Raw genomic sequence first — 144,179 nt, 5'->3', positions numbered from 1 at the left:
CAGTGGCTGCTACCGCCATGGCAGTCAGAATGGTAAATTGGGGGTTGGCTGCAGCCAACTTGCCAATGTCATAATGCATCGGTATGTACCCCCAGCCTGTCAGCAGTAATACCGCCACATTATCTCCGACCACCGGGGTCGTAATGACCCCCTTTAGCTCCTAAGTTAAGCCTTGCTGCTTATTGCCAAGCTATCAAGGTTTCAACCAGGATTCATTTATTCAGACCCTAACTGAACCTAAGTGGGGGAGTTGTGGCCTATTGCAAGTGTAGGTACTTACCTGACCTCACCAATAATCCACTTTCCAGCAACCATTTATAAAGCAGTTTACTCCAGTGATTTTTCCACAAAGCGCTCAGATTTTAATCTGATCCTGGCAAGTCTGTGGTGAACATTTTTAGGTGTAGTTTTTCATACATGAGAGATTTTGTATGAAATGCCTTTGGTTGAAAGTAGTTCCAAAAAAGAAGTGGCATGCATTGTTCTACATAGACATGATGTTTTGTACAGAGTGTGGAAGTAGGCACAGTTGTGCATTTGTTCTTAATGGCTTGTACACACCGGGGTGTGAACTGGGTTTAAATTATGCCTTTAATGCTCCTAGAATTGGAGGTTGTTAGACCTGTCAACTTTAGAATGGTCTTTTCCCAAAATTATTTGCCTGCTTAACTCCATTTTCCTGCTGAAATGTGTTTTTGTTGCACTTAAGACTTTGAGCACTTTGCCGCTGCTGACTAGTGCTAAAGTGCTTGTGCTTATTCCCCTTGCATGGTAAAATTGGTTCACACCTGTTTGGCATATTTAATTTACCTATAAGTTCCTTGTAGAGTGGTATACCATATGCCCAGGGCCTGTAAATTAAATGCTACTAGTGGGCCTGCAGCACATATTGTGTCACCCTCTTATAAAGCCCATGAAATCACGATCCATGTCTGCCATTGCAATCTGAATGCAGTTTTAAACTGCCAAATTGACTTGACAATATAACCTCCTTGGAAAGCCTTAACCTCTCCTTTTATTCCATATAAGCTGCCCTTAGTGTAGTCCCTAGATAGCCCATAGGGCAGGGTGTATTGTAATTAAAAAGTTGGATATTTACATTTAAGTTTTACATATCCTAGTAGTGGAAAACCTTGAAATTCATTTTACACTACTGTGAGGACTACCCTGTCTGATAGGATAACATTGGGTTGCCTTCCTATGTATAACAAGTGCTAACTTTTGATTGGGACTGGGTAAGCATGTTTGGTATCTATGAAACTATAAAGGAAATTTGTCTTTAATTGTAAGGTTGGACTTTAAATTACAGTTTTGAAAATGCTACTTTTAGAAAATGGGCAATATCCTTCCCTTAGCCTTATTGTGCCTGCAGCTTGTCTTACGTTACATGACTGGGTGTAACTAACAGACTTTTTGAATTCCTCCTAGTCAGTCACACAATGGAGGGATAAGGTGTGCCTGAATAGGCCATCTGCTGGTGGGACGGTATAGGGCAAAGCACGGCACACAAAGAGCTTGCCACCTCCACATTGTCTCTGCAGCCAGGGCAAGGGAGTTGGGAAATTCCAAGAATTTCAAAGAGAATCCTCTAGAAACTTCTACTAAGTTCAAGAAGAGGCACCAGATATAATAATAGGGCCCTCAGGCCCACTCTTCGGTTTACTTTCTCGACCTGTGGATTGACTCTCAGAGGACTGCCTGCTGTTGTGGACTGCTGTGAACTCCACAAAGACTGCTTGGCTGCACCTGGAAGGACTGCTTTCTTTGCTGCCTGGGGCCTGCCTTCGAAACTCAAAGGCCAGCCCTGCTGTTTGAGCCCTGCATCTTCACCTGAATCCTGGTCTACCAGATTGACTGCAAGGGCTAGTTTGCTGGCCTCCTACCACCTTGAACCTGTACCTGTACCCAGCCTGAGTAAGTCCTGAAGCCCCAAGTGGTTTTCCACTAGTCCTGGAACCTTGGGTGTGGTGGTGTTAAAGGTGCCCAGATAGCCAAAATCCCAAATTTGGGACTTAGATAATTTTTTACTAAAACAGCTCTGAGAACCAATGGAAGACCATGACCAACCTGCTTGTGGAACTGCCCAAGATTCATTGTTGATCAGCCTGACTTCGTAGTTGCTCCCATTATGTTCTTCTCCACAACAGCAAATCCTGTTCAGCAGTCCTTGGCCAACGGCGTGACCAACCTCCTGGATCTGTCCTTGGCTCCAGCCATGTCCTGCTGGAGATTTTCAACTTTCAAAAAAGTGACAAAGTCCAAATGTAGAAATATTCACTATGACTTCGACCAGAGACTCCCAGACGATGCACTTCCTCATCAGACACCACCTACAGCCTTTCCCCTAGAGAACTTTACCTTTGCAGAACATTTTTCCTGAAAACTCTTCTAAGTCCGAAGAAAACCACTGACTAGGTCCAATCCACTTCTTGTATCTGGCCTGTGTGCTATTCTGGTTGACCTTATTTTTCCACTTTGGCCCGTCACACACAGCTAGATGTTACCAGTGGACCATCTGATGTTTTAGGCACTCGGTTTTACTAAAAACTGTATGTAAGCATTTATAAGTCCAGTTCTACTGTTTGGATCTTTGTCGTTTTGGTATCAAGTAATTGATTCAAATTTCCTCTAGTTGTCTAAATTAGTGTGGGATTTTTCTTGTGATGCGTTCTCACTTTATTATGGTTTGTGTATTGTAAAAACACTTTACACATTGCCTCAAGGTTAAGCCTGGCTGCTTTTTGTTACAAGCCACCCACTGTTAAGCATAGGTTAATTTATTGACTTTTTGTGATTCACCTTACCAGGGATTGAGGCTGTTGTCCCTCACAACCAACCACCCAATTACTCCTTATTTGAGCAGACACTGATTTCCGAAGTCAGTCTGTTTGGGTGGAAACAGAGGTTCCTCCAGAGTCTTTCAATAAAAGTGCAGGCACTATTAGTGCCAGCTTTGATAGCAGAGGTTTGATTTTGTGGTATGTGTGGAGTTTTTGTTGGAGGAAAAGGGGTCCAATACAATGGACTGCTCAGTAAGTTCAATTCGATTCAGGGGGATTTAATCAGACATGGCTACACAATGGGCTTCCCAGTGCTAGGAAGGTAAAGCTCAGATAAGAAGGTTAGGCTCAGATAAGAATTCCTAATTAAATAAGTGAGTTTTACATTGTTTTCTGAAACTGAGAAGGTTGTGCTTTGATCTGAGGGAGAGAAGCAGAGTGTTGCAGAGCTTGGGAGCAATGAAAGTAAATCCATTCCTTTTCACCCTCGGGTCACATAGCTTGTGCAGGCTGGTTGATCTGAGCTCTCTGTTTGACTGATAAAGACTAATCAGTTGTGATAGAGGTTGAGAGTTCTAGTCTTGTGTTTTTGTGCAGTGAGGGATACACAGTACTTTGAACGCAATCCTCATGCTGACTGGTAATGAGATTAATGCAGTGAGTTCTGTAGAGGCATACTGAGACTTGGAGCTACCCAAGAGGATCCGGGCCATTACATTCTGAATTACCTTCAATCTTTTAATGACTGAAAGTGGGCTACCTAAATAAAAGGAGTTCTTATAGTCAAGGGGATATGAGATCAGTCAACCACCTAAGAGTCTTTCTGAGGGTGCATGTAGGAATCTGGGCTCTGGTTGCAGTACCGCCCACTTTGTGCCTGGTTTTTAGATGCAAGATCGACTGACGTGCACTGGGTTCCTACTAACCAGGTCCCCAGTTCCAGTGTTCTTTCCCTACAGAAAAGACACCTAGTCACTTGATCCCCAAGTGCCCAGCCCATCACCCCTCTAAAATCCCCTTGTAATTGGTACCCCATGTGCCGTGTCTCCTTACACTGCATGCAATGCATGTATGCCATCACTCTAGCAGGCCTTACAGCCCTAAGGCAGGGTGCATTATATGACATGGTGAGGGCATATATTCATGAGCAGATATGCCCCTGCAATGCCTCTGTTGGAACATACTAAGTGCACAGGGAAAGCCATTTTATATGCTTGTGCTAGGCACTGGTCACTACGATTTCCCCAGCTACATGATAGCTTCTCTGAATCCTCAGATGTTTAGTATCAAACATCTCAGAATAATAAACCCTCACTGATTCCAGTGATGGATTTATTAAGTAATGCAAACAGCGGGCACATTAGAGGTGCCCCCTGAAAACCTACCAGCTACTAGTGTGTTTAGTGACTGGTCCTGACTAGTTCAGCCATCACAGACATGTTTCCGGACCCCCACAATGAGAGCCAGTGCTCTCAAGGCCCAGAGACAAAAGCCTGCACTGGGCATAGGTGTAACCTCCTCTCCCAGGCAGGATGGACATTCCAGGGCTGGGAGCCTGAAAGGCCTTGACTTTGTAATATGGCCCAGGTTTCTCCAGATGGTGGAGATTACCAACCCCCCCGTCTTGACCTGATTTCTGGCAGAAGCAGAGGTGGGAAAATGAGTTAAATTACAATGAGCTGCCACTTCATGCCAGTCCCACCCCTAAGGTGGATGAGCTGTAGTGGACACTACTTTTTACATTCCTCCATCTTGTTTGGAAGGAATTAGGCCACTAGGATTAGGGCTAAGCCCACTTCCCAGTGTAGTCCCAGTGTAATGGTGTAGTCACCCTGAAGGTGGTAAGCCCATGTGCTACTGCCAGGCACTCCCTGTAATACCCCTAAATTGAGTATTTAGGTGGCACCCCTGAACCCTTACATCAATAGACAAGACTGCAAATACCATCTGACTTGGCCCCAGCCCTACTGGCCTGTCTGCAGCCCTCGAAGATCCTTTACCAAAAGGCGATCTGTCCTGCAGCTCAGTGACCTCCAAAGCTTTGGGAGCACTGCCTGCCTTTGACAAAGATCAAGATCTCCCGAGAACAGTGGACCTGTTGAAGATGAAACCAACTTTAAAACAAAAAGAACTCTGCCTTGAGGAGCCTTCAAACCGCCTCCAAACACACTGCGGCATCCGACACCCACGGCCCAAGTCCAAGTGGCCTACTGGTCCTGTGAAGGTTCCCAAGTGATTCTGAGTCCAAGTCCACCGTGAGCTGACCCCTGCCAAACTCTGCGGCAAAGCCTGCAGCCTCAAACCGAAGACTACCTCTGACTACGACCAGACTGGTAAGCTGTTCCTAACACCAAAGGACACCCCTGCAACTGGAGTCCCTGGTCCATAGGTTGACAGGGCAGCTGTGGGTTTTCTTAGTTCAGTCTTCTGGCCGAGGCTGCAGCCTTTTTCCAAAACTGATCTCCCCCATTGATTTGCATTGAGCACCCAATGCTGTGATGGCAGTCTGCACCCAGCTGCCCCTGTGATGCTAAGGATGTAAGTTTGGTGCCGCCTTGTGGCCCCCCTGCTTACCTCAACCACAGGTGATCAATTCCTGACATCGCTTTACTCACCTGTGAGCAGCACATCTTTGGTTACCCCAAGTCTCCATTGGTTAACATTGGACACCCAACGCTGTGTTGCCACTCTGCACCTGGCCGCCCATTCTCAATTGGATAACATTGGGCATCCAGCCCTGAATTTGACCTCTGCACTCGACAGCCACTGTGGATCTACTCTTGGTACTGATTTGAACCTTGCCTGGTGTTGATCTAAAACTTCAAAGACTGTACTTGTAAGTCACATACTCACCTGCAAAACTACATTTTTGTTGTCCTCCCATAGGTTAACATTGCTGAAGTGAAAAATTGCACTGTGTCGATTTTTGAAAATGCAAATTATTTATGCTTGTAAATTTACTTACCTGATTAGGAAGTTCTTGGGTTTGAAACATAAATGAAAAGAAATGTTATTTTTCTAAATTGGTCTCGGAATTTATTCATTGACTGTGTGTCTCATTTATTTCCTCTGTGAGTACAGCAAATGCTTAGCACTACCCTCTGATAAGTCTGTTTGCCCACACTGCCACAAATAGAGCATTAGTGTTATCTAATTTTGCCTCTGCAAAACCAATTGGGGATCCACTGGACTCTCTGCACAGTGTACTTCATTTTGGTGCACTATATAGAGAGCCAGCATCTTACAGCGAGCAATAAGCAAAAGCAGCTAGAAGACAACTTATTGGCCTGGGCACTCATGGTGAGTCTGCTGACAAGAATAACTCCCGGGCTCTTTACTTCCACCTTGGGAGATGGATGGCCACCAGGGAGGGGGGCCAGCTGAGCTGGTCCCAGAGTGATGAGTTGTTGCCAACCACCACAACCTACATTTTGTTATTGTCGAGCTTCATACATCTCACAGCCATCCAGTTAGCATCTTACTGTAGACATACATTGAGTTGCTATGAGACCATTGCTGTATTTGGAGCTAATGAAACAATGATATGCGTGTTGTCAACTTGGGATACCGTAGAGAAGTCCAAGGAGCAGATTATATTTGATACAGGATGGACATACAAATTAAACAGCATTGGGTTTAATGAGGAGCCTTGAGGAAACTAGCACTTCAAATGGTGTGTGGCTGAGAAAAATAGGCTTCCATGACTTGGAAGCTGCAGTTGTGTAAGAAAGAGGACAACCATTTAAGTGCTAACTTTGTGACTCCTGCCTTTTCCATCCTTTGCAAAAGAATAGGATGTGAGACAGTATTTAAGGCTGCACTAAGACAGAGAAGGATGGCGACAGCTGAGCCTTCCCCCTCCAGGACCATTTTCAGCTCTTCTGTTGTTGCCAGAAATGGGGTTTCTGAAATGCATCCCAGTCTTAGTCTGATTTAAGTGGTATGCAGTATGCCATGAGCTTTCAAAGAAGTCAAAAGCTTCTTGTATATAAGTTTGTCCATGATTCTGCCGACTCCAGGGACAAAAGAGATAGGCCTATAATTTTCAGCTAACTTTGTTTTCAGTGAGTTTTTATTAGCAAGGGTCTGACATTTCATGCTTCCATGCATCAGGTACCCTGCAGCTATTCAAAAGTACATTTTATAAATCTGTGAGAGCTGGGACAATGGCTTTCCCACCTTTCAGTATAATGTCTATGGGTACCGGATCGATCCAATGGGGAGCCTGACTGTATGGTTTTGGCTATGTTGATAATATCTGCCTCGCTATTCTGATGGAATATCCTTAGTTCTTCCTTGGTCCTGTCGCAAAAAATCACATTGCACATATTGACATTGTGATCATAAGTCATCAGTAACTGATCGTAAATGAAATTGGCTTCAATGAGAAAATAATTAGGCAATAAGTTGCAGCGAGTCTCGGAGGGAGGGGGCTGAGCCCAAACTTTGGGGGTCTGAAGTTTCAGAAAGGAGTAGACGATTTTATAAGTTCCTTTGAAGAACTGGAGGAACTATCAACTCTCAGGGCCAGGTCATCCATCCTGGCTTTCATGATGGCGTATTTTGTACGTCAGTTTACGTCTCGTCCTAGTTAGTCCTCCATTTCCTTCATTTCTTTTTGCAGTCTTTTATTTCCACTAATTCAACAGAGAACCATGAGCTGTTTGTTTAAGGTGTGGGGTTTTTGTTCAGTCTAAGGGAGATCAACTCTTTCAGTGAGTTTGTACCCAGTAGTTGAAGACTACAATTGAAGCAGAGGTGTCTTCATGCCTCTTGGGTGTGAGTTTAAAGCAGAATCTTTACCCAACTGGTAGTGTCTAGTTTAGACTATTGTCTTGAAACTTTCAGCTGCCCGTCTACAGAGGATTTATTTCCCATTTTTGGGAGCGGAAATGGAACAGTAAATCAGTCAGACCAGCATACAGGAAATGGGGATTTTACTGACATATTGGAAGTATTAGTATAGATTGGGGCGAGAAGATGGCCCTTGTAATGTGTGAGGAATTTTAATAACTGCGGGAGCTGTATAGCCACAAGATCATGTCGAAAATTAACTGCCTAGTTACATTATCTGTACTCTAGATGCAAATGTGGATCACCTATCAGCATAAAGGTAGCATGCTGCAGATTGTTAGTGAATAAAATGTCCTATAGCATATGAATTAAGTCATTGGCCAACCTGGGGGGCGGGGATATACGAGTATTTCCGAAAAGGAAAAGTTAGGGAAGAGTTCAATCTTGAATAAAAGGATGAGTAGAGGAGTGAAGTTAGCTTTAAGATGACTTTTGAAACTTCCACCTGTCCCTCCACCCATTTTATCAACCCGATCGCATCTGGGAATGGAATACCCTTACAGGAGTGCTATTCTGTGAGGAATAGTTCTCCTGGTTGCCTATCCTCCAGAAATGAGAAAATGCCAAGTTTGTGCTTAGGAAATTACCTACAATTGGCTAAAAAGCATATGATATTGGAAGTCATTTTTGATCTGAGAATTTTGCACAGTTCTAGCTTGCCTGTTAGATATAACAATTGCCTTCATAAGCTTAGGATAGTCTAGTGTTAACTTACAGACTCCATATTCCGACGGAAGACTGGCCGGATTCAGAGCATTGTAGCATTTTTTATCTGCATGGAGGACAGTCAGCAAGAGATCCCTGAGAGGGCCTACAACTGGCCCAGGCCTGGGTGCAATACCAATTTACTCTGCAGAGACAGAGGAGAGTCTCTTGGGGTTTATAGCTAAGCAACCACTTGGCTATGAATAGGGGCTTCTGTTGACGTAACCGGACAGAGAGCTGCCTAGTGGGAAGTGACCACTATGCTGTGAATCTCGGACTGTAGCATGGTGAAACCAAGGACAGATAGGCTCCCAGCCCTCAGGGGCCCAACTCTGTCACTATCTAGAATCTCCAACCACATTGAGCCCTCACTGAAATCATTTTGGGCTGCATTGGAGGGACAAGCAGAACAATTTTGAAAAGTTGTCGGAACCATCTTGGAGAGGAAGGGAGCATTGGAGACTGAAATAGATTCATGGATGTGGATGTGGGGGCTCATTCGGATGGATCACAGGAAACTTGTCTTGTGGGTAGCAGGCACTGAGGAAATGATTAAGTCAGTTACTGCTAAGGTGACAGAGTTGACGATGTGAGTCGGCAACCTAGTGGCAGCAACAACACATCTCATCTGAGCAGAATATGTGGAAGACAGATAGCACCATAATGTTATCAGGACTACTGAACAAAATTGAGGGACAGAGTGCAGAACTATTTATGGAACAATGGTTCATACAGAGTATACATGATGAAACTCTCGACCTTTTGCACAGTGGAAAGAGCTCATTCGATTCCTTGGTGCCCCCAAGCTCCGGGTGCCTGGGGCCCCATTAAGGCTGATGGTGGCCAGACTGTTAAAGTTCAGAGACCAAGATCACATTCTTCAGGTTGCAGAGGCACATGGCCCATGGATGGTTAAAGAGAAAAAATACATCTCTTCCCTGACTTTATGTTGATAGTCCAAAAATAGATGAGCTAGTACTTAGAGGCAAAAGCTGCATTAAAACAGATAAGTCTACAGTACACACTCTTTCCTGTGGAATTGTATATGAGGAAGTCAGTACCTCTTTCTACTTCATTGACTTGATGATATATGGCAATGGCTCAAACAGAATGGTACACCTAGAACATGGGGATAACAATTGGACAACTGTTAAAACGAGAACAAGGAAATGGGCCCCCAGACTATTCAGCCAACCAATGAAGGAGCAGATGGAGACTGAAATAGCCATAGCAGTGGTGGGCATAGAGAACAATGTCTATCTCTGGAGCTGCATCACAGAACAGCCGGGAGGCTTCCCCAGGGGCACCGGAGTCTGAGGAAGACCCCTTGGTTTCTCTCCTCCAAGTAGGTCTGAGGTGACCCCTATGGCAGTGGACAATATAGTGTGAGGTAAGCTGTCATCTAGAAATGTCTCTCTACACTATTGAAATGGGCCCAGTTTGCCAGTTACCGACAGGTAATGGTACTAAAGAGGGAGGGGAATGGTCACTAACTAACTGGGGTGGGAATCTGTAGAGACTCTGCTTAAAAGTGCCCAGTACCCACCTCAGTGATTCTTTAACTGGGAAGAAATTGTAGCATGAATTTACACCACTGTTCTTTGGTTACGTTATGGAGTTCTTTTCCTGCAAGCTATCGCTGGGGTGGGTGGGCAACAGACCTTTGCATAGTTAGGAATAACCACTCCTTATTTTATGAAATGGAAATGTAGGGTAGGCTGGGATTAACAGTTGATGGATTCTTGAGCAGTTGTAGGCATTTAGCAGGAGGTGGATCTACTGGCATGGCACATTACTGCCCGGGAAGCCTATAAGGTGATTCTCCAGGTCAGAATCTAAAATATGATCCCAGATAAATAAAGAAGAGAAAAGCCATTGAAATAGTCACCTTGGAGAGCCTCATAGCTGCCTTAGAACAACACGCCACTGCACACCAAACAATAGATCTAGCTAGGGCACTACTTCATTTCAGTATGCAAAAGAGGCATACTGAAATGAAAGAGAGAAGGCAGCGCACTATGATTATCTCAGAACACAGTTGAAATTATATGACATTTTGACAAAGCTTGGCATTTAATCTCCTGGCTCAGCTGCAGAGAAGAGGAGGCTTGCTGGATTGGAGAAATAGCAGATAGCATAATAGAAAACATAAAAAGTCTACAGATAGAGCTGAAGGGATTGAAAGGTAGTACTGGGTATTTTAATATTATTGGGCATCTACACTACAGGCAATAAAAGACTGGACTAATGCGGCAGATGATCAAGTGATCCCACTAGACAGAGACAGCATGGCGATGCCTTGCTGGAAACATTATGGCCCAGATTTTGTAAGCACTGCGTTGCTCTTGTGTCATGCACTGTGATACAAGGGAATACAAAGGTTGAAGTCAGAATCATCAGACATGAAGTAGTCTCGCTGTATCATTTTTTGGCACATGTGTGGTGAATATGCTGCACTGCATTGGCCTGAACGCACAGGCATTAATGAATGCAAAGTGGGTGTTTCCATGCAACTTCCAACACAACATTGTAGCAGTAGGGTTTACTAACACATCGCTGCAAGATGCTATGTCATGCAGTGTAATGCAATAATGGAAATGCATCAGAATGCTCTGCAAGGAGAGTGCAAGAGTATGCAATGAAACACTTCGGCATGCTCATCTTAGCTATGGAGGTAGTTATTTTTGCAACTGGGAATTAGTGCAGGATGGCAAGAGTGACAGCGATGGAGGAAGGAGTAGATATTCAGAGAAAGGGTCATCCTCAAACTGATTAAACTGTTACACATGTTAGGCTCTGGCTCTTTCAAGAAGACCTCTGCTATTTTGGCTGGTATCTCACTGAGTGATTTTTTTTTATTTCCTGACATCTGTGCTTGATGCTATTAACAAGCTCACTCCGTAGTACCTGCATTTTCCAAAAAACAATCAACAACAATTGAGCACCAAGCAAGGATTTTACGACAGTGGTGGATTGCCTAACAATATTAGAGCAATTGATTGCACTCATACAATTGGTGCCACTTGCAGTTACTGCACTTATGTTCCGCAGTTGAAACACAGTTATTCTATCAATTTGCAGGCAATTTTGGACAATAATAGAGTTTTCACCAATGTGGTAGTCAAGTACTCTGGATGTGCCCATAAATCCCATGTATTTCGACACTGCACCATAAAGGAGCTTTTCCATATGGAAATAGGTTACTGACTTGTAAGTGTAATTGCACAGCTATTTATTTGTATCTGGTTGTGAAATACGAATGATAATATCCAAATATAGGATCAGTAAAGTATTCCATTTACACATAGTGGGTGTAATCAATCCAAACAGATAATGAAATGTGTACCATTTGGGGTCATATTTACTAATCTCTCATGCAAGATAACCAAGCAACAAATGTTTCTGTTCCAAAGGAAGAGAAGACACATCCACCTTATCTACAAAGATATGGAGCATTCATAGTCTCTCCTTATGCTGGGGTACTGTGTGCAGCCTCCCAACAACACAGACACCCTTGCACCCTAGTCTGTGTTATGGGCCGGAACCTTTTAGGATCGAAAGGGAAATTTCTTGCTCAAAACTAATCCGTAAAGCCACTTCCCTCCTTCCAAGTGTGCTGCAGGATGTAGTACACAGTGAAAGAGGGAATAACTAGGAATACCAAAGATGAAAAAGATTTATACACCTTGGTCAGAGAGACACACTTTTAAGTATTACCATAATTAGTAGCTGCATTCAGAACTGATATACTGTTTGGCAGCGAGTCTCAATGAGCAATGCACCTACCCCTATCACCTATTACCATGAAGGTGAAGCAAAAACATTTTTTTTGTCATTCCATGTGTGCACTTATCACTGCACCTGCTGCCAAGGTACCAACCCCAGAGGGATCATAAATGGAAAATATTTTGGTAGTGCACCACTAATTTAAATGTATCATGAAAGTCCAGAAATCATATAACGTCCTATGTTGAGGACGAAATGCGTTGGCTGATGTTTTTATGAATTTGTTTCAAAGAAAAGTTGAACAAAAAGAAGATAACAAAGTGAACAAAGTGACGTTATATGATTTCTGGACTTTCATGATACATTTAAATTAGTGGTGCACTATCAAAATATTTTCCATAGAAGCTGCATTCAGTTTGCTAAGTAGAACATTCCTTGGGTTGATGCATTGGAATGGCAACAATCCTCTCATGGAACACCTCTGATGTCTGAAACGTTATATAAGACAGCACAAGATGCTGACTTTCATTACATATATATACAAACCCACTCAAGGTCATGCAAAAATAGCCTTGTTTGTTTTTCCAAATGTCAATGAAGTATTGTGTGTTCTCTTGTTTTCATCTTGTGAGACACAAGGACAAAGCAGCAGTCTCCTTTGCACATAGTATTCCCTCACAGTTGTGGCTTTGTAATGTTAACTCACACACCCTTGTACCAATATAACATTTCATGTGTGTTGGACCTGGCCCTTTTTGCCGGTTCATCCCCAGACCTTTTGCCTCCTTCCTCCTATTTTTATTGACCTCTTGCTGTTGACTCTAGGACTCTGAGCACCTTTTCACTGCTGATCAGTGCTAGAGTGCAGGTGCCTTCCCTTCTAAAGTTGGTGTGATTAGCTTACACCTAATTGGCATATTTAATTTACCTGTGAGTCCCTTGTACAGTAGTACCCCTGTTCCCAGGGCCTGTAAGTTGGAACCTCCTCACACCCTCTTTGTTAAACCTTTGCAAAACTGAGTATAAGTACAGGGCACTTCTCCCCACACTTGGAGACACTAGAGACACTGAAACTTACTGGAACTGGACACAGAATGCTGCTGGAGGGAGTCACCAGGAAACCGCTTTGGTCTACTGCTGCTGTGCTGACCTGTGACCTGCTGGGTCACTAGGAGGAACTGCCACCTACTGCAACACTTTGTGCTGGCCTACTGCTGGGCCTTGAGCCCCATCTTTGTGTCCTCAGGGGCTGCGTGCTGTGGCCCCTGCCATTGCCTTTTTACAGCACCTGGTGAGCACTTTTCTTCACCTCCCGAAGTGCCTTGAGAGCGCATCTCATCGATAAAGCACCTTGAGAGTGTCTTTCATTTTACTACCAAAGCGCAGGGGAACAGCTTGTCTTCGAGATCACTGCTGCGACCCGGGCATTCTTTGCTTACAGTGCATCAGCAATGCGTTGCTCCCGGTGCCCCCGGGGCACAAAGAACTGAAGCCTAGAGCGAGCGTGCTTCTAGAGGTGCCCTTGGGGCAAAGTATGATCCGTGGAGTGCCCCTGGGGCACCAATAGGCACCAACTCTTCCGGAATCACTCTGCAGGCCCGGAGGGCTGCAGCTGACTTGCGCACCGTATTGGGTGCAGGCGAGTCCGTGTTCCCAGGGCGGGCAGGGCGGAAGCCTCATCAGAGGCTCCCTGCCCCACCAGGCCCTCATTTGCGACCTGAGGACAGATGTGGAGAAAGCCTCTTCAGAGGCTCCCCACTCCACCGGGCCCTCATTGTTTGGTGTTGAGAATGGGCTTGGAGGATGCCTCATCAGAGGCTTCCCTGCCCCACGGGGCCCTTATTTTGCCAGAGGTCACGGGTGCGGAGAAAGCCTCATTGGAGGCCCTCCACACCGCTTGGCCCCTTTGTTGTTGCTCTGCTCCCCCCAGGAAGACTGGTCGTGGCCCGTGGTCCCGCAGAAACTGTGGGCGCCCTCGTTTGGGTGTGGGCCCCAGGAGGGGCCCCTGTATGGAAGCAAAGGGGATTCCTGCCACACCCTCTCCCACCAACCATAAAATGGCCCCTGTTTTGGTGCCACGGAGCACCGGGTGCCCCATTTTTCTCTTGGTACTTGAGGTGCCTATACCAAAAAACGACAGGTACCATTTTAATGGCCCTGTGTTCGTTTTGGGGGCTTTCTTCATGTGGTGTTTCCTGAGACTTGCCATATACTTTTCTGATGTTCCTTTTATGGGCATGCTGGAAATGTTATGCTAACCTGTTTCTTTTTATGATGTGCCAAATGCTCTCTAATATTCCTTTTATGGGCATTCTGGGAATCTTATGCTAACCTGTTTTCATGACTTGCCATGTATTTCCTAATGTTCCTGGTATGGGCATTTATGAGGTTCTTATGACATGCATTATTGTAGTAATGTTTATACTGACTACTGCTTATGTTGTAGAATAATGAGTAACCTGTGTGTTATATGTGACTACTGCTGGTTTTTACAGAGTAACAGTACTGTGTAATGTTCTGACAACTGCTTGCATAGCAGGGTATTACTGACATGTTGTGTTTGGTCTAATAATGTTATGTACAATGCAGTTTGTTTTTATATAACTTGGGGGCACATGTACGTACCATTTTTCCTGTTGCGAATGGCCCAATTCGCAGAATCAGACCATTTGCATCAAGAAAAAAACATTTTGGTATGTACAGAGCCTATTTTGTGATTCGGTCATCTATTTACTGAATTGCAAAATAGGTTTGCAAGTCGCAATTAGGAAGGGGCGTTCCCTTCATAATTGCAAGTCGCAGCGCGATGTAGCATTGTTTTGTGACCGTGAACGCGGTCACAAAACAATCACAGTTAGCACCAATTTCAAACTGGTGCTAACCCATTCACAAAGGAGAATGGGTCCCCAGGGGCAGTACAAAATTTGAATGGCAAAGGGAATGGCAGTGAAAAACAAATTTCAGAGCAGGCAGTGGTCACACAGACCACTGCCTGCTCTGAAAAATTTAAAAGAAATATTTTCATTTTTGTTTTTGAAATGCATCTTGTTTTCCTTAGGGGAAAATGGGCTGCATATAAAAAAAAAAAAAAAACAGCTTTATTTAAATGCATTCACAGACATGGTGGTCGGCTGTCTCCAGCAGGCCACCTTCCTTGTGAGGGTGGCCATTCCCAATGGGGTCGCAAATAGAGACCTACCTCATGAATATTCATGAGGTAGGTCATTTGCGACCCCATTGCGAATCACAAACAGTGTAAAGTACACTGTTGTACATAAGGTTTTGCGGCTTGCAATTTGCGACTTGCAAACGAGTTGGAAATTGTGAGTCGCAACACTCAGGTCGTACATCTGGCCCTTGGTGTTAAGTTTCCTTTTGTGGTGTGGATAGTGTGTCACATATGTTGCAACCATGGCAAATGAACCAGTTTTTCATAACTGAGACTGAAGGACAGAAACATTTTGCTCATCTTTAATAGGAACCCCCAATGTTGGGGGGAGAATGTTAGGGGTGTACAAATCAAGTTTTGGATGTTTTGACCTGCCTGGTGCAAGGTGCCTGTATACATCCCCAATGGTGTGTAAATTAATGTTGGTTTGTGCAATTCTGCACATTATATTTATGAAGAGGCATCTTCAGTGGGACTCAGAATGTCTAATACAATTTGAGGAGAAAGAAGTCACATTTTCATATTCAGAAATTGTGAACTCATTGAAAGGGCATATAAAAAGAATGATATCTGGACATAAGAAAACACGGTTGTTCTCTTGGACCTATTTGCACTCAACCTGACAAAATCTACAGCCAACTAAACACATTCCACAACAGATGTGACTAATTGTATGTTTGCCCACACCAGGGAGATCACCATTGATGTACATTTGATATGCACTCTGCTAAGGTACATAGGTCTATATTTTGAAAAACGTGAAGCAATACAATGCAGCAAGACAACTTGCTGTGCTGCATTGCATGATAGAGAGTGTGCAGGAATGTGCGATATCTACTAAGATAGGGTACATTCCTGCTCTGTCTCAGCGCTGTGTCACCACGACCTAGAGCCAATCCAGACACCCTGGTGCCATGGTGCAGGGCTGTCTGCCCTACAGTGTGAAGGGAAACCTTTCCGCACAAACCCAATCCTCTGAGACATGTTCTTCTTTGTATTTGTGCTGTAAAATCAGGCAGTAACAAGGATTAATAAACATATTTGTCCTCATGACACCTAACCCGGGAAGGATTAGAATTTTGAGCTATTCCCAGTGTTGGAAAATGGATTATTGGTAAGGGCAGGTAAGTACCTACACTTAGAAATAGGCCACTAACCTCCACTTAGGTCCACTTAGGTCTCAATAAATTAAGCACAGCTCAACCCTTGGTAGCTTGGCAACGAGCGACAAGGCTTAACTTAGGAGGCAAATGTGTAAAACATTTAAAAATCACAAAACAGTAAATAAGTAAAACACAAAACACAATAAAAATCGAACATCAATTTATGAGAATAGGTTATACTTTTATCTTTAAAATGAACCAAAAATGAATCAAATTGGATAAGGGGAACCGGTAATATGAATTTTTAAAGAATTAATGTTTTCTAACACATAAAAGCAACTAGCACTCAAAGGGTTAAAAAATGTCACATTGGAAAGGGACAAAGTCCAGCGTTCAGGCCACCCATGAGGTAACACTGTCACACTTACTTTCAGAAGTGTTTCTTGAATCAGGGAAGTGGTCCACAGCACCAGCCAAGGGTTCAGAGGCTCTGGTTTACTTCTTGGGTCTGGGACTACAACTTCCACAATGCCCCTCTTCAACTTATGGAGTTGCTCCAAACGTCTTCAAGCTTCTGGATCTTCTTCCAGAGGTCCTTTTTGGGTCCTTGAAGTGTCCACAACTTGATCGAAGGTTCCAGAAGCTTTGAGTTAGGACTACTATTCCCAGAATGCACCTGGTCAGAAACCTCAAATGGCTAATGGACGCTGGTCAGCTGGGTTCTGCTTGCAGGACTTGGTGCAGGTGACTCTGGGTCACTCCTTTGTACCTGTAGCAAACAGGGAGCCCAACCTTGAACCGGTTGAAGCCAGGCAAAGTACTTCTTGTGGTGGAGCCCAAGTGTGCAGCTGGTGCAGGCCTTCAGAGTGCAATGTCCAGGTCCAGGTCAGGGGTCCAGCAGGGCAGTCCTTCTTTTCCTGATATTCTTCCTTGTAGGGATCTGGTAGGGATCCGATAGGGAACTGAGGTGTGGGAGCAGCTCTGACAGTTTTATCCTTGCTCCTGTGTGAAAAACAGGGGGTCCTGGTTATCCAATCAGATGCAGGGTCCTTCCCCTGTGATGATCACTTCCTGGGAAGTGTGGCAAAAATCAATCCCTGGGAGCAACATTCTTCAAAAATCTATCATGGCTGAAACTGATTTTTGGGGGTTACATCTGGCTGAGTCGACCCTCTGGTGTGGCTAAAAATCTTCCACGCACCCCTCACCTGTCCTCTCCTAATCTAATCAAGAGGGCACCTAATTGTCTGTGGTTGCAGGATGTTTCGGAGGTGCTGGGTTACTCCAGATGTCCTTCCCTGCCTTTGAAGACCAGTTTCGCAGCCATCACCCCTTCCTGCTTCTCAATCTGCTGAGGGGAGTTCTCCTCCCCCAGGTACATTCCTTTGTGTTCAGTGCAGGCTACTTCACACCTCATAATATACGTGGATAACGCAGTTTTGTTGGCACCGACAGCTACTTATGTCACTGTTAAGAATAAGCACAAGGGTTTCTATATGGGTGAAAAAGTATTTAAAAAATCCTGATGTTTAATTACATAGGTATCCTATTTGTTTCAAATGGGAAATGGGATAAGTTAGTAGGCCTGAGGGCTCAGAAAATGAGGGTAACGTGTGATGCTATATTAGATTCTTGAAAAGATTAGGGCAGGGGTCAGTGCAAGATGTAGTTCAGCTGTGTAAGAGCAAGTGTTTAACCGTGGGGATTTATGGAGCTAGAGTGTGCAGGCTCCGAGCTATCCCTAGAACCACAACTAGATTTATTACGCTTACTGAACTGGGCAAGGGGTACGTTGAGGGCCGTATCAAGTTGGCACCCTTACTTTTATGGATAAAAATATGGAGTAATCTCAGGCCACTTTCTCTAGAAAAATTTTGTCTCACTGCCTAAAACTAGTTTATCAGGGCATCAATCCCCTGGATAACGTATATAAAACAGGGTTTTTTTTATATTGGGTGTGGACACTTTTTTGAAAATCCAGAACAAGTTACTGCAAATTGTAAGGTGAAAAAGAAAGAATTATATCAGTCTTATAGTGAGGAACTAAGAGTAGTAAATATGTCTTCTGTATTACGATACATGCAAATAACTACATCTCAGAGCCGTATTTAATATGGATTACCATGCATGAACATAGGTTTTATCTCACTCAAAACAGGCTGAATCTTGTTCATCATCTATTCGCCTTTCCAGTGGCTAGGGCATGGCATGACTCTTTACCACCATACCCTTGTGATGGAGTAACAGAGCAATCGACTACACATTTTATAGGGTTCTGTCCTCTGTACTATTTAATAAGACGAAGATTTTTTAGCCCCATACTCTTAAACAAAGGGTTTTCTTTATATAAAGAAAGGCTGTTTTATTTTCAGTGCCTGTTTCCTGTGAAAGCCTGTGTAGCAGTGTTAAATTATTTGCTAACTGCACCTTCTATAAGAAGGAAATATGCACTTTAAAAGATCATGTAATTGATTAGGTTTTCATGTTCGGAATGTTATTTAAAGAGTTTGCATATGTCATTTTTAACTATTATTGAAAATGTTTTGGAATTGATTTTAGTTCTTTATAATATGCATTAATTTTGTATTGTGTCATTCTTTTTGTGTCTCTACTTTTATGGTCCTTTAATTATTTGACAGAATAAAGTATTTGAATTGAATTGATTTAATGTAAAATGAACAGTTACTTTAAATTCACACTTTTTCCTGTGTCATAACTGTAATGCAGAATGATACATTGTTAGTAATGTAAATGTATAACATTCTTTTAAAATTCTGCTTTGAGTAACACCATTGTAACAGCATTCACACATTGATACATTGTTTAAATGCCAAAAAGCTATAATTGTGTACTAAATGCACAGTTAGACTTGATCTGATTTGCAGTCATGCCTTGGTGTTAAATAAATGAACTGTGTCATATTTAAGTCACGTTGAAGTGATTCATGTTTCTACCACAGAGACGTTAAAAGAAATAGCAACTGTCTGCAGTAGTAAGCTTATGTTCTCCTTGTTCGTATGAGCAAGAATCAACACTGAATTGGATGGCTCCTCCGTTAACCAATTCCACACGTTACAAGCAAGTCAGTTTTATTAATCATTGTGTAAGTTCCTTTTTTTCAATTTCAAAGACCTTATTGGGTTTTGCAGGAAAAAATAAATAAAGTATCAATGATACATACTACATATCATAAGAAAGTACAAAGATACATATTACATATCATAAGAATGTAAAACGATAATTACAAATCAAACACATGTTAGTACGGAGGAGTAAAGTGACAAGATAGGAAATCTGTAGCAAACCTTGTCCAAGGTTATAGTAATAAACCACAGATATAACGAAGAATCCATTCAGAGAGTGGGATATACATAATGATCACATATCCTGTTTAAAGATGGTGAGACAACATGCTATAATCAGTTACTGCCCATTAGCATACAGAACAGCAGTAGTCCAGTGCAGGAGTGGTCCCGTGGTGAGTAAGTATGGGTGTAAATGCAACACATGCTTGGAATTCCCATGTGTAGAGTATTGTAGAGAAAAAGTCGATGGGTAACCTCATCGCGGTTTATTGATTTCAAAATAGTTGTCCAAAGTTCTCCACATGGATCTGTGCTGCGGCTACCAAGTGGAGTGTTGGAGTGCAATGCTTTCAAATCCTCTTAAACATATTATCCAGTTTAAGCACGCTTTGAAGGAAGTGGCAGCATTATATTTCCAATTGCTAATCACTAATTTACAAACTGCTGTTAGTAGGATGTATAATAACATCCTATCGTTAGACAAGCCTACCTGTGGATCCAGAAATCCATTGATGAGTGAGATAAAATCATGTTTAAGCTGAAAGCCAAATAATGTTGACATGAAGGTAATATTTTATCCCAAAATAGGGAAAGTAAGTGGCAATGGAAAAGAAAGTTAGGTAAGTCACCCATCTCCTCACTGAAGTTCCAGCAAGTCGGGTTTTCCTTGAGGGCCAGTTTGTGAAGAACTGAGTGTGACCAGTATGTTCTGTGCAGTAGTAAATGTTTAGGGCCTCATTTACAACAAACTGGCTCATGGATCACGATTCACCAGTTTCCTTGCACTGCCCTGCGCCCCCCTAATGACACCATGGTAGTGCTGTATTTACAATACAATGCACCATAGCACTCGTTAGCACAGCTGGTTCAGGATTTCTGACGCAATTGTGGGGCTCTGCTGGACTAGCATAAAAAATGCTGATACTACTCCATCAAAGTTCGGGGAGGCCCATGTAAAACAGCCTAACATCACTTTAATGCCTTCCCTTGAGCAGGCATTAAAAATTGACACTAGAATTGCTCAGTGAAGTATTGCAGATTTCACTGTGCCATTCCTGCTGGCTTTCTAGCAGACAAATGCCTCCTGTGTATACATTATACCTGATTCAGATATAGGTCAATGCTGGCGGTCTTCTGCCCGCTATATTAGAAGTCCTTGGAGGATTTCCACTCATTTCTGGGTGGAAGTCTGACTCTGAAGTGGTGGGTGCATCACCAGCACTGCCATGGCAGCAGGACTCAGCCCGCAGTATTTCAAGCCGTAATACGGCTTGGCAGAGTTCTACTGGCATGGTGGTGCTGGCGATGCAAGACCTCCAGGACCCATTCCCTTCCGGACATCCTCCTTGACAGAGAAGGTAAGTAGGCATCCGAAAGGGGGTAGGGTGTCTGTGTGTTTGGGTCATGTGTGTGTGTCTGCGGAGGATGTGGTGAATGCTTGCATGTATGTGAGTGAATGTGTGTGTGTGTCTATATGCGCTTGTATGGCGGTGTCTGTGTGGATGAATGCGAGTGAGTGGGGGTGTCTGTGTTGATGAGTGCGAATGAGTGGGGGTGTGTGAGTGCATGTTTGCGAGTGAGTGGGGTTGCCTGAGTGCATGTATGCATATGCTGAATGGGTGTGAATGTGAATGCATGCGTGTGTGAAGGGGTAGTTTGTGAGTGTGTGGACAAGTGGGGGGATGTGTACATGTGTGGGGACAAGTGTGCCAGTGACAGGAATGGAGATTCCTGTTGCCGGGTGTGTGACCGCCAGGGTTTTCGTGTAGGGTGACTGCCACTAAAAGACTGGCGGCTTGAGGCCTCGCGCACGGTTGGAGGTGCTCACTGCCGGCTGCGGTGGTGCAACTGAACCAGCGGGCCAAGCGGGGTTGTGGAGGCTTGGCATCTGCCAAGCCCCACAAATCTTAATGTGGTGGTCCTTACTGCCGGCCCCCCGTGGAAAAACCACCCCAGCGAGGCTGGCATCCTCATGACCGCCAGCTTCGTAATGAGGGCCATAATGTGGCACAAGGGTTTACAAACTGGCACAATGGTCCCATTGCACCAGTTTGTAAATGCAGCACTGTGTGAGGGACTGTTTTCGCCACCACAGTGTAAAAAATAATGATGCTACAGTGGCACAAGGGGCATGTAAATGAGCCCCTTAGATTGGGACAGGGAAGGAGAAATTTTGTGAGAAACAATTGATTTCCATATCAAACCCCAGTCATCTTGTGACATGATATTAGTATCTTCCCATTTCCTCTGTAGGGTAAGGTTTAAGTGTGGATTTCAGTTGTAATAGTTTGTAGAATTTCAATACTTGGTGTCCAGATTTGTTAAGTGCATTTGTAGCTATAGGAACGGATGGTTCTTTAAAGGTGCATTTGGATTTGACTATGCAAGACTTCAGTTGTGATACTGGTTTTAGTTCTCTTTCAAAGTGAGTGGAGAATTCATTGTGTTGAGTTTCTTTAGAAAGTGAATACCCTTGGTGGATCAGGATTGCCAGTATAATGGATTTCATTCCTTTTAAATTTAAATAGTGAGTTTTTCCGAAGTGAGGATATGTTAGAGTGTTTTATTGACGATTCTAGTAGCTTGTCTGGCTTATATATAGTTTGCTTGGTATTTTTGAAAATGTATTGGAGGGTTGTGCAGGCTGACCTTTAGTGAATAATAACATAATGTGATTAATATCTTCAATGATCACTTTTTTGACCAAGAACTTGCCTGGAGTATAGTCTATTAATAAGGAGAACCACATGGAACCCTTTTTGGCTAGGAAGGCTGTTTGATCATTTCTCAAATTAGCCAGATTTACTCTACCTAGATTGATGGGGCACCATTGTTTTTTTAATTGAGATCTTAGGGTGTTTATTTTGCCAGATGTATCCTAGGATTCTGTCTAATTGATGGCACCTGTCCTCTGATAGAGTTAGTGTAAGCATACTAATAAGATAGTTGACCATGGGTGCTGACATCATCCTAATTGTCTTGATACGTCCCCAGCAGGTGATAAATTTAGGATTCCAACTAACCAGTAAATCTTGTATTTCTTGTGTCATTTTTTTGGTATGTTGTTAAGTGTCCAACCCAAGTACTATTCCTAAGTATTTCAGTTGTTGTGTTTGCCAAATATATCCCTAGTTTATAGATTGTCCAGACCTTTGACTTCTGATTTGTTTTTGTTGGGTGTATAGATTGCCACTAAAACGTAGTTGTCAGTTGTATGTATGAGTGCTTATATAGATGACTGGGCATTATCAATCACAATTGGGATGCCATCTGCATTTGCTGCCATCTTTACAATACCCTTGTGAAAGGTAATGCTGAAAATCAAGCCAATTCAAGGCCAAAATAAACAGGGTGGAGAGAATTAGCATCCCTGCCTTGTTCCTTTCTCATGCTTAAGGAGGAAAAAATAAGAACAGCTGTCATCAGCCAAGCACAGGGTAGGCTGTAAAGCTCCATAATCATTTTAACAAAGCCTTCCCCAAGGTTGAATTTAATCTGTGTTTCTTTGAGGAATGTCCATGGAACTTTATCGAAAACCTTTTCCAAATCTAATGTTATTGCTACTGTGTTGAAGGTAGATTTTCTAGCTTTTTCTAAGTCATGGGACAAGAACTGTACTGTTGTTTGATATTTGATTTTCAATTAATCATACTTGCGATCAATCAGTTAGATGTGATAAATAGGGTGCTAGTCTCTTGGCTAAGATCTTAGCATAAATCCTAGCACATAGATTATTTAAAGAGATTGGTTTATAATGTTTGTCAGTGTTGGGTCTCTACTGTCTTTTTGGAGGTCTACTATAATGACTTCACTTGTGGTTCTTAAAATAGAGCCATAGTCTGAAAAATAGTTGAATAAATCTATTAGCATTTGAGTTAGTGAGGACAAGAATGTTTTATAGAAATTTGCAGTGAAACCATCGGGTCCCAGCGCTTTCAGTTTGAGTGATTTGTTTGCAGTGTTTATTTCTTCTGCACAAAATGGTGGGCCGAGGGCCTGTTTTTCAGCCTCAGATAATCGCAGGAGTTGCATTTTGTCTAGGTAAGCCTTTCTGTTTCCATTCAAAGTGTGTGAGTCATCTTTATATAACGACTCATAGATCTCTGAATACATCTAAAAGCTTTTGAGGGTTTTGTTTGTGTTGTGTTTGTTTTATCCATGATTAAGGCAATATCTTTTGGGTCCTGTTTGTGTTTTAGGTAGGTAGATCATTTTCCCTACTCTGTTCTCATCTCTAAGTTTCAGGCTTTTGAATTTATTATTCCAGACCCCTGCTTTCTCACTTAGCGCTGCATCTAGAACAGCACTGTACCTAGTGCAGTGCCACTTTCCTTGCGCCCCTTAGCGCCCCCACTACCGCCACCATGTATGCCCTGTATTTAAAATACAGCGCACCATGGTGCAGGGTAGAGGGCAATAGTTTCATTTTTTTTACACTATTGATGTACTCTGCAGAAGTAGTGCCGTAATTTGGGTGCTACTTCTGCAGAGTACATAGGGGTCCTTTTAATGCTTGCTCTGAGCAGGCGTTAAAAGTGGCTTTTAGATTTCCTTGCACCATTTTTTTGGCCTCCCTAATGGGGGAATGCCCCGCTTGCATACATTATGCCTGTCGCAGACATGATGTGGCACAAGATTTTACAAATACGTTGTAAATATGGCACAGGGAAGATGCCAATTTAGTGCCGCCTTAACATAAGTGTGTGTGGGAGCCCATGATGAGGAGGTTGTGGATTCTCAAAAAGAAATTATGCAGGTTAGAAAAGAGAGAAAAATCCCTAGTGTCAGGATGTTAGGGCCTCCAACAGTCTTTTAAATTAAACCTAGGGCTTAACTTTAGAAAGGCTTTATCGGACATTGTGGAATGGTGTGAGTATTTTGATTTCCTGTCTAGAATCATATTAAGGAGATGATTAAAGACACCAATGACTACATTCAGTTTGTCCCTGGGGATATGGCTTAGAATTTCAGAGATGGAGCTCTAGAACTTAGAGTCATCAGAGTTTGGGCCTACACATTGATAGCATGAATACTTTTGTCATTTTGTATAGAATTTTGTGATTTCCCACCTGATGTCTGTGCCAACAACATTCCGATTCTAATTTGAAGTCCGACCTTAAGGAGATCAGGATCATCACCCCATTTTTATTGTTTGTTACGGGGAAGCATAAGACTTCACTTGTCCAAATATTCTTAAAAGACGCAGCCTCTTTTGGGCCTACTTTAGTTTATTGTAATAAAATTATGACAGCTTTGAGTCTGAATAGATAGTGCTCAATTTGCTTGCATTTAATGGGATGGCTAAGTTATTTGACGCTCAATTAACCACTTGCAGGTTTTCGGTGAGTGGTGTTTTATCCATAATGTAAGAATACTTGAGTTATCAGGAAATTAATGGTCAATAGACTTAATGTAACTGTACAATAACTCTGATGACACAAGAGATCACAGTGTTCTGAAGAGTATAAAACTTATGCATCCACATTCATAGGGCATAATTTACCAAATGTGTACTCATATGAAACAGTACTTGGACAGCCTGTTGGCAGTGTGGTAGAAATATAAGCCACACAATCTGGTTCACAAAATCCAAGACTTGGTGTGGAAAAGAAAGGAATAGATAAACACATAACAGGAAACAAATAAGAACCACTCCAACCTCCCTACACTCCGTGTAATACCCCCTCCCTCATTCAAACTCTAACAATGTCTAAGCTGACATAGAGGCGCTAATGGCTGCAGGCTTGTCAGGATATTTCCAAAACAGGTGTGGAACTAAAGCAGGGTTGAGACATAAACAACTGATACATGTGATTGAGATTATGAGCAGATGTATTTGAACAGTAGACAGGTCTTATCACCACTATCAATTAATACAAAGAGTGAGTGATCTTCTGCTTGCTCTGCAAGGATTTAGAAGTAGACATTGTGGAGGAACAAGCAATGGAGCTAGTGTGGAGAGTACCCATTCCAGGGCAATTACATCAAGAACATGGATACAGGGCAACTGGCTAAGCAAGTAATATATTTTCTATATAAAGCACAATTCATTATAAAGAAACATTAACCTATGTGGGCATTGTATCTTAAAGAAGGTGGGGAAGGAAGAATTAAAAATCTATATGGGGAACTATCTAGCTGTGGGAAATAAGGTACTGCTTGTAGACGGTACACTGATATGGCAAGAACAGTATGTGGTGAAAATCGGATCTAGGTACATTTTGACAAAACATTAACATTAACATACAGTCCTAAGGGATATCACAGCAACCTATCTGTGTCCAGCAGGAAGACCAGTACAACTCTGGAGCAGGTGAACAACATGACCTTTGTAGAAAATATGTGACAATTGTCAGCATTTTCGGTACTTTCTTTTGTTTGTAGTAGTGTGCTGAGTCTCCATGCCTTGCACATCTCTTCCATTTAAGAAGGACAAGAGCGCCTTATGGATTAAGAAAATATGCTGTTTGCCATCAGCAAAAACCATAAACTTTGCAGGTGCACCAAATGAGAATTGAAGATTCATGCTCTTGAGTCTAGGACGAAGTGATAAGAAACCTTTCCTAGTATCCACAGTTGACTTAGACTAGTCCTGTGAAATATACATTCTCTGGCTTTTCACATAGAATATGGTTGTTTTTACACATTAGTTCAGGATAATTCCTGTGTGTTGAAAGCACAAGGGCTTAGAAACAATCTGTGTTTTATTTGTAGGTTTGAATGATGGAACTCGATGTGTGTATTCTAATTCAAAGTCTTTATTAAAGGATTGGCCAGAGACTTGTAGCAACCACCCGTCCAGAAAGAAGATACAGGATTCCCTCAGGGATAACAGAGATCCATAGATTCTCTCTGTGGTTTCTAGCTTCCAGTTCCAACATGTCTCTGTGGTGAGATTCTGTGGTTGTTTGTAACACTTTAAGGTCTTTCGTTTTGTTTTTGCTAACATGTTCCCAACAGTCCTTATCTGTTGTTCTGCTTCAGAGGGTTTATGACTGAGTTGTTGTCCACTCTTATGGTGATCATTTCAAGTTGTATTGTGTCTTTATTGAACTTTTTTGATTTAGCAAGGTTGTGAACTTCTGCCATTTTTTTAGAATCATGTCTATAGTACTGTTTATGGAACTGCTAACGCGTCCCTTTCTAGTTATTTTATTCGCTCTGGGACTCGTTTTAGGCCAATTAATCTTTGACCCTGATTGAAGACACCTTAGGATGAGACGATTAATCAACATGTCAATCAATAAGTCAATAACGTCATCAATAAGACTCAGAAACCACCATGTCTTTTCCGTCATGAATAACCACACCAGTTTAGTATGATTTTGTGATATTTATTCCCAATTGATTACAATTCTACTAGCAAGTTTATTAGTCTCAAAACCATGAAACACATCAGCATTGTCATAATATGGCAACTCGAATAAAATTTCATCAAAGCAAAAATCACAAATATTAGAACATAGCACGAAGTCAACATAGGTTATCCTTAGCAGAGTATCATTAGAGCATCATTCAACAAAGCATTGAACCAGTCATTTGTCTATTTGCGTCCATTTCAGTGAACCCCTTAACTAACCTCGAATTAGCATTGGCATGTTGGGCTTCATGCAAAACAATTTGGTAACACGAATTTGGAAAAAAATCTAACTATGGTCTCTGTCAAAAGAAGCAGTTGGTAACTAGAAAGAAAAGGCAATCAGACAATTACAGTTTCATCATCATATAGTTACCCTTCGTAATGGGTCAGCATACAGATTCAATCTTCGTCCTCAGGACATCAGTTGATTCGCCATCAGTCAGGGAATTCAGCAAGAAGGGTAAGAAGGGACACTTCCCTCATAAGGAGGAAAAGTATATAACGGGCAAGGTAAGGCAAGGATGGTTTCAAGAACCAAACAGCAAAGTCTCTATGCAGAGTGACAAGGTGTCTGGGTCATAACAAAAGTTTGCAATGGAATCTCCTAATGGCTCCTCGTGTCAAACGTTTTTATCCCTTTTCTGTTGTACAGTCCCTTTAATTTTTGATTGGTTAGTGTTGGCACCGCACTATCTGCATTCAATGGGTTTACAGTGTTAGTATCAAATTTTTTCACCCTATAACAGTTCTCATGTGGTTTATTGGTTCTTATGATTGACGTCTCCAGCGGGCAGAATATCCAGTACGATTTCATACTCTAGTGGTCCTCTCACAGCTTCAGTCAGTAGGTCCATTGTCTGTACCACTTCAGGCGACCTTGTACCTGTAACTAGACGACAGTGTTGCATTCAGCAAAAATGTTTCTTCTAGTAAGTCAAATTTCATGAGAACGGATCTACTACGGTTCCATTCATCTTTTAGCTTTGGAAAAATACGAGTACATGTCCTTAAGCAAGTCAGCACACTGCACGTTAGAAAAACAGATTTAATATGAAAACCAGGCAGCTAGGCCTCGACTCATGCTAACTAAGGCCTTTTGATTTATTAGCACAACCTTAACATATAACTCTTAATATTAGTGTAAAATCATACTTTAACATCTTATTTTCATTATTATTAGTCAGTTTCATTAGTCATTGTATACATTGATGGCCACTCCCCGCGGGCACATTTCAAGCACGTGATTAGCAATAACACATTAATACATTTTCTATGGGGCATTATTATCCATTAGTTCATAAACATTTCATGTTAATTTTGAGTATAAGTACTATGCTCCCTCAGTCCCTCCTCTGATGACACTTGTCATCACACAAAACCTTTCCCTTCACAACCTTTCACTTTCTTAGGCCGACATTTCAATTTCTTCCCCCCTGTGTTATTTTTCCCAAATTTCTTTGAACAATTTTTCTTTTTTCTTTTCCTCTTTTCTTTTATTGCATTTTGCCAAATTTCTTTTAATTCTTTTACTAATTTTAAATGATAACCACAGTCCAAATAAACAAGTTAGAACAATCAATATATCCCCTAATATATTTGCAATTACCCCATTCCAAATACTACTAAACCAATTCCATACTTTAGTCATTCCTTTTCCAACCCTTTCCCAAACTCCAGGCTCTTTCAGCTCCTTCAAATCTGCACTATCTCTTGTTAGGTTAGTAAGCACACCTCTAATCTTATTACTATTATCAGGAATGAATGCACAACAGTGGCACTCATTAAGCATCTTACAGACTCCGCCACTCTTTGCTAAAAGAATGTCTAAAGCAAGCCGATTTTGAAGAGGCATAGTCCTCTCCGCAGCAAGTTCAGTGTCCATCAGGAGTATAGCCCCTGTGAAGTTTGTCAGCATGTTATCCACAATAGTAGACAACTTTCAAATCTTTATGGAGTTTAAGATAACCCCCACTGAAGGAATTATGGCTCCAAATATGTCACCTACGACAGCAGCCGCTGTCTCTCTCTTTTGTCTAGTATGATGTAATTCAGACATTTTAGGAAGTTGCTTTAAGTCATCAGTTTGGTAGATCTTTGGGAAAACTATTCTCAAGTAACATGTCCCATACCATCCCTTTGGAAGACGGTAATAAGCATTAAGTCCACATATAATAGATCCCAGGGATCTCTGGATCCTGTCCATTTAACATGAACGTCCATTTACTCTGAAACAAAAACACATGCCTGCACTCACTCGTTCCCAGAAATAAAGTGTCATGCTCAGATTTTGGCCTATATACACAAAGCCTTCCTACGTGTAAAGCATCTATAGCTAATTTACCATGTGTCTTTATTGCACTATAAGCAGAATCATTTGCAAATGTTCGTTTTTCTAATCCCTTTTCCAGCCTTTCCTTCAATGCTTTTCTTCTATCATCAGTGTGATCTAAGAAGCTCTTTCTACAGGCGTTAGTAAGCAGGTTAGACTATTGCGGTGTGCATATGCTGTTCCAAATGTCAGTGTTGGCTCAAAGAAACCCATAACTATTTTTATGTTATGTTCTTTAGCTAATTTATTTAGAAACTCAATTACAGGCACAAAAGAAAACCCTACATCTAAATTAGAATAGAAGTATTGAACATGTTCTTGATCATAGAATCTCGTTAATAGCAACCTACAGCTTATTCCATGTGTAAGTTGCAGACTATGGTAAGTAACCCCTTCTTGTACTGACAAAGGAATCTTTTTGCACACATAGCAATTCTTTGCATCCATTGTATCAACATACTCATTCAGCAAGCGATAGAAGACATTAGTAGATAGTTCCCTTTTTGAATTAGTTCCTTCATGCAAGTACTTTGTATCCTGCTCAAACCTCTCCCATGGTGTTAGTGTAGCAGTCTCAGGAGTTGAAGCATTGTTAATCGCAATCTTATCCACCAATGGCATTCCCACAATCACACCTATAATTATTAATACGCACGCAATACCCAAAATAGCACTCAACCAACCACACATCCTACCCCTATCATTATCTCTAGTGTTACTCATGATCTATAAAGAATCAAACAGCAGAATAAGATAAAACAAACAATCAACTTTGAGGTAGACCAAAAGTTCTTTTTTTTTTTCTTTGTGCAAGTCTTTTTCTCTTAGCAAGAATTTACAGCGTTTCACTCACTCCCAGGACCCTTTGTCAAATCAGGTTAGCAGCTTGTCATAATCGGTTTTTCTCAGAGTCAACTCAGGTTATCAATGTCACATCCGGTAATTTATCAGTCTCTTTTCTCAGATGTCTTTCTTTATTCAATTTTCTAATTTTAACACAGTCTCTTTTTATGGTTGAATTCAGGTGCAGTAGTATTGACCTGGAATTTCTCGATCAAAACAGAATGCCAAGAATTCCTGTTGCCATTCAGCTGATGTTGCATACCCCCATTCAGGACCTGCGTATCTTCTGTTTGCAATTCTCTTTCTTTTCAGTTTGCGATCACCCTGTAATTCTCCTTCACTGAGATCTTCTTTCCTGGTTGTATCAACTTCTTCCTCTATTGTTTCATTAGGGATCACTCTCTCCTTTGCAGCTTGTGGCTCTGGCCAGTTATCTCCTTAAAGTGTTTTCTTTCTGCTCGGTCCTTCGGGATGTTGAACAGTGCCCTCCTCTTGTACTGTGGTGTTTTCTCTTGAAGGGTCTGCAAGTGGCTCAGGAGGAGTCTGAACACTTTGACCTCCCTCTGCCTCACCTCCTTCGCCTTCAGGGTCAGTTATGGGCTCAACTTCAAACCTGTATCCGTCTGCTTTGTGCCGGTTCCCCTGTTACCTCAGCTTAGATAGGCTCACTGTCACCCCTCTGGATCTCGTTTACTGTTTGAGTGATTAAGCCATCCTCAGCGAGCTCTCCTTCAGTCTCAGTTCCCCTTTGATTACTCTCCGGCCCTGAGACTTCCTTCTCTGCAACTGTTGTTTTGGACACTTCAAGTTCCTCATCAGTTGGACATGTTACCTTCTTTGTGTGACTGGCATGTATATTTGGAAGACCTGCACATTTTACAGCAGTATTAGTTGTCAGTATTACTTGATATGGCCCCTTCCAACGTGGCTCCAAACACGATTTCCTCATGTGTTTCTGGACAACAACCCAGTCACCGGCTTTCACGGTGTGACCTGGATCACTTATCAGTGGCAATGTGGTAGCCTCCACCTGGCGAGAGAAAAAGCGGACCACGTCAGCCAGACCCTTGCAGTAGTCCAACACCATATCATCTGTGATATTCACAAGAACATTTGCAGGCACTGTGGGCAACCTCATAGCTCGGCCCATAAGAATCTCATGAGGAGACAGTCCTGTTTTCTTGTCAGGTGTGTTTCTCATTGACATCAGCACTAAGGGCAATGCATCTGGCCATTTCAAATTGGTAGCTGCGCACATTTTTGACATTCTCGACTTCAAGGTACCATTCATCTGCTCCACTAGTCCTGATGCTTCAGGGTGATAGCTACAATGCAACTTCTGTTCAATGTTCAATGCAACACACAAGAGCTTAATCACCTCATTGTTGAAGTGTCTTCCCCTATCTGATTCTAAAGAGATCGGAAACCCGAAACGTGGTATTAACTCTCTAAGCAGCAGCTTCACTACTGTGAGACTGTCATTCCTACTTGTAGGGTAAGCTTCAATCCAGTGACCGAAAATGCACACAATCACCAACACGTATCTCAGACCTCCACACACAGGCATCTCAATAAAATCCATCTGCATTCTGCTAAATGGACCTGCTGCTCTCCCTGCGTGGCTCAAATTCACCACGGTCCCTTTCCCAGCATTCATCTGCTGACAGAGGATGCACCTGTGACAGATGACTTCTGCAGCTTGTCAGAATTTTGGATTGAACCAATCGATTTTAAATTACCTGATCATTGCGTCTCTCCCAACATGTGCTTGACCATGGTAAAACCTCGCAAATTGTGACAAAAGACTGTTTGGCAAAACCATTTTCCTCTCCTCTGAAACCCATAAGTCATCAGATCTCTGTACGCATTGCATTCTCTGCCAGGAACATTTCTCCTCTTTACCTGCACGTCCCTGCAATAATTTTAGCTCACCAGTGTGTCAACTACCCTTAATGCATACCCTGACTATGTTTCATTTTCTGTTTCAGGTAACAATTCCCATTGGTCTTGAAATGATATACAGTTCAATGCACAGAAGCTTGCGACTTGATCTGCATGTCCATTTCCCTTTGACACAAAGGTGGTCATTCTGACCCTGGCGGTCTTTGACCGCCAGGGCGGAGGACCGCGGGAGCACCGCCGACAGGCCGGCGGTGCTCCAATGGGGATTCCGACCGCGGCGGTAAAGCCGCGGTCGGACCGGCACCACTGGCGGGGTCCCGCCAGTGTACCGCCGCCCCATTGAATCCTCCGCGGCGGCGCAGCTTGCTGCACCGCCGCGGGGATTCCGACCCCCCCTACCGCCATCCAGATCCCGGCGGTCGGACCGCCGGGATCCGGATGGCGGTAGGGGGGGTCGCGGGGCCCCTGGGGGCCCCTGCAGTGCCCATGCCACTGGCATGGGCATTGCAGGGGCCCCCGTAAGAGGGCCCCTACATGTATTTCACTGTCTGCTGCGCAACTGCACCCGTCGCACAGCTTCCACTCCGCCGGCTCGATTCCGAGCCGGCTTCATCGTGGAAGCCTCTTTCCCGCTGGGCTGGTGGGCGGTCTGAAGGCGACCGCCCGCCAGCCCAGCGGGAAAGTCAGAATTACCGCCGCGGTCTTTCGACCGCGGAACGGTAATCTGACGGCGGGACTTTGGCGGGCGGCCTCCGCCGCCCGCCAAGGTCAGAATGAGGGCCAATGTCTTGTGACTTAACATGAGCATTGCATTTCACCACGGCAATTTCAAGAGGTAACTGAATCGCATCCAACAAGTCCTAAATTTTCTCGCCATTTCTCACTGGCGAACCATAAGAGGTCAGGAAACCCCTCTGTGACTGCAACTGACCAAAATCATGTACAATTCCAAATCCGTATCTGCTGTCAGTATAAATAGTGACGTTCAGGTTTTCAGCTGCGTGGCATGCTCTAGTAAGAGCAATTAATTCAGCCACCTGAGCAGAGTATACTCTTTCGAGCCAGGAAGCTTCTAAGATACCGGTGATTGTACACACAGCATATCCAGCCCTCAGTACTCCTACTGCGTCTCTCAGGCATGAACCATCAACAAAGATAATGTAATCAATTCTTTCCAATTAGGTATCTTTAATGTCGGGTCTCGGTTTGGTGCACAGATCTGTTACCTCAAGACAATCATGTTCTACCTACTCAGCATCATCGATGTCTGCATTTTCAATAGGAAGTAAAGTTGCCGGGTTCAACACAGTACATCTTTTCAGTGACACATTGGGTGACCCCAGTATAATTGTTTCATACTTAGTTAGTCTTGCATTTGTCATATGCTGTGTCTTTGTTCGGGTCAACAGGATTTCAACTGACTGTGGGACCATTACTGTTAAAGGATGGCCCAACACTATACCCTCACACTGAGTGAGGCTTTGACCAACTGCTGCAACTGCATGCAAACAACCCAGTAAGGCTGCTGCGACTGGGTCCAAAGTAGCTGAAAAATATGCTACTGGGCGGTTTGCACCTCCATGGACCTGTGTCAGGACAGACAAAGAACAAGCATCACGTTCATGACAAAACAGTACAAAAGGCTTTGTGTAATCAGGCATACCTAAAGCTGGCGCCCTGCACATGCTTTCCCTCAGTTCCATGAATGCCTTCATCTCTTTCTCGGACATGGTTATGGCACCCGGGCCATCCTGAATTTCCTTAACAGTCAATCTCACCAAAGGTTTAAGAGATAATCGAGAAGTTGGTAATCCACTGACGACAGTAGCCCACCATTCCCAAAAACATCCTAACATCTCTCTTAGTTGCCGGGGGATTCATCTGTAATATATCTGTCACCCTTTCAAATCATCAATATACTGTACTAGAGTCGAACTGAAAGGCAGTTCTAATGATTCCAAATCCTTCTTCAGTATCTGATTGAAGATGGAAGGTGATTCAGAAAACCCTTGAGGAATTTGACACCAACTGTAAACCTTGTCCAGGAATTTGAAACAAAAAAGAAATTCCTCATGAAGAGGCACCGAAAAGAATGCCTGAGACAGTTCCACAACTGTGAACCACTCTGCATCACACGGAACCTGAAACATGATCACGGCTGGATTTGGCACTATGGGGCAACATTTTACCACAATGTCATGTATTTTCCTCAAGTCTTGAACAATTCGAACTTTCCCACAAGGCTTTTTCAGACCCATTATTGGTGAATTACACGGGCTGCTCATCACTTCCTTTAGAACACCTTGCTTTATAAAGTCTGCAATTATCTGCGTTACCTGTATAAGGACATCTTGTGCCATGTGGTACTGCGATACCTGGGGAAACACTGCATTTGGCTTTACCTCTACTTTGACCGGTTCTACTCCTTTTATTAGTCCCACTTCTTTTCATGTCAAGTCCCACACCTTTTCTGTTTCACTGTTCCCTGTAATTCGACTGGTAAGTCATTCACTGTGAACATCGGGAATAGGGTTATCAAAGGGTATTCTTCATTTGCAGTCTCCGTCCCTAACTCTGAGAACTGACCATCGTCCCCTTCATCATCACTGTTTGTCTGCACCTCAATCCCTTCATTGGAACAGGTAATCAAACACCTTGTTTTACACAGTAAGGGGGTCATTCTGACTTTGACGGGCGGCGGAGGCCGCCCGCCAAAGTCCCGCCGGCAGAATACCGCTGCGCGGTCAAAAGACAGCCGCAGTAATTCTGAGTTTCCCGCTGGGCTGGCGGGCGACCACCAGAAGGCCGACCGCCAGCCCAGCGGGAAACCCCCTTCCATGAGGATGCCGGCTCCGAATGGAGCCGGCGGAGTGGAAGGGGTGCGACGGGTGCAGTTGCACCCGTCGCGATTTTCAGTGTCTGCTTGGCAGACACTGAAAATCTTGGTGGGGCCCTGTTTTGGGGCCCCTGCAGTGCCCATGCCATCCCATGCCAGGGGCCCCACGACACCTGTTACCGCCAGCCAGGTTCTGGCGGTCAAAACCGCCAGAACCAGGCTAGCGGTAAGGGGGTCGGAATCCCCATGGCGGCGCTGCTTCCTTGGGCAGCGGGAAACCGGTGGGACACCGCCGGTTTCCCGTTTCTGACCGCGGCTGTACCGCCGAGGTCAGAATGCCCATGGGAGCACCGCCAGCCTGTTGGCGGTGCTCCCGCGGTCATTGGCCGCCAGGGTCAGAATGACCCCCTAAGTCTCTTCCCAGTAGGGATACAGGACTCGAGTCACAGACTACAAATCTATCTAATCCCTGGAAAGTACCAATATTGACTTGGACTGGATCTGTAATCGGATTTGTCAGGAACTGATTTGCTACTCCTACCACTCTTATGGTACGCCCCGAAAGTGGCAATTTCGGAACCTCTGCACTTCTGACTGTAAAGCGTGTAGCTCCTGTATCAACTAGGAATGAAACCTTATGACCCATCACCTTTCCTCCTACATAAGGACCCCTCTGATCTACTTCTAGGTACGCTGCAAGCCTGCACTCCTCACTATCTGAACAATCATCCAACCATTCATTGTTTATTTCATCCTCACCAAGCAATGGGAACTGCTGTACTGTGTTATTTTGACTCATTGCTTGACCTATGACCTGTTGAGGAAGCATCACCTGTTGCTGTCCCATTGGAGCTAATGGCACGCGTGACATGGTGACACCTTTTTCATCCCCTGGACATCATTTTGAACCACAACAGTATTAATATCTGGACCACGGTTCACAAAACCTCCTCGACCTCTTGGTTGTGTCTGAAACACTCCAGTTCCCTGCGGTTGCTGCTATACAATCTGCTGTATCCCATTTCCCTGCATCCCTGCTTGCGCTGCCTTAATTTGCATCACCATCACCTTCTCCTTCAACTTTCTCTGCTTCAATTCAATCTTGTCACTACAGTATTTTGCATACTGCAACACCTCATCAATCGGCTTCGCTTGCCAACAGATCAAATGATTCTTAATCATCTGGCTAATCTCTGGTCTCAGCCCTTCAACAAACCTGGACATGAGGTTGATTCATATCTTTCGGTTCTATGACCTCAGTGCCACCCTAGTGTTTGAATGCCTTCAGCAACCTCTCATAGTTAGCATGTATCAACTCTTTGCCCTCCTGGGATGTTCGATCAATTTTCTGCCAATCAGTCACCTTCGGCGACACCTTCTGCTTCAAAAACTCAATCACCTTATGATAATACCTCATCACTTCAGAAGACGGTGCTCCAGTAACCTTGTCCCTTGCCGGTTCCTCTGTCGGCCAATCCACACCTCTCTTGCACTCAAGCCATAAGTCAGCGGGAACTATAATCTTAAACAGGGTATTCAAGTCTTCCCAGAGACATTTCGCAAGCTTCACAAACCTGTCCGTCTGCTGGTACCATTCTATTGGCTTCTCCCTCAACCTGGGATAATCATTTGTGAATGACAGGATGTCACCCCTGGACCACGGTATATGGACTAGAACCCATCCAGCTGTCTCTCTCATTGGTAACATCTTTATTGTCCCCATGTCTGGTGAAGCTTTCGCCTGCTTTGGTTCCGAGCCATCACCTTTCTCTTTATCTCTCTTCTTTGCCCATCTTCCTTCCCATTTCTCTAATGCTTCCAAAATTTGAGCACTCTGCAGTATCTCTTTGAGGTGTGCCTTCATTCCGGTAGATCTCATTTGATCAAAATCTTTAGGTTCAAAGTCTACCCTTTAGCTCCTTTTCAAATGCTTAATATTCTCTATGTCTATGCCGTATTTGCCTGCTAGGTTTGCCAACCTCTGATGCACCTTGCTCACTTCCTTGGTTATTTTGGGGCACAGATACCTCAATTCTTCTTCCGTGTATGATTCTAATCTGTTCACCCCCATTGTTCCTTCCACTAGTTCTGTGGCTTCTACACCCAGTCTCACAAAATTCAGGTATTCTTCCCTCTCTGACCTCTCTGCAGTCACTGTAGTAGTCTGTGGAGTGTTGAGCTTATCTAACCACTCATTCAATTGTTGCGCTGTTAAGCCTTGCAACAAGACATTTCCAGACTGCATCATTGGTGTCTGTGTCGTATTTGTACTCATTACCTGTGGGGTTAGTGTTCCCAACCCTGCTTGCCTCATCGTCTCCAAAGGAACCCCAATCGGACTAAAGTCCAACAAGGATCTAGACCTTTCAGTTGTCTGTCCTCCCTGTGTCATTCCCTGCAAGTTTCCAGTAGACCCTCCTCTTATTGCCTCTTGGGTCATTACTCCCTGATCACATACGCCAGGCTTGGCTTGCGCATACAGCGGTACTGGTGAACCAACAGTAATTGGCAATGATATAGCAGCTGGTGACTCTCCAATTCCCAATCCCTGTGGAGCATTAACTCCCACAGCTTGATTCATCATGGGTGCTGTAGCTACTGACTGTGGTCCTGCAACAGAAGTGTAACTCAGAACCACCTGTTGTTGCGGCTGGGGCAGCAATTGCGGAGTTGGCTCAATCTGCACTAACTTTGATTTTGTGTATACTGGATCAGGCGGCACCATCAAACTCGTAGTTGTCTCTAATACTGGAACATCAGGATAGAGCCTCTGAATCTGTGGTGGCTGCAACTGTATCTGTGTATTTGGCGCAGTGGGTACACTGACACCATTCTGTATCAAAACTGTATCACTTGTCTGCATTGTACTCGTGATTCCCTTATTTTGCGCCGGGTCTTCAGAACCCACACTAGTGCTCTGTACATTATCATTTATGGCATATGGTGGCGGACGATCATGTAACAACTGATTAAGAAACTCTTCATCATCTGAATCATCTTCATCTGCCCAAGACCTCTGAGTCTCCTTTGGCTTACTAGAGCCCTTGTCTGTCTTACAAGTGGCTTTCTTTCCCTGTGTCTCATCTTCTTGGGTTATTGCCGGAAACATCTTAATTCCGTCAACTATTCCCCTTCTCCACATCTTGGTCTCGTTATCCCATTTAGCTTCCGCTAAAGTCTTTTCTGCTCTTTTCATTCTCCTCATAAATTTCTGCTGCCTCTGTTGTATGGCCATTAAATCCCAGACCGATAATGCCTCATACTGAGCTGGTCTTGGGGTGGTTTTTGCACACTTAACATCAATCGCAAATTTTCCAAAATTCTTATATTAAACGTTCCGTGTTCCGGAAACGGCAAACATCCCTCCTTCTCTGTCAATCTGCACCACTGCTTTAACCAAAGACATGGCGCGACTCCCTTCTCCTCCATTACGATATAAGCTGGAGTACCCTCAGGCGGTGTAGGCTCCCCCACACTCACTGTAATGTATGTATCTCCCCTCAAAGCACACTTTAGAGCCTTGAAAAACTTCATTTTTGCGTCTTTTATTTTGTTTAGAATCTAATCAGGAAGTGACTTTTAATCCCCAGAACACTCTTCGCCCACCTTCTCAACCAATTGCCTCTCACGGATGGCTGCCAATCCATGCGTGACCCCTCTCAGCAACTGACCTATCCCAGAGCGGCTCCAATTACGTCACACTCACACACACTGAGGCTGACAAAGTCTTGCGGCTTATACTCCTCACACAAAAACTAATACAATATATTGCGAGCACCTTTAACAACAAAAACCCACATTTGCCGGTTTACTACAGGAAGGGTAACACAATTGCTTCAGAACTTTACAGAGATTTCACTTGAAGCCTCGGCCGCTACTCTCTCCTTCTCAGCTCCCGCACTCAAATGCAGAATTCGACCCACGTCCAGGCGGCCAGCGCAGGGTGTCGTGCCCCCCGCACTCCCACCTAGGTGTTATTTAGGCCGGTTGCGGCGCGGAGCTCTACCAGCCCGCGTCCGCCATGTTTGGTGGCTTAGCCACGCCCCTTCCTTCTAACAGGTTTTGTTGTGCTTCGACTTGTGTAAGTTTCGCACCCAGATGACTATGGTATCACATCCAGAAGCGATCATGATAGGGCAGATTTGTGTTAGACCCACACAGTGTTGGTACTAGAGGTTCTTGTCCTTAGATTTGATTCTGCTCAGAACACTTTATCAGGTGTGGTGCACATCTGTTTTATTTAATTGTTGCAGTATAGGTGTAGATAAACAGTTCATCAGTTCCATTACATACAGTTTCTTTAACTATTGATATAGCAGCTCCTCTGTGCTCCCATCTGCCAGTAATCATGAAGCACTTCTAACCCTTTTGGCAAATAGGGGTAGATAGTAATAAAGACCTCACATGCACTGAATTAAGAGGCGAAGAGACAATTGATTCACTGCGTGGGGATCATGGTATACTGCAAGCTTCAACACTGTCTGCTATTATTTTATTCTGCATCATGGTGCCATTTTGAAGTCAGGCATGGGGTCCGACATTGCTTAGAAAAAATGTTCTTAGTTGGGACATCATAGTCAAGTAAGCAGCAGCGCCAGACTGACTGGTAAAGCTCTTAGCTGAGACCCTAGCATAGTCCACGGCTCACTATTGATTTTAGTTGACAAAGCCGCCTTTGTACCTCACTGCGATAGTGCCAGTCTGCACACACCCACAGAGGCCATTTTAGAAGTTGGCCCACTTTTGCTCACCAAAGTGTTTCTGTTCCTTTTTTAATGTGGGTGCGACTCACCTAGATACTAGGGTACCTTCACATGTTCTTTTTTATTTACTTTATCGATCCATACAACCAACATCGATCACGCTGTTCTGGATATCACTGAAAATTATGGTTGAGATCTGCATCATTGGGAGTGGCAGTATTAGGCTGCTTCGCCATCCAAGCCACACCCCCAATCATTGTATAAATTTATAACTCAACTTGTTTATACTAAAAGTCAGTATTGGGATTGTCAAGCAAATATCCTGGAGTATGTGTTACTAATTTAAATTTTGCAGTCAGCTATCTTTCCTTTTGCCCTGGCAAGCTCCCTGTTTTTAATACATAATCACATACTTTCTCTGAATAAATGTTATTGTGAGCATGACTGCAACTTTTAGGATCTGGTATTCTTTGGTACTGTTGTTCATAGTTTAGACCCCTGGTTAAGCAGGTTTAAGCCAACAAGTATTCAGCTGGTTGTTCTAGTGTAGCTCTGTACTTTTATTAGCACAGAAGCTGCCAGCAGAGTCCCACAATAATCTCAATGAAGCACTACGGGGATTATTATAGCAGTTTTTCAACTTTTTAGAACCAATTTTTACAGTGAATTTTGGTGGTGGCAAAGGCTTTTATCACCTCCTGGTTCCAATGGGTTGCACGCCTACACGGCAAGATGAACATTTTGTGGAGGTTGAAAGACCAGTTATATCTGGTTTTGACTGGTAATGAAATTAATTGTGACCTGACCTACACTGAGTTATGTGTCAAAGTGGAATAGGGCACACTTTGAAGGAGATATACTAAGCTTATTATGTATTAAGGAAAATGTTACCCATTGTAAATCCAATGATATTGGAGTTTATTCCATCGGCTTCTCCTCGAATTTCACAGTGAACCGAGTAACTTAAGCCTTGGCTACCATAGTGATTCTCATACTGAGTTATTCCTGCTTGTTTGCTTCAGGGGCGTAGTAAAGTTTAAGTACCACCTATAGAATGTTGCCCATGTCCATGTCCAGTGTGTTAGTTCCTGCGTTGTTGAGAACAATTCACCAAATTTGTACCACCCATAAGATATAGCTAACAAATATGTTTGGCCTGTGTTCCTTTAACCTGAGGACAGGCATTCTCAACATCTGCTCAAGGCCAACGATTAATAATATTGTGACTTAATTTTATTATCGTTCTTCACTGGCCTGATATATTTGGTATGCCGTGGACAATGGATCCAAAAGATGGTTTTCCTCATGGAATGTTGCTGTGCGAACTGAGGATGTGCTTGATTTCTTGTGTAGACAACAAACAGCAAATGCTTGCTGAAATCTTGTTAGTTGACCCTGATCCCCCTTCAGAGTTTCCAACCAATATTTGCTGCAGATGAACACTTAGGCACATATTTATACTTTTTTAGCACCGCATTTGCATTGTTTTTTGACACAAAAGCAGCGCAAACGTATAAAATACAATTGTATTTTGTACGTTTGAGCCGATTTTGGATCACAAAACAACGTAAATGCGGTGCTAAAAAACTATAAATATGGGCTTTAGGGCCTGATTCTCAAAGGTAAACGTACACTTCTGTGTAGGTTTATAATTGCTTGCACTTTACAAGTGGGGAGTCTCTGCACATAAAAAGATAAATCAGATGGAGGACATTCAAAAGTGTGATGTTTTTCATCTAAAGTAGGACCCTACAATTATACATTTTTGCAATTTAAACAATACAACCAGCCATGAACCACTCATGAATTACTTGAGGATAGTCCATTATGAGACTATGGGTCTGTTGTATTTGTGAGTTCCAAAACTATTTTCACCTTGATGCTATATATTTTGAAGACATTTAAAAAAATGAATGGCCTGTTGCAGATTATATGGATAGATGTAACTATGAAAATTACCATTACACTGGTAATGAAAGTGATTAGTAAACAAAACATTAAAAATAATTGCAACATTGTGATGGTAGTTCGTTAATTTATTGTATTAAGTGATGTAAAAATTAGTAACCAACCCCGTCCTTCTTGCCCCTTAGCTAACTTTCTAAGCACCAGATGTGCCTTCATGAGTTCCTTAGGTGGCCTTAGCTGAACAAAATAATTATTGTTAGCTTCTGAACTTGCAGAAGGTTATTCGCTGGCTCTGTTATGGTGTTCCTGAGCTGATAAGAACCTCACTACGAGGAGCTGGTAGTCTTTGCTAGGAGTGTTTGCAGCTCAGTTCACTTGAATCTCCCAGAAAACAGACCACAGCCCTGATTTAAATTGTGGCAGTAATGGTGCCTCATCGGCTTTTCGACTGAAAACCCATCTGCCATTGTGATGGTGTGCCCACCATATTTAGATGTTGGCACTCTCATAGATGAAAGCCAGCATTTGAACCACAATCTTTGCCAAGAAACACCACAGACGTTGAAGGTGGAAGAGGGAAATATGTCCGCCAGTGGGTCCCCAGCCACCCTTCCAGTCACACAGATTTGAATGTGCCTTACCGCCAAGAAAAAAGTGGTGGTTTGACCTCCAAGTCTGAGTTGCAGGATTGAGGGGAAAAAGGGGTAAAAAGTCACCTTTTTTCCCCACTTCACCCCCGTCTTCAACTGGACAACACCCTTAGCCCCTACTGCAATGACCCACAGAGAAAACATGACCCTCCTTTGCCAGACTCGAAGGTACGGAACCCGAATTGCCAGGGCACACTTGGTTGGCACTGTATGGGAGATTGGGACCACTGCAGGCACATAGATGTCACAATAACTTTTTTTAAAGTACTGTGGCATGCAAAAGTGGAGTACATGATGGTGTCACAAATGGCTGGTTTCCATATGTGTGCATTGCAAGGGGGCCTGTATGGGTAGGTTTGTGCTAGCTGTTGAGTATGTGAGTCAGTACTTCTATGTTTGTGTTTGTGTGTGTGTGTGTGTGTGGATTGGCTGATTGGGTTTGAAGGAGCTGGAGTGGGTGATGTGGTTGTGTCTGTATGTCACTTGCATGTGACACCAATGTTGTTGTGTATATTGTGTTGCTGTATGACACATTCAGGTGAGTGTTGCTGTGTGCCGGATGTTGTCGTGATATGTGTAGTTGTGCGACTGTGTGTGTTTGTGTAGCTGCGTGTGTATTTGTGCTGGTTGTTTTGGTTGTGTCATGTGTGGGTTCAGTGTTGATGGTGTGTGTGTGTTGTGTCTTGGATGTCTATCAATGTGTGTTTGTGGCATGTTCATGTTGTATTGTGGTAGAACGGCAATGGATACTGGTATGTATGTCATGGGTTGTGTCATGTGTGTGACAGTGGGACAATGTGGCAAAGGTAGTGTGTGTGTGAATTACCTGTATTCCATAGCCACTGCTATTGTCTGTTGTACATTGGGTCCCGCTATGTCGTCCCTCCATCAGTGAACCGCCAGTAGTACACCGCCTGCATCTCTGTATTATCTAAATATGGTGGGCGATAGACCATCGAGTTAATGGTCTTCACTGGTCCCCTGCTGACGCAGCTTGGCGGTGCGACCACCAAGACCTAAATCAGGCCTAATATCTTCCTGCATGATAATTGTGTATACCTGGCTTTCATACACTTGTTTATTTTGAAGAAAATGCAAGAATTAGCTTATGAATTTTGCTGCACATTCGCCAAATCCTATCACACACTATAAATCACATGAATACACATACATTAACCCCTTAGCTGCTGGGCCTTTTCCCCCCCAGTGCTGAGCCCTTTTTTGGCTATTTGGGGTAGTTCGCGCTTAGGGCTTCATAACTTTTTGTCCACATAAGCTAACCACGCCAAATTTGCGTCCTTTTTTTCCAACATCCTAGGGATTCTAATGGTACCCAGAGTTTGTGGTTTACCCTGGAGGAGACCAAGAAAATAGCCAAAATACAGTGAAAATTTAGTTTTTTCCAAAAAAATGGGAAAAAAGGGCCGCCGAAGAAGGCTTGTGTTTTTTTCCCTGAAAATGCCATCAACAAAGGGTTTCTGGTGCTGAAATCACTATCTCCCCACCTTTCAGGAACGGGCAGACTTGAATCAGAAAACCACATTTTCCAAAACAAATTTGGCATTTTACTGGGACATACCCCATTTTTACTATTTTTGGTGCTTTCAACCTCCTTCCAGTTAGTGACAGGAATGGGTATGAAACCAATGCTGGATCCCGGAAAGCTAAACATTTCTGAAAACTAGACAAAATTCTGAATTCAGCAAGGGGTCATTTGTGTAGATCCTACAAGGTTTTCCTACAGAAAATAACAGCTGAAATAAAAAAATATTGAAATTGAGCTGAAAACAACAGCCATTTTTCTTTATGTTTTACTCTGTAACTTTTTCCTGCGATGTCAGATTTCTGAAAGCAATATATCGTTTTGTCTGATGGACTCTTCTGGTTGCGGGGATATAAAGGGCTTATAGGTTCATCAAGAACCCTAGGTACCCAGAGCCAATAAATGAGGTGCACCCTGCAGTTGTTTTTCATTCTATACTGGGTATACAGCAATTCATTTGCTGAAATATGAGGAGTGAAAAAGAGGTATCAAGAAAACCTTTGCATTTCCAAAATGGGATCAAGATAAGGTTTTGAGGAGCAGTGGTTATTTGCACATCTTTGAATTCCGAGGTGCCCATACTAGCATGTGAATTGCAGGGCATTTCTCAAATAGACGTCTTTTTTACACACTCTCTTATATTTGGAAGGAAAAAATGTAGAGAAAGATAAGGGGCAATAACACTTGTTTTGCTATTCTATGTTCCCCCAAGTCTCCCGAAAAAAATGATACCTCACTTGTGTGGGTAGGCCTAGCGCCCGCGACACGAAATGCCCCAAAACACAACGTGGACACATCCCATTTTTTCACAAAATACAGAGCTGTTTTTTTGCAAAGTGCCTACCTGTGGATTATGGCCTCTAGCTCAGCCGGCACATAGGGAAACCTACCAAACCTGTACATTTTTGAAAACTAGAGACCTAGGGGAATCCAAGATGGGGTGACTCGCGGGGCTCTGACCAGGTTCTGTTACCCAGAATCCTTTGCAAACCTCAAAAAGTGGCTAAAAAAACAAGTTTTCCTCACATTTCGGTGACAGAAAGTTCTGGAATCTGAGAGGAGCCTCAAATTTCCTTCCACCCAGCGTCCCCCCAAGTCTCCCGATAAAAATGATACCTCACTTGTGTGGGTAGGCCTAGCGCCCGCGACAGGAAATGCCCCAAAACACAACGTGGACACATCACAGAAAACAGAGCTGTTTTTTGCAAAGTGCCTACCTGTAGATTTTGGCCTCTAGCTCAGCCGGCACCTAGGGAAACCTACCAAACCTGTACATTTTTGAAAACTAGAGACCTAGGGGAATCCAAGGAGGGGTGACTCGCGGGGCTCTGACCAGGTTCTGTTACCCAGAATCCTTTGCAAACCTCAAAAAGTGGCTAAAAAAACAAGTTTTCCTCACATTTCGGTGACAGAAAGTTCTGGAATCGGAGAGGAGCCTCAAATTTCCTTCCACCCAGCGTCCCCCCAAGTCTCCCGATAAAAATGATACCTCACTTGTGTGGGTAGGCCTAGCGCCCGCGACAGGAAATGCCCCAAAACACAACGTGGACACATCACAGAAAACAGAGCTGTTTTTTGCAAAGTGCCTACCTGTAGATTTTGGCCTCTAGCTCAGCCGGCACCTAGGGAAACCTACCAAACCTGTACATTTTTGAAAACTAGAGACCTAGGGGAATCCAAGATGGGGTGACTCGCGGGGCTCTGACCAGGTTCTGTTACCCAGAATCCTTTGCAAACCTCAAAAAGTGGCTAAAAAAACAAGTTTTCCTCACATTTCGGTGACAGAAAGTTCTGGAATCGGAGAGGAGCCTCAAATTTCCTTCCACCCAGCGTCCCCCCAAGTCTCCCAATAAAAATGATACCTCACTTGTGTGGGTAGGCCTAGCGCCCGCGACAGGAAATGCCCCAAAACACAACGTGGACACATCACAGAAAACAGAGCTGTTTTTTGCAAAGTGCCTACCTGTAGATTTTGGCCTCTAGCTCAGCCGGCACCTAGGGAAACCTACCAAACCTGTGCATTTCTGAAACCTAGAGACCTAGGGGAATCCAAGGAGGGGTGACTTGCGGGGCTCGGACCAGGTTCTGTTACCCAGAATCCTTTGCAAACCTCAAAAAGTGGCTAAAAAAACAAGTTTTCCTCACATTTCGGTGACAGAAAGTTCTGGAATCTGAGAGGAGCCTCAAATTTCCTTCCACCCAGCGTCCCCCCAAGTCTCCCGATAAAAATGATACCTCACTTGTGTGGGTAGGCCTAGCGCCCGCAACAGGAAATGCCCCAAAACACAACGTGGACACATCACAGAAAACAGAGCTGTTTTTTGCAAAGTGCCTACCTGTAGATTTTGGCCTCTAGCTCAGCCGGCACCTAGGGAAACCTACCAAACCTGTGCATTTCTGAAAACTAGAGACCTAGGGGAATCCAAGGAGGGGTGACTTGCGGGGCTCGGACCAGGTTCTGTTACCCAGAATCCTTTGCAAACCTCAAAAAGTGGCTAAAAAAACAAGTTTTCCTCACATTTCGGTGACAGAAAGTTCTGGAATCTGAGAGGAGCCTCAAATTTCCTTCCACCCAGCGTCCCCCCAAGTCTCCCGATAAAAATGATACCTCACTTGTGTGGGTAGGCCTAGCGCCCGCGACAGGAAATGCCCCAAAACACAACGTGGACACATCACAGAAAACAGAGCTGTTTTTTGCAAAGTGCCTACCTGTAGATTTTGGCCTCTAGCTCAGCCGGCACCTAGGGAAACCTACCAAACCTGTGCATTTCTGAAAACTAGAGACCTAGGGGAATCCAAGGAGGGGTGACTTGCGGGGCTCGGACCAGGTTCTGTTACCCAGAATCCTTTGCAAACCTCAAAAAGTGGCTAAAAAAACAAGTTTTCCTCACATTTCGGTGACAGAAAGTTCTGGAATCTGAGAGGAGCCACAAATTTCCTTCCACCCAGCGTTCCCCCAAGCCTCCCGATAAAAATGATACCTCACTTGTGTGGTTAGGCATGATGCCTGCGACAGGAATAGATCACACAACGGTCAATGTTGGTCCTTACGTGAGGCAGCTGTTGACCCTGGGGTGATCCATTCCTGACACAGACACTAGGTGTAGGCACTCAAGTGGGGTAGTGTTTTTATCAGGACAGGTGAGGAGTCACTGGGTGGTAGGAATATTGTGGATCCCAGCATATTCCTGTAGTTTGTGTGACAGAAATGCGAGAAAAATTGAGTTTTTTTTCAACATTTCAGCTTTGCAGGGTATTCTGGGTAAGAAAACTTTGGGGAAGCCACACAAGTCACACCTCTGTGGACTCCCCCGAATGTCTAGTTTCCAGAAATGTTTGGGTTTAGTGTGTTTCTCTATATGGCCGCCGAATCCAGGACCAAAAACACAGGTGTCTGCCTTACAAAACCAGTTTGTTTTGCCATGGATAATTTTGATGTCTCCACAATATGATTTGGGTGGTGGAATTTGGGGCTGAACTAAATTGGGGAGCTCCCAAGAGAGCACTCTCTCTCTGCTTGCCGCCGCATTCACCTGCTCTCTGGGTTGACCTAACCCACTATTACCCAGTTGCACAAACAGCTTGCGAAGGGACAGCAGGACTGTCCTCATCACCTCCCTCATAATGTACTGGAAGAGGAGTTATCGAATGGGACTCCTCTGACTGAAAAATCACTCCCAGAGTCTGCGCCATTGTCCTTTCCCTCAGATGCTGTCTCACTATCTGATGTCTCAGTCTCTGATCCTATGTCAGAGCGGTCCTCTATAACCCGAGTGTAGGCAGCAGTCATCCATCAAGATGCCATCTCTGCTATTGGCTAAACTGTTGCTCTAAAACACTAGCCTACGTAGACAGTCACAAAATCGATGGTGTGTGAGATACGTGCAACAGTAGAGGCCACCTTACCTGCGCTTCTTCCCTCAATCAGCACGTACTTTCAAGACACTCAAAAAACACCTTATCACATACCATTCGTCACAGTCTTTAGCACCTCCTGCGCCCAGTCCAACAATCATTATTGGTGCTCCCACTCCCTCCTCCTCGGATTCCCTCATTACCACCCAGCAAAAGTGCCCTTCATCTCTCCATAGACTTTGCTAATGTACTCAGCTATTTACATAAAATACAGATTTGCTCTTTGCAGTAGGCATATAAACCTTCTGCGCTTCTTTATGGCACTAAAACTGCCACTAGACAAGTCGGACCCTTTTCCCCCCAGGGAAACCACACACATATTGACAAAAGTGATATATATATGACAGCCAATCACCTGAAACTCAACTCAAGCAAAACCGAAATAATCCTCTTTGGCCCACACAAAAACACCTGGGACCCCTCATGGTGGCCCACCACGCTAGGCCCTGCACCCACCCCCGCCAACCACGCACGCAACCTCAGCATCATCCTAGACTCCTCCCTCTCGATGACCCAACAAATCAACGCTCTCACCTCCTCATGCTTCAACACACTCCGTATACTGAAAAACATTCAAATGGATCCCCACAGAGACCAGAAAAACTGTCACTCACGCACACATCAGCAGCAGGCTTGATTACGGAAACGCCCTCTACGCCGGCACCACTCTAAAACTCAAGCGCAAACTACACGCATCTAGAACTCAGCAGCACGACTCATCCTCGACCTCCGCCGACACGAACACATCTCTCCACACCTCAAATCCCTCCACTGGCTCCCCATTGACAAAAGGATCACCTTCAAGATCCTCATCCTCGCACACAAATCACTCCACAACACAGGCCCTGCCTACCTCAACGAGAGTCACCTTCCACACCCCCACACGAAACGTCCGCTCAGCTGACCTCTCTCTCGCCTCTGTCCCCCGCATCAAACACACCACCACCGGGGGCAGATCCTTCTCCTACCTTGCACCCAAAACCTGGAACGCCCTCACAACCCACCTTCGCAAGACCCAAAACCTACTTCTTTTCAGGAAGGGCCTCAAAACCTGGCTTTTCGAACAGTGAACCTCCCAGCCCCTTTCCCTCCCCCCGCCCCCCCCAAGCGCCTTGAGACCCTCACAGGTGAGTAGCACACTTTATAAATCTCTTTGGTATATATAGATCTACCTCTATATATATATATATATCTATGTACATAGATATATCTATAGATATATCCATGTACATAGATATATCTATCTACATAGATATATAAATATAGATCTATATATAGATCTATTTTTTTTAGTTGTTGTATGGTTTCCTTGGGGGCCAAAATGGCCCCCAGGGAAACCCTACAACATCTAAAAAAAAAATTGCCCCCACAGGGGATCACCCTGCCCACGGGCGACCCCCTGTCATTTTTTTTTTTTTTTTATTATTTAAAAAAAAAAAAAAAAACAATCCCCTGGGGGGGGAGAGGGGGGCGCGATCGCGCCCCCCCAGGGGGCACCTACCTTTTTTTTTTTATTAATTATGCCCCCGGGGGGGCGGCCCGTTTTCCGAGGGGGCCGCCCCCCCAAAGTGAAATCCCTGGCGTCTAGTGGTGTTTCCTGGCCCCCGATCGCAGCTGTGCTGCGATCGGGGGCCAGGAAACACTTTGAGAAGGCCTCGTAAGAAAGGGGAGACTCTCCCCCTTTCTTACGAGGCCTTCTCAAACTGTTTCTGGCCCCCGATCGCAGCACAGCTGCGATCGGGGGCCAGAAACACCTTTCTTACGAGGCCTTTTCAAAGTGTTTCCTGGCCCCTGATCGCAGCTGTGCTGCGATCGGGGGGCCAGGAAACCTGAAAGTGTTTCCTGGCCCCCGATCGCAGCACAGCTGCGACCGGGGGGCCAGGAAACACTTTCAGGAAGGCCTCGTAAGAAAGGGGAGTGTCTCCCCTTTCTTACGAGGCCTTCCTGAAAGTGTTTCCTGGCCCCCGATCGCAGCTGTGCTGTGCTGCGATCGGGGGCCAGGAAACACTTTCAGGAAGGCCTCGTAAGAAAGGGGAGACACTCCCCTTTCTTACGAGGCCTTCCCGAACGTGAGAAAGGCCGTTTTCCCCATCAAAGCAGGAAGCGGCCGCAAGGCTGCTTCCTGCTTTGATGGGGAAAACACCTTTGCAACGTCAGCGCGCCGCGAGGCGCGCTGACGTCACAAAGGGGCGGGTGGGGGGCGGGGGGAGACACGGAAGCTTCCGTGTCTCCCGGGGGGGGTTTAAAAAAAAATAAAAATCCTCGGGTGCGACGCACCCGAGGATTTATTGATACCCTTCCTGGTGTCGGCCACTGGTCGTGACCCGCACCAGGGAGGGTGTGTGGGCGTCGGCCAGTGGCCGACGCCCGCACCTAACAGGTTAATAATGGATGCACCACCAATCTATAATAATGGAAACATTATATGTAGTACATTTTCAAACGTTTATAAATGAAAAATGTGGACTCATGACTTTATGAAATGCAATGGAGGAACATAAACAGAAAAGTCAAAATTCGTATCACCATTTTACAGTTATATATTGAAGATACTGTCCTATTGGATAGGTCAACAGTGGGGTTACAGAAAGCATGCAGTCAAAACTACATGTACTTATCAAAGCTAAGAATCGGTACATAATGTCTTTAAGACAAAAATTCTGGCCTTTGATCATAAACAACATCACTTCCAATAATGTATTGGCTCATGCAAGTGTGAGGTGGTTACAATGTATTCACACTTGAAATTCACCATAGATAAATTGGCCAGTCATAGAACTCCCTTAAACCTTTCTTAGTTGAAAAAACATCCCATGCACATCTGGGAAATACAATTTCTCTATTACTGAAGCTACGTCATGCCACGTTTCTCCTAATATTCACCTATGGTGCTCATCTTTTTCATAATCCACTAAGCACAAGCTTAGGCATTATGTTATACACTGTTCTAACATTTGCCGTTTTGGCTACCTAAAACTGTTACATTTACATTTTGGTTAAGGATCCAATAGGATAGCTTTAAATGGTGTGATTTTAAAATATGTGTAAAATACTGGGCCTGATTCATAAAGGTCTGAAGTCTAAGTTTAGACCTAAAGTCTAAGTTTATAACATACAGAATGAACAGGGGAGCATTACAAACATCACAAGAGCATCATAGAATTCATGCATAATGAGAGCACTGGTGTGACAAACTGCTGTTCAGCACACAAGGTTTGGTAGGTGTAAGGTACATGCTTAGAGTCTCAGAATGTTTGATGGATACTATAATCCCTGACAAAGTCCCTTTGGTTGAGATAAAACGCATTGGCTGGGGTAAACATGTATGTTTGTAGAATAAAATTTAATCTAACAACTTTTGGCTGCTGTGAATTAATGGATTGAGTGAAGGACTGACACATATATGGACTCTCACAAAATTACTTGAATGTGAACCACTACATTTTCTATGATGCTGTTGCGATGTTTGTAAGGCTTCCTTGTTCACAGTGTATGTTTTTAAATCATGGTGGGTCTTCTTGAGTGGTAGGACTCTAGGGGTTAAAACATTATTGTTTGATGCTAGTATTTTAATTATCACTTGTGGGGCTTTGTGGTGCTATTATCACTCTTTCTTTTTTGCTGTTCTAAGTTTAGACCTGAAGTCTACCTTTTGAACTTAAGTCTAAGTTTAGACCTGAAGTCAAATAAATTGAACCATATATACTTCACACTCTGAATATCTTTTTTTATCACATTTGTATTGATATTTTCAACCATTAGCATGAACATAAGCACATACAAGACATTGATGACCCATCTTGGTTAAGTAAGTTGATAGAGTAGCATAGACAAGAGTCATTTGGTGACCTTTGACTACAGTGTAGCCATTGCGAAAACAACATAAGTAATGAATAGGTGTCCTGACGTGTGAACCAGGGAGGAGGAGGAGTCACACTTTGATGCCATGAAGGGGAGAGTGGATGGGAATTGAAAACCAGGAGAAGGTCCCTGCAGAATTCCCATCCATTTGTTTTACAGGCATTCGGTCCATATGTCTCATGATTAAATATATTCCTCCCATGCCTCCCTTAATACTCCTGCCAAGATGTTGGAAGAAATAGCAAATATCACTACCATTACTTTACTGGTCATCTCTGACCAGCAAGAATCATAAAGAACCTACAAAATCGCATAGCTATGGATTATTTTTTGGCTGCTATGTGTAGGGGTGTGTGCCATTGTGGGAGCAGAAAGATTCTCTTATATACCCAATATCCAGTATCCAGGAGCACAAAGATAACATTAGGGAAATTAAATAATGGCCTTAGTTTGAATGGATGAGGTACCTGGCCCTGGCTGAAAGCCACATTTGGTATATTTGTTTTGAAAATAACAGAAATAATAATTGCTTTCTTTATTGTCCTGGTCCTTCCTAATATAATTCTTCAAGTTAGTAAGTGTGCTATTCATCGTCACATTATCACTAAATGTCTGTTCCTGTTCTTCCCACTTGCTATCCCAAAAGGCATTGAAAGTTCCGATAGTGATTTTTAACATAAAACCAGGAAATGTTTTAGCAAAAATGACATAACTCTAGCCTTCAATACATACTTGTATGTGACTGCACAGTAGTCCATTCCGACTCTCCTGCTACAGAGTAGGAGGTGCCTCTTTCAATCAATCAATCAATCAACAATTTTAAAGCATGCTAAATTATCCGTAGGGTCTGAATGGGCCGTGGGGTAAGTCCTCAAAATTCAGTTGAAGAGCCAGGTCTTAAGGTCCTTCCTGAATTGAGGTAGCGATGGTGACTGCCTGAGGTGGAGAGGCAAGGTGTTCCAACATTTTGCCACAAGGTAGGTGAAAGATCGCCCTCCAGCTGAGAACTTCCTTAAGCGGGGTACGGTGGTGAGCGACTGCTGAGAGGAGCAGAGAGGTCTTGCAGGGGCGTAAAAGTGGATGCCGTGGTTGAGGTAGCTGGGTCCAAGGTTGTGGAGGGCCCTGTAATTATGTAAGAAGAGCTTGAAGTTGGTCCCCTTCATGACGGGGAGCCACTGGAGATCTCTCAGGTGTCCTGAGATGTGTTCCCGGCGGGGGATGTTCAGAATGAGTCTGGCAGAGGTGCTCTGGATGGGCTGTAGCATTCTCAGGTTCTTCTTGGTGGTGCTGGCATAGAGGATGTTGCTGTAGGCAAGTCTGCTTGTGATCAGGGCATGTGCCATGCTCTTGTGGCAGTCGCTTGGGATCCATCTGAAGATCTTCTGGAGGAGTCAGAGGGTGTGGGAACAGCCTCTGGCAATGGAGTTGACCTGTCTTGTCATGGTGAGTGCTGAGTTCAGGACAATGCCAAGGTTGCCTGTGTGGTCTGTAGGGGTGGGAGGGGCAGCCAAGTGTGGAGGGCCACAATGAGTTATCCCATGCTCAGGAGGAGGGTCCCAGAATGAGGATCTCAATCTTGTTGGAGTTTAGCTTAAATCAGCTCTCCTTCATCCAAGTGGTGACTGCTTCCATCAAGGTATTGGAATTTCTTTTTGGCTGCTGTGGGGTTTTTGGTCAGGGAGATAATCAGCTGGATGCCATTTGTGTACAAGATGATGTTCAATCCGTAGTTTCTGACTGTCAAGGCGAGCGGGCCATGTAAAATGTTGAATAGTGTGGGACTCAACCAGGATCCTTGGGGTACTCCACAGCTAATCTCTGTAGGTTCTCACAGGTGTGTTGGGAGTCTGACTCTCTGCATTCTGTCTGTCAGGAAGGAGTGTATCTACTGAAGGGATTTGCTGCATATGTCAGCTGTGTCGAGTCTGGCACATAGGGTGCAGTGGGTCACTGTGTTGAAGACGGCCAATAGGTTCCTAGGATGAGGGCTGCTGTTTGGCTGCAGTTAAAGAGAAAGAGTGAGTGGATGTCATCTGTGGCAGCGATCAGGGTGGTCCTGATGCTGTAGTTAGTTCTAAATCCTGATTGGGAGATGTCCAGGATGTTGTTGTCATTGATGTGTTGGCGGAGCTGAGCATTGATTGCTTTTTCAGTGACATTGGCTGTGAAAGGCAGCAGCAAGATGGGGAGGAAATTCTTGAGATCCATGGGATTGGCTGTGAATTTCCTCAAGAGCGGGTGGATCTTGATGTGCATCCAGTCCTCGGGGCAAGTGGCCGACTCTAGGAAGCAGTTGATGGTCTTGCGGAGCTCGGTGTGATCGAGGCACTGGTATTGTTGAAGACATAGTGGCAGCAAGGATTGATGGGGGCTCCAGAGTGGATGATGCTCATGATGGATTGTGTCTAGTTCATCGTGAGAGGTGTCCAGGCGTGCAGGAACTGTGGGGGTTCAGTGGATCCGAGTTGGGGCATTGTTGGTGAGTTCAGAGAGTCTTGGGTCTGAAGCTGTAATGGATATCCTTGATTTTCCAATGGAACAAGGCAGCCAGTTTGTCGCAGAGGTTCTGGAATGAAGGGATGTTAGTGTCCTCAGCTTGTGGTTTGGCGAATTCCTTGATGATGGCGAAAAGTTATTTTGTGTTGTGAGTGGTGGTGTTGATATGGTCCTGCAGGGCAGTTTTTATGGTGGCTCTGATGAGACCATGGTGGGATCTTGCGGTGGATTTGAAGGCTGCAAGATCCTCCAGGATTTTCCTGTTCCTCCATTTTCTTTGTGGTCTCCTGCAAGTGCACTTCAATTTCTGGTGTGCAGGGGTGAACTAGCTGGCTTTCTTGGTGGTGTGTTTCCCTGTGGTCGTTCAGAGTGGAGCTAGGGTGTTGGCGCAATTGCTGATCCATTGGCGGAGGTTGAGTGCTGAGGTGTTGGCATCTGTTGTGTCAGGGGTGGCGAGTTGCTGAGGGTTTTGACAAGTTTCTCCTCTGTGGTCTGATTCCATTTCCTGTGGGGGGGCGGGCAGTGTTCAAGTGAGCTGTAGGCCTGGTGATGGAAAAATGGATGCAGTGGTGGTCAGTCTAGTGTAGCTGTGTTGAGTTGTCAATGGTGATGTTGCTGCTAGAGGAAAAGATGGGGTTGAGTGTGTGTCCAGCGATGACCCAGACTTGACCCCATTGAGGTTACCAATTTATGAGACCAATTGTGTCATGGTTCAGAGTAGTGAGGAGGTGTTGTGGTCATTGTGGTCATTGATGTAGAAGTTGAGGTCTCCGGGAAGTATGTATTTGGTGGAGGTGAATGCTTGGGGGGCTATGAAGATGGAGTCGCTAAAGGCTTAGCATGACTCGGGTGGTCTGTAGATGAGGGTGCCACAGATGGTGGTCTTTGAGGTGATGTGGACTTGGATGTGGAGCTGTTCCATGAGTGGGGAGTGTTCCTGTGTGTCAATTGATAGGAGGAGGGTGATCTTGTGGATGATGGCTAGTCTGCTGCCTGGTCTAGAAGGTCGGTCCTGGTGGAACAGTTTGTAGTCATTGGGGATGGCGATGGTGATATCGGGTTCAGATGCTGTGTTTGTCCATGTCTGAGGAAGGTGATGTCCGGGTGGGTAGAGTCTATCAGGTCCCAAAGTTCCACAGCGTGCTTTTGAAGGGAGCAGATGTTGAGGAGGATGCACTTGAGGTAATCTGGAGGGGTTTATGACGGTTCTGCGGCTGGGGGGTCTGGAATTTGGAGTGTGAAGAAGGTGTGGTGCAGTTGTGGCAGGCCAATGGCCCATGGGTGCCTCTAGAGGAAGTAATGTGGCAGGCAGTCAAAAGTCCTGGGTTCAGTGTGCTGAGGATTCTGGCGTTGTATTGGTGAATGGTACGAGAGCCAGTGTCTGTGGTGCTGGATGTGGTTGAGGCACATAAGGGCACAGACAGGCTTGCCCTTGGCTTGCCTTTGGGATTCATTCCAATGCCAGCTTGATTATTTTGCCCCAGTTCGTCCCCACTCCTTCAGAGTGCTAAGCAGGGCCATCGTGGGGATGAGCTGTATCGTCTTGCTCAACCCTGATTGCATGCATTATCCTGTGCATGCCCAATATGTCCAAATATCACCAGCCATATGTGGGAACATCCCTTCCCCTACCAAATATCTAGCTCAAGTTGGTTCAGGTCTGCTACTCATCTTCATCGGTTTTAGTGGGGTATAATTTGTCCTATTTAAATATCTGAATTAATTCAACTGCCATCTCCCATGGTGCCACATTTACCTTCTGCCATTCATCCTTATCTAGTTCCCCCACACTCCCCTGCCATGCTTCCCACAAACTAGCAAGCCAAAAAGTGAATCAGAAACTTTGAATATGAGGGATTGGCATAGTCTTGATACTCCCGTGTGTCCCATAGGTCTCAGCGTTAATTTTGGCCTTTACGATTTTTAACTCATGGAGCATTTTTGAGAGAGCCTGCAATGGGTCCAATAGGTGACTAATCTGCAGGAACCAGAGTAATGTAATTCTTCGTAGGGCCATCTCCTCTATGTATCCATTCGATCAGACATCTCCCAGTTTCGTAAAGCCAACATATTAACCCATTCCTTGAATTCTCTGGCATGCCAAAGCTCTGTAATGAATTACTGACCCACAATTGTGTCCTCTATGTAAGCATCCCATACCATCTAAAGTGTTATAGTGCATTTCTGGAAAACTGGAATACACTTGTATTCTAACAAACTCAAATTGTTTGACAGACGTTGTTTATCCTAGTCCTATACAATCTGAAAGAAATGCATGTAAATTCATACTTGACTCCTCTCTCTGCAGATTTTGGGCATCATTATGACATTGGCGGTTAAACCCGGTAACTGCCATGGTGATGGCCACCAACATACCGCTGCAGTGGTGAATATCCGTTCACCATATTATAACACACACACACCAAACCAACAGAATACTGCCACAAACACAAATCCGCCAGCCCAAACGTCAGTGCTAAAGTGGCGGTACAAACACCCATACCGTTATGCCAACAAAAAAACGCCCACCACATTCTGACCCATGAATCACCATGGCAGACATTCAATGGCGGTAAACTATTGGCAGTACACACCGGCAGGCTCAGAATGGCCACCCTAATACAAACGAATACCACATTGGCCAAAACTAAACACATACACCTGACACTCATACACACGCCACACACACCCATACCACTGCAAAACACCCACCCACATCACACACCACCCTTTACGAATACCAATAAGTACCACAAGACTAACATGAAGACCACTGAGACAACTACACACATAGACCACAAAAACCCATACATCCATCACGTACCCCACATCCTACACCCCACCACATCACTCAACACCCTCTACACAACACACACCATACAACACCCATGTCCCCACAAAAGCACCCCCGTTTCACAGATGAGGAGTTGCAGGTCATGGTCGAGGAAATAGTCAGGGTAGAGCCACAGCTGTTTGGAGCAAAGGTACAGCAAATATCCATTGCCAGGAAGATGGAGCTATGGCGGAGGATCGTAGAGAGGGTGAACGCCATGGGACAGCATCCAAGAACAAAGGACGACATCAGGAAGAGGTGGAATGACCTACGTGGGAAGGTACGATCCATGTCTGCAAGGTACCAGCTCACCATCCAGAGGACTGGAGGTGGACCCACACCTCCTCCCCCGCAGCTCACAGCATGGAGGAACAAATCTTGGCAATCCTACATCCTAAGGGACTCAATGGAGTTGCCGGAGGACTGGACACTGGGGAGTCAATATTTACTACTCATCACCCCCATACCTGCATGTTATTTCACACCCTCAATCCCATCACTCCACCCCACACACTTCACCTACACATATTACTAACCCCAATGCCAAGCCCTGCATGCCATACCAGTGCATGGACAACCCTTCCCGCCCTGCATGGACACCCATCACCAAAGCATACACAGCATAGAGAACTAACAAGCCCACAATTAATCACCATACACCAACAAAGGTGGCGGGGCAACAGCAACAACAGAGGGGAAGCAAGGGTTGTACAATATGTCACAGACATGAAGTATAATACATCACTTACATCCCTACAGGTGCCCCAGCCAATCTCAGTGGAGAGGAGGTGCCATGACTAAGTAGTACCCCAACAGAAGGCGCCCCCAGTGATGACAGTAGCTCTAGACTTCAGGATTGTGATGAACAACCTGGCCCATCTGGGACCACTGGTCAGTCTGCCACCCCAGCCCACTCACAGTCCACCACAAAGCCTCCCCCAACAGTGTCCAACCCCACAGCACCCACCCAATGTTCCCACAACTCTGTTTCCAGGACACATCAATCAGCAGTGTGCCCATCTGTACAGGGACCCCAGTCCACACCTCACCCCCAAGACAATCAGGGACCTGGGGTCAGTGGCAGTGGGCACACAGTTCAGGGGACAGAGGCACAGGGGAACCTGGACACTGGGAGGACCGCTGTGCACCAGGGGGAGGACAGGGCCAGAGAACCCACTCTGCAGGATCCACTCACTAATGTCCTAGGGGCTTACCAACAATCCCAGCACAAGATGGGCCAGATCCTTATCAACATGCAGGAGAACAAGCAGCTGCAGGAGGTACACCATCAGGAGATCAGGGAGGATCCGCAGGCCCCCAAACCACCATGGTCTCCATAGCAGGGGTGCTGGCAGATATGGCCAATATCATGAGGGAATGGACAGCACACCAGTGGGCCCCACTAACCAGTCTACTGACCAGCCCACCACTCCCGCTGCAGCTAGTAGGCAGAAGGCGAACCACCCCACAAACGTTCCCTGTGACTCAGACAGAAGCCAGAGACACTTGCCAAGACCAAGACCACCGCCAGGAAATGAGACCCTCCTGAATGTCCCCCTATTCTCCCAACTTGTCCACTTTGAACTGATTTGCTCCCCTTCCTATGGCCCCTTGGACACTGTACCTGTGCAACAAACAGACTGGAACAATAGCCTGGACTAACCTCTACAATCATCCCATTCCATTGCACTTTTCCATCAATAATTTGCACTACAAGAAATACCCTTGAACACAATCTAAGTAAGAGTATTTTATGTGATGAAAATGTGCCTATATGGAAACAGTTACATATTGTGCAAATGATCTGAACACTGTGATAGCATACATCTTCAGACCTGTATCTGTCTGTAGACATCACATCAGTACACTGTTGTCATATCACCGACATCAGCAAAATGAGAAGCCAGAGGTGACAGTAAGTAGAGATGCAAAGGAAGTGAATGCCGTCCTGCTATAGCCACACAGAACACATCAATAATCAGAGGAATTGTCAGTTCCACTGTCTCACCTGTGTGTCATTGGAAGCATTGACATATAACTGATGTTCTTTTGTCCACATCCTCATCCTCTGCCTCCTCATCCTCACTGTCCTCGAGGTCCACTGCTGCCACAAGGGCGTTTCCAGTCTGCAGATAAGGCACCTGTCGTCTGAGGGCCAGGTTGTGCAACATGCAACATGCCACTACTATCTGGCACACCTAATCGGGTGAGTAGCACAGGGATCCACCAGTTAGATGGAGGAATCTGAACCTGCCCTTCAGGAGGCCAAAGGTCCTTTCAACAATTCTCCTGGTTTGCCCATGTGCATCATTATATGCAGGTCTGTCCCGGCATTCCTCACAGGGTCAGGAGCCATTATAGGTTTGGGTAGCCAGAGTCACCTGCAAGTATTGAGGGACAAACATTAGCCTTACACAATGGTATGGGGTCAACACCAGAAGGCAAACACTGACATACATTGGGTGGGGACTCTGTAGTTGTGCCATCACATGTGGAATGCTGCTATTCCTCAGGACGAAGGCGTCATGCACCGACCCAGGAAACTTGGCAGTGACGTGGGAGATGGTCAGCCAGGCATACCATTTGCACATTGAGTGAGTGAAAACTTCCGATTCCTGAACACCTGTTCATTCTGGCGGGGAGGGGACACAAACGCAACATGTGTATCGTCAATCACCCCAATAATGTTGGATATATGTCCCATTGCATAGAATCCTGCCTTCACAGTTGCCAAATCTTTCACCTCGGGGAAAACAATGTAGCTGCACATGTGTTTCACCAGGGAAGATAAAACCCTTGCCAGCACGACTGAGAACATTGGCTGTGACATTCCTGCTGCCAAGGCCACTGTCACTTGGAAAGAACCAGTTGCTAGGAAATAGAGCAATGACAGAACCTGCACTAGAGGGGGGATCCCAGTGGAATGACGGATAGCTGATATCAGATCTGGCTCCAATTGAGCACATAGCTCTGAGATTGTGGCCCTGTCCAGTCTATAGGTGAGTATTATATGCCTCTCCTCCAGCGTAGCCAAGTCCACAAGTGGTCTGTACACAGGGGCTTGTCTCTTCCTTCGATTCCTCCAAGATGGTAGGTATCTAAAGGACACAAGAGTGAGTAGGCTGTCACAAATTAAACAATGGATCCACCACATGAGTATACATAGAGCAGGAACATGATGCAACATTGGGAATGGCAATGTATTTGCAAAAAATGGAAATTATGCAGTTCTCGATTATCTGAATATTGTCCACCACCATTAAATGTTGACCACCTGTCCTGTATGTAGGTGGTGCGCATCATCGTGGAAGGCAGTCTTGCACCGCCGTGCTATTCCTCATTGGATATCATGGGGCTCTATGGAGTACAGTTGTCAATGGGATCACCGGCAGCGGTGACGGTGTACAACGCCATGGAAGTGACTGCCATTTTCTGTCTATAACCTCACTCAATTCCTGACTTTCCACAGGACAACACCTACACTGCGGGTGCTGCTGTGACCTGTGTCTGGCCCCTGCCTTCACTTTGGAGGAGTTGGAGCGTTTGTAGATGGGGTCCTATTACAGTATGGGCAGCTGTATGGGCCTCCAGACCAAGAGGTGAGTACACTTTGAGCACGAGGCATGTGAAAGGCTTGAATGGAGATGTGAGTGCAAGCATCGTGTCATTTGGTTAAGTCGTATGTCTGGTGGTAATGTACATGGTAGGTGCTTAGTAATGTGTGCGCCAATGGGGATAGAAGGGTATTTGTGGGCCATATGTGTGACAGGCTGAATTGTATGTGTAATGGCGTTCTTGTGTCTGAGTATCCCCTGCAGGTCAGCACCCATCACAAGAAGGGATTGTGGCATGCCATCACAAAGGACGTGCAGACCTTGGGGGTCTACATTAGGTGGAACAGCCACTGTCTGAAGAGGTGGGAGGACCTGAGATGCTGGACCCGGAAGACCACGGAGGCCCAGCTGGGGATGGCCTCCCAACGAGGGCGAGGTGCCTGTTGGAACCTGACCCCCCTGATGGCTCGCATACTGACAGTGGCCTACCCAGAGCTGGATGGGCGCTTGAGAGCATCACAGCAGCAAGGGGGTGAGTACAGTGTGTGTTACAACTATGATTGGTAGGTGGCACAGGAACCTCGTGGTGGCTGTCAGTTAGTGAGTTCCCCTCAATGCCAGCTCAGAGAAAGCAGTGTGATCCAGCTCAAGGGTAATGGGTGTATTGCTAAATTTGGTAACATAGCTAGATTGCATGCCATGTCAGACAGGGCATAGGGAGTCCTAGGAGGGGTGCAGTTCACGGTGTTTGGCTCTCATCTTGCTGTGGTACCTAGCCAATGTAATTCCAGTGTGATGCATGGGACACAATCCTGATACCTGTGTGTGATGGTAACATGTATGCCATCTGTGGTGTTGGTGCTGTAATTGACCCAATGCACCCTTTCTCTCTACCCCCCTTTTTCCTTCTGTCATCCTGTCCATGTGTGCATTAGCTTCGTCTGGCGGAGAAGCAGGGCCACAGGACCCAGGGGGTAGAGTCCAACGACGCCGAAGGGACCAGTACGACGGAGGGCAAGGGGAGCACCATGGCAGAGACAGGAGGAGACAACACGGACTCTGATACCTCCTCTGATGGAAGCTCCCTGGTGGTGGCGGGCACCTGTGGAACCACACCAGCAACAGGTGCAGCCACCACCCCCTGTACTAGCATTGCTCTCCCAGTAGCCCCTCACTGAGTTGCCCGTGCCCGCTCACTCAGGAGGGAGGGCATCTCCTTCGCCCCAGGCACCTCAGGTCCTGCCCTAGTGAGCCATGCTGCCCTCAGTGAGGAGGCTATTGACCTCCTGAGAACCATCTCTGTAGGGCGGCCATCCATTGTGAATGCTATCCAGGGGCTGGCATTCCAGATGCAGCAATGTAATGCATTACTGGAGGGCATTCACGGTGTATTGGTGGCCAACAGAGATCGTTCCAGGCTCTGGCCTCCTATCTGATGGCAGCTATTGTCTCTGTTCTTACCGTCCCCCTCCAACTATCACTTCCCAATCTTCTCAAGTCCAACCCATCCCATGCACACATATAGCAAGCATGCACAAAAACCATCACACAAGAGTGGCACAGACAAACACAGGCAGCACGCTTCAGGCCACGAGCACTCACACAAACAACAGACAGTTACACACACGAAACATCCACTGCCTCCACTGTCTCCCCCTCCACCTCTTCCCTCACTGTCACATCCGTACTCACACCTGCATGCACTGCATCATCACCCACCACCACCATCACCACACCTAGCAGCATACACACCTCACTTGCAAACACCTCTACAACATCCATCCACGCGTCCCCTGTGTCCTCTCCCACCTTGTCTGCCCCACCTCCTAAGAAACACAAAACACGCATACAGACACCCAGCAGCCATCAGCTTCACATCAGCACACTGCCCATGCACCTGCACCCAGGTCCAGCAGACAAACACCTCCGACAACCACTCCCTCAACCTCCACTCCCATCCCTCCTCCCTCATCCCGCCCCACCATCCCTAAGAAGCTTTTCCTTGCCCAACTTGACCTCTTCCCTCTCCCTCCACCCCCTGTCCTGCCCGTAAGAGCAGGGTCCCAAGGACCCAGCCCAGCGCTTCAGCCAAACAGTCCACGGGGACAGTAGAGGTACCTCCTAGTCGTGGAGGTAAGAGGGAAGGATCCCACTCCACCACATAGGAAAGGGAAGGATCCCACTTCACCAACTAAGAGGCCCAAGAGCCCCCCCCCCAACAGCAGTGGTCAAGTTGCCCTCACCTCAGGCTGGGATACAGCAGCTCTCACCTTAGGCTGGGACACAGCAGCCTTCACCTCAAGATGGGACACAGCAGCCTTCACCTCAGGCTGGGACACAGCAGCCCTCACCTCAGGCTGGGACACAGCAGCCTTCACCTCAGGCTTGGACACAGCAGTCCTCACCTCCAGCAGAGGCCATGTAGGACACCCCCAGGGACTTTTGTACAAGGAGCCCTCTCCAGAACCAGTGGGCAAGTTCCCCACCTCATAGACTGTGACTTTGCACTCCCCAGCATAGGTAAATGGGCATGGACCCCCCTCCAGAACCAGTGGCCAAGTTCCCCACCTCAGAGATTGTGACCCTGCACTCCCCACCATAGGTAAATGGGCCTGGAGCCCCCTCCAGAACCAGTGGGCAAGTTCCACACCTCAGAGACCGTGACCTTGAACTCCACAGCATAGGAAAAAGGGCATGGAGTCCCCTCCAGAACCAATGGGCAAGTTCCCCACTTCAGCTGTGGTGCCCCCCACCCCCTTCCCCCTGAGGTGCCTGGCCATTCCAACCATGATGCCCCTGCACAGTGTAGTGTGGATTATGTCAGGTAAAGAGTTGGGGCTTGGACTGTGCCCTGTGGCCATGTGGGCCTTTTGTACTTTGGACTGGCCATTGGCCCTTTCTGCACAGTGACTCATGTGTATTTTGTCACATGGACAATATGGTGTCTGTTTTCATCCAATTAGGCTTTCAGTTCTGGAATGCTGTAGTTCTTGCATTATTATGACGTGTGTCCTGTGACATTGTTTTTACTCTGCAACTGGTTGTATTTATGGTGTGTGTGTGATTGGTGTTTGTTGTGCGTGTGTGTCACGTTAAGGATTACTTGATAAGCCTATACCATTATTAAGGCTCAGAAGTACATAGAGTCAATGTTTGTCACATGACAGCCATCACTATGCGCTTGGGCACCACACTCAGGGCCCAATTCACAATGGAAAACCTAGACCTGAAGTCTAAGTTTAGACCTGAAGTCTATCTTTAGACCAGAAGTTTAACTTTAGACTTGGAGTCTTAGTTTAGACCTGGAATCAGACCTTAGACCTGAAAACTAAGTTGAGACCTGAATTCTAAGTCTATACCTAAAGGCTAAGTTTAGGCCTGAAGTATAATTTATTTGACTTCAGGTCAAAAGTTAGACTTCAGGCCTAATCTTAGAACAGCAAAAAGGAAAGAGCGATAAGGGCGCCACAAAGCTGCACAAGTGATAATTAAAATAATAGCATCAAACAATAATGTTTCAACCCTTAAAGTCCTACCTCTCAAGAAAACCCACCATGATTTAAAAACATACACAATGAACAAGGGAACCTTATAAATATCACAAGAGCGTCATAGGAAATGTAGTGGTTCACATGCAAGAAATATTGTGCCCGTATTTGTGTCAGTCCTTCATTCAGTCAATTTAATTTTTTGATTTTTTAAATCTCAGGGCCCGATTAACAAAGGTAAAGTTAGACCTGAAGTCTAACTTAGGGCCCGATTACGATCTTGGAGAATAGACTAGTCCATCACAAACATGACGGGTATTCTGTCCACTGTATTAAGATTTCCTTTGGATCTAATGGAATTGTAATACAGTGGATGGAATATCCATCACATTTTTGAAGGAGTAGCTCTGTCTGCCAAGATCACAATCAGGGCCTTAGACCAAAAGTATAACTTTACTAGTTTTTGGTATTCACAAAGTTTTGGAAAGTGGATTATTGGTTAGGGCCGGTAAGTACCTACACTTAGCAATAGGCCACTAACTCCCACTAGGTCCAGATAGGTCTCAATAATTGAATCTCAGCTCAATCATTGATAGCTTGGCAACAAGCAACAAGGCTTAACTTAGGAGATAGGTGTGTAAAGCATTTAAAAACCACAAAAACAGTAAATAAGTAAAACACAAAACATAATAAAATTCCAACACCAATTTACAAACATAGAGTATATTTTTATTTTCAAAATGACCCCAAAACGATTAAAATTGGGTAGGGGAACCAGAGATATGAATTTTTAAAGAATGTATTTTTTCTACTGCATACAAACTAGGGCCAGATGTAGCAAAGGGTTTTACCCATTTTGTGTCTATGGGAAAATGTTTTCGTACATATGGCCCTAAGGCCCATACTTATGGATGGTATGCGTTGCTTTAGCGCCATTTATTTTGACACTAAAAAGCCGCTAACCTAACTCCATATATATATTTTGACTCTAGACCCATCTAGCATCAAAATATTGGAGTAAGCACCAGGTTTAGGATGTGGGAAACCAAGCCCCTTACATGGGACCCTCTGTCTGGCTCTTGGTATTTTGGGCTTGCCCAGGGGACACTAGTCCCTAGTGGTGGGCATTGAATAGTGGGCATGACTCCTGTCTAAACTTTGGCAGGAGTCATTTTGGCTGCATGTTCGTCAGAAAATGATGCTAGGTTACTTGGCGGCAGATATTTTTCAGCTAACCAGCCTAACATTATTTCTGACCAACTAGCGACATTCCCCCTAACGCCACCCCCCGGCTAGCATATTTTTTTCCGCTATACATTCCTTAGTGCCATTGTGCGTCATTACATAAATATGGTGCATGGATGCCTTCAGGGAATGGCGTTAGCTCGTGTTGAGAAAAAAAGCGCACAACTGCATTAGCGCAATTGTGTGCCATTTTTCATAAATATGGGCCAAAAAGTACCAATCCGGTCATCTGTTTGTGCTAGACCGAGGCAAACTCAAAGTTTGAGGCCGACCGCAATGGAGCCCTGCTCGGCTACAGCAAGCGGGAGACCGCGATCAAAAGTTTACTTTCGGACGGAGTTTTTTACTTGAAGATTTTTCTTACCGGGATGAAGTAACCAATTTGATCCAACCTCCCTGGAGCCCTCTTCAGGAGACCTCAGCGAGAATTCTACCTTCGAACTTAGATGATTTTTCAGGACGGAATTCTTTGTCTGGGCAGAAGTTGAATTTAGATCTGATGACCCTAGAGCCCTCCTCAAATACATTGCGCGGGAAGTCCCAGTCAAGTCAAGTCAAAGAAACTTTATTTTGGCTACAAGAGCCATAAAAGCGCATAGCAGCAATAAATACAAATAAATACACAAGGTAATAAATATAACAATACATAAAATGATAAAAATGGAATAAAGATAAAATACACTCACACAGTGTGATGGGAAAGTCTAGTTGGAATCAGTAAACAGATAAGAATTTCCCTCTGACAAACCAGCTAGCTTCGAGGAACTTGGCACTGGCGATCACTAGCGTTGGCCTAGTGTCTGATCTGAGGATTTGCAGGGCTATTTCAGAGCTGCGGATGCCCAGCAGTCTACATGCCGCGGCCAGCTATTTCCTACGTGAGGCGTTGTACGCGGGGCAGACAAAAAGGACGTGAGGGAGATTCTCGACGGGGGCTTTGCAGGCTTGACAGGCGGTTGATTCATTGTGTGACCAGCGGCTGGTGAAAAGTCTTAATGGTAATGTTCCAATGCGAGCTGAAAGTACAGTTTCCTTTCCCTTGGGACCGTGATTATGTCCCAAAAAGCCTCATACTTGGATGTCTCTTTTAAGTTAACAAAGTCACAGGATAATGTAGTGTGAAGTGCAGCCCCTATATCTTCGTGATCTGCCATTTGCCAATATAGTTTCTTTAATTCACTTTTCAAGGGAAAGACGGAGGTGGTTGGTGAATTCCAGAGTTCACCGAGCCCAAGTGAGTAGAATGACCCCTTGATGTATTGTAGCCAGGGGATTCTGTGAAGATGATCAGCTTTTAAAATGACCTGCAGGGCTTCAGTAAAGGTTTCAAGCTCTGGAGTAGTCCAGAGACGCCACCAGTACAGCAAAGGGCGTAGGCGGGCTTCATGACCGATGCGTTTTATGCCAAGATCCTTAAAAAGGGGGAACCGTGGAGTGCTTGGCGGAAGGGACACAAGGTGTCTCAGGAAGTTGTTCTCTGCGATGGTTACGTCTTGGATTTTAGCATAACCCCATAGTTCGGTCCCATAAAGAGCTGAGGTCACAGCCTGGGCTTCGTATATCTGTATTGCTGGGCGAATTGGTTTTGTGTGTGAGAGGTGAAAGTTTTTTGATAGAACCCCTGTTGTTTGCTTTAGTTGTAAGGCTTGCTTTCCTATGTGTGATTTCCAAGACATGTTGTCAGTCAGTGTTATACCCAGGTAGCTAAAAATGCCCACCTTCTCAAGTGTGGTGCCCTCTAGTGAAAACTTCCCTCTAAAAGATCTATGGGGATTAAGGGTCATTAGTTTTGTTTTAGAGGCATTGATTTCAAGTCCCCGCGTTGAGCAGAATTTCTGAAAACACGTTAGGAGTTTCCTTAGTCCACTAGGGGTCTTGGATATCAAGAGAGTATCATCTGCAAAGAGCAAGACAGGGATTATTTGTGTGCCAAGTGATGGTGCGTCAGCCTCCACTCTAAGCAGGGAAGGGGCAATTTCATTGATATACAGAGAGAAGAGGGTCGGGGCGAGGACACACCCTTGCCGCACACCCCTTGATACATGGATTCTATCAGTTAGTTGACCCTTATTGTCCCACCTAACTCGTGCATAGTTGTCCTCGTGGAGCCGTATCAATATTGCTCGGATATCCTCTGGGATTCCCATTCGGGAGAGAGTGTCCCATAGCTTGTTGCGAGGTACTAGGTCAAAAGCAGACTTTAGAAGTCCCAGTCAACTTTTTACGCTCGGACTTTGTGACATTTCTGGAGCTTTTTCCTTCTGATGATGGTCGATTGTCCACAGTAAGCCAATTTCGATGCAAGGTCATCAGATTAGCTTTCCAGGAGCCCCCTGAGAAAACATGGAAGTTTGGAGCTCTGGAGCTTTTTAGCGGGACAAACCTGCAAGTCAGGCAGGGTCGCGTTGAGGTAAGCCAGCTTGACTCACCACGGCGGTGTGTGTTTGCAAAAATGTATGTCAAGGTTTAACACATTTAACATAATTTCTACATTTATTTTAGTTATTAGTGATGATTTTATCAGTATTTTATTCTTGAAAATATTTGTATTTGTACAATAAAGGTATTGTAATTTGTAAGTCCTTTTTTATGGTAACTGATACTATGAATTTAAAATTACATTTTTGAGAGTTTTTTAGTTATAGATTCTGAACATATATTAAACTTTGCTAAATAAAGAAACTGTCATGCATTATTTATAACACCCAACGTGAAATGCTGTGAACAACATTAAAAAGGACAATCACATTACAATATAAAAAAACAATCTTATATAATGTATGTTTTTGTGATTGGCAGAATAACAGATGTGCTTAGTTAAATGCAACAACTCCAAAGCATGTAAAATTGGGCGAACAACCACAACATTTGTGGCAGAGAACAATATTGAAGTTTACATTAAACACAGAATACCCTGTGAAACCCAATTCACTGTATATTTTATTGTTGTCTTAACTACATAGGAAGCACCACTTGCATGCTTAGAACGAGAAATCTTGAACACGTAAGAGCAATTGTGGACAGGGATCAGACTTGTGCAGTAGAGAAACATCTACAAATACATGGGACAAAGATTGGATATCACTGAGATATTATGCCATTGACCATGTTATGGATCATTAAAGGGGACGAGACAGAACAAAAATATTAAGTCAACTTGAATTGAAATATTATTCGACTTCGGACTAAGATTCCTTCTGGGTTGAACTATGATGAAGAAGTTCATGTTCACCTCTGAGAACTATTAATATCATAGGGTAGCATTACACAGAGTTTTGATATGAGAACTGTGAGATATGTATCATGAAAGCCAGACTTCTAAATTATAGCCTTCTGCATGATAACTAAGTGATTGATGAAAGTACTATATAATTTGAGTTAGAAAACATGGGATCAAAAGTGTCAATAGGATTTATTTCAGGAGCTTAACGTATATTAATGAAGGTTTGCCAATCACAAAAACATATATGATATAAGATTGTTTTAGATATTGATCTTTTCATACCGATGGTGTAAGTAGACAACAGTGACTTCTCAGTTGTGGTCGAATTTGGCTTTGATTTTAGTTTTACACTAAAGTTACCAGAATGCCTCATAATTGGGACGATCACTATAAAAGGAGAACATGGTGAAAGGATTCACTAACCGTGAACAAAAAAAACAGTGTCGTCGAAACACATCGATGCAGTTGCAACATTTATAATAAAGGATATTGAAGTTCACAGAGTGCCGTGCCAAATTCTTTGGAACACTGATCATGATTGAGGGGTGGATCTAACCTTCCAGCACGAGCACCAGCCTTTGAACGAGTTGTTACAAAGGCTGATTTGTTGATTAAAAAAAATATATATATATATACACACACACACACACACACACACACACATACATATATTTATAAATATATATATATATATATATACATGCACACATATATATATATATATATATATACATACGTATATATGGGTACAATTATATGTATATATATATATATATATATAAATATACATCTATATGTATATATCTATGTGTATCTCTATATCTATAGCTCTATATATGTATTTATTATAATAATAATATATATATGTATATCTATATCTATATATATGTATATATATATATATATATATATATATACATATATATATATATATATATATATATACACACACACACACACATATATATGTATGTATATATATTTTTTTGTTGGTACTTTTTATTTTTCTACTTTCCGTTGTGTTTATGTTAAGTCAAAATTTTGGATATTTTGATCGTTGATATTTTGACAACATTTTTGTGGTCAGAAGAGTATGTGACAGAACAACTAGGTCCTAAACAACTATAGCCTAAACCACTACTGCTAAACAACTAAAAAGTCTCTACAACTAAGTACTGAACAACTACTGTCTAAACAACAATTGTGCCTGAATAACAATTGCCTGAACAATATATATATATTCTAAATAACTAATAAACCATAAAAACCAAAAAGAAAACCTTACCTTAAAATTAGTTGTTCAGGCAATTTTTATTCATGCACAATTGTTGTTTAGACAGTAGTTGTTCAGTACTTAGTCGTAGAGACTTTTTAGCTGTTTAGCAGTAGTGGTTCAGGCAAGTAGTGGTTTAGACTTAGTTGTTCAGGATGTTTCCCTGTCCGTAAAGATACAGCAATACCCTGAAAACTGCCTCAGTTCAGTTACTGATTACAGAACATAGGTGAATTAAATTGAAACCCTGTTTTGTTCTCATTACAATTGTTCAGTTTCAGAGACAATATATTATGTTTACTCGTCAACAGATGTTGATCAAAACGATATTTGCAATATAATTTTGGGAACGAAGAACTCCAGAATTCATGGCCCTTAAGGCCTGTTGTCTAACATTGTAAAGACACCCACTGAATGTCAGGTTCCATTGCAGGTAGTCCTTTTCATGGCAATACTTGAAACTGGCAACATACCTTCAGTTAGGAAGATGGATGTATTCATGCCAGTGCACAAAAACACAAAAACGTTCAAAAATGTAATGTCATTTTACCTTCCCTGCATAGATTATATTTAATATTTGCCTTTGCATAATAGTCCTACCAAACAACGTAAAGAAATGGATCAAGAGCAGTGGAATTTTCCCTAAACTTCAGAATGGAGTCTGTGCGGATATCTGAACAATGTTGCAACACTGTCACTGCTGGTGCATTTGTCCTATTCCGTGTAGTACACAGGATAAATACACAGCAGTACTGGGCGTTTGTTGATTTTTCCCCAGCTTTCAACCCCATACATTGGGGGATCTTGTGCAAGATAAGGATTGATTGAGGTGCAGAACACTAATTATCACAAGGCGCAGTGAAGAATACAGGGAATGGTAAAGCATTGTGGAATTATCCATCAACATTAGACAGGATTCTGTGCTCTGAACCCTGCAGAATGCAGGGGCACTGTCCATGTTGGCAGGGCACTCACTATATGAACCAAGAGGCCTGCAAACCTGTTATCAGATAAGAGATCCACTCAGACACTTACTGGAAGTCTAGGCATATTTATTAAGCAACAAGATGAGTAAGATATTGCGAAATGGAGCAGCAAAGGTTCCTCCAGGTCTCTTTGAGCATATATTGCAATTCTTCCCCCCTCTTACATTTAAGATTTAATCTTATTTACAAAGCTTAACATGTGAGAGAAACTGAGCCAATGACTTCATTGCAGGTGCACAGCCTTCTCATGAAAAGGGCACAAAAGAGCTTGGGCCAGATGTATCAAACATTTTTGTGATCGCCATTTGTGATCGTAAAAATGCATTTTGGTATGTTATAAGTCCAATTTGTGACTCTGTAACTTGTTACCGAATCCTAAAGGATTTGTGGCTACATACAGATTTGGTATTAGGAAGGTGGGTGTCAAGGGCGTCCCTTCCTAATACCAAATCGCAGTGGTATGTATGATTGGTGTGTGACCGTGAATGCAGTCGCAAATCAATCGCAGTTACCACCTACTTTAAGTAGGTGGTAACTCATTCGCAAAGGGGAAGGAGTCCCCAAGGGACCCCTTCCCCTTTTCGAATGCATGCAAAAACGTTTTTTAAGAGCAGGCAGTGGTCCCACGGACCACTGCATACTCTTAAAAAAGGAAAAGAAAACTTTTCATTTTTCATTTTTAAACACATACCGTTTTCCTGCTGCATCTTCAAAAAAAGATTGCTTTATTGAAAAACAATCACAGACATGGTGGTCTGCTGAGCCCAGCAGGCCACCATCCCTGTGATTGTACCCATTCGCAATGGCTCGCAAATTGTGACCTACCTCATGAATATTAATGAGGTAGGTCGATTTGCGATCCCTTGTGAATCGCAGTATGAAACTCCTGGAGTTTCATAGATTCCAATAGCGATTACCTAATTGCGATTTGCTAAAAATCGCAGTTAGGTAATCGCTATTGTGAAAAATGATACATCTGGCCCCTTGAGAATAGATACAAGAATTTTAAAGAACCAGACAATGAGCTGGCTACTTCTATATCCTCGCCTTGTGTTCTTAAGTATGAGAGAGAGGCTAAATACATCAGAAGCTGAAAGGCATAAACAGCTATGGTTAACATGGACATGCAAGATGGCATCAGCTATCTCATTAATACTAAAGCAAAGACATGTGATTTTTTCAGTTTCTCCATTTTGCATCCCTGTGTTCAATACTTTAAGCAGCTTTATTGACATTAATCTTCATGAAAATTCATGGATTATATCATTTTTGTTAAAACATTTCTCTGTTTCATGTTCAAATTCGTTATCAGTACCATCAACTTCTTTGGGAATAGCAAGTGGGAAGGACGGGATTTGACGTATTGATATTGATGTATATCACACCTGCATACATGTATAAGACAAAGATAGGAGTTTCAATTATTTTCAAACTCATTGTTTATTTCTCTAATGTTATGTATTTGCTCACAGATAGTCATATATATTGTATTTCTAAGACCATCTTTCTGTCCACACACTGGCACACACGCAATACTTAGAAGCCAGAACAAAATCCATAGACATTCGATTTTTCAGGGCCTTTATGCTTCTAACTGGTCAGAGATGAACACCAAAGTAATAGTAGTTATATTTGTTATTTTTTCAAATTTTGTGGCAAGAGTTTCAACTTTACGTGCATCTTGAACCTGGGATGGGAAACAGCAGATACAACAAACCAATTACCTTCAATATTTTAGAAACAAATCTCTAATCTCTCTGAACTTGTGTTGGAAAAAAATAATTTTACTGTTGTACCTTGTTCAGTGATTCTAGATGTGTACGTTTTACTTAATCCCTGAAGCCTTGTACAGTCACTGCACTATTGAATGAACAAATTTAGATTCATTGTGACTAGAGAGTCTGAGGGATACCCTTCACATAAGTATAAAATCCCTAAGCAGTCTTTTAGCTACTGTCAAATCAAATCAGGATTTATAGAGCGCAACTACTCACCCATAAAGTTCTCAAGGTGCTGAGGGGTTTGACCTCTGTGCTTCAGTTGAAGAGCCAGGTTTTAAGGTCTTTCCTGAATTGAGGTAACAATGGTGACTGCATGAGGTGCAGGTAGGTGAAGGATCTTCCTCCAGCTGTGCTCTTCTGTATGCAGTGTACAGTTGTTATTGCTTGTTGATCAGAGTGGAGAGGTCTGGAGGGGGAGTAAAAGGTGATGAGTGGTTGAGGTAGGCAGGTCCTAGCTCGTGGTGGTCCTTGTATGCATGACAAGGAGTTTGAAGTTAATTTTCTTCTCGATAGGAACCAAGTGGAGGTCTCTTAGGTGATTGGTGATGTGTTCGCAGCAGGGAATGTTCAGGATGAGTCTGGCGGAGGCGTTATGGATGTGCTGTAATTTCTTCAGGTTCCTCTGGGTGGTGCCAGCGTAGAGGGCATTCCCATAGTCGAGTCTGCTGGTAACCAGGGCATGGGTTATGGTTCTGTGGCAGTCCTTTGGGATCCATTTGTAAAAATTACAGAGAAGTCATAGTGTGTGAAAATAGGAGGATGCAACTGAGTTGACTTGGTGGGTCATGGTGAGTTATGAATCCAGGATGAAACCGAGGTTGTGTGCATGGTTTGTTGGGATGGAGGGGTGGAGGGGTGGTGAGGGCAGATGGCTGCCTGGAGTCTTCCCCAGTTGATGTGGAGGCTCCCAGGATGAGGGCCTCAGTCTTGTCAGGGTTGAGCTTGAGGCATCTGTCCCCCATCCAAGTGGCAACGGCTTCGATTCTGTTGTGAGCATTTTTCTTGGCAGTTGTGGGGTTTTCGGTCAGTGAGATAATCAGCTAGGTGTCTTCAGCATGGGGGATGATGTTCAGCTCATGATTCCTAATGATGGGCTGGTGCCATGTAGATGTTGAAGATTGTGGGGCTCAGGGAGGAGCCTTGTGGAACTCTGCAGCTGATCTCCATAGGATCTGACATGCAAGGCAGGAATCTGACTCTCTGTATTCTGCCAGACGGGAAGGATCATATCCATTTGAGGGCCTTTCTGCGGATGCAAGCTGCGTGAAGTCTGGAGCAGAGGGTGAGAAACTGTGCTGAAGGTGGCCGACAGGTCCAAGAGGATGAGGGCTGCTATATGGCCACGGTCGGGGAGGGAATGGATGTCATCTGTGGCAGTGAGGAGGGCGGTCTCCATGCTGTGGTTGCTCCTGAAACCTGTTTGGGAGATCTCCAGGATGTCGTTGTCCTCGATGTGCTTACAGAGCTGTGTGTTGATGACCTTTTTAATGACCTCATCTGGGAAAGGCAGCAGAGAGATGGGGCAGTAGTTCTTGAGGTCCAGGGGGTCGTGTTTGGGTTTCTTCAGGAGTAGTAGATATTGGTGTGTTTTCAGTTCTCAGAGAAGGTACCAGTATCTAAGGAACAGTTGAGGGTATGGTTGAGCACGGGTACGATGGAGGTGTAGGCTTTGTTTAAAATGTGGTGAGGACAGGGGTCCGTAGGAGCTGAGGAGTGGATGCTGCCCCCGATAGAGCGGGTCTTGTCTGTGGTGAGGGTGGTCCAGTGGTGCAGGATCTGGATGGTTCGGAGGCACAGACCTAGGGGATTGTTGGTTGGCTCAGAGGGTCTTGGACTCTGAAACTATTGTATATGTCTATGATTTTTCATTGGAAGGAATTGGCTAGTCTGCTGCAGAGGTCTTGAGATGGATGGATGTTTGCTGTTTCTGATGGGGGTTTGGCAAACTTTTTGACCTCAGCAAAGAGCTCTTTGGTGTTGTGAGTGGAGGCGATGATATGTTCCTGCTTTCCTCGTGGCTCTGATGAGGTGGTGGGATTTGATTGCAGCTTTGAAGGCCTCAAAGTTTTCTAGGGACTTGCTGTGTCACCATTTTTTCTCTAGCCATCTACAGGTGCGTCTGGAGTCCTGGAGTGTGGGGGAGAACCAGCTGGCCTTGTTGAGGTGGTGTTTAGCTGAGGTATCACAGAGGGGTGCTAGGCTGTTGTCACATTGGGATAGCCATTGTTGGAAGTTCTGTACTGAGATGTCAGCATCTGCGGTGAGGGGTGGGTGGGGACTTGCTGAAGGTGTTGGTGAGCAGATCTGGTTCCATTTTCTGCTTGGGGCTCGGTGGCGATGTGGTGATGATGAAGTGAATGCAGTGGTGGTCAGTCCAGTAAAGAGTGAAGGTGTTGTCAACGGTGATATTGTTGCTGGTAGAAAAGATGGTGTTGAGTGTGTGTCCTGCGATGTGTGTTGGCAAGGTGACCAGTTGCTTTAGTCCTATAGTGGTGAGGTTATTGAGCAGGGAAGTGGTGTTGGTGTTGTTGCTGTTGTCAATTAATTAGTTGAGGTTGCTGAGGAGGATATAGTTTGAGGAGGGGACAGCATGAGAAGAAATTATGTCAATGATGGGGTCACTGAAGGCTGGATGGGGGCCGGGCAGTCTGTAGCTGAGAGTTTTGCGGACAGTAGACTCCGGGGTAGCGTGCATCTGGAAATGGAGGTGATCTGTGAGGGGGAGTGTTCTTCTGTACTGGTTGTCAGGCGGAGGGTTGGCTTATGTACTATGGTCAGGCTACTGCCTAGGCAAGGAGGCCAGTCTTTGTGAAGTAGTTTGTAATTGCTGGGGATGGTGATGGCGATGTCTGGTGCCGACACAGGGTTTATCCATGTTTCAGTGAGAAAGGCGATGTCCAGGCAGGTGGAGTCCAGTAGGTCCCAGAGTTCTATGGCTTGTTTGTGGAGAGACCAAATGTTGAGGAGGATGCAGTTGAGACTGCATCCTTGGGTTGGTGTTCGATGGCTCAGTGGTGGGAGGGTCCAGTGATTTGTGTAGGGTGAGGGTGCAGAGGCAGTAGCAGCAGATTGGCACGCGGTGGAGCATCCCGTGTTCAGCATGTGGAGGGTCTCCACATTGTAATGATGGAAGGTCAGTAGACCAAGGTTTGTTGCGCAGGGTGTAGTCCAGGCATGGATGGGCAAAGACTGGTTTGCCTTTGGCATGCCTTCGGTGTGCCAGCATTGTGTCTGCTGCGTGGCTGCACAGCGGCCAGCTTTAAGAAGGGGAGTGAGGTGGGGGTTCTGGTCACCTGGGAGGTGGGCAGGGCTGCAGGCTTAGCACCGACAGGGAATGGAACATGGGGTAAGTGAAAGGCTGAAAGGATGGAAAAAGAGACAAGAAAGAAAAAGAAAAGAAAAAAATAAAGAAAAAAATAAAGATAACAGAAAGATAAGCAAAAGTGAAATTGAGAGCAAGATACTTGCACACAGATGACCAATAGGCCCCCAGGGATGAACTTATGGGTGGAGGTGGGCCTCGAACTGAGAGTCAGGCAGACTCTCAGTTTGAATACAGCAGAGGCAGCAGCAACTGGTGGACCTGCACAGAGGAAAGTGAGCAGACTTTGGCCAGGAGGTTAGAGGCGTTGCCCTCTCAGTGCTCAGCAGTTGTCATTAAGAAGGGGAGGGAGGCAAGGGGTCTGATCAGCTGGGAGGCAAGAGGGTGAGAAAGCGCTTCACAGGGAGAGACAGGGGAGCAGACACATGGGCAGCAGCGGCAGGGAATGGAATGGGGGAAGGTGAAAGGCTGAAATGAGAGAGAAAGAGACAATGAAAAAGAAAAGAAAAAATAAAGATGACAGAAAAATAAGCAAAAGTGACAGCAAGATACTTCCAAACAGATGGCCACTAGGCCACCAGGGATGAGGTGCAGGTGGGATCCTGTGGGTAGAGGTGGGCCTCTAACTGATAGTCAGGCAGGCTCTCAGTTTGAACACAGCAGAGGCAGCAGCAGCAGCAGGTGGAGCTGCGCAAAGGAGAGTGAGCAGACGCTGACCCAGAGGTCAGCATCTGCTGCAAAAGGATACACTTCATGTCACCCAGAGAACATGCACAAAATTACAAGAACATAGACATCGAGATAACATCTGTGCATCTGAATAATGCCCATCTGTAGATAGATAAAGAGCCCCATAAAGGTGGATGTGGTGTGCAGTTGGTCCTCACGCCTTTCCAGAAATTGTGGACTTGGCAAATGGTGCAGAAATAACAACACTTTTTGGCTACAGAGATAAGGAAGTGTGCAAACCAGTGTGTACCTTCAGCATGAATTATACTTTTCTTTAGAGACATGGGCATGCTCTTGTTAAACCTTGCAAGTGTGGTAATACTCCCAAAACCAGTTTCACCTGTTGTCTCCTACCAAAACTATAACCTTGAGCTTCTTCAAAAATGCAAAAAGGAAATAACCATGGCTAGACTTTTCATAGTATTTTGACCATTCTGCCCTATTTTACCTGATAGATGGGTCGATTGTGGAGCCACATCAGCCAAATGTGGGCCACTACTGGCGGAGGCACAAACGCATGTCAAAGAAGAAATCGACTCAGGAGACTACTTCAAATTTGAGTACATTTATTAAGCAAAATATGAAAGTGTAATATCACAAAAGAAAGTGATAGATTCCTCCTGCAGCAGTGATCATCTGCGGATAATTTCCTTTCAATACATGGGATCTTTATTGACTTACACACAGGAACCAATGGGAAATATGTAACAGAAACTGAGACAATGGCTTCATTGCAGGTGTACAACATTCTTATTTGAAAGGCCCAAAAGACCTTGAGAATAGATACAAGAAATAAAAACTACCAGATACTGAGCTGGCTGCTTGTGAAACCTCACTTAGGGCAGGTTTAAGAAAAGTGGCGCTGCACCGAGCGCAGCACCACTTTCCTTGAGCCCCTTAGCGCCCTCCCTACCGCCACCATGTATGTGCCGTATCTAAGATATGGTGCATCATGGCACAGGGTAGGGGGCAATAGCATAATTTTTATTGACGCTACTGATACTCTGCAGGAGTAGCGCCAAAATATTGGTGCTACTTGTGCAGAGTACATAGGGTCCCATTGTATTCAATGGTGTGCTCCCTTTTAATGCCAGCTCTGAGCAGGCATTAAAAGTGCCAAAACAAATGATGCAAGGAAATCTACAAGATTTCCTTGCACCATTCTCTTGCCTCCCCCCCAACAGGGGAACGCTCTCTTTGTATACATTATGCCTGGCGCATTGTGCCACTTTGTAAATATGGTCCTGGGATTTTGGCCATCTAACAATATGTTAGCATTAAAAAAATGATGCTAATGTGTTGGTAGATTGTGCTAGGGGCTCTTAGATATGCCCCTATGTGCTGCTAAGCATGAACCAGAGACTAAATAAGTCAGAGTGGCCACAGATACTTCCCTTGGCCCTCTAATCAATCTGAGCCATTCTCTCTCCTAAAACTACCCACAGCTATGGTTAACATGGGCATAAAAGATGGCACTGGTTATCACCATAATGGTAAGGCAAATGCATGTGCTTTTTTTCCTTAGCTTTTACCATCATACATTAGAGTAGCTTCTGCAAGATGGTGATTAATTGGAGTGTAACAAGCAGGTTAATACATAGAATAAATGACATGTACGGGAACAGCGGGGCATTAATGAAATACCCTGCACTGGCAGATTGTTTAAACAAATGGGTTGTTGTTCTGGATTTAGAAAGGTCTTTGAGTTTGTCTCAGGTGTTTTCAATATACAAACATGAGATCTGGCTCAGAAAGGTGACTCTTTGAGATGCCCATTGAAGCTTGAGGGATGAGCACATAGCTTATATGTTTTACATAAAGGACATGGTGCTCATGGATAAGACATCATAGGTCCTGGAGTGAGATCAGAGTTCTTTTTGTAACGCTATTTAAAAATTAATACCCTGAAGGTAAAGTTAGAATAGAGCAAGCTTCTTTCCTTTTAGTGTCGAACTGACAGGCATAAGTGGGCTCTGGGCACAGGAAGTTTAGAAATAGTCACTTCCTTCAAACACTTAGCTTATAATTTAGCAATAGATTAATATGAGGCCAGTGTTTATTACCCAGAAGCATTCTGTCAAAACTTTTGATAATTGTGAGCAAGGGGGACATTCAAACTTGGCTTACAGGAAGGCCTACTTGGCCAAAGGTATTGCCAGCCTTGATCTACAGTGCAGAAATCTTGTTTCTAACTTGTGTTGTTAGCATATATGAAATTGAAGCATGAGCCTGAAGGAGGGTGCCATCATCCTATCGCACATTACAAGTCAAGGTCACAAGATAGGCACAGTTGCTTAGGTCATCTTAGAGTAGTGCCCTGGCCAGAATATAAACACACCACACCACTTGGTATATGCAGCTCCTGATATCATACTTTACCAGGCAAAGACCAGACAGATCACCACATAAACACCAAAATCAACAAGCCACAGGAGCTTAACTTTGTCTTAAAATGATGGGGCTGAAGGAAGTATTTTGTAATCAGGCATTAACCCGGAATCAGTTTCAAACCATGGAGCAGGGGGGGATGTCTAAGAAGGCGGGTGAACAGGAACTCTGCTGTACAGCTCTGCAGCCCGGTGCCATCAGCCTGAAGTCCTGGCCACCATCTCTAGCCTGCCTTCCCTTCCGAACACCAAAGAAAACCACTGTGGATTCAGAACGGCTCTACCTTTCAATGCTCGCTGAGCATCACTTGCTGTTGTGACCCACCTGTACAAAATGGAAGCTTTGGCATAGCAAGTCAGATCTCAGCTCCAAAATAGATGCAGCAGCCTCCTGGAGGAAGTGCAGCAAGGTGGCCTCTGGGACGTTGGATCATGCTGGCCGCTGCCTCAGCCTTTCCGGGGTGCGGACAGGCCCTGGTCTCTGCAGTGCAGCCATATTGTGAGGCCAGAGTTGGCCCTGTCAGGTGGCCCGCCCAGCATCATTTACTTTATAGGAAGCAGCAAAGATCACCACTCTAGCCCTGAAGGGAGGCCTCTGATGTGGAGTGTGAGGGGGACAGAATGCTGTTTGACTTGCTGCAGGTACCAGGGGTCTGCAACTGTTGGTCTGCTAGAGTGAAGGTGGCTTCCCTTGAGGGGGGTCTTTGGCAGCCAATTCCCAGTACAGTGTGGTGAGGCCTTGCAGAATGTGGGCTGCACAGTGATGGGGGAAGAGCGACCCTGCCCCACATAGGAAAGTGCAGAGGGGCTCCTCTCCATCACCTCCCAGCACTAGGGTTGGCAGGTCTGTGACATCACTAAGGGTGACTACTAAGGGGGTGCTAGTGCCACAAAGAACCTGGGTTGAGAGCAACAGTAATCACTCACTCTGGCATCTATCCTCCCCTACTGGACACCTCTATCTCTCTGCTATGTTATCCAGGGTGTCTGCTGAGAAGGGCCACAATGCAGCAGTCTTCAGCTCATGGTGGCGCATGGGGGAAGAGATCTACACATGCTTTCCAAGGCCACAGCCAAAAAGGCAGGCTTAAGCCGGGACTTGGGAACGAGGGACACCCCACCTTTCTCGGCCTATTCCATTCAGAGTGAGATGATTTACCTGCCCTGAGGGAATAAGTGGCAGTTGAATTTAAAGAAGTCAAATGAGACCTGACAGAAATGGGTCAGGAAGCAGTGGTGCTGGATGATGGGAGCGATGCCAGGGAAGAGGAACTAGACAATCACGACAGGCCCTCCTGCACTTCCAGAGTAAAAAATTTGACCAACGCACACAGTTGGAAGACCTGTAGAACAGATCAGCCCAATTGGATAATTGGATCAAGGGACTCCCTCTCAATGCTGACAATCGAGACTTGGAGGGATATGTTATCCACCTCTTTAGACAGGTATTCCCCAGAGTGGCAGAAACCCCCCATTGTTCTGGACTGAATACATAGAACAGGCCACCGTGCCAGCCCCCCAGGGTGCCCCAAGATATACTGACCTGCCTCCATTACTATAATCAGAAAGAGGCCCTCATGGCAGCTGCACGCAATCACGGTCCTATACTATTCAAATGGGTCTCCACATCATGCTTCAGATGATGTGCCTTTCAAGATGTTACCACATTTCTACATGAAAAGAGGGTCAGGTTTTGAAGGGGTCACCCCTTCCTCCTCATCCTACGGTGTAGGAAGCTCATTCCATATTAGGACTTATCCCCCTGGAAACTAAGGGGTTCTACCTTTCGCTGCGTATTCCCCATGCAGGGGTCCCAAATTGCATTTTCACAGATCCAACAAACCAAAGACTTTAAACCTACTGCAGCAGAAAGCAGTCAGGAATGCACCAAACTACTGCAACATATCCAACAGGAGCAGCCTGGAGATCAGCAACACTAAGCTCATTAGTCGGTAGGCAGACACCTGGAACTAACCTGGCCCCACCTCGAGACACTTGAGAAGCACAGATTCTGGTACTGTCACCTTACTCTACATATCCACCTTTCAGATGCTGTGGAGTGCCAATATGGGAAACAGAATAGGCTACAGCACCTGACCACCTACACAGACCCTATTGCGATGGATAAACTGATTCCCAATTTGTGAACCCTGAAGTTATTTGCTTTTACCTAGTTGCACTATCCCCCTCCTATTCCCCTAGGAACCTCAATGTATGCCCTTCACACCACAGTTTGCCCAACATCTTCACCACTAGGATATCTCATGTTTCTGTGGACAGCAGGTCATGTACTTAGGAGACTTTCCAGAGAGACTCTATAGTAAAAGTAGTGAGCCTTAATGTTCAATGGCTGAATGGCAGCAGCAAAACGGCTAGCAGTGTTAGCCATATTGAAAGATTCAGGATGTGATCTAGCCCTCCTGCAGAAACTCACTTACAGAAGAAGGACTGGAGGAGACTGTGTTTCAAATGGTTTCGCTGCCAGCATCTACCCTTTAGCTCCCACCAGAAGGTTACACCAACAATAAATTCAGGGTCCACGTCATGATGACCCTCACAGAAGTCTCAGATTGACTTCCTTCCCTTCAGGTAGATATGGGTGCCTATACCTTCACCCTGGCCACACTATATGCTCCCAATGATCATCAGGAATACTTCATAGCAAGAACCCTCAGCCAAATACTCACATCCATCAACAAAGCCCTGCTTTTGGGAGGGGAATTCATTCTGGTGCAGTGTCTGAAACTTGACAGGTCTGTAGAGGGCAATCAGGGGCCTTGTCATCTAAAAGGATCCAGTGACTGCAAAACATGGGACTCTCAGATGTCTGGTGTGCCCCTCACCCCACGTCTAGGATATATACCTCCTTTTCTGCCTCCCATCAGACTTATGCAACACTTGACTACTTTATGACCACACCACAGATGCAGACTGCAGTTACGCAGTCAGAGGTGGGCACCTTTGCACTGTCAGACCACACACTGATTGCATTCTCCTTTAAAGTCCCTCACACCACAGCACCTTTGTCACAATGGAGACTGAATAATACACTTCTTGCAAATGCTTTTGTCAGGAAGGAGAATAGCAATGCTATACGGCAATATCCTTACTATGATGATACCCTGGAGGTGTTAGCTGCATTTCTTTGGGATGCACACAAAGCTGTGATAAGAGGTAATATCATAAATATCCCAGCACAATATAACAAAGACAGGAAGGCGAAGCGAGTATGCCTCAAATGTCAAATAGAGGCCCTCAAAGAGGAATATAAGTGAACAAGGGCTCGCAATATCCACAGGCCAAAACCACCGCAGGAGGACGGTTTGTCACCTACATTGCAGCAAAGAGCTGGAACAACCTCCTCCTGCACATCAGACAAAGCCTGCCGCACACCATCTTCAGGAAGAACCTCAAGACATGGCTCTTCAGATGGGGTCCCTCCACTTCCCCCATGGACTTGAGACCCTCATGGGTGAGTAGCTGCGCTTTACAAAAACGGGTTCATTGATTGATTGAATGAACGGCACCACCACTACCACATTTGCAATTCATAGAGGAACAAGACAGGGTTTCCCCCTGTCTCTGCTCCTTTTGCCCTCTGTACCGAACCTCTGGCAGAAAGCATTCAGACATACCAAAATATTTCCAGGATCCAGATAGTTGAACGAGAACATAAGATTGCTCTGTATACCGATGATGCTATGGTGACCTTTATGATGACCTAAACATCAGGCCCCACTCTTCTTGGGGAGTTGAACAAATGAAGACAGGTGTCAGGGTTTCAATGTTAAGATCCAAAAGTTTCAGATCCTGAAACTTCCCATCCCACTGGACAAGAGGTCATATCTGGAGCAATCGTTTCCCCTGCTGTGGACCCAACACTGGGTGCACTAGCTTGGCCCCAAGATTTCTTCTCCTTCAAGAGAATGGTTGAATGCAATTATACAGACCTCCTTGACACGGCTCCGACAAAATAACAATCCTAGTGGAACAGTGGCCTCTCCTCACTAGGGATAATAGCAGCCATCAAAATGACACTCCTTCTTCAAATATTCCATGTACTGCAAATATTGCCACTGCGGCCACCCCCTAATGTCTTAGCCAAACTGCATCATTTGTTGGAGGTCTTCATCGGGGAGGGAAAGGAACGACACATGGCAAAGAGAAGAGCGTACCTGTCCATAGCAGAGGGAGGTCTTGGTATTCACATTTAAACAACTATGATGTAACAGCGCAGTCACGTTATAGGGTGGAGTAGTGATACGTTATAGGGTGCATTGTTTTCAAAAGGGTTTTGGTGACCAAGTTAATATTTGGGAACTAAATAATCTTGGTTGGTCTAGTGGAGGAATTAACATTTGCCAGGCTGAAACTACTCCACTCCAAATGTAGAAATTACCACCAAGCCAGCAGTAGTTTCTTAAAAAGCATTAACAGGAACTGCCTTCATTGCAGTTTCTGTCAATGCTTTTTAAATCCTGCTTAGGTTTTTTCTTTTTGAAAATAAAAAACAACAACACCTCAACATCTCCCATGATGAGGGGGGCAATAAATTTTTTCGCTGCCCCTTACCGGCAGGGTTTTCCAGGCGGTGACAGGGCAATAAAAACTGACCTCAATGTTTGCCCATCTAAATTAGGTGGGTGGAAATAGAGGTCAGCCTCCAATGGCACTCTTCAGAGGGGTGTAACTAGACCAGGGTGAAATTGTTAACGCCAGGGTAATCAGAGTAATTTCAGTAATTACACATTGCTCTAGTCCTGTGAAATTACAGAAATTACATTATTAGACCAGTTTGAGAAATTCAGAGTACTTTGGTTCAAAAGTCTACCATAGAGACACAGCAAGAACAATCTAAGAGAGAGCGAGCATCTGCTGGCTACTGCTGTTTGTGTCCTGTAGCATTAAGGGGCATATTTATAGGTCCCTAGCGCCACCTTGCGCCACATTAATGTCATTTATTCTGATGTTAATTAGGCCAATATCCCCATGCTGTATTTACAGGGTGGCACACTGCATGAATTGTGCCACCCTGTAACCCTTTGCCCTACATTATACCAGCACTTGGCATAATGTATGCAAAGGGGGCGTTCCCCCGTCAGGGGAGCAGGTAAAAGGTTGCAAGGAAATCTATGGGATTTCCTTTGCGTGTTTGTTACAGCACTTTTAACGCCTGCTCAAGAGCAGGTGTTAAAAGGGGGCCTCCATTCTTAAGGATGGGCCCTATCTACTCTGCAGGAGTAGCACCAACATTTTGGTGCTATTCCTGCGGAGTACATCAAATGCGTAATGAAAAATGACATTATTGACCCCTACCCTGCGCCATGGTGCACGTTTTTTAAATAGGGCTCACACATGGTGGCGGTAGGGGGGTGCTAAGGGGGTGCAGGGAAAGTGGTGCTGCACTCAGTCAGCACCACTTTCCACAAATCTGCCCATTAGTGCTATTTGTGTAGTGGAAAATGCACCCTGTAGCCTATTTTGGATGCAAGTGTGCATATTGCACTAAGAAAATAGCACAAAATACTGAACTATGCTTCTAACATAATTGTGCATAATTACAAGTAATTTTGCTGCAACTATACTGCAGAGCATTATGAAAATTATGCCCACTGCTGTGAGTAACAATGGCAAACACAGATTAGCCTTCTCCATGGTTACATCTTTTATCGGCCCGCATCTAAGTTCAGGAGGTGGACCATCATCTTGGTGGTAAGGAAACTCCATTGCTTTTGCAATGAAGCATCCTTACCGCCAAGATTTAAATCAGTCCTTTAATTTAAAGATGTCCTTACAGTGACGAAGGCCCAAAAGGCTAATTTCACTGTAGCAAGGCTAGGCATCTATAGAAAAACACTGGGTTGCATATCACAGTTAATAATGCCAATTGCAGAGAAGAAGAAGTTAAAAACTCTTTAGGACTTCTTCAAAATCACATTCATTTAAAGGTAAATCACATTTTGTATAGCTAGTAAGGAAACGTTGCTTTTATGGTTCAAATTTATTTTGATTGTATTTAAGTATCACAGAACAATGAAATACAACTGTAGGTAGTTCCCGGTGGGGGTATTGGACAGGAAACAAGAACAAAGGTGGCTCTCCCACACGCAACCACCCCCTCCCACACCCTTCACCCCGGGACTCACTCCAAAGGATTGTGATTAAGGGAAATAGAGGCCCCTTTGCCTGTGATCCATTAATCAGTTTTCTCTCCCTCTCCGTGGTGTCAGATGCTATCAAGCACAGTACACAAATGTATCAAATGCAAGGCAATTCATTGAATTCAGTAGAGGAGTGTTATATATGGTCACCATAGCTCCCCCTATGAGTTCATAGGGTTAGTCAGTGTAAGCGTTAGCCGTTTCATGCCTAGGATACGCCATAGTCTATGAAGTCATGCTGTGTAGCATGGGAGTTTCTCCCTTCCCCAGTTGGAGAGGATGGTTTGGAGGGCCACTCACAATGCCAGACCAATAGGGCATCGCTTCTGTGATTTAAGCTGGAACATTAGCACATTGGGTAGGCCTAAACAACGTAAGAGGGAGAACCGGGTAAATGCATCTCTAATTACTGGTCATTGTCAGCTAGGATTGTGTCCCAATAATGTATAATGTATAATGTCCCCTCCAGTCCCTCCCGTTTCTCTTGATGGAGTTTACTGTCTGCAATGGAAATAGCAATAAGTTGACTACGGATAACTACTTTTATTGCATCCTATAGAGTGGCTATGAAGGTGTTGGCTGTGCCGTTAATATCTAAAAAGTATGTAATGTCTTGTGTAATGCAGCAACTGTACCTAGCTCATAAAGTAAGCTTTTTCACATTCACTATAGGGAGGACCCACTGGACACATGAACGGTAAAGTTCACTGCAGCTGGTCGGAGAGGGACCTGGGCTCACTATTGACTGCCTCTGTGTGTGTTTGGATGCTACTGATACTTAAGGAGTAGTCAAGAGTAGTCTATGTTTTATGTGTATGTGAGCAAAAGGTATAATGTCTAGTGTGGGGTATGTGAGTCTCCATAAAACGCGCAGACCCATCTCCTGCAGCCAGTTCGCTCTTTCAGAGAAAAGGGCTCAAGCTTGACCATACTGCTGCAACAAATTTATCAAGACCATTACTAAATATGAGCATCAGGTCCACCCCAATCAAAATCGTCTGATCAGGGAAGGCCATCATCTCAGCTATGATGCATTTGAGAAAGTGTTCCAGGTTGCATACAAAGACACCAGTGTAAATGTTGGCTCTCCTCTCTGTACCTGGTATGCTAACAATCGCCCTTTTATGTCAGCAAGGTGACATCCTGCTGTGACCCGAAAGGATCTAGAAACCAGGACAGGACTCTGACAGTCTTGGTAGAAGCAGAGAAATAATTCATACTATGCATGTCACCAGGTGTCAAGTGTGTTTCCTGTAGAAGGCAGATATCAGCTCTAGCCTGCCCAAGATATGACAGAATATCTTGCATTTGACTGGGTTGTTCAGTCCCTTCATGTTTAATGTGACTATCTTCAATTTATCATGTGGGGAAGTGAGGGTGGGCTAAAGCAGCTCAATAGGCCCTAAGGCAGCCTTAGTCATGTCTCAAATCTGGGACCTTATGTATCGGGGAGAGTCGGTCATGATTAAAAACCTTAAGTCTAGAGGTATGGTTAATGGGAACTGAATATCCCCCCAACAGAAGCCCCAACCTTAACTTAAAAAACAATCCAGAAACTATGATATATCTGGCATAAGTTGGGAATGTCCCAAGCATATCATGACATGTGGGGTCTATTAGGGGTACCTCCAGAGCCGCAAGGCAAGGCTGACTTCCCCCCACCACACAGGCTCCAGAAGCAAGGCAGTATGCCCCTCTTCAGCAGGTAAAGTTAGTTAACTTCAGGTCCAGATGGGTCCCAGGTCGAGTTTGGCCACTCTTGATCACCAGCCAAAGTGTCCAAGATCGCTTGTCACTCCAGGGCTATGGTTGTGTGGTCTGGGAGTAGTCCTTTTGGGGATATTGGGACCCAGCTTCACCAAAGGTGTTTGTGTTCTCTTTGTATGTGTGGGCTGCTTTGCAGGCTCTCTCCTTCCATCACGGTGATGTACTAAAGGCAACAGCCCTCCGACAAAGATTTCAGCTGGTGAAGTTTCCCGTCCAATTGGAAGATGAGGTGGAACAGATGACCCCAGTTGTAGGGAACATCTTGATTTCAAAGGAAGGGTGTGAGGTGCCATAAGTCACTGCATTTTTGAAGAGTACGTGTAGCAATACCTTGATATAATGCCAACTTGTGGCCATGAAACTGTATGGGGTGTGTCCCTCGCTTTTCACAATATCGTCAGGATGGCAGGTGGATGTACACCCTCCATTCTCAGCAGTCCCACCCTGTGAACTCTGTCCAGTTGTATTTCCATGTCCACTGGTGTGTCGAGGATCTGGAGGAAGGTCACAGTCCTGTAGACTCCAATATTTAAACGTTTTACCTTGTCTGGTGCTCTACGGATGCAAATATTGTTTCAATGAAATGATTTTAAAGATCTTCAGCGTGGGTTTGCAAAATTAATGCTCAGTGCCATCTGTTGTCCATTAGATCCAGCAACTGCCATCCTCCATCAGTAATCTACTGATATGACACTACCTGCACAGCTAAAACTTCTAAATATAGTTGGTGGGAACCCACCTGGCTGATGTCTAGGAAGGATGCTACGTTGTTGCGGACTGCAGCTCAGCTATAATACATCTGAATACAGTGAGCTGAACAACGTCACCTTGATGGTCTTTTCAGGTCTGCCAACAACGTGACTTGGAGGTAACACCATCAAGCTCTAAATCAGGGTGAGATTTATGCTTTGGCAGATGAAGTAATCTCTAGGGTGGACTTAAAGTCTGCCAGACCAAAACTATACTGCCTGCCAAATTTAGAAATGATGACCAAGATGTCATGGCGGTTCCTGTCAATGCTGTTTTAATTTTGGTGTAGGGCTCCATCAACATGATATAGCCCTGCACCAAACTGCTTTCTTTTTTATTTTTGAAAAGAAAATCCTGAAGTGGGATTTTCTTTTTTTTAAAAATAAATAAAATGCTTCCCGTGCCTTGGGAATCCTCTCTCTTGGTGAGGGGAGCATTTACCAGTTTTCACTGCCCCTTTCCTCCAAGGTTTTCCTAGCAGTGACAGGCAATAAATACTGACCACTTGTTCCACCCTTTTAAATTAGGTGGGTGGAATTAGAGGTCTGTCTCTGATGACCCTTGCTCTGCAGGCTGTCAGATGGGTTTAACCATTGCCGAGACAGAGTAGTCTTCACTGTGATTAAAAAAAGGTCGGTCTACGTATACATTTGGCAGGTGGACTATAGCCTTGGCCATATGGCTATGTTGATGTCATTGTGACAGATTATCCATACCACCAAAATATAAATAGGGCCCTAAATCAGATATAAAATATTTTTGCCAGGATGAGCCTGATTGGTGTATCCGACTCACGCTCAATTGTAGCCAAGTGTCAACTTGCACCAATGACTATTGACCACCATTGCTAAATTGTGCCCTTTTGAAGTATTTTAAATTAAAATTTATAAAAAATCCTATCTGTGATTTCGCTTATTTGATGTCTGTCATTTTAGTGTCATTTTGATTTTTAAAGTTTATTCTGATTTTTCAAATTGGTTTTGTGAGTTTAAATTGTTTTCCTTTTCAACTATATTTATTTAGTACGACATAATAAATTAGACATAGCCACAAAGTTAGTCCTGTCTGCTCTGAGCTACAGCTACTAGGGGGTTGGTCTCAGGTTTATTTAGTTACTTTAGTGATACACCCTGACAAGGATTGTGATTATTTTGAGGACGGTGCTTTCCTGACCCCAGCCCAACTAATAACCAAGGGCCAGATGTATCATCACGGCCCTTTGCGATTTGGAAATAGCTATTTTTAAGAAATCGCTATATCCGATTCGCAAAGTGCCATGTATCACATTTGCGATTCGGTAATAGCGATTTCTTAAAAATCGCAAATGCTATTACCGGATCGCAAATTGCGATACCGGCCCCATTCGCAGCTATGGGCCTGTTGGCCCATATCTGCAAATTTTTTGCATTTCCAAAATTGCGATTTCTGAACCAGAAATCACAATTTTGGAAATGCAAAACCCCAGGGTGCTGGGGGCCTAAGGCCCCCTCTGCTGCACCCCAAAAATTGTTTTGGGGACATGTAAGGTGCACACATACCAAAAGGGCATGTGTGCTTTATATGTACGATTAAAAAATGCATTTCAAATGCATTTTTAAATTTTGCACATGGTTACCACCAACTTCAAAATGGTGGTAATTAGCGATTCCTAAATGCCAAAATCGCATTTAGGAATTGCTGCATACATGTGCTAAGAAATCGCAAATAAGGAATCCTTATTTGTGATTTCTAATTTAGAGAGTCACAATTTGCGACTCTCTAAACAGGGTCGTAATTTTAAGGAATCGCTATTTTAAAATTGCGTTCAGAATGGATTTCATTCGCAAATGGGCATTCATACATCTAGCCCCAAATGTCTTAGAAACTGCATGGCAGACACTACCTAGGAATAAAAATGAAGCCAATTAGCGTTATCTGTAGACACCAAAAACGACATTCAGGTGTGAAAGCAACAGAAAAAGGCAGAACTAATCAGACACAGTGAGGACAACGACTGGAAAAGAGATGGCTCTCGGTCTTAAATGACTTGTGTGTAAACTGTAAATAGTTCATCCAGTCCTATAAGTGCCTTAGACAGAGACACAATAATTAGGGGCCAGATGTAGTAAACTTTTGCATGTCGCAAACAGCGAATTTTGCTGTTTGCGACATGCAAAAAGCACATTGGGATGCCTAAATCCTGTTTTGCGATTCGGTAACCTGGTTACCGAATCGCAAAACTGGACTGCGAGTCGCAATTAGGAAGGGGGGTTCCCTTCATAGTTGCGAGTCGCAGCGCAATGTTGTTTTATTTTGTGACCGTGAACGCAGGCGCAAAACAATTGCAGTTAGCACCCATTTCAAATGGGTGCTAACCCATTCGCAAAAGGGAAGGGTTCCCCATGGAACCACGTCCCCTTTGTGAATGGCATTAAAAACATTTTTCCAGAGCAGGCAGTGGTCCTATGGACGACTGCCTGCTCTGAAAAAATGCTCTGAAAAAATGAAACGAAAACATTTCATTTTTTAGTTTTGTAATGCATCTCGTTTTCCTTTAAGGAAAAGGGGCTGCATTGCAAAAAAAAAAAACTGCTTTATTTAAAAGCAGTCACAGACATGGTGGTCTGCTGTCTCCAGAATATTCATGAGGTGGGCCTTGCGAATCGCAGATGGTGTCAGGGACACCATCCAACATTCTGAATTGCGACTCTCAATTTGCGAGTCGGTCTGACTCCCAATTTGCGGGTTGCAATTCAGAAAGTACCTACATCTAGCCGTAGATGTTAGGATGTATTTTAATGGATTCAGAAATGTTCATTAATGAGAACTGATAGTATTAACCATTTCAGCCTCAACACATCACAAGGATGAACTGTTGAGAGAATCCATCCTTACACCCACTGGTTCTGGACATAAAGAGTGGACTGAACACAAGCCATAACCTTTCTCCATCCACCTGCTCATATTCAAAATTTGAAAGAGGTACAATATAAATGTCCATATGGTAATATCTGAAGTGATATGCAACAGCATTAGATTTTGGTTTATCTGACTGTTTTTGTTTACAGGTGATATAACCAACACACATCCGTGATGGCTGAAGTATATCTGCAACAAGCTGATAGGGCAGAAGTTCAGTCTTCATGTTACCTTGAATCTAACAGTAGTGAACTGGAAGTGTAAACTACAACTCTTCTCTGATTTAGCAGGTACTAAAAAAACATTAGTACTATCAAAGGTAGCAGAATGATCCACCAAAAGTGGTTTTCTGGACTATTATTCATCCTTTGACACATAGTTTTTCTTACTTATTCAGAAAGATGATTTCCTATCTCCTGGCCAGGGTACAAAATGGATTGGAGATGTCAGGAGAGTTGGCTTGTGTTGACTGCTCCAATGACTGTTTCCACTCAAGAAAGAAATGAGTCTGAAATTATCTAGTGCACCTTATTTTGCATTGCACTGAATGACAAAGTGCCATTTTTTGTGTTACCGTGTCCATTTTTGTGGACAAATTCTGCTGGCTTTTGAACTCCTACAACCTAGGGCACTTCCAGGCTATAGTGTATGTGCTCTGACCCCCTAAAACATTACATTATTGGATAACGTATAGTTGGCATATTTAACATTTCAGTTAGGCCATTATATACAATGCAGGAAACACACCACTGGCAGGGAAAAGTTAAAGATCTCCTCTGGACTACATCACATGTTGTGCCATCCATTAGACTGAAAAAAGAAGACATGATTCCGAATTTATCTGTGTAGCCTGACTGCTTCAAGTGAAAGAACACTATACTTTGAAATAATAAAAGTCACCCTGGAGTAAGCCTTCAGCCTACAAGGTACGATGCCTAGTATTTAACAACGGTGCATGCAAGAATGCTTTGTTGGCATATACCTACACTGTCTAGCACCTCCCCCCAAAGCTATTGTCACTGCATAAGGTTGTAGCTGCTACTATGAGGAAAACCATAGTTCACTTAAAATAATATTTCAGCTCTCTTTGATTTGGGGCAAGTGAGCAGAAAGATTAAGCAATTCTTTTAAATGTTTATTAAAAATACTATTCACTTGTGAAGTGGATTTATGGAGAATATATTTAGGAAAACTGAATCTTAAAAAGTTGCACTTTGTCTGTCTGATTGTCCTCTACACTAAATATCACTTCCAGCAGCTGGGTCCTGTCAGCACTCCCAATAATTGGGTATAAAAAGTGCTCCCAGAGCAGAAGTAATGACTTAGGAGCATATTTATACTCTCTTTGAGCCGGAATTGCGTCGTTTTTTTTGACGCAATTTCGACGCAAAACAAACTCCATATTTATACTTTGGCGTTAGACGCGTCTAGCGCCAAAGTCCATGGAGTTTGTGTCATTTTTTAGCGTGGACACCTACTTTGCGTTAATGATATGCAAGGTAGACGTTCCCGTCTAAAATATTGACTCCGAGGCATGTGCGTATTACACTCCCGGGCAAAATTCACTCCCGGGAGTGGGCGGGTCAAAAAAAATGACATACGGTCGCTTTTGCGCCGTTTTTTAGCGCCTGGAAAAGGCAGGCGTTAAGGGACCAGTGGGCTCTGAAGGAGCCCAGAGGTGCCCTCCCATGCCCCCAGGGACACCCCCTGTCACCCTTGCCCACCCCAGGAGGACACCCAAGGCTGGAGGGACCCATCCCAGGGACATTAAGGTAAGTTCAGGTAAGTGTTTTTTTTTTTTTTCTTTTGTGGCATAGGGGGGCCTGATTTGTGCCCCCCTACATGCCACTATGCCCAATGACCATGCCCAGGGGACAGAAGTCCCCTGGGCATGGTCATTGGGCAAGGGGGCATGACTCCTGTCTTTGCTAAGACAGGAGTCATTTCTATGGGGGTTGGGAGTCGAAAAAAATGGCGCAAATCGGGTTGAGGCGAAAAATTTGCCTCAGCCTGACTTGCCCCATTTTTTGGCGCCCAAGCTCCATATCCCCCTACGCCGGCGCTGCCTGGTGTACATCGTTTTTTTTCACGCACACCAGGCAGCGCCGGTGGCTAACGCCGGCTACCGTCATTGTATAAATACGGCGCCCGCATGGCGTTTCAGAATGGCGTTAGCGCAGTTTTGCGTCAAAAAGTATAAATATGGCCCTTAGACTTTTTGACACGAAGACTTGAGTGTGAGGTTTGTGACTCCACTCAGCTCAGGAGAGGCAGCTAGGGAGGGTTCTGCAACTTTAATTAAGTTGAAACAGTCGAGGATGAGACCTGTCCATTCACAGTTACGTGTTATGGGAGAGCTGCGAAAGAGAAGACTTTCTTAAATGGGCCACCTGCAGCCAGCTTTGTACAAGCCCAGTGGAAGTGGGAGTTGGTCTCAAATCCAGTCCGGTGTAGTTGAGGAGTAGTGGCCTGCTCCTTTCCCTAAACCCACCCCACTTCCCAGAACATCAGCAGCCTACAAGGGTGGAAGGATGCTACCACATTGAATTTGTCACAGAATAGTGCACTGTGCAATAGTTTGCCATAAGGCAGAGAGGACATGCTTCAAAAGTGTGCCTCAGGCAACTTTTTCACATTGGTTACGGAGTGTTGAGGAGTCACCTCCACATACTGGCTAATAACACCTATAAGTGCCTTAAACAGACACCCAGCCTTTGGATGTCAAGATGTATTTTAATGAATTCATGTGGATGTTCATCTATGAGGACTGACAGTATCAACCATTGGTGCCACAATACCTCACAAGTATGAGCTGCTGAGGGAGTCCATCGTTACATCCACTGGCTCCGTACAGAACGAGAGGACTGATCACAATCCTGGACCTTCTTCCTCCCACCTGCTCAGAGACAAAACATCAAAGAGGTGCCACATAGCTGTTCATATGATAAGATGCAAAGTGGTAGACAGCAGCAGGAGATTTTGATTTATCTGAATGTTTTTATTTACAGGTGATATACCATACATATTCCTGATCCGTGATGGCTGCAACAGAAAGTATATCTTAATTGAAGAGGAGAGGACATAGGTTCAGTCTTAATGTTACCTTGGAACTTACTGTAGTGGACTGGAAGTGTAAATTGCAACTCTTACCTAATTGTAGTGAGCCGTAAAGAAGCATTGGTAGTATTGAAGGTATCATAGAGACCCACCAGAAGTGGTTTGCAGGACTATTACTCATCCTTTGATGATAATATGTTTAATTACTTATTAAGAAAGATAATTTCCTATCCCTTGGCCAGGGCACAAAATGGATTGGAGATGTCAGGAGAGTTGACTCATGAAGACTGTTCCAATGGCCTTTTCCACTCAAGGAAAGCTAGAAATTGGTCTGAAATTTGAAATTTTGTAGTGTACCTATGCTTGCATTTCACTTAGCAGAAAAAGTACCACATTTTGTGTTATCATATCCATTTTTTGAAACAGATGCTGATAGCTTTTGAACTCTTGCACACTAGGGCACTGAAGTCCAGGGTGCAGAGTAGGTCCTCAGACCCCCAAAGCATGACAGAATGGGCTAACTCCTAATTGGTATATTTAACCTTCTAGTAAGGCCATGATAGACGATGCAGGAAACAAAACACCAATGGTATGGAAAAGTTAAATTTCTCCTGTGGACTACATCACATGTTGTGCTATCCACTAGACTGAAAACAAAACATGGTTCTAGATCTGTCTATATAGCCTGATTACTTGAAGGGTGAGAACCCTACTTTTAAACATTAAATAAGTAACAACTGCACATGCTTTGCAACGTACATGGTGGGGTTCCTAGTAATTATAATTTGTACTTGCATAAATTTAGTATTGGCATATACCTACACAGTCTAACCCCCGTCCCCCACTGCTATTTTTACTGCACACTGTTGTACTTGCCACTTTGAGGAAAACTAAAGTTCAGCTAAAATAAGATTTGTGCTATCTTCGATTTGGGACAAGTTACCAGAAACATTAAGCCATTATTTTTAAAGTTTATTAAAAATGCAATTCACATGTGAAGCAGATTTTTAGATAATATATTTAGGAAAATCGTATTTTAAAAAGTTACACTTTGTATGTCTGAATGGCCAGTACACTAATTAGTACTTCCCTTCCAGCAGGTAGGCCCTGTCAGTGTTTCCATTAATGGGGTGTGAAAATTGCTCTCAGAGCAGATGCAGTTTGGATTTTTGGCAGGAAGATTTTGCTGTGAGGTATGTGACTCCTCTCAGCTCAGGAGAGGCAACTGGGGAGGATTCAGTTGAAAGGGAGAATGAGACTTGCCAATTCACAATTTAAGTGTAAAGGGAGAGCTGGGAAAGAGAAGACTGTGTTATGTGGGACACCTGTAGCTAGCTTTGTACTAGCTCAGAGGGAGGGGGAACTGATCCCAAAACCAGCCTGCTGTAGTTGAGGAGCAATGATCTGCTCATTTCCCTAAATACACCCCTGGTTAGCACACCAACAACCTACAAGGGTAGAAGGATACTACCATATTGAATTTGTAACATAGTAGTGTATTTTGGGATAGTTTGCAGTAAAGTAAAAAGGATGTACTTCAAAAGTGAATGGAGTGTCTCAGGCAACTTTTTCACATTGATTAGGTTGTGTCCAGGAGTCACACTCACCTGCTAGCCAAATAACCCTACAGAAGTTACACTTCACCACAGCTCATCAGTATACATTTGGACCAGAAGAAGCGGATCTGACCTGCTATCTTTGACCTGTATGGAGACTTGAGGCACTAGACCTTTTTCTACTTGTACCTGGGACTGGGAAGAAGACTCCAAGAGTCTTGTGGTTGATATCTTCTGTGGCCACAGGGGTACAACAATTTGCAAGAGGTATTTTTCCTGAAGTGACAATCTGAACAGTAGTTATTGGACTGGACCCTGCTGGTGATTGAGGGACAACTTTAATTTAGGGTTTGGAGAATGACTTAGAATACAGATAGCTATAGCGCGATGAGAGAATAATAGTTTGAACAGGGGATTTTAATATAAGGCTATGTCGAAATAGTGAACCATCTGTCTGTGGTGATAAGGCTAAGCACATGCAGGGTGGATTCTTTGCACTTCCTACATACACCATCTGGGGAGGCTCTGAATGGGATTATGGGTCTCCAAACAACTGGTCTTTGCCAAAGAATGCAGGGCAGAGGGGACTATAAAGAGGAAACTAATGGAAGTGAGATAGATTTTTTTATTCTATCTATGGATTTAGCGTGAATACTATTGAAGTATGAGGTTAGTGCTTCTTGCATTAGTTATCCTAATCCCCTTGTTGTGGTCCTTGATCTTCCCTTGTTGGGATCTGAAGGAAGATTGGAGAATTTGTCATTAACCAATTTGCGCAAAATGGGAATTAGGAAAAAATGGGAGAATTTCAATAAGCGGTCTTTCATTCATAATCTTGTCAAGGAGAATTTTCAAACTATCAAAACATTGACATAGATGGAGGAACCCTCCAGGTTCTTCATAGATGCTGTGTGTGCTCTTTATGCCGCAGTAGATAACTGTTAGAGGCTAAAAAGAACATCAAAATCAACCCCTCCCATAGGCTGGTTTAATCATGCATGTACTTTGGCCCACAAGAAGTTGACATTGACACTCTCTTTCTTCCCCCGTTCTAGTGAAGATGTTCAGGGTGCAAGGAGATTTTATAAATATACCCTTGAGTCTAGGAGGTCTGAGTTAAGAAAGGCTGCCTGGGATGAACTGGAAAAAGCTGCCACATTGAAGGACAGTGCAGATGTTTAGAAGGTGGTAAACCAACTGTTCCTCATTGGGTATGAAAAGCTAACATTGGATACAGTTGTTCTAGCTGATGTATGGGGACACAAATGTAATAGTATTTTTAACCCTGGTAAGAAAGCTGTTGCTATTGAAAACAGAGAAGTAGAAACCCATAGTTTAGGGTTAAATGGTACCCTTAGTGAATCCATTGAGTTAAAGAAAGTTGTTGCTGCTATTATTCGCAGCCCGGCTAGAAGGGCACCCAGCAGTGATGGAGTTCCTTTGTTTCTTTTTAAACACAATATTCCACTCTGGGTTCCTATTTTAACCAATGTTTTTAAGGTGAGTATAAAAGAGGAACATATTCTAACTTGGAGAGAAGCTATATTTATCCCTACTTTCAAAGAATAGACAGTTCCCACCCTCATTCCCTCCTGTTACCACCCTCATTCCCTCCTGGACAGCTCCCTTGAGATATTGGGAAGGATCCTTGAATCCAAATTGGAGGCATGGATGCAGGAAAATCAGGCCCTTTCAAGTGTCCAGTATGTGTTCCTTTCAGGAGTTGGCACCATAGAACAGTGCCTACACACTCTAGTTGATCACTGGTACATACATAAAGGCCAAGAGAGGTGAAAGTCAGCTTACATATATGGACCTCTCCCATGCATTTGATATGGTCAATAGAGTGAAGCTGTGGGGTAGTATGGCTAGGATAGGCCTTAATAGGGCTAACACAAATGATGCACTGGGACACCACAGTAAGGGTTAGATATGGCAACGAGGGTGAACTTCCCCCCAAAATTAATTCCATGCTAGGGGCAAGACAATGGTTTGTAGTGGCACCACTCTTGTTTCTCATTTATTTTAACAACCTAGATTTTCATCTGGCTCAAGTGGGAAAAGATCTGCCAAAAATAAAGTCTAGACTCCTCCCAATATTATTGTATGCAGGCGATGCAGTTTTAATATTGAGAACCAAAAATGGATAGCAGCTTATTTTAGATTAGTTTCATAGCTTTATGTGGTGTCTGAATCTTCAAACAAATGTAATCAAATCTTTTGCAATGGGCTTGGTCCCTAAGAATGTGAAAACAAGGTTACTTTACTTTGGTGGGACAGAAATTCCAAGACTTAGGGCCTGATTCTGACCCTGGCGGCCGGTGACCGCCAGGGTCACCGGCCACGGGAGCACCGCCGACAGACCGGCGGTGCTCCGAAGGGCATTCTGACCGCGGCGGTTCAGCCGCGGTCAGAAAGGGTAAACCGGCGGTCACCCGCCGGTTTACCGCTGCCCTTCTGAATCCTCCATGGCGGCGGAGCGCGCTCCGCCGCCATGGGGATTCAGACACCCCCTACCGCCATCCTGTTCATGGCGGATGGCGGTAGGGGGTGCCGCGGGGCCCCTGGGGGCCCCTGCAGTGCCCATGCCAATGGCCACTGGCCACTGCCAATGGCATGGGCACTGCAGGGGCCCCCGTAAGAGGGCCCCGCAAAGTATTTCAGTGTCTGCTATGCAGACACTGAAATACGCGATGGGTGCCACTGCACCCGTCGCACCTTCCCACTACGCCGGCTCAATTCTGAGCCGGCGTCCTCGTGGGAAGGTTGATTTGCCCTGGGCTGGCGGGCGGCTGCCCGCCAGCCCAGGGCAAATCTCAGAATCACTGCAGCGGTCTTTCGACCGCGGTGCGGTGTTCTGACGGGGTTACTTTGGCGGGCGGCCTCCGCCGCCCGCCAAAGTAAGAATGACCCCCTTAATATTTTTACTTACTTGAGATTCTCCCAGCTAAAAATGTAACCTGAAAAAATCTACATAATACATGGGATGTTCAATGCCAAAGTGCTGTAGAGTTGGTCTTTAAATTTACTAGGAGACTCAGGTGGTCATTACAACCTTGGCGGTCTTTTTGCAAGAGCGCAGAGGGACCGCCGTGCTGAAGACCGCCAGTGCAGGCGGTTTTCCGCTCGGCAAATTATGACTGCTGGCGGTCGGCGGGGAAGTGGACGTTGCTCCACCTCCACTGCCCTGTCAACAGAACACCGCCCACCGAATCACGTTCCATGATTCGGCGTGGCGGTGTTCTGTTGACGGAGTGCTGGTGGTGGAGCAGCCCCCATGGATCCCTGTCACCTCCCGAGGATCAATGGACCAGGTAAGTTGATCGTCCGTTGGGGGAGGGGGTAGGGGGTGTTGTGTGTTGTGTGCATGAATGGAGGTGTGCGTGTGAGTATGTAGAGGGGGTGTGTGAGTGCGTGTATGCATGCAGGTGATGAGTTGTGTTTGGAAATGTGTGCATTTCTGTCCGTCTGTATGTCTCAATGAATATGTGTGTGTATGTATGTGGGTGTGCATGTATGACTGTGTGTGTGGCTGGTGGCATGTTTTGTGATATGTGTGCGGGTATGTGTGTTGGTGGTGTATGCATGCATGTACTGTGTGTGTCTGGGTTGCGATGTTGGGGGTAGTGGTGGGGAGGGGAGTCCTGCCACCTTTGAGGGGTGGCAGGGGGGTGGGGGAGACCCCTATCAGTGCCAGGGAAGGAATTCCCTGGCACTGATACTGCTTACCGCCATACATTACATGGCGGTTCCCAACCCCATGAAATCCATGGCGGTCAGCCGGGTCTTGATACCGCCGGCGGTCTTGTGACGGCCGCCGGGCTGGAGACCCAAGTCTCCAGCTCAGCGGTCGTCTCAGCCCTGGCGGTCGGATCGGAGAAGTGGCGGATGACTATGGCTGTAACCGTCATGGTCATAATTCCAATTTTTTTACCGCCAGCCTGTTGGCGGTAAGACCGCCACTTCTCTGCCAACCGCCAGGGTCATAATGAGGGCCTCAGCCACAAGCCAATCAGAGAAATGTATAGCTATGGTGATATATGGAGCAGGAGTCTTTGGATATAAGGGTGCAGAGCTATTGCAGCAGGTGGAGAACAAATTTCTGTGAAGACTTTTGGCAGTACCCCTATCTACCACTGTTATTTATGTGCCACTCTGAGGTTGGTCTATCTCTATTGGAAGGATTAAGTTGAAACTCCTACTTTTATGGCTCAGAATCTGGGAGAATCCAAAGGCACAACTAACAAGAGAAATACTAGAAGAATGGGTATGAAATTCCTTGGTTTTATTGTATCAAGTTGGGGTTCTCAGAGTTAGGCCCATCAGAATTGTTGGGAAACACTGCAAATATAAATGCAAAGGCTGTATCTAAGGTGAATGAGTCTCTTCAGGAAATTTCATAAGTCGAACATTGGCCAACTCTATGCCAGTGCTGACTACAATCATATCAAATTGTCATATGGGTATGAATCCTATCCTTTCTGGTTTCTTAATACAAATCCCAGGTTTTATTTACCAAGATTCCGATTTAGCCTGCTGCATTTTCTACTTGCATTTTCTAGGAAAGCTGCCTGGGGCTCACAGTTGCAAGATGCCCTTGTGACAATATCGCCCATCAAAGCACAATGCAATTCATTCTATTCTGTCACTTATATTCTTATGCAAGAACGTGCTTCCTGGTTTCAATTCTACGCTCCTCTGGGATTAGATGTCATAAAATGGCTTATGCTTTTCTGCCATAGTCTCTATGTTGCTGTAGTGTATTTTGTCCATCTTGTTCTGAGGATCTGAAATGGATATGGATCAGTGTAATAAACTGTGCGCCTGTTTTTAGGAGACTTTTCTACACACAGAGTTCCTGAGGAATTAATGACTTTGATCTTATTTCCCCACAGGATTTTTCTGGCCTGTTACTTTATGAGCCTTAGTGTATCTTTGGCCCCATTTCCAGGATGCTTTGGATTCCTTTTGTATTACTACTGCATTTGTAAGCTCTGTTGCTTGTTAGTATGATGATTTTAAGATGATTATGAGATGTTATTTTTATGAATTGTTTATCTGATTGTGGTTGTATGGCTTAATTAAGGCAGAATAAACTTTGATTGATTGACTGACTGATTGACTTTGAAATGGCTTTGTCAGACACATCTGCCAGGCTGCTCTGTTTGAGAATATTTACCTTAAAAAAAAGAGACTAAGGGCCTGATTACAACCTAGGTGAATGGGACACTGTCACAAAAGTGACAGATATCCCGTCCGCCATTTACCAAGTTCCATAGCATATAATGGAACTTTTAATACGCGGACGGGAAATCCGTCACATGTATGACAGAGTATCTCATCCGCCAAGGTAGCAATCAGGCCCTAAATCCAAAGATAGAAATATTGAAGATGCAAAAAGTATGTGCCCAAATAGAGGACTTGAGCTGCCTCAAAATATTAATTTTCCTGTTTGAAGCTTTTCCTTCCAAAACCAGTGGCTTTAGTGGGACCTCGTCCACTTGTTATTTGACTTTGAGAGGATTTCGCAAAACACTTCTTTTAAGCTTACCCCACTGGAGGATTTTGTTTTCCACAAATAGAAAAGACTGGATCAGAAGGTAAAATCTTTGAAAGGGATGACATGCTTCGGATAGCCACTCTCTACTCCATTGTGGTCAACTTGAAATCACTCCTAGATGCCAATTAAACATGAACAGTGATTTCTGATTGGTGATTTACTTTTTCTTCGTGCTTTGTGCCTTAAAACGTAAAAAAAAAGTCATTTTTCTTATTGAGTTTTCTCTGCTTTTAGAAGTTAGATGTGATATTTTATTGTTTTCTGACTTTTTAATTGTTTTAATACTGCTAAATAATTTGCACTTCTTTCCTTTAGTTATGACTGCCTACTCTGTGCTGTAACTGCTAGGGGTTGGGTCCAGGTGTATATATTGAACTTGGAGAAATAACAACATTTTGGACTTATTATTTGGGAACATATCCCAACTAATAACCCATTTCCTTCCACACATTCAAGATGAGTGATACAACGACGTGTTTCAGCTTCTGGGAAACTCTTCCAGATTAAGACCTCTACTACTTGAAAACAATTCCATGAAAAAATGTGCACGACTAAAACATGATTATCCAAAAGCAAACCTTTAATACAATGGGACTCCGAAGAGATCGCATCAAATAAATGCTCCAAATGGAGATAAGTAAATAAATGTACAGTGACCCAAGCCCTCAACAACCTCACTCGAATTAAGTCATTGTATTCTGCACGCAGATCCCTCATCACTGTATCCAAAGCTATATTCCTCAAGACTACTAAGAATGAATCAATAAAAAAAAGAATATTCCTCTCCAAGGAAGTCATGAATAGCTACAGTCCCATCTTCGGTTCATCAGTCCTATCATAATTTAACAAGCACAGCACTATCAGTTACACCATTACAGAATCAAAATTAAAACCCTAAATCAAGAACAGCAAATAAGAACTACCCTGCTTCTAATCACTGCCATTCAGCCGACAAATGCACCACTCGATCTCCTCTTGCACTCTGAATTCACCAGCATTTCCAGCTCCATCAAAACCTCCAGGTACAAAGATGCCACCTTAACATCACACATTGTGATACTCCTCTATTTCCACTTTTGACAAAGATAGTCTTTTAAAACACTGTCTGATCACCCATTAGATCATCTTATTATGTCATGTACGTAATGCCCTGTGCAATATTTATCTGGAGGGTCGGTGTGAATTTCCTGTTACTGACATAGCTGCCAGATTCCTAATAGGATAGAGATGACTAAAACATGCATGCTATTTCTCCAGTGCCTAGCTAGTGAATGGCACTTAGCACAATGTTGGATTTAATTGCGCTTGAAGCCGTTGTTAAATCTTAGTCATATTTCTACAATTAGCATAACAAAGGCCCAACCATTATGTTTTGGCAGCGTGCAAGAACATTTTTTCAAGAGAAATGTGTTTATAAATGTACTTGGAGATCCAAAACAAAATCTCCTGTCACCTATCTCATATGTTAATCAAAAGGCAGAGGGATATTCAAGTAATCCTTGTGCTCAAGTTAAACTCAATAAGCGTTTAAAATTAAAAAGTAGGCAAGTTATTTAAAAAAACCTTCTTGGGTTTATGGAGCAAACATAAATTGCTGTTCCATCTTTAATCCGATTATCCAATTAAGCATATGGCATGGATTGCTTTTTATCCGGCAATTTAATGTCCTGGCAGATACGTACTATTTGAATCCTTCTTAGGACAATTTTAAGTTGCCCAGCAGAGCATCATGTGTATCTTTAGCATTAACTGATGAACATTGGTAGGCAGGGAATAACAAATCAGTTAGTACAGGGCTCAGAGATGGCATCCAGAAATAGACTTAGAAGTCTCAACTCCATTTCCCATTGACAGCATCACGCCACTAACCTTTCACCTAGATTCCGTAATCTAAGGCTCATTATTCAGAATGTATGCTTCAGAACGGTTGTACTACGGAATGCCGACTGACAAAACAACGGGTGCCTAAACAACGAGGTCGGAACACCGACCTCGTTGTTACTACTAATGCCTTTACCACGAATGCCTTAACAACGATATTACTTTGTAAAGGCATTCCTGGTAAAGTCATTAGTAACAGGCACCCATTGATCCTGCATGCCTCACCCCACCCCCCCAACCCCACCCCAAAACCTAAAACCCCCGACCCCCCACCCCCTCCCCAAAACCAAAAATGCCCCAACCCCACCCCAAAACCTAAAACCCCCCACCCCCCACCCCCTCCCCAAAACCAAAAACGCCCCACCCCCCAACCCCACCCCAAAACCTAAAACCCCGACCCCCCACCCCCTCCCCAAAACCAAAAACGCCCCACCCCCCCAACCCCACCCCAAAACCTAAAACCAAGACCCCCAACCCCCTCCCCAAAACCTAAAACACCCCACCCCCCAACCCCACCCCAAAACCTAAAACCCCCGACCCCACACCCCCTCCCCAAAACCAAAAACGCCCCACCCCCCAACCCCACCCCAAAACCTAAAACCCCAGCCCCCCACCCCCTCCCCAAAACCAAAAACGCCCCACCCCCCCAACCCCACCCCAAAACCTAAAAGCCCGACCCCCCACCCCCTCCCCAAAACCTAAAAACCCCACTTACCTGAGTCGTCGCCTCGTCATCTGCGTCGTCCTCCTCAGCCAATTCCCTTGTTTGTACCTTAACCATGCATGTTGGTTAAATCGTGGTTAAGTCACAAAATAACGAAGTCGTGGTTAAAGAAAGTGTTGTTCCGCTTTCGTTAACCAGGACTTCGTTATAAAAAAGTCGGCATAAAGGATGTTTCCCCTTCAGAACAGCTGTCCAGAGATTGATCATATCGCCTCACACTCAAAATCCTGAATCAACCAGTCTACAGCATTAGAAGCCTTTGGAAATATGATAGTTTCACATCAACTTCCAGAGAACCCCCACTGACTCCCATTTTCCAGGCAAGTAATTTTTATAACTTGCTGCATCATCTACAAAGCAGAACTTTCGAGCAGCCCACCATGTATCACATTCAAGATCGAAAATGTGGTGAAAAACATATGCTATGTAGCTATATCGTCACCAGACTATAATTCAGGAACTGAAGAAAGAATAATTTGAGGCACAAGACATTCCTCTGGTATGCTTAAAGGGTATTGTGGGACATCCTTTCTTCACTTAAAAAAAACCCTGAAAACTGCTTTCTCCATAGTGTAACATTTAATTTGCTGGAGCAACCCACAGAGAGACCTACGGCATGATTTAGAGTTTGGCTTGAGGGGTTACACCATAAAAAATTTGATTTTCTGCCTGCCTTATTACAAGTGTATTATATTGTATAGCACTTGTATGTAAGGTTGATGGGGTATCAGTCAGATTTATGATGGAGTAATCCATCGGCCAAATTCTAAATCATGACCTTAGATATTCCCTTCCTTGAATCCCAACTGCACTGTAGGTTTTCTATAACTCCACTAAAATAATACCTCCAAACTTCAAAATCTCGGCTCACAATCTCTCTCAAAGAGGGCAACAGTCTTCTTGCCCATGCCTCAGTCCCTCTCTTATATGCTCCACATTTTCTGAGTTGTAATTCCTGCCTCGTTCCGCACTCTCCATACCACTAGCAGGTGTATAGTGTTTTGGGTCAGTACAGATACATTTGATGATTCTAGCCATGTGACTATGAACAAGAGATGCGTTTTGCTTATTATGACTTGCACCCTCTCCACAGTAAAATGACCACTGTGTCCCTCCACCGGACACTACATGGGGTATGTATTTGTTCCCTTGGCCATTGCAACCATAGAGAAATGCAATGTTCACTTCATGCAAGAACTGATATGTCACAGGTATACTTTAGTCATCATTTGAGGTCATGGCAGAATGAATGAGGATTGCAACTTTGGGGTATTTGACACTAATCATGCAGCTCTTTTGAACCAAGTTAACTGGTTCAGAATTGTCCTGTACAGATATTCTGCTTTTTAAGACTAACTAGTGCACTTTATGCTTCAATCCATAAATAGTCTGGATTGAATATTCTATAGTATGACATTAGTGGCAGAAAACGTTGATCAACTGTGTTGGTTGCCATTGAGTCAATTTAGCCACAATTTTAGAAAACTACTTATTTTGTGATCAAAGCCTAATGTTTATTAGTAATGTGTTTTAATTTGTCAATCTAGCCCAAATATGAAGTTTATATTTTGTTTCTGTCTGGGTCACTTTGTTTTTTTTGTTTTTGAAACTGTCACTTGTAATATGTCATTCTTCAGTCTGTGTCAAGCCAGGTGGAATTATGTGAATATGTGGCTGCAGTGTTTTTTGCATAGTTATGGATCTGCCACATCTTCCACATAACCCATCATCTGCAGCATAACCTGTGGAGTTTAACAAAAATCACATTTGTTTCTAGCTCAAATGGTTGAAAGGCTACTACATTTGCAGCAACACATGTTCCTGCATGGTAGAAGGCCATTTGTAAAGGTTGACTGGTCACCTTTCGGTTCTTATTGCTATGTTTGGGTGTTAAAGGTGCAACTATATCCAGACAGTTTCGACAAGTGTAAAAATGCCAAAATAGTCAACTAATACTATCTGAAAATGTGCCACATTATGGTGCATAATATGCCATTTTGTGCCGTGCAATTTAGTCAACCGTGCTGCATAATGTTGGCCTCTCCTGTAGCATAATTCAAGCGGCCCCACATATATCTCACTACATATGGGTTAATGTATCTTCTGACGTACATTATGAGGACATTATAAGTCACCCGTAGTTCCATGCTTTATAGACGAATCAGTTTAATACAAGTCAGATTAACAAAAACACTGCAACTCGGAATGTGTAAATACATGTAGAAATGTTCTATCTTTCCCATAATTCCCTGAATCATGCAAAAGCAAACACGTTGCCGTAAATATCTCCCTTCTGCCTACCAGTGCTCATCTAGGAAAACACAGAAGAAGGAAAAAACATGTTTTCTTTTCATTTTTGAAACTACAGTCTTAATTCCTCTCTGTGATCTTCCTTTCCCCTTGGCTGCTGACTCTAACAGTAGACATGCTGATGTTAGAACTCAGTTGTATTAAGTTATTACAGTTTAGTGGCTATGTCATTTTTTTATTACCATTGACTGGGTGTGTCACAAGTCACCCCAGTAAAGAAGTTAAAAAGACTTACGTTTAACGTATTCTTTTTTTCTTTAGCTTATTGGCGTTGCTTTGTGGACAATAATTAATGCATCATTGCTATTTGGAAATCCTCCCTTAGCCTTGGTTGAACTTTTTTGTGTTGTCTGTCTTTCACAACAGTCCACTGACAGATAACAGTTGACACCAGGGGCTTAATTATTAGTGGCTCCCTAAATTCCGGCCCTGAGTAAACTCCTGTTAGGCCTGTGAAAGAATTACGAGTTTGATTTTATTAAATGCATTTTATAATTATTGGATGTGTTAAATGACCCAACATTGAAAAGCATAGCAAAAAACTATGGTAGTTACCATATCACGCAAATATGATGCGTTAAACAACAGAATCTACATGTTATTTACTCTCAATAAACTCATAATAGGTGTTATTTATTGCACATAATAAATAACATACCCTGTGTATTTGTCAGGGACGTAAAATAAGGCTTTAAAACATAATCAGGCCCGTGGACTAATTTGGTAATGTGCAGCAGCACACAGCGACAGTTACTGTGCCTCCTGTTGTCATTGATGCAAGACATGCCTCAGCGCCTGGCCCAGCAGTGTTTGCGGGGAGTCTTCTCTATCAAGACAGAGAAAAAAAGCATTTGCTGCAGCCCATGAAATTAAGCCTCCGTTTGGCATAAACAAGAAACAGAGCCTTTTTTCCTTTGGTGTTAACAGTTCTCTGTGGTTTCTTGTTATATCAATTGTCAACACCTTGTTGGAGTAATCAAAGGAAAGAGTTTGAAGTTGTACAGTGGTTCAAGTTTTCCCTGGAGACAAGCTCCTCCACACCACACAGTGCTGTAGTCGGCTAAAGTTTTAGTATGATCGAAAAAGAAAAGAACACGTTGTCAACAGAATATGTTTTGTTTTTTGCTTTGGAAACGTTTTGATATATTTTGTTCAGACAGTTATTATTAATATTTTTGATGATATTAAGTAAAAAAAAAAAATTCTGGCAAAAAGTTTCAGTCACTTTATCTCCTTGAGAAGTACAACAACATTAATTTTAAAGTTATTGTGTTACATGTACCTAAAACATGCAGACCACTACTGAGAATTTCTTTAATTGATTAATTGATTAACAAAGTAGATATCTGTCAACATTTGAGCAAATGAATCTGGTATACACACACACACACACACACATACGTGGGCGGTCGCTGCTGGGTAGCTATAGTTAGGTTAGCTGTTGCATATGAAAAAGCATTTTTGTGTTATAGCTTAAGCCTCCGTCTTTCAAAAAACTTTCCAAAAAGATGCTACATTTTGACTAGTTTGCGCATTGAATGTGTCAGGGTGATCCCTCAAGTAGGGGAGCAGGGGAAAAAGGGGGTCGCAAAATGCAAAATCCCCATGAATTTTCTATAGACGTCTTAAAGAAGCACTGCTGGAAAGAATGCTGAATGGAATTACACCACAGTTTGCAGGAAGCTAAATCTTGGTATGCATATTGTACTTTGTGTGTTTTGGTGTAAATATGCTCAGGAGATTTTTAGAAACCAAAGGGCATATTTATGAAAAGTGGAGTTGCACCTAGCATAGAGCCACTTTTCTTGCGCCCCCGCCAACACCACCATGTGTGTGCCACATTTAAAATGCGGTGCATCATGGTGGTAGTCGGGGGTACTACCATCATAATTTGTTATGCTAGTCTGGCGCGTTGCAGGATTAGCATTAAATATTTTGACTCTAATCCTGCAAAGCACACAGAGGCCCATTGAAAACAATGGGAGCCTCCCTTTAATATCAGGTGTTAAAAGTGCTGATAAAATGACGGAAAAAATCTCTTAGATTTCTTTGCACTGTTTATTTGAGGGGGAACCCCCCCCTTCAAGCTATTTTAGGCACTGCACTGGGGATCCTACCCCTGGGGCTTAAAAGTGCACAAAGAGGGAGAAGGGCAGTGCAGCCAGTGCAGACTCTAAAGGCCCCAGGGACCCCATCCCTCAGGAGACAGCAGTTTCCCTGCCAAACCCGGCATGAGCAAAGAAACTTGTGGATGCTCTCGCCTTGCAGGAGCATTTCCAAAACTTCCCAAAAAATGGGAGCAAACACAGACTCTGCTCCCAGTGGGCCGGAGCTTTTGAAAATGCCCCAGCCAACTGAGAGCAGAATAGAGAACAGTTTCCTTGCCCGCACTGATGCAGATCAAGATATTACTTCCACTCAGAAGGAGCAGCATAAATTGCAGCATGCAAGGAGCCAGCTGTGTGGACCCGCAGCCCCCAATTTTGTGTATAGCAAGTGTCCTGGGTATGCACTAGGGTACCCATCCAAATTAACTGCAGGCCCTCAAGGATGGGGCTGCACAGACCCTCCTGCTTAAAAATACAATGGCACTGGGGGATGGGTCCCCAGACCCCATTAACACTGAGAGAGAGGGGGCATTTGGCCCCCTCTCATTTAAAAGACATAAAACTCTGGGGGATTGTGTCCCTGGGGCTTAATAAGGCTGGGTGGAGGAACAGGTGGCCTCCCTCAACAAAAAAAGACATGAGGATGGGGTCATCAGGACCTAATGTGGCTCGCGGAAGGGGGCCATTTGGCCCCCTCCCATTATGATACTTAAAGCCCTGGGTGATAAGGTCTCTCTCTCTCTCACTCTATATATATATATATATATATATATATATATATATATATATATAATTATATATATATACATATACACACACACATTTGTATATATGTAAATGTATGCACTTATGTACATGTATATATATATATATATATATATATATATATATATATATAATATGTATATATATATATTAATCCACAACTGGTGGGCCAATACCCACCAAACGGCTGCACCAATTCCTTCACTGACTCATGAGGACAAGGACGAATCAATATTCAAAAATGAATTTCATCAGCTTTATTCTATAATTTCATCATAGTCAGGAGTGAAACATTGAAGAAAGACTGATATACTGTGAACAAGACCAGCAGGTCGAAACACGTCGGTGGTGACGGTTGGTGACTTTTTTGACTGCAAACAAAGACAAGAGTTAAATATTCTGCTGGAGTGCAGTGCTGCAGTTGATATCAACTGGTTGTTTTGAAATTATTTAGAGGAAAGGTCCATTCCTCAAAACTGCACCAGCATGAAATAGCGCGCCATAAGGAGGACCAATTGTTTATATATATATATATATATATATATATATATATATGTATATATATATATATATATATATATATATATATATATATATAGTCATGAATCATGACACAGCATCCGAGAGACAATATTTACCAGCTTCTCATGGCAGGAATGACGCCGGCACCATCCATCAACCCACAAGGTAATTTCTTTTCTTATTTCATGTAGAGTACAAAGTGCATAGTGCTATTCAAACACATATGGCAACGCGTTTCCGTCTGAGCTTTTGACCGGCCATAGAGATGATTGTGAAGTTAGTGTATTTAAGTCATGTGATCACCCAACATCCACCAATTAAAAAACATAATCATTACATATCACTGAAATTGCATTTTATAGTCAACCTTTTTAACCCAAAATAGAATAGGGATCTGTTTTTAACATAAATGTTTCTTATTAAATCAAAATATACATTTAATATGAATCAGAAACTGTTGCCCAGTTCTTAGTTGTATCAATATATAGTTACACTTATATTCACTCTACCTCTATTATTTTTCTTCCTAGACAAATATCCTTAGTAAAGTACAAGTTTTTACATAATTACATTGCATGAATCCATGAGGTGCAAAACAACGGGGGAGTGAAAAGCTTTTCCATTTTAAAGATACAACTATCCTGTAGCCACTATATTTCAAATTATCATCTCTCCTTATTTTGGGATTTTTTAAAAGATTTTTTTGACTCACGGTAAAGTACCTTTAGGGGTGAGAACAAATTAAATTCATCTCAAACAAAGAAGGAAAGAAACTACAAGCCTGCCACTCACTGCAGTTCATTTTGGGGAGATATTTTCTCCCCTAGGCATCTTATTTATTTCACGTCTTTCCACACACCATGTTAAACTAAGATACTCGTACCAAAGTTTAGTCCATTTTCTTGCAAGAGTTCAGAATAGATAAACAAATCGATTTATGCCTCCTTTTCTCTCATTCCCTGTCTCTTATAGGTGTCTATGTAATTCTGCATCCATGTTCAAACCTCACGGTATTTCAGTTCCAATCAGAAAAATCCATTTGCATTCCATTCTCCTCAGTCTCATTTTGTTTAATGTGTTGGATACCATAATATCTCAAACCCTTTTGTACACCCTGATGTTGTTCCCATATGTGCTTCGCTATTGAGTATGTCAGGTCTTGGTTGTTTATCGCTCTTATGTGTTGCAAGATTCGTAATTTTAACTTATTCACTGTGCTGCCAACATATTTCTTACCACACACACACATTCCAGTACATAAATCACAAATGGAGTTTCACAGTCTATTCTTGATTTCATAAGCTTCCCATCAAATGTTGTAAACTGTGTCATATTTTTGCCATAAGTTCATGCTTTGCATTTTGTGCACTTCCAAAAGCCTTGTCGTTTGTCACTCAACCAATTTGGTACATTTTTCTTCTTAGGAGTCATATGACTGCTTGTCAGATGAACACCCAATGTCGGTGCTATTTTATATGTGATTGAGGGATGGTTAGGTGGTCATTTAAACAGTGTTTCATCCAACAATAATAGTCTCCAACTGTCATGTATACGCTTTTTTTTCTTCTGGCTCCCTACTTCAAATCGCATGATGTATAGAATGGTATTTGTATTTGAGTCACAGTTTTCATTCTGGGGACCAAGAGTTCATCTCGTTTCCATTGCATCGCTCTTTTTCATGCATCATCCAAAACCAAGTTTGGATATCCTCTTTTGAAAAATCTTTCATACATCTTGTTCATTTGAGTTTCCAATTCTGCTTCCTCTGTGCAGTTACTCTTCACTCTCAAAAAATTCTTCTTATGGTATACTCCATTTTAGGGCCTTTGGGTGTCCACTGTTTGCATGCAGTAAGCTATTCGCACTGGTTGGTTTTTTATGCATTTTTGTACAGATTTTTCCATTTTTTATATATACACCAATGTCTAAGTAATGGATTTCCATCTCACTTATTTCATGTGTAAAGTTTAACTGTTAGGAATTGTTATTTAAAGATGTTATGAAGTGTTCCAGGGGCTCTCTTTCTCCTTCCCATATCAGGAAGAGATCATCGATGTAGCGGACCAATAAGACAACATGATTTAACATTTCCTGATTATTCGTTTGCCAAGCTACTTGTGACTCCCACATGCCCATCAGGAGGTTTGCATGTGTGGGTGCAAAATAGGTCCCCATTGCTGTTCTTTGTTCTTGCAAATAATATTTGGCATCAGACATAAATACATTATGAGTCAAACAATACTGTAACATTCCTAGTAACATTTCAGAATGTTCCAGTAAGCTCATGGATCTTGATCTCAGAAAGTGTTTGCAAGCCTCCAGACTATCCTTGTGTTTAATGGATGTATACAAGGAAATAACATAAATTGTAGCCATGATATAATTGTTCTTCAAGGGTATGTTGTTAATCCTGTTTAAAAAATCCATAGAGTCTCTCAAGTATGATGGAAGATTTGAGACATAAGGAAACAAGAATATATCAATGAATCTCGAAGTATTCTCAAGATAGATAGATATATATGTGTGTGTGTGTGTGTATGTGTATGTATATTACGGGATGTATGTATCAAAATATAAATATATGAATATATATGTCTGTGTGTGGAATGTATGTCGGAACAACGCATGCTGGAACACCGCATGCCTGAACAACGAGGTCAGAACAACGACCACGTTGTTACCACTAATGCCTTTACCACGAATGTCTTAACAACGATTTTCCATTGTAAAGGCATTCCTGGTAAAGGCATTAGTGATAGGCCTGCATGGTTCCAGCGTGCGTCCCCCCTGGCCCCCACCACTAAAAATTACCGCAACCCCCCCACCCCCTCCCCTAAAACTACACCAGCCCCCCACCCTTGCCCCTAAAACTACCCCAACCCCCACCTCGTCCCTAAAATTACCACAACCCCCATCCTACCCCCAAAACCTAAAACAACCCAAACCCCCACCCCATCCCTGAAACCTAAGGTACCCCAACCACACCACTAAAACCTAAAACCACCCGGCCCTAAAACTACTCCGAGCCCCCACCCTGCCCCTAAAACCTAAACCCCCAACCCCCACACCCCACCCCTAAAATTACCTGACCCCCAACCCACCCCTAAAACCACCCCAACCCCCACCCCTAAAACCTAAACTACCCCAACCCCCACCCCTAAAACCTAAAACCACCCCAACACCCACCCCTAAAACTACCCCAAGCCCCCACCCCACCACCAAAACCTAAAACCCCCCTAATCCCCCCACCCCACCCCTAAAATTACCCGACCTCCCAGCCGACCCCTAAAACCTAAAACCACCCCAAACCCCACCCCTAAAATTACCACAACCCCTCACCCGCCCCTAAAACCCAAAACCACCCCACACCTTATACCTAAACCACCCCAATTCCCCACTCCACCCATAAAACCCTAAACCACCCCGACTCCCACCCACAAATACTAAAAATACCCGACCCCCCACCCCGCACCTAAAACTAAAAATACCTCTCCCCCAAACCTAAAACGCTGGACCCCCACCCCTAAAACTAAAAATACCCCGACCCCCCACCTCGCCCCTAAAACTAAAAATACCCCGCCCGTCCCTCCCCCGCCCTAAACCTAAACCGCCCCCTCCCCTAAAGCTAAAACCCAACCCCCCACCCCGCCCCTAAAACAAAAAATACACAAACCCCCCACCCGCCCCTAAAATTAAAACCCCCGCCCCTAATACTTTAATCCCCTGACCCCCACCCCTAAAGCTAAAAACCTGACCACTCACCCCTGCCCCTAAAACTAAAAATACCCGACCCCGCCCCTAAAACTAAAAATACCCCTCCCTCACCGCCCCTAAAACTAAAACCCCAACACCCCCACCCCACCCCTAAAACTAAAAATACCCGACCCCCCACCCCGCCCGCCCCTAATACTAAAACCCCAACCCCTCCCCCCTGCCCCACTTACCTGACTCATTGCGTCGTCCTCCTCAGTCGATTCCCTTGTTTTGTGCCTTAACCACGCATGTGCGTGGTTCAGCACATCCGTGGTTAAGGCACAAAACAACGAAGTTGTGGTTAACGAAAGCGCTGTTCCGCTTTCGTTGCCCACGACTTCGTTGTTCCGGAGTCGGCATTCAGGGCGTTTCCCCTCTGTGTGTATATGTATATATGTGTATATATATATATATATATATATATATATATATATACATATAAATATATGAATATATGTGTACCTGTGTGTAAACGCGTTCTTTCCTTTTGTGCCAATAAACCCGGATGAATTAAGATGCCCGCGGAGTGCTGTCTTTCTCTTTACCAAGGGAATCAAGTGTGGATATATATATATATATATATATACATATATATATATATATATATTGACTGGAAAAACAAAGGTTACAGGGATGTTATAGCTAGGCTCACATTTTAAACATACAAAACCTGAGGTAACTATAACTTGCGCCCTCGCCATGCACTGGTAATTACCCATAAATTATGGCACTTATGACATCTTTGATTACATCATTGATAGTATCAGCATAATATGTGCAGTAAACTTAGTTATACAAGTTATAGTTTCCTTAGGGCACAAGTTATAGTTAGTTGAGATAACTAACTATAACTGGTGAATTTCTTAGGTTTTGTACGTTTAAAATGTGAGCCTAATTATAACATCCCTGTAAGCTTTTGTTTGTTAAGTAAATGTTTATGTTTTTTTTAAGACTATTTCCTAATTTAATGTCCCTGTAACCTTAGTTTTTTTCCAGTGAATTCCTATGTTTTTTTCACTCATATTAATTTTCATTACTGTACATTATTCCAACCACCTGCATCCCGGCCCTGTGGCCAACCCCACATAACCACCCAACCTTACACTGTGCACGGCCTTCCATTATGTGCACTGGAGGTTTCCTGCAAGAACTGGCCTGCAACCCGATCCTGCGGCCAACCTCCCTAACCACACAACCCATTCTGGGCATTGCCCTTTGCCTGAGTGTGCTGGGAGTTGACTGCGGCCTCCCTGGATGTGGGAATAGCTGTGAGAGGGCATATCTGCGGGTGGGAGAGGTTTCCAATTGTCTGTCTGGGTGTGAGAGTGCATACATCAGTGGTTTAGTGGGAGTGTCAGTGTGTGCGTTGGTCTGTGAGTGGGTGCCTAAGGGTGTCAGTGGGTCTATGAGTAGGTGTGTGACAATCTGAGTCGGTGCATAAGTATCTGAGTGGGTCTGAGTGGGTGTGTTAGGGACTGACTGGGGCTCTGAGTGAGTGCATGAGGGTCTGAGTGGGTCTGTGAGTGGGAGCGTGAGTGTCTGTGTGGATCTGTGAGTGGGTGCATAATTGTCTGAGCGGGTGTGTGAGTGTGAGAATTGAGTAAAAGAGAGACAGAAAGAGAGAAAGAAAGCGAGAGAGAGAGAGTTTTTTAGGCTTTGATGTCTGATATACTTAGAATGAGATATTTCTATCAAATTTAAAGTTAAAAATGCATCTATTTTTTTTAAATACTTCTTTTTTATTTAAAAGAAATTGGTATTGAGTCCAGCTTGACTCGAACCCCCAAAGCTCAGTGTGAAGGTCTGCAGGAGCTACGGGAGTTTTGATTAAAAAAAAAAAAAAAATTCAACCCTTAATTGGACTTTCTGGGAATGTGAGGGAGTCCTCAAGGGCTACCCCACAGTGCCAATTAATTATTATCTATGTTATTTAATTTTTTTAATGAAAAGCTCTTATGGGCTACATGGCACTGCAGGGGAAGTCTTAAGACTCGCACAGAGCTGCTTTAACAGCACCTTCATACTTGCTTCATTTGATGAAAGCTCTGCTTTTTGACAGTGGGGTGGGCACTCCAGGACATCGCAGGAGTGGGCCCGGGAGGCTGGGGTTCCCAGGGCCACTAGTGGCTCCAAGAGCAGGGCTGCGTGACTCCCTCCAATGTGAACATAGCCCCAGGGGGTGGTGGTTCCCAGGGATTGGGGGTCCCAAAGAGACCCTCCTTCTTTTTTTTAAACTTTGGCCCAGAGGGTGGTGGTCTCTGGGCCACAGGACCCCCGCAAATATTTAAAGCAAAGTCCCAGGGGGGTTGGTCCCCGGAACGCAGGAGGTCTGCGGGACCCCTGCATGAACTTGACTGGAAGCCCTTGGGAGGCAGTGGTCCTCCTTCATGCTTTTATTTAGAAGCACAGGGTGGGGTCCCCTTTTTTTTGTTTACACTTTGGTTCCCAGGGTACAGGGGGGCTATGGGCCCCCTGCATATCCTTTCATTAATGCCCCAGGGGTGGTGGTCCCCGGGGAACCATGGACCCCCAGCATATACTTAACTAGAAGCCCTGGGGAGGGCCTCACTTTTTTTCACTCCTTCACTTTTTTCAAGCTTTGCCCCTGGGAGTAGTGGTCCCTAGGGTGTGGGGGGCCACGTCCCCCCATATATTTAAAGCCAAGCCCCAGGGGGATGTGGTCCCTGGGGTGCAGGAAAGCTTCAGGCTCCCCTGCATAAACTTGACTGGAAGCCCTGGGGTGGTGGTGGTCCCCAGGGCGGCAAGGGAGGGCCACAGGCCCCACATATATTTTAAAATGAAAGCCCTGAGGAGGTTGTGGTCCCCAGGGCAGTAGGGGGTCCCTGGAGCGTTGGGGGTGCTGGGAGGCCCTCCACACTAAATTAATAATGCCCCTGGGAACTGACCCAATAGGGGGCCTAAAAAAACAACTTTTTTAAAGAAAAATGTTTGTTGCAGATTCGCAAATCTTGCGAACTCGCAGAAAAAAAAAATTAAAAAATGTTTTTTTTTTTGCTCTGGGAGCCCCGCCGCCCCATTTCTAAGGGGTAATGGTGTCTCTACCCTGGCCCTTTTTCATTTATTTTTACTTTTTTCTGGGTCTCGGCTCAAGCGGAGTCCCAAGATGGCTGCCAACACTTTCTGGTTTGAAGTGTTGGCAGCGAATCAGAGCTGTGCATTTCCCTGTGAATAATTCACCACCAGCGATATACAAATTTGAATTTCCCTAAATTTCTAAAAAAATACAGATTGGATTCACTCCAAATAAACGGAAGTGTAATTTGAATACCAGCAGCTAGCTTTCTGCCAAATTTGTAGTTGTAGGGTTCAGCCTGTAGTTGTGTCTAAAGAGTCCTATAAAAATTAACATAGGAAACACAACCTTTTGTGAGCCCCCTTTTTCTCGGTCCCCGCTTGACAGATCACCCCAAAACTTTCCATGGGCAACAAGAATCACTGCAACACCTTTTTTGAAACATTTTGTGAAGATTCATCAAATGGTGCAAAAGATATGAGCAAGTCAAAAAACCTATGGAAACCTGGCCCTAACTATAACTACCTACTGGCAAGTGCAAGTAGGTAATATATACACATATATCTTCAAAGTACATGGATGCAAAGTTAAGAATCAATGCTTTTACCTTTCAATATTATGGTCCCCAATATTTTGGTTAGGATCTTAAGATATCACAATATTCCTCACTAGATATTTCAGATTACAACCATTGAAAAATAAAAGATTGCACAGTACAGCAGGGTGCTGCAGTGCAGAAATAGAAATTTCTGATCCAACTTTTAGTATTCCTCTTTAAACAAAAGTTGATCCCACGTTGACAAATAAATAGCACTTCTGTCATGAAATGCCCTGACATAGAGTCTTGCTCCACATGCTAGCAGTAATGAGAGGAATGTAAGGCATTCTAATACATATATATGTTTTGTTTATGTCCTATTGTTTAAAACTTGATATATAGAACCATGACACTGTTAATTAAAGCTAGTGCCATCGGGGAGCTGCTCAGAGACCTTGATATATGTGTGTGTTGCTTCAGATCATAAACCACAATCATAATTTACAGCAATTAGTAACCTAGTTGGCAGTCTGCAAAGAAAGGCAAAGAATTAAATGGATGTGTTAGCAAGTCATATTATCCATTAGTAATAGTCCTTTCTGGTTTAAATAGAAGATTGTTGGCAGGACGTATGGAAAACTATTCGTTGTTTCTGGATGCGGCGCAACTGATTTATGAACCAGGCAGAATCCTTTCTACCACAGTTAATTCCGCTCTTCAAGTGCCACACTTAGCACGCATGGGAGAACATACATTTTTTTTAAATAAATCATCAAAATCTAAGTGGGCTAACTGTTCAGGTTTTGGAATAGGAACTCTACAAATAGTGGCAGTAGCATTCATAAAACAAAGACGTTTTAACATATCCTAACCATTAGTTTTGTATTTTTAGCTAGACAGGAATGAAGTGGTCTGTAATGTCTCGTATTGTTTTTAAAAATATACTCCTTGAGACTGACTGTCCAGGTTTATTCGCTGCAAGTCTGTCCACATCTGGCTAATTAGCACCCCCTTCTGATGATCTTCCTTCTTTTGCAAGAGTAACATTATGCAGACATAAGAGTAATATTTCAAGTAGGAGAAAGATCAAAAAATAAACAGTAAGATACTTCCGGTTTCGTGCTTATGGTAAGTAGTGCTTTGGTGTGGTGCTGTTTCTGGTGTTTGCGTGAGACTCTGACTGTCGCAGGTAGATTTATGCAGACGGTTAGAGGGGATTTCAAGTGTTTGAATGAGTACAAGAGAAAATTATTAGCAATATATAATTCTAAGCATACATGGGATCACCGGTTACAGATTACAGTTCAAGACAGTGTATTTAGCACAACTGCTGAATGCCATAAGAAAATACATACTTGGGTCTGCACTTTTTAACAAGCCACTTCCTTCTTTATATTTCTGAAGTGTTCTCATATTTCACTGTTAAAATGAATGAATCTTAGAAACGATGTAAACGGAAGATTGACTCTTACTCTCTTGCAAACATATGCAAGAGGAATTGACCATGGAGACCACTGCAGGAACCATCTATTTAACTTACAATTTCAGCTGCATAGCCAATATAACATTTTTCATGTTGTTTAATCTCTCTGCAAGGGTGCCACTAGCAACATTTTCCTACAGCAGTTTATTGCAAAATAGTCCTTGTAGTCCCAGTCAAGTGTCAGGCATATGTAGCTGAATGCCTGAGGTAATGAAGGGCAACACTGTAAAGAAATATCTTAGTGAGGATTTCTCTGCCCATAATCCGCTCTACGATAAAAGGTGATTCAAATGCAAATTTAACTATAAAAAAAAGAACTATTAAATTATTGATAGCCACTTAAATTTAAAAACAATTCTGACATTACTGATTTCCCAGCACCCAGTTGCATACTAGTAGCATCATTTCCGGCCTTCTCCCGACTTCAGTTAACTCCTCACAGTATCCCACCGCCCAGGCATCTCTAGCAAAGGTTGGGCTAAAACAAGGGCATTTTCTGTTTAGGGCTGTTAATGTAAGGAAGGGCCTTGGGCCAGAACCCCTGCTCAATTACACCCTAAAATGTAAGATATGTTCATGTACCATTCCCAACACCATATACAGCTAATCCACACAATCACACCGAGACCTAGATCAGACAAACACTCACAGAGCATCCTGGAAACACATAAAATAACATTATTTTAGCCATTGTTCACAGAGCTTTATTTGTTTGCTCACTAAGCTATTTCTCTGATGATGATTCATTAAGGAAGCATTAGTCGACACACCATCGAGACAGACGTCAATTGAACCCATTACATTTTCCCAATAGCTGTGGTGCAATGAAATAATGAAATTAGGAACAGCATTGACAGGTCTCTTGTTGTTTTTGTGATTTTTCATATGGCCTATGATTTCTTATTATATACTGAATTGATTGTATTAAGAATACCTATACCACAAGGAACCATTGTTTTTACTAGTTATAATGCCCCAGGTTCTGGGCAGTTGTTTCACCCGCCTATCCTACATTCCACGGGCAATTATAATGTCATCAACTTCACCTTCAGTGAAAAATACAGAAGATCCGCAACACCAACAACACCAAGCCTGCTACTTGTAACTTTACACTTTCTCTTTTAATCATATAGTGGTCATTCTTCAAAGCTCTATCTCTTGCAGATCCCACTGATACATTCATCTCTTTCAAATACACTTTCTATTAAAATTATGTCTTGCTCTTATCATTCATCAAAACACTCTCTGGAGAAGCTCTTTCACTGTACTCGCCATGTCAATGCCTCACTCTTCACAAAAGCTCTTAAGACAGAATTACCCTTCGTCAGCCATATCAGTGAAAAAGCAGTCTAGGCTCAATTGCAAGATCATATAAATTCTAACCATCTCCTACACTTTTACCAATCTGCCTTCAGACCGTACTGAAGTACTGAGAGTGCTACCACCCACATCATAGACAAAACTCTCCTGACCTCAAATGAAGATGACCACTACTTCCTGATACTGCTCGACCTTACAGCTGCCTTTGGCGCAGTCGATCATCCAACACTGAAGTCTCAGATGGCATTTGCTCACAATGTATTTCACTGGTTCCTGACTACATTTCCAACCAACTACACTTTGGTCACAAGGGCACCTGTAGGCCTCAAAAGATTATCTGTGGAGACCCCCAAAGTTCAATACTATTGTGTCATTTTCAACCTCTACATGGGTCTCCTTGGGGGTTTTCTCACAGATGACATCATCACAATTCACCAACAATGGGTCAATGATATACAACTATACTTAAACAACTCCTCTGCTGTAGACATCCAGAGATTAAAACCTGCCTACATCTCATCCATACCTGGATGTCCAGTCCTTTCCAGAAGCTCAACCCCACCAGGACAGAAGTCCTGTTATTTCTTAACAACCCTGGCTCAATAACTTGATCCTTCGTGGTTTTGAACCACAACTTCTTTACAAACAGCAACTCACTTGGATTCATCTTGACATCAACCTTACATTCAAGGAATGTATTGCCATAATAGATGTCCTGCTATCAGCTCTCTCTTCTAAAGAAAGTTAAACCATTTGTTCCAGAAAACTACTTCAGAACTGCAGTTCAAATCCTCATGGTCATGCATCTGCTTAATAGTAATAACTTGTCCCATAGCCCGCAGACTACACGTTGCCCTCACCCCCTTAATGGCATCCTATAAGCTATGGCATATCTCACCCAAGGCCTGAAGAAATATGATCCAATGAGTCCCAACCTGATGGAACACTATTGACTCAATTTCCTGGCCAACAAACAACCTTCAAAACTAACAGCATCATTTATAAAGCCATCATGACTAGCGCCCCCACCTATCTAGAAGCACCATCAGTCATGGCTATCAGCACACCTGCAGCCAGAGCACAATCAGACTGGAAACAAAGAAGCGTAACAGAAAAACATCAAGGCAGTAAGGCTCTTTCATGTATGCACCCAATATCTGGAACAGTATCCATGTGTGTATCAGGAATCAGGACTGCCCCATCACTGCTCCAATCTTGGAAACGTTGAAGATTCTCCTCTTTAAAGAACATTAATCACAATGTGGTAATTGTACACTTAACTGTATGCTTGCCTTATGCCCTGTACAGTGATCTGCTGCTTTTTGGATATATAAATACTACGTTTTCTTGCCCTCACTATTTCGTACCTGCTCCCAGTGTCCTGGGTCACATGACTGTGAATGGCTATGCTGTTGGAGTTTGTGTATTCCTACTAAACAGTGAGAAATAATGGACTGGATGTAGGCAGGACACACAAAGGAACCTGACACTAGTCTTTTGTCAACCCAGACTTCTCAGAGCCTTGAAAGAGAAGGGAAGAACTTACCGGAACTAGATGACTGGTTAGCTTAGGAAATCGCTCCACTTCATAAATACTCAACCTACAGAGCCACTTCTTTCAGTGCTTGAGCACTGCCTTGATGACACCCAGTGGGCTGCCCTGTTGCTTGAAAACTGCTGTGCTCTCTGAGAAGGAAGACTGGACCTACTCCCTTCATCCCAGGCTACTTGAGTGACACCAAGGGTCAGTTTGGTGTCTTCCTGTCTGAGCTATAGGTTCACAGGAAGCTCCAGAGGCCTACCTGCAACTGCCCAACTGACCTGCTCCATTAGATCTGCAATTGGACCTGCTTGAGTCCAGCTGGCCTTTGCTGGAGTGGTTCTCTGATCCCCAAGAGGTACCTCCCCAAGTCCTGGAATTTTGGCAATCATCAGATGGAAATACTCTTGCCTAACTGAAGGTTCCATCAATTCCAGTGCATAATGATGCAAAGGCCTAGGAAGCCTCGCCCTACAGATGAAACCTTAATCAGAACCGATACTGAATGATGCAAAGCCCTGCAAAGCCATGCCTCACAGCTGAAAGCTTCATCAGAACTGACACCAAGAAACACAAAACCACGCAATGTAAAGCTGTGCAGACCTCGAACCAAGGAGCCCTGTGCATAGCATGCCCTCAATTGTGGTTGGCCTGAACTAGTGATTTTGTCCCAATCCAGCACAACCAGTTGACTGGAGTGGAGCTTCCTGCCTTTTAGGAGCTATAGCTATCTGAAAACTTTAAAATTGCATATCTCTGGTTCTGCCTATTGGATCTGTGTTGTCCTGGTGACATTTTATTTTTTAACATTTACAATATCTTTCACAATTCGCTTTGGATTTTTCTTGTGGTGTGTCTTCACTTTATAACTGTTTGAGGTAGCTTAAATACCTTATACATTGCCTCTGAGTTAGGCCTGGTTGCTTTCGTATCAAGCTACCAGATAGTTAAGCTCACGTTAATTTAGTGACTTTTATGGTTGACTCTGACAAGGATTGTGGTTATTGCCTAAGTGGAGCTTCCACCTCCCTCAATCAATAACCTGATTTCTTATTTGTTAGAAATGGGGTCTTTGGTTGGCAGTCAGGTTACCCCCGTCCAAGCAAGGACCCTCACTCTAGTCAGGGTAAGTCACACACAATCCAAATTATCCTGTGCCCACCCTCTGGTAGCTTGGCACTAAGCAGTCAATCTTAACTTAGAAGGCAATGTGTAAAGTATTTGTGCAATAAATCATACAATGACACCATATAGCACCACAAAAATACACCACAGTGTTTAGAAAAATATAAAATATTTATCTGATAAGATGCAGGTCAAAATGATTAAAATGCAATAAGTATATGTTGAGATATCACTGTAAAAGTGATATAAAGGCCCTCATTATGACATTGGCGGTAAGTCCCGCTTACCGCCATGCTGACTGCCGCCAACATACCGCCACCACAGCGGATTACTGCTACCCATATTATAACACACACATAGCAATCCGTCACTATACAGACACACACACAAGTCCGCCAGCTCAAAGGTCAGTGATAAACTGGCGGTACCAAAACCCACACCATTATGCCAACAGAACTATGCCCATTACATTATAACCCATAAATTACCACGGCGGACATTCATTAGCACTAAACCATTGGCTTTACATACAAAATACACATACAAAACAACACTACATTGGACAATTCAAACTACACACACCTGACACCCATACACACACCACACCCACACCACTATAAAACACACACCCACATTATCCACATCCCTTTACCATTACAAACCATTGCAAACAGAGAGAGACAGCAAGATCACAGACAAGACCACAGCCACACACCACCAACACCTATACACCATCCACGCACCTTACATCACACACCCCAAAACATCACCCCACACACCCTCACACACACCACTCACACTACACCCATGGCACCACAACAAAACCCCCGGTTCTCAGAGGAGGAGCTAGGGTTCATGGTGGAGGAAATCATCCGGATAGAGCCACAGCTATTCGGATCACAGGTGCAACAGACATCCATTGCAAGGAGAATCATGGACAGGGTCAACCCTGTGGGATGGCACTCCAGAACAAGGAATGACATCAGGAAGAGGTGGAACGGCCTACGGGGGAAGGTGCGTTCCTTGGCAGCAAGACACCAAATAGCTGTACAGAGGACTGGTGGTGGACCCCCACTTCCTTCCCTACAACTAACAACATGGGAGGAGCAAGTCTTGGCAATCGTGCATCCTGAGGACCTGGCAGGAGGAGCTGGATTACTGGACTCTGGTAAGTCAACTCTTTACTACTTTCACCCCCCTTACCTGCATGCCATCACAAACCCCCACTGTGACCCTCACTCCTATCACTCCACCACCTCACACATACCCCACCATCACAACCCAGCCCTCTCAATAGCAAGCCCTGCAGGTAACACCAATGCACTGACCCCCATCACAAAACTACATGGACACCCATCACTAAAGCATGCACATTAGAGAGAATCACCTAGCCCACAAATAACTACTCAACCAAGGCAAAGCTGCTAGGGCAATAACAACCATAGAGGGTAACACACTCATGCACAAAATGTCACATGCAGAAACAATAACACTGTATTTACATCCCCACAGGTCCCCCACCCAACGTCACCTGAGAGGAGGTGCCAGCACTCTCCAGTCCCCCCCCCATGAAGAGGACCACAGTGATGACAGCAGCTCTGGCCGCCTACATCTGGATGACCAACCTGGCCCATCAGGGACCTCCAGACAGTTGGTTACCCAGGCACAGTCCCATACCACCACAGAGACTCCGCCCTCAGGTAACACTAGCACAGCACCCACCCAGTGGGCCCATACCTCTGTCCCCAGGACACGTCAATTAGCAGTGTGTCCACCACTACAGGGACCCCAGGCCACCCCACAAACACAGGATGATCAGGGACATGGGATCAGTGGCAGTGGGAACACGGTTCAGGGGACCGAGGCACAGGTAAGCTGGGAGGACTGCTGAGTGACAGGGGGAGGACAGGCCCAGGGAACCGACTCTCCAAGAGGCACTTGCAGGGATCCTGGGAGCATACCACCATTCCAAGGAGACGATGAGCCAGATACTGTACAAGTAGCAGGAGACCCAGCGGCTGCAGGAGGGACAGTACCTGGGGATCAGGGAGGACTTGAAGTCCATTAACAGCACCCTTGTCACCATTGCAGGGGTGCTGGCAGACATGGCCAACACCATGAGGGAGGCAGTGGCACACCACTGGGCCCCTGACACTAGCCAAACCGATGAACAGTGTTCCACCTCTGCCCCTGCTAGTGGACAAGAGGCCCTGCCACAGGACCAAAAGGCCATCAGCACCCTTCCCCCTGCAGAAGGAGAACCACCCTGCAAACAGTCTCTGCGATCCAGGCAGAAGCCAGAGACTATTGCCAAGATGTCCACCAGGAAATAAGACTCTCCTGATTGTCACCCTTGTGTCCCTCTCTGTCACCCTGTCCACCTTGAACTGCCATTGCTATGCCCCCTTGGACAATGCATCTGTGATCCACATAGACTGGACTATATCCTAGACATTCCTCCACCATCAACCCAGCCCATTGTACATCCCCCTCTACTTATTGGCACTTAAATAAACACCATTTGAAAAAATACAAGTATGGAGTCTGTCAAATGATTGAACTATGTATTTGTTTAACAAGCTTTAAACACTGCAATACAACTGTACAGTAATGTATACATAGGAATGACCTGTACTTGACAGCAGTCAGTGCACCAGGAGCGATAGTGGGGCAACAATATCTGAAAATAGAGATGCCAAAGGATACAGTAAGGGGCCATAGAAGTGGGAAAATCAGCCTGCCAGTGACAATGTCAAACACAAAACTGTCAATGTAAAGTGAAGTTACAGTGTCTTACCTGTGTGTCATTGGAAGTATTGTCGTACTATTGTACTTCTGTTGTCCTCATCCTCATCCTCTGCCACCTCATTTTCACTGTCCACAGGGTCCACTGCTGCAACACGCCCATCTCCAGTCTCATCCTCCTGCAGAAAAGGCACCAGGTGATGTCAGGCAAGTTTGTGCAACATACAGCATGCCACGATGATCTGGCAGACCTTCTTGGGTGAGTAGTACAGGGATCTACCTGTTAGATGGAGGCAACGAAACCTGGCCTTCAGGAGGCCAATGGTTCTTTCGATTATCCTACTTGTTTGCCCATGTGCCTCATTGTAAAGTTCCTCTGCCCTTGTCCTGGGATTCCTCACAGGGGTCAGTAGCCATGAGAGGTTGGGGTAACCAGAGTCACCTGCAAAGACAGAGGGACAACTGTTACCCACACACTCACCCTTAGGGCCCCCACTATACCCATACACCAACATCCACTGGGTGGAAACCTCACCTCACCTCACCTATTAGCGACACCCTGTGTCTCTGGAGTTGGGCTTTTCACGTATGGGATGTTGCTATTTCTCAGGATAAAGGCATCATGCACAGACCCAGTATACTTTGCATTGACATGGGAGATGTACTGGTCCACCAGGCACACTATCCGCACATTCATAGAGTGAAAGCAGTTTCAATTTCTGAACACCTGTTCATTTCTCCGTAGGGGGGGGGGGTGAATGCAATATGTGTACCATCAATAGCCCCAATAATGTTGGGAATATGTCCCATTGCATAGAAATCAGCTTTCACTGTGGGCAAATCCTCCACCTGGGGGAAAACGATGTAGTTGTGCATGTTTTTAATCAGGGCAGACAGCAGTCTGATCACACTATTGAGAACATTGGCTGTGGCATTCCTGCTGCCAAGCCCACTGTCACTTGGAAAGAGCCATATGCCAGGAAATGGAGCACAGATAGGACTTGCACAAAAGGGGGGATCCCGGTGGGCTGACGGATAGCAGACATCAGGTCAGGCTCCAATTGGGCACACAGCTCTGTGATTGTGGCCCTGTCTAGTCCATAGGTGAGGATGATGTGCCTGTCCTCCATTGTTGCCAAGTCCACCAGGGGCCTGTACACGGGGGATGTCTCCATCTCATATTCATCTGCAGCAGTTGCAATCTAGGGGACAAAACGTTGAGCAGCTGGTCAGTATTCCATAGTTCCAAACACTACTCTGCATTGCATGTTGTGACTGTAACAGTATATTGTTGTATAGGCCCAAATGGTGCCTTTGTGTACTGTGATGCAGTTAGGTGCCATGGCCTGCCCCCCCTGAAATGGTATCCACCTATCCTGTATGGAGGGACTTTTGGAAATGAGGTAATTCCGCTGACATTGTGCGCCGTTGCGTGAGGCAGTTGAGAACGGCAGTGCAAATCCTCATTGGTGAACATTGGGCCCTATTGCGTACAGTGGCCAATGGTGATGTACGCTGGCGGTGACGGTACGTACCACCGCGGAAGAGGCCACCATTTTCTATCTGTTCACTCACTTGCTACCTGACCTTCAACAGGAGAGGACCTACACTGCAAGTGCTGCTGTGACCTGTGTCTGGAACCGTCCATGGCTCGTGTCACTGGGGAAGGAGACTGGTGGATGGGGTCCTACCCCAGTACCGAATGCTGTCGGGACCTCCAGACCAACAGGTGAGTACACTGTGAGGATGATGCAAGGGGCATGAATGCATGGAGTGCTATGTGTGAGGGCCTTGTGTAGGGGGGGTTGGTGGAAGGGCCCTGGGAAGCGTGCTGCATGTATGGTGGGCAATGTCTGTGCATAAGGGGATGTGAGGGCTATGGTGGGACATGAATGTAACAGGCAGGACGGTCTGACTGATACCTTTTCCTATGTGTATTCCTCTGTAGGTCAGAGTCCATTAGAAAAAGGGTATATAGCGTGCCATCGCCAAGGACGTGCGGACCCTGGAGGTCTACGACAGGCGGAGCACCCACTGTCGCAAATGGTGGGAGGACTTGAAACACTGGGCACGGAAGACGGCGGAGGCCATCTAGGGATGGCCTCCCAATGAGGAAGGGGTGTCCGTCGAACCCTGACCCCCCTGATGGCCTGCATACTGGGGGTGGCCTGTCCAGAGCTGGATGGGCGCTTGGGGGTATCACAGCAGCCACAAGGGGGTGAGTACACTTCCCCAATATACTACTTGTGCCTACTTGCCACAGTGAAGGGCAAGGAGGCACCACCACCAGCCTCTCGGAAGGGCAAGGATGCACCACCAGTAGCATCTAGGAAGAGCGGGGAGGCACCACCTGCTACAACAGGGAAGGGCAAGGACACCCCACCAGCTGCTACAGGGAAGGGCAAGGGGCAATCCCCGGCTGCTGAAAGGAAGGGCAAGGGGCCTGCAGCAACAGCCAGGAAGGACAGGAGGCCTGGTGCTGGGACTCATTCGGAGCCCCCACCACCAACCATGGTGGTTCAGCCATCCTAGGCTGCAAGGGAAGGGCTGGAGCCTCCCCTCCACCACTGCCAGCACTGCCACCAGCACCATTGCCAGCATTAGCAGCCCCAGTGGGCAGTCATCTGAGGCTGCAGGGGATGGGCTGGAGCATCCCCCCACCACTGCCAGCTCAACCAGCAGCACCACGGCCACCAGCAATGCCATCAGCACCACCACCAGCACCACTGCCAGCATCAGCAGCCTCAGTGGGCAGCCGTCCGAGGCTGCAGGCGATGGGCTGGGGCCTCCCCCCACCACTGCCAGCCCCAACACCAGCCCTGCCATTGCCACCAGTGAGCAGCCATCACCACCTGCAGACAGTGTGTAGTCCTGCATCCATGGGCTGTTGTGCGTCCTGGCCCCTGCGAAATTTGTGGGTCTGACACCCAGGTGAGAGACTGTGACCTTGCACTCCCCAAGATCTGCATCACAGGGCACAAAGCCCCCTCCAGAACCAGTGGAAGAAGGCATCCACTCACCCCATCCTTCCCAGGATGAAGAACACTGGACACAATGCCCCCTCCAGAACCAGTGAAAGAAACCATCCACTCACCCTATCCTTCCCAGGATAATGAACACTGGCCACAATGCCCCCTCCAGAACCAGTGGAAGAAGCCATCCACGCACCCCATCCTTGCCAGGATGAAGAACACTGGGTACATTGCCCCCTCCAGAACCAGTAGAAGAAGCCATTCTCTCACCCCGTCCTTCCCAGGATGAAGAACACTGGGCACAATTCCCCCTCCAGAACCAGTGGAGATGCCATCCACTAGAGAGACTGTGGTCTTGCACTCTCCAGGACCAAGCAGTTGGCAAACCACCTACTTGAAAGACTTTGGCCTTGCACTCCCCGGGACCAAGCAGTGGGTAAACCACCCACTTAAGAGACTGTGGCCTTGCACTCCCCAGGACCAATCAGTGGGCAAACCACCCACTTGAGAGACTGTGGCCTTGCACTCCTAGGACCATTGAGTGGGCAAGTCACCCACTTGAGAGACTGTGGCCTTGCACTCCCCAGGACCAAGCAAAGGGCATGTTGCCCCCTCCAGAGCATGTGGGCAAGTCACCCACTTGAGAGACTGTGGACTTGCACTCCCCAGGACCAAGCAAAGGGCATGTTGTCCCCTCCCTCCAGAACATGTGGGCAAGTCACCCACTTGAGAGACTGTGGCCTTGCACACCCCAGGACCTCACACAGGGCATGTTGGCCCCTCCAGGACCAGTGGTGTTGTACCATCTTCCAGCTGAGGTGCCCCCCATTCCCCATCCCCCTGAGGTGCCTGTATATTTTTGACCTGATGCCCCTGCAGTGTTCTCTCTGTGTTGTTGCAGGAGTGAGATGGGGCCTTGGCCTATGTGTTGTGGCTCTGTGGCCCACGGACATTGAGGACTGGGCAGTGTCCCAACATTTGTAAATATGTATATACGTTTGGAGTTTGATGCACTCATTCATGTTAACCACATTACACTCACTTTCTTCAATTCATTTTGTCCTTGCATTATTCCTGAGGGGTATGGAGTGTATATGTAATGCTGCATCTGCTTGTGTGTATGGTGTTGGTGGTGGGGGTGTTGCGTGTGTGTGTGTCACTCTCTTTTTCCTCCCCTCTCCCTTGTTTGCTAGGAGGCAGTACATTGATGTTCATAATGCAGCAGAAGGTAGACGAGCATCGGAAATATGTGCAACTTGGGCTCAATGGCGTTGTGGATGTTCCCTGGGTCTCCACAGGTGAGTCCTTTGACTTCTGTGCAGTGTTTCTGCCAGGCTTTTGATGTCGTTGGTACCGCCCCAGAAAAGGCGGCGAATAGGCCGGTCGTAATAGTGTGGGCAGTACATTGTCTTCTACCTGGCTGTTACCGCCGTGGTGCTTGTTGATTCCGCCGTGGCGGTCAGTGTGTTAAAGTGGCCGACTGTCTGAGAGGTTTCCGCCGTGGTCATAATTCCATTTTGGTTACCGCCGCCCTGTTGGTGGTATTACTGCTGCTTTATCACCGGCCACCAGGGTTGTAATGAGGGCCAAAGTGTCTTAAGTCTTTTAAAAGCAATCAAATTCTCTTTCAAGCACAAAATACCTGGTTTGCGTGCAAAAGGTCTGCAGAGAACCGCAGAGGAGGAGATGCGTGGAAAGAAAGGGGTGTGCGTCATTTAGTTTTCACGCAGGGACGGCTGTGCGTCGACATCTGGTGCTCGGTCATGGATGCTCTTCAGGTTGCGGGGATTTTGGACAGCCAGGGGACGATGCGTGGATTTCCTGCGCTGGCAGGACAAAGTCACAGGAGTTGTGTCGATTTGGTGGGCATTGGGTCAAATTTTCTACCGCACTGCAGGTGCTGCGTCGATTCCTCTCTGGAAGTCGGGCTGCATGGTTCGGGCTCGGCTGTGTGTCATTCCAGTGGGCCATGCATTGAATTTCCGGTCACAATGCTGGCGCTGTGTTGATCTTCTTGATGCGAAGTCGGGTTGCGTTGTTCCGGTTCGGTGTGCGGTGAAAGTTTAACTGCGTGCAGGCTGTGCATCGTTTCTGGCAGGATGTGCGTTGAATTTCACACAAGGAGTCCTTTTTGTAGAGATGAAGTCTTTTTGGTCCTGAGACTTCAGGGAACAGGAGGCAAGTTCTTTCCAAGCCCTTGGAGAACACTTCTTCACCACAGCTAGAGCAGCAAGGCAGTAGGGCAACAGAAAGGCAGTAGTCCTTCACAGAAAGCAGACAGGTGAGTCCTTTGAGCAGCCAGGCAGGTCTTCTTGGCAGGATGCAGGTTCTGATTCAGGTTCTCTTCTCCAGGAGATGTCTGAGTTGGTAGGGGCAGAGGCCCTGTTCAAATACCCAAATATGTCTTTGAAGTGGGGGAGACTTCAAAGAATGGCTTAGAAGTGCACAGGGTCCCCTTTCATTTCAATCCTGTCTGCCAGGGTCCCAGTAGGGGGTGTGGCAGTCCTTTTGTGTGAGGGCAGGCTACTGTCCTTTGACATGCAAGTGTCAGGCTCTCCACCCTCCCAGCCCAGGAAGACCCATTCAAAATGTATATGTATGCAAGTGAGGCTGAGTATCCTGTGTTTGGGGTGTGTCTGAGTGAATGCACAAGGGAGATGTCAACGAAACCCAGCCAGAAGTGGATTGCAAGGCACAGAAGGATTTAAGTATTTCTAAAATAGTAATATTAAATCCCACTTTACCAGTCAGCAGGATTTTGCATCACCATTCTGGCTATACTAAATATGACCTTCCTACTCCTTTCAGGCCAGCAGCTACCACTCAAAGAATATATGAGGGCAGCCCCAATGTTAGCCTATGAAGGAAGCAGGCCTCACAGCAGTGTAAAAACTAATTAAACTACACTGGTACACGTTCCTGCCTTTTGCCTACACAGCACCCTGCCCTATGAGTTACCTAGGTAATACCTTAGGGGTGACGTATATGTAGAAAAAGGGTAGTTGTAGGCTTGGAAAGTACTCTAAATGCCAAATCAAATTGGCAGGGAAACTGCACACACAGGACTTGCAATGGCACGCCTGAGACAAGGTTAAGGGGCTACTTAAGTGGGTGGCACAACCAGTGCTGCAGGCCACTAGTAGCATTTAATCTACAGGCCCTGGGCACATAAAGTGCACTCTAGTAGGGACTTATAAGTAAATTAAATAGTCCAATTGGGTATGACCCAATGTTATCATGTTTAAAGGGAGAGAGCATATGCACTTTAGCACCGGGTTAGCGGTGGTAAAGTGGGCAGAGTCTAAAACCCAGCAAAAAGAGTATCTAAAAAGTGGAGGGAGGCAGGCAAAAAGTTAGGGGTGACCACCCTAAGGCTGTCAGGTCTAACATTATAGATATGGGCAGTCCCCAATAAACTGTAAAGTAACAATTTTGAAAAAGTTTTCCAACTTTTTTTAATGATCATACAACCATAGAAGTCTACTTCTGAGGCACCCTTTGAGACTCTGAGGGTGCCAGACAGAGGTCAACAGCAAAATCCAATGTGAGTCCAGCTGCCGCTGCTCGGCTGATTCTACACAAGAATATCCTCTTCAGTTATTTATGTACCTGAACCCACCCCAGGATCACTCTTATGATCCTAAGAGACCTTTCTGTCCTTGGATTTCAAGTAGAACCGGGCCAAACCTATTCAGGTCCTTCTCACCATTCACAAGTGCCAAGTGCAGCAGGCTCAATCCACTTAGTATCCTTTCACAGTCTATCAGTGTTCTGAGGAAGGGTGGAAGATGGCCTAGCTTTGTAGGGTTCGCTAGCCTGTGGGTGGGGGTCACCCTAAGGTACTCTTAGTTCCTGTCTGACCAATGGATTAAAGGTTCCCAGGCCCAGCCTACGTACATATGCAGCTATTTCTCATTGCTCTACTGAAAACTGGCCCAAACTGCAATGTATTAGGACAAATCCAAGATGATCAAGGTCTTCCGCCACACTAAACTTGGGCTCTGAGGATGGGGTATAAGTGGACAGCATACAATATATTCAGAGTGTCCTCCCACATCTATTTCTAAAATCTAGTTTGAAGTAGGCTGTCACAGACTACTCGTCATCTATGTCTGTGGCCCACTGGAACTACAGAGAGGTCTTGATTTAAATAGGTTCTGCCTTGACCCAGGTAGGGGCAGCCCTTTCTGGTAGCCACAGTGCTGCCGACAGAGGGAACACCAAAAGCAGTCCATTCCCTCCAGAAGGAGGCCCAGAGGGAAAAAACCCAAAAGGGCAAAAACCTCTAAGCAGGAACTCCCTGGAACAAGAACAAAAGTAAAAAGGTAAATCTTTTCAACAGGACAAAAAGTTGTACTGAAAAAAGCTGGAACTGGCTAGGAAAAATATAACTGGCGAAGAAAGAAGCAGGAGCGAAGATCACCACAAAACGAAGTGTTGCAGCGCAAGAAGAACAAGAATCACTCACCTTACATACCCAAAAACAGGAAGTGACCAACAGGAAGTAAAAAGGCACCATAGTAAAAAAGGTTCCTAAGGCATTCAGGGAAAAAGAAGGCATTCTGGGAAGAAGAAAGAACCTGGCAGCTGGAAAAGAGCATAAATACAGGAGAAAACGAGAAAGAAGAAAGGAACAAATAAAGGACAGAACATATGGTAAGTGAGGGTGTGTGGGGGGAAGAATACAGGAACTAGTGACGGCACGCTCGTTGAGGCACCACACCCAATTTGGGGCCTTGAGAAAAATAAAGGATGGGAAGATCGCGACAAGCCCGGCCTCCACGGACCGCGGCCACGCCCCAAGCTGAATGCTGTAACCACTACAAACCCAGACACAGAAGTCTGGAAGGAGAAAAGCAAGATCCTTCAGCAACCAGACATGCAATACACAAAACATTTCTTAGCAGCCTGTTTGCTGTATTTGAAGGGTGCAAAACAATTATATATATTTTTTAGACAGACCTGCCATGCAGAAATTGGCACTGGGGTGTGAACAGAAGGCCACAGCTTCCACCCTGCATACCTTATTAAGCTCAGAGCAATCATTTTGGCTTATTCAAATCAGCCTCTTCTGTGCTCTTGCGGGATATTTCACACCTCATTTACACCTCAAAGCTGAGCATTGGCTGGGATTATTTTAAGAGCTAATGGATGTTAAGCTCCTGAAAGCTCAGTCAGGTAAAGATAGCTTTCCAAATGTTACTCTTCCTTGGTATTTATTAACATCTGGATACACCATAAAATTAGTTTTGTAATTACTAATAAAGATAGTTGTTTAATTATTTTTCAAGCTGACCTCTTTGCCAAATTAGCTTATTCATATTTTAATTTGCACTCCATTTTTTTCACAAAGGACAACTAGCCCTATCACAGTGAAAATAGCTTTTTGGGCCCTGTCATTGTAGGGACATGTTAACATTATTTTTCTAAATGTCCCACTTTTAAATACCATGCACGCAACCTTGTAGAAGACAAGGCCTACATAAGAGTGCCTTGCTAATATTTGAAAGGGATACTTTTACTTGTCAAAAAAGGGTTATTTTATCAGGTTTCATGTCAGGGTTAAACTGCAGCTGTCAAGATGAAATGATAGGCCTGAAACCATGTTTTCCTTGTCCCTCTAGTGGATTGCACAATAGGTGTTGCAGCCCAGAGGTAACATTTAACTTTCAATTCCATGGGTGCAGGTGCCAAACCATGTGCTATGACTTCATAGGATAGTTAAGTACACCAGTCAAGGATTTGCCACTTTACTCATGTTTTACAGATCAGAACATATACAATCAGCACAAGACAACAGTGGGCCAATGGGCAGAGTTCATAAATCTGCAATGCCATTTAGCAACCAATTGTTGTGACCACACAATGAGGCACATTTTCTCACAGTACTCTGTCTTGAGCCCTAAGAATCCCATGAAAAATCACGATTTACAGAGAGAATCACTTATTTCCAGTTTGATTTCCATGATAATTCCTCCTCATTTTCACCCATATTTTTCCAGAGATGTCAGCACCTGAAAATATTTGTTAAATAGAAACACTTCTGCAGAGTTCCTGCAGACCTTATAATTCTGCTACCATCAATAACATCCAGCACTGGCCCCACCAGAATTAAAAGGGACCTTGAATTAAGGCATATTGTGTTAATAGTGGAAGTCAATGAAATACTCCATCTGGGCACGGTAGGACAATGTGACCAGCAAAGGTTTCCTTACACCATGAATAAGCGGTCAAGATAATGCCTTCAGTTTTGGAGAAACAGTTTTGAGCCTTATTTAGAGTTGGGAAGATATGGAACCTCTGCCAACAAGTGACACTTGATCTTGCTGAATCTACAAACTTTGTGATTGAAAAATGGGGGGACCCACGCAAACTGTACTGCCCTTATCACATCTTGGTAGTTTGACTTTAGCACCTAATCCAGGCTGTCTGGTGGTTACAAAGTTTGGGCTTCTTTCTTGGCTGATGTAATTTCTTCTAGTCACGCCTAAAGCACCCAAACTGCAAGAGGCAGCTTTTATGGTAGATGTGGGAGGTATTGTCAGCCACACTATTCAACCAGGGCTCAGGCGAAGTCTATTCCAGAGAATAGCTGGTACGTCTGCAGAGATGGCATTATTTTTCCTTTATTTCCGCTTGAGAAGTACTTCTAAAAATTAGGAACAGGAAAAATCTGAAATATACTCAGACAGGCCAAAAGTAGAGTCTGTCATAAAAAAACTCCAGGATACTTTACTTTCCATGATGCTTTACAATTGATATACACCATTAAGTAGGTCAGGCAGTATACAAATCTAAATCCATAGCAATCAATTCATTCAACAATGGAGCAGAAAAGCAAAATCTATTGCAATAATTATTTAAAAAGTTTACAAAAATGTAAAAAAAGCTACCACAAATTCGTCTACTCGACTATGTAAAAAAAGATACATAAGTTAAAATATCTGCCGATTTATTCTGAAAATAAATACAATAAATGTGTAGCTAAGCTATGACACAATTATTCAAAACAGTCCAGGTTTTACTTGCTCGTGAATTAATCATGATCCCAGCAGACCAAATATAGGAATCAACTGTGTGATATCTCATGGAATGTTCTGTCCAATAGTACAACTTTAGAGCATCTAAATGATTAGGTACCATAAATATCAAATAATGAAGAAAGCCACTTCATACAAGTAGTTAAAATCAAAGGACAAAGTAGCAATTGGTGAGTGATGGTTTCATTCCACCCTGCCCCCCATTGTAAACCACACCTATAATTGTTGGAAGAGTACTTTCGCCATTTAATCATATACATTTTCAGCAGGAGGGCGCCCAGACCTGCTCTTTAGTGTTAAGATATCAATGAACCATAGAATCCTTCCTAACAAAATTGGCAATACTTCTTTCTTTTTGCTGCCAATATGATTCTGTGATTATCATAACTGTACTACTGTCAAATGTAGAGGGGGCTTCATAGATAGTATTGAGACCACGTGACTTTAATAAACTCCTTACATGTTTCCACCAGGGTATCTTTAATATCGTGTCCAAGACAATCACATTCCTTGGAGAATGCAGATATATATCTGCACGCTGATTCATATACAATCCAAAGCAGTATAAAAACAGAGCGAGAACAAAAAACACTGGCAAAAGGTAGAATGTCTAATTAGATCAAATGCATGCAAAGGTGTGCCAGGGCCCAATGAGATTAGATTTCTTAAGAATCTGTTTTCAATTTTCTATAAACTGGAAACCTCAATATAGCTCCACACTGCAGCTCCATAGATAGTCTACAGCCTTATGTGTATATGAATAACAAAATCATTAACTGGTCTCAGATCTTTTGTTTGCATCTAATGACAGCAGCTACAACTTGTCTCAAGATGGCCGCTTCCTATTCTCTATGTTGTTTCAATGCAAGTCTATTATCAAAGCATATTCCCAGGTAGACAAAATTTGTCACCCTCGCCACTGGAGAAATGCTAACATAGAACGAGGTACTCAAGGCTTCATCATCATAACCTTTGTGTTTGTTACTTTGATGTTTAACTGTTTTTAGGAATATTCTGCAAAGGCTGTATAAGTTTGTGGCCCAAGAGCTTAGTCAATGAGAGGAGGACTGCATCATCTGAAAACAGTAATATAGGTATTCTTCAACAGCAAGTTTAGGGTTATCTAATTCCATGTTCTCCAGTTGTGAACTAACATATTACAAAAAATGGAAGAAGCAGGGGAACTAAAAGCCCCCTAATGCACACCTGTAAAAATAGGGACGATCTCAGTCAACAAACAATTGATCTCTATTGACTAGAGTACCACTTAACAACTAATTTAAAGTCAATTAATGTTAATTGCAAAGAAATTCCTCTTTAAATTACATATTTAGTGCAGAATATGTGAAGACGCATTACCTGTTCCATTGTTCCAAGTCCCTTCCTATAGCCTGCCTAAATATCAGCCAAATGCTTCTTGAGTCAACCCATTTTTGTATTTGATTAAAGAGAACATGACCAAAAAACGTACCCCCCCTAACCCAGGAGTGATGTGGGGCAATAATTTGATAGACGAGTTTGCGTTAATTCCTTGGCAATAGCCACAGCCGTTGCAGTTCACCATGACTCAAGGATATTTCCAGACCTCAGAATGTCATTAAATACTATGGTTAAAAACCTGAGCCCACAGTTGGAGTATGTCTCCAGAGGATTACTGGGATGAGATCCAGGCTGGGCATTTGATTGGATTGCAATGAACCTGTTCTGATTGGGGTGCACTAGTTTATTGACAACCCCGTTAAGCCTGTTAGTGAGAAGTTTCGAGATAATCTTATAATCCGTATTTAGCAAAGAAATTGGGAGATATGGATTAGGGTCTTCCCTATCTTTATTCTTTTTGGGAAAGCTAACCACATTCCCTGAGTGCCAAGAATTGGGGATCTGCTCACCCTTAAACAGGCCATTAATTAAAGACAAAAAGTCGTTGATAAATACCTTGATGAAACCTTTATAAAATTCAGCCGGAAAGCCATCAGGTCCACAAGCCTTTCGCATGGGAAGGTTCTTGACAACCTCAAGGAGTTCTAACTTCGTAAAAGCTGTATTAGAGCATCACTGTCTTCTTCTGTAAGACTAGGAATATCCAGTTTCCCCAAGAAATCCTTAATGGTCCGAAGGTCAATATCCGCAGTATGGCTATAAATTTGCCTATAATGTTCTAGCATGATTTTATCCACAGCTCTGGGGTCAGTATGCCTAACCCCGGTGACAGGGCACCTCAATGCATGAATCATATTGCTAGCAATTTGATCTCGAGCTTGGCAGGCCAGAAATTTGCCTGTAAAATTACTCTCTTCATACACTTTTTTTTGTCTATAGGTCTGATATCCTATTTCAACCTTCTTAAAAAGATTGTTGGCCAGTGCCTTTTTAGCTATTCAAAAGATTGTCTATTGCTTTCCGTGGGGGCATGAAGGTAAATAGTTAAACACCTCTGCACTGCATCTTCCAGAGCCCTGGCTTGTTGTCTCTGAGAAGATTTATCTGCTGCCTCCTTAGCAATTATCAAGCCCCTGAAAAAGGCCTTAAATGCATCCCAGACCATAGCTGGAGTTGAAGATCCCTGATTGCGCAAAAAAAATTCACTTATTTTGACCTTAGAGATCTGTACCCATCCCTCATCTTGAAGGAGTTGCTGGTTAAACACCCACCTTCTAGGCTGAGGCATGGAGAATTCTGAAAAAAGAGACACTTCCAGAACCAGGGAGGCATGGTCAGATAAGCCACAGTGCCTCACCGACTGGTTCTTAAAGCGCAATGTTTTGGATATCAGAAAAAAATCAATGCGGGAGGCCCTTTTGAACCGGGTTCAGATGCACGTATACTCTCTCTCATTTGGGGCACTCATTCTCCAAGGGTCACAAACCATCAGCACTTAGGCATAATCATTAAAGATTTTGTCAACTCTAGGTTTGTGTTGTTTCTTACCCCTAACAGTGGTGTCCATGACTGGATCCTGAAGAAAGTTAAAATCCCCACTGATAATGATTTTACCTGAAAGTTGCAAAAGGGATTGAAACAGTCCCACATAAGGGGCCGGGTCATCTGGTAAGGGTACATAAAAACAAACAAAAATAAACCTTTCTTTGGCAATTAAACAGTGCACCCAGCACCATCGTCCTTCGGGATCGCAAAGAAAATCAAGTGCCCGAACATCTAAGCCTCTAGCTAAAAAGACTGCCACGCCTCTGTGAGCAGCTGGGGCTGCGGCAACCACTTTGAAGTCGACAAACTTTTTAAACATGTGGAAGCCCACTACTTTTTTTAGCTGAGATATGAGTTTCTTGTAATAAAATAACAGAGGGATTTAGAGCAATTACCCTTTCTTCAATTGCAGACCTTTTCTTTCGATTATTTAGCACATTGACATTCCAGGAAACTATTCTTAGTGAGGAGTTCAACCTTGCCATTGAGTTCTTATAAAAGATCGACAGAGAAGTAAGTGATCTGAACCCACCAAAGAATTTGAGCCTTGGCCTGGTCCAAATAATATTACCCACTTTGTAATCTTGATCATTCTGAATTGCACATAGCTATGTTTTAGTATGGAAAAAAAGGATCCTGTACCCCTTGCCACCCCTCACCCCCCCCCAAATCCTCATCCCAACCCTCAGGTAGCTGACACCTGGAGCTCTCCCGTCTGGGCAATCCAGGGCCACCCCCCACTCCCTGACCCCATCCTTCCCTAATCGGGTGCTTTGGCATGGCCCCCTACACCATAGACTACAAAGGGACTGGAGTATAAGTACCAAGATAACGCATTATGTTTATTGTTAGAAATGGGGTTTTTGGTTGGCAGTCAGGTTACCCTCTGTCCAAGCAAAAGCCCTCACTCTAGTCAGGGTAAGTCACACACTATCCAAGATTATCCTGTGCCCACCCTCTGGTAGCTTGGCACGAGCAGTCAGGCTTAACTTAGAAGGCAATGTGTAAAGTATTTGTGCAATAAATCATACAATACCACCATATAGCACCACAAAAATACACCACACAGTGTTTAGAAAAATAAATAATATTTATCAGAATAATTGTAGGTCAAAAAGAATAAAGTTGCAATGGAAAATTGTAGAAATATCACAGTACAGTGATATAAAGTGTCTTAAGTCTTTAGAATGTAAACAAAGTCTCTTTTAAGCACAAGTACCTGGTTGGGAGTGGAAAAATCTCCTCAGAGGGCCACAAGAGAAGAGGTGCGTGGAAAAAGGGTGTGTGCATCGATTTCTCCCCAGCACACACAGACTTGCGTCGTTATTTTCCACGCGGGGAATTCGGCGTCGTTTTCCGGCGCTCGGACAGTCTCTTTCTGTGGATCGCGGGGATTACCAGATGTCCCGGGTCTGTGCGTGGATTTTCCTGCTTGTTCTCCGGCTGCGCGTCGGTCTGCGGGGCTGCGCGTCGAAATTACGATCTCACGGCAGGCGTCGCGTCGATTTCTCCTCTGGATGTCGATCTGCGGGGCAGCGCGTTGAAATTACGATCTCACGGCAGGCGTCGCGTCGATTTCTCCTCTAGAGGTCGGGCGGCGTTGTCCTTGCAAGCCCGTGCGTCGGATTTTCGATCGTCCCAAGAGCGTCGCGTTGATCAGCGTCGGTGTGCGGCGTTTTTCTCGCCGCGGAACCAGCGGTGCGTTGAAATTTTCAGCGCACGGAGCGTCCAAGTAAAAGAGAGAAGTCTTTTTGGTCCTGAGACTTCAGGGAACAGGAGGCAAGCTCTATCCAAGCCCTTGGAGAGCACTTTCACAGCCAGACAAGAGTTCAACAAGGCAGCAGGGCAACAGCAAGGCAGCAGTCCTTTGTAGAAAGCAGACAGGTGAGTCCTTTGAGCAGCCAGGCAGTTCTTCTTGGCAGGATGTAGTTTCTGGTTCAGGTTTCTTCTCCAGCAAGTGTCTGATGAGGTACGGCAGAGGCCCTGTTTTATACCCAAATGTGCCTTTGAAGTGGGGGAGACTTCAAAGAGTGGCTAAGAAGTGCACCATGTCCCCTTTCAGTTTAATCCTGTCTGCCAGGGTCCCAGTAGGGGGTGTGGCAGTCCTTTGTGTGAGAGCAGGCCCTCCACCCTCCCAGCCCAGGAAGACCCATTCAAAATGCAGATGTATGCAAGTGAGGCTGAGTACCCTGTGTTTGGGGTGTGTCTGAGTGAATGCACAAGGAGCTGTCAACCAAGCCCAGCCAGACGTGGATTGTAAGGCACAGAAGGAGTTAAGTGCAAAGAAATGCTCACTTTCTAAAAGTGGCATTTCTAGAATAGTAATATTAAATCCGACTTCACCAGTCAGTAGGACTTTGTATTACCATTCTGCCAATACTAAATATGACCTTCCTGCTCCTTTCAGATCAGCAGCTGCCACTTCAACAGTGTATGAGGCCAGCCCTAATGTTAGCCTATGAAGGGAGCAGGCCTCACAGTAGTGTGAAAACGAATTTAGGAGTTTTACACTACCAGGACATATAACTACACAGGTACATGTCCTGCCTTTTACCTACACAGCACCCTGCCCTAGGGGATACCTAGGGCACACATTAAGGGTGACTTATATGTAGAAAAAGGGGAGTTCTAGGCTTGGCAAGTACTTTTAAATGCCAAGTCGAGGTGGCAGTGCAACTGCACACACAGGCCTTGCAATGGCAGGCCTGAGACAAGAAAAAGGGGCTACTTAAGTGGGTGGCACAACCAGTGCTGAAGGCCCACTAGTAGCATTTAATTTACCAGCCCTATGCACATAAAGTGCACCTTACTAGGGACTTATAAGTAAATTAATAGTCCAATCAGGTATGATTCAAGGTTACCATGTTTTAAGGGAGAGAGCATATGCACTTTAGCACTGGTTAGCAGTGGTAAAGTGTGCAGAGTCTATAAACCAGCAAAAACAGTGTCCAAAAAGTGGAGGGAGGCAGGCAAAAAGTTAGGGGTGACTACCCTAAGGCTGTCAGGTCTAACATGTGTCCCCCCCAGCTGAAAGTGGGGAGAGCTACCCGACCTCCTGGGAGCTCTCATCGCTAAGGCGGAAGTACCTGGAGAGACCATCAGCATTGGCGTGGTCAACCCCAGGGCGATGTTCCACCGTAAAGTCCATCCCCTGTAGGGAAATGGACCACCTCAAGAGTTTTGGATTCTCACCCCTCATCTGCATGAGCCATCTGAGGGGCCTGTGGTCTGTCTGAACCCGGAAGTGAGTCCCAAACAGGTAGGGTCTTAGCTTCTTCAGTGCCCAGACCACAGCAAAAGCTTCTCGTTCAATAGCACTCCACCTCTGTTCCCGTGGTAATAGCCTTCTGCTAATAAAGACTACCGGTTGATCTCTGCCCTCCTCATTTAGCTGTGCTAGGACTGCCCCTATGCCATGCTCTGAAGCGTCTGTCTGCACGATAAATTCCTGGGAGTAGTCAGGGGCCATGAGTACGGGGGCCGTGCACATGGCTTCCTTCAGGGCGTCAAAGGCTTTCTGACAAGCCTCTGTCCAATTCACCAACCTAGGTTGTTTCTTGGAAGTGAGTTCTGTCAAGGGTGTTACAATGGTACCATAGCCCTTGACAAATCGGCGGTAGTATCCTGTGAGGCCTAGAAAGGCTCTCACCTCAGTCTGCGTTCGGGGTGGTTGCCAGGCCTTGATAGTTTCAATCTTGGCCTGGAGTGGCTGCACCTTGCCACCACCCACTAGGTGTCCCAAGTACACCACGGAACCCTGCCCAATCTGGCACTTACTGGCCTTGATGGTCAGGCCTGCCTGTTGCAGGGCCTGAAGCACCTCCTTGAGGTGAAGCAGGTGTTCCTCCCAGCTGGAACTGTAGACAGCTATGTCATCCAGGTAGGCTGCACAGAAGGCATCCTTGCCAGCTAGGACCCCGTTAACCAACCGTTGGAAGGTAGCGGGGGCATTTTTCAACCCAAACGGCATCACCCGGAACTGGTAATGGCCATCTGGGGTTGAAAATGCGGATCTTTCCTTGGCCCCCTCAGTTAGGGCGATCTGCCAGTACCCTGAAGTAAGATCAAACGTACTCAGGAACTTGGCAGCGCCTAGCCTGTCCACGAGCTCATCAGCTCGGGGGATGGGGTGAGCATCAGTCCGTGTGACTGAGTTGAGACCCCGGTAGTCCACACAGAACCGGAGTTCGGGCTTCGCACCTGGGGCAGTAGCCTTAGGGACCAATACCACTGGGCTGGCCCAGGGACTACTGGATTTCTCAATAACCCCTAGAGTCAACATCTTGGAGACCTCCTCCTTGATGCTGGCCTTCACCTTATCCGACAACCTGTAAATTTTATTTTTCACAGGGAGACTGTCACCAGTGTCAATATCATGAACACAGAGGTGGGTCAGTCCAGGAGTAAGGGAGAACAGGGGGGAGAACTGCTCCAACAGCTCATAGCAGTCTCCTTTCTGATTTAGAGTCAGGGAGTCAGACAGAATGACCCCGCTTACTGACCCATCACCTTCTTGGGCAGAGAGGAGGTCGGGGAGAGGTTCACTCTCCTCTTCCGTTCCTTCATCTGTGACCAGAAGCATGTTGATCTCCGACCTCCCAAAATGAGCTTTTAGTCGGTTCACATGGAGCACCCTTAGGGGATTCCTAGGGGTTTAGAGGTCCACTAGGTAAGTGGCCTCCCCTTTCCGCTCCTTTATTTCAAATGGGCCAGACCAGCGGTCCTGGAGAGCTCTGGGCTCTACTGGCTCCATTACCCACACTTTGTCTCCAGGTTGAAACTCTACCAGGGTGGCCTTCTGGTCATTCCATTGTTTCATCACCTCTTGACTGGCCTCAAGGTTATCTTGGGCTTCTTTCCAGAAGCGGGTCATCTGGTTGCAGAGGGCCAACATATAGCTGACCACATCCTGAGGGGGTGTCTTTGGAGCTTTCTCCAATCCCTCCTGGACAATGCTTAAGGGTCCCCTGACAGGGTACCCGTAGAGAAGTTCAAAGGGACTGAACCCTACCCCTCTCTGGGGGACCTCTCTGTAAGCAAAGAGAAGGCATGGTAAGAGGACGTCCCACTTACGCCTCATGGCCTCAGGGAGGCCACCAATCATGCCTTTCAGGGTCTTGTTGAATCTCTCCACAAGACCATTCGACTGGGGGTGATAGGGTGTGGTGAACTTGTAAGTTACACCACACGCATCCCACAGAGACTTCATGTATGCAGACATGAAGTTAGTGCCTCTGTCAGACACTATTTCCTTGGGGAATCCCACACGGGTAAATATCCCCATTAGGGTTCTGGCCACCACCTGTGCAGTTACTGTCCTCAGAGGGATTGCCTCTGGGTAACGGGTGGCATGGTCCACCAAAACCAGGATGAACCTGTTGCCTAAGGCAGTTTTGGGGTCCAAGGGACCAACAATGTCGATGCCCACCCTTTCAAAGGGGGTGCCAACGACAGGAAGTGGAATTCGGGGGGTTTTAACCCTTTTTCCTGCTTTACAACTGGCCTGGCAGGTAGGACAGGATCTGCAGAACTTGTCTGAGTGTGTCCTCATTTTGGGCCAATAAAAGTGGGTGACAAGCCTGTTAAAGGTCTTGCCCTGCCCCAAATGTCCTGCCAGGGGAATGTCGTGAGCCAGACCCAGTAGGAAGGTTCGGTAACATTGGGGGACCACCACCATACGTGCTGCCCCAAAGCCCGGAACCTTAGGCTCACTGTAGAGGAGGTCATTCTCCCAATATAGGTGGTGATCGCCAGAGGTGTCGCCTGCTGCCTGGTTTGAGGCTTGTTTCCTCAAACCTTCCAGAGTGGGACATTCTTTCTGCGCCTTGCAGAATTCCTCCCTGGTGGGTCCACCCTCAACTTGCCAGCCAGCAAGCTCAGGTAAGTCACCTAGGGCGGCAATGTCTTCCCCCGTTGGCTCGGGAGCCTCCTCCTCAGGAGCCCCGTCAGCCACTGTGGGAACAGCTGGGGCCGGTTTCCCGCACCCCTGGTCCCTCCTCCTGGCAGCTCTCTGGGCCATCGTTCCAGGCTCCAGATGCCCTTGACTTCCCTCTCGTTCAGCCATGGACCGTGTGGTCATGCAGACCCACTCAGGTAACCCTAACATCTCCAGGTGAGACCTGAGCTCCACTTCTTTCCAAGCAGTGTGCTCAAGGTCATTGCCTAACAGACAATCTACAGGCATGGCAGGACTCACAGCTACTTTCAGAGTAACAGAGACCCCCCCCACTCAAAGGGAACCAGAGCCACCGGTAGGTGACTCTCGCGATTGTCAGCGACTCTGACCTGGTGGAATGTATTAGGTACTATCTGCTCTGTTGACACCAGCTGACTCTTGATAGTAGTCATACTGGCTCCTGTGTCACGCAGAGCCTCCACCCTCTGCCCATCAATGGTGACCCACTGCCGGTACTTGGAAGTATTTCTGGGCATGTGGGCCTTGGGCACCATTTCTCCTTCTCCCAGGGACACTAGGGAAATCTCTACCTGCTCCCCAAAGCTAGTTGGGTCCATCTCCCCCCCGAGTGCTACACTAGTCAACCCAGGTGCCTGTCCGGTAGTGGACGGTGCCCTCTTGGGGCACTGTGGATCGCCTTTGTAGTGACCATACTGGTAACACTCCATGCATTTGGGGCTAGATTTCCCTGACTTGTCAAATGTCCCTGGCTTTTCCCCAAATTTGGAAAAGGAAGGGTTGCCACCCCCTCCCTGGGAATTCTTTTGGGGGCCTTTAGAGAGTTCCTTATCTGTAAGTTTATCTCCCCCCTCTTTCTTCTGTTGGGAACCCTGACCACCTTTGTGGGAGTCCCCCCCAGGTACCTTTTTGGACACTCTGG

The sequence above is a fragment of the Pleurodeles waltl genome, chromosome 5, assembly GCF_031143425.1.
Source record: "Pleurodeles waltl isolate 20211129_DDA chromosome 5, aPleWal1.hap1.20221129, whole genome shotgun sequence".
Classification (NCBI taxonomy): domain Eukaryota; kingdom Metazoa; phylum Chordata; class Amphibia; order Caudata; family Salamandridae; genus Pleurodeles; species Pleurodeles waltl.
The sequence above is the reverse complement of the archived record's forward strand: the minus strand, read 5'-3'. Positions refer to the sequence as shown.